At 40.5% G+C, this 144179-nt stretch overlaps 1 protein-coding gene across 2 annotated transcripts; it reads right to left on the bottom strand.

Annotated features, from left to right (window-relative positions):
* RTTN (rotatin) lies at window positions 23543-130927 on the bottom strand. 2 transcript variants are annotated; one of them, XM_013974305.2, is made up of 49 exons: window positions 130614-130927; window positions 130101-130288; window positions 129080-129257; window positions 127083-127172; window positions 124968-125061; window positions 123509-123623; window positions 122406-122556; window positions 118138-118303; window positions 116012-116190; window positions 113184-113299; window positions 109760-109930; window positions 104285-104497; window positions 102940-103052; window positions 101062-101188; window positions 99253-99378; window positions 98627-98743; window positions 97668-97807; window positions 94440-94611; window positions 92753-92852; window positions 90703-90791; window positions 90008-90125; window positions 88331-88427; window positions 87640-87708; window positions 85057-85245; window positions 84244-84483; window positions 82879-83023; window positions 76812-76966; window positions 75155-75374; window positions 68656-68784; window positions 68082-68192; window positions 66022-66180; window positions 64794-64865; window positions 60741-60930; window positions 59248-59339; window positions 52576-52669; window positions 50163-50355; window positions 48540-48630; window positions 45241-45394; window positions 43766-43903; window positions 43235-43452; window positions 42616-42721; window positions 41553-41650; window positions 39828-39905; window positions 36068-36194; window positions 34801-35003; window positions 31276-31543; window positions 26253-26356; window positions 25104-25173; window positions 23543-24004 (listed from the first exon to the last, which is right to left on the bottom strand). In XM_013974305.2, exons 1-49 carry the CDS (start codon window positions 130642-130644, stop codon window positions 23919-23921), a joined length of 6690 nt encoding a protein of 2229 aa, XP_013829759.2. In that variant the 5' UTR covers window positions 130645-130927; the 3' UTR covers window positions 23543-23918. The 2 variants fall into 2 exon arrangements, with proteins under 2 accessions (XP_013829759.2, XP_013829760.2); XM_013974306.2 differs by having other exon boundaries at window positions 124968-125058.

Below are 144179 nucleotides of genomic sequence, written 5' to 3'. Positions count from 1 at the left end.
CAACAGGTATGCTAAATAGGGACAAAGTAATAAAAAATTCTAGCCAATGCTAGAAGAAGAATATTATGGGCCCACAAGGCGCACGCACACATATTGAATTCAGATGTATGAAATGTCTTGCCTAATGATCAAGCAGAGGGAAGGAAATCAGTGGCTGTTGCCCGAGAACTTGGGATATATGATTCTCTGAGTACAGAATAGAAACAGACCAGTAGTTGTTTTCTTTCCAGTTTAATAACTGTATTAACTTGATCTGTGCTCTTATCAGCTCTAAGCAGAGAGGAAACAGAGCTTTAACTTCACTGGGCTGTAGAACAATAACCCATAATTCAGATGTTTCCGGAAGTGAGGTTGGTGATTACTGTCTGGCATCCAAACGTAAATTGAGGTTGAGCATCACTGTATGGTCAGCAATACCCTACTTGTGGGAGCCAGTGGACGTTCAAGTTGGAGGCGAGAGGACCTCCACTCAGTGCAAGGTGACCGGACCCAAGTAAGGGCATCAGCAGATACGGGCAGCCCCGCCTGTGACCTTGGAGACTGAGCCGCTCAGGGCGGGGGCGGGGGGTAGGGTTTGCACAGGAGCATGGCCCACCCAACTCCAAGCAATGCTGGAGCCCAAACAGGGCATTAAGTAATCAATTTGAAGATGTTTACGCTGCTTGGTGTCTATGTCAGAAGCTTTCTCTATCTCTTTTATACTTTAATAAAACTATATTACACAAAAGCTCTGAGCAATCAAGCTTCGTCACTGGCCCCAGATTGAATTCTTCTCCTCTGGAGGCAAGAATCCCAGTGTCTTCTGTGGTTCAGCAACAAACTTTCATCTTGGGGGCTCGTCCGGGATTCTTCAGGACAAGGTTAGGATGCTTGGAGCTCTAGTTCTTTGTTCTCCTAACAAACATGTTTTCTGCTGTACTTGACTAACTCTCCAGTGTGCTTGTGTGTATGACACACCCTGCGTGAAGCAAGTGAGGAGCCCTGCTCTGCCGTTCTACGGTGACCTCATATGGCTTATGGCAGAAACCCTGTCAGGGGTTTATACTGACCCGCCATTAGACTTCCCTGGTGGCTCAGATGGTAAAGCATCTGCCTACGATGCAGGAGACCCGGGTTCAACCCCTGGGTCAGGAAGATCTCTTGGAAAAGGAAATGGCAACCCACTCCAGTATTCTTGCTTGGAAAATTCCATGGACAGAGGAACCTGGTAGTCTACAGTCCATGGGGTTGCAAAGAGTTGAACACAACCGAGTGGTTTCACTTTCACTTGCGCTGCTTGGTATCAATCTCTTCCTGTCTCTAAGCACCTTCTCCAGACTCTAATATATACCCATGCTATGTGTGTGTGCTGCACAAGTTGTGTGTTTCTCCTGCCCTGGAGGATAGTGGGGTCGAATCCACATATTTTCAAGTCCATCAAGAGCAAACCTCTCTCTTATCCATTCCTCTTCTTTGAGATTAAAATATGTTTAGGTCTTTCCAGTGTTCTTGCCTGGAAAATCCCATGGACAGAGGAGCCTGGTTGGCTGAAGTCCATGAGGTCACAAAGAGTCAGACACGACTGAAAGAGGCAGACTCCAATGTGGAGAAGCTGGAAGGCTTTGAGCAAATACTGAAAATGTATTTGCTCCATTCATGATGAAGATTGAAAGCTGAAATGAGCATAACAAAGGGTTATGAGCTTTCACCGAGTGCCTGAGGCTGGGAACGGATAACGAAGGGTTATACGCCCGGCCTTGAGGCATTCGAAGGCTTCCTTCTGACCACCTGTTTCTGAGAGCAAGGCCTGTTGTTTCATGATAAGGCTCCCTTTAGAGTTTCGCCAAAGCTATGTTATGGCTTGGGTGGTGGGAACTGTATTTTATGCTTAAATGCTTTGAAGTTTATCTGAAATGGCTACGTGCAAGTCTGTCTTATGCTCTATTCCCTGAAAACTATAAAACTACACAATTAGATAATAAACTTTGTCAGTCCACTAGAGGCTGTCCCTGAGTGTCCTTTTCAGAGTGCGGTTCTCCGAGCCTTACAAAGCAACTTAGCATCATGCATTCAGGTCATTTGTGGGTTGTGTCTAGAATTTCATTTGGGTTTTCCTATACCAGTTTATGGAAATACCCAAACTTTCTGGCCAACCCAATAATACTCTTTTCATTTCAGATGTAACCTAACAGCAACATGAGCTGAACTAGTTTTAAGATGCCCCACAAAGTCAGCATTAACTATAAATCAGTGCCATCTTCAGCTCTAGCAGTCTGAGGCAGGCACAGTTAGCTGCCTCATCCACTGGACTCTAGGAGCTCACTGATCTTATTTGGGTCATGTCAGCCAGCAGTTGATGTGTATATGTGTTTGTCTCTGCCCTGAGGGCTAGGAGCTGCTTAACCAGGGGCTCTGTGTTTCATACCATGGTGTCAAGGCCTGGAACATAGTGTTCAATGTGTGTTGACTTAATATAAGTCTACGGCAAGCGAAATGCACAGCAGACTCGTACATAGTATTGTTTTTGAGATTTTAGACAATGATGCTCAAACTCTAGGTATGCTTTCATAATGATGAAATCCGAGAGGTTCTTTCTAAATTACAATAGGTTAAAGGCATCTTTTAAGCTTTTCAGTTTAAAAACGTTGGCCATTAGACCCCCTTTTAAGAAACATACAATTTCCATTTTTCTTGTTCTACTAATTTATTTCTCAGTTTGTTTCTGCATTAAATAATGCTTTTCTCCTGTGTTACTCATACGTAACTGGAATAAGAGAGAGGGCAGTCTTAAGCTGAAGTCTACCAAACAGACTTGCAAACCATATGAATATGTATTATCAGGTTTCATTCTGTGCATTTGTGACAAGAACTTTTAAAAACCCATCACACATCTATAGCTTGGAATGTAAACTGAAGGAATCGATTCTACAAAATCAATGAAATAAAAAGCTCCAAGTGACTACTTTTACAGTTGACAGTTTGAAAGAAGAAAAATTTCTACTGTCCGTGCACACATCAAATCTCACTCGAAAGCCCTGGGCAGCCCATGTGGAAAAGAGGAAGGGAAACATGATCACCAAGGTTTGTGTCATGGATCTCATAGCCACCAGAATCAGTATCCTTTCAACAAAGGAGGCTGGGAAAACTGGATATCTACAGGCAATCTATGCTCCCTCTGTATCAGCTTCATTGAGTTTCTATCATGAATGGACACTGGATTTTGCCGAAAGTTTCTTCAGCATCTGTTAAGGTGATCATGTGATTTTCTTTATCCTTCACTTTGTTACTATGTTGTAGCATGTTGATTAATTTGAAAACTAAATCATCACTGCATCCCTGGGAAAAAATCTCCCTTAATCACGATGTATGATCCTTTTGATGTATTGCTGGATTTGATTGGCTAATATTTCATCAAGGATTTTCACATTGATGTTCATCTGGGATATTACCTGTAATTTTCTTCTTCGGTAGGGTCTTTGTCCTGTTCTGGTTTCAAGGTTATGATGGCCTTATAGAATGACTGTGGAAATGTTCCCGCCTTTTCAATTTATAGAATAATTTGAAAAGGCTAGGTATTAACTCTTCTTTGAGTGTTTGGTAGAGTTCCCCTATGAAACCATCTGATCCTGTTCTTTCATTTATGGAAACTGTTTTGAATAATGATTCAATTTCATTTCTAGTAATTGGTCTGTTTAGATTTCCTATTCCTTCCTGATTCAGCCTTGGAAAATTATATGCTTCTAGGAATTTCATTATTTCTTTTAGGTCATTCAATTTATTGGCATATAACTGTTCATAGTATTCTCTTAGGATTGTATTTCTATGATATTGGTTGTAACTTCTCTTTCTAGTTTTATTTATTTGGGCCCCTCTCTTTTTCTTGATGAGTCTGGGTTAAGGTGTATCAATTTTATCTTTGGAGAAGATAATTTCATTGATCTTTTCTATTATTGGTGGTGGTTTCTCATCCTACATTATTTCCTTTCTTCTGCTAACTTTGGGCTCTGTTTGCTCTTCTTTTTCTAATTCCCTTAGGTGGAAATTTACATGGACTATTTGGGATTTTTCTTATTTCTTGAGTATGCTTGTATTGTTACTAACCATCCTCTTAGAATTGCTTTTGTTGTGTCATAGAGATTTAGGAAAGTTACATTTCTATTTTCACCTGTCTCAAGGTATTTTTAATTTTCTTTTTGATGATCATAGGATTTCTAGTAGCATGTTGGTTAGTCTCCACATGTTTTTGTTTTATTCCAGTTTTCTTCCTGTAATTAATTTCTAGTTTCATACCTTGAGTCAGAAAATGAAACAATATAATTTCAATTTTCTCAAATTTATTGAGGCTTCCTTAGTGGCCTAGCAGGTGACTTGGAGAAAGTTCCATGTGCACTTCAAAAGACTGTCTATTGTGTTGGGGGATGGAATGTTCTGTAACTATAAATTCCAAATGGCCTAACATGTCATTTAAGGCCACTCTCCTTACTGATTTTCTGTCTAATCTATCCATATTCATTAATGCAAGTGTAATAATGTCCTCTACTATTAATGCAATACTACCAATCTCTCCCTTTATGTCTGTTAATAATTGCTTTATATATTTAGATGCTGTTAGGTACACATATATTTATGAACATTTTATATCTTCTTGGATTAACTCCTTTTTCATTATGTAATGCGTTTCTTTGTCTTTTGTCATAGACTTTGTTTTATATGAGCATTGCTACCCCGCTTCCTTTTTGTATCCATTTGTATGGAATATTTCTCTCCATCCTTTCACATTCCTCTGTGTGTGTCTCCAGCTCTAAAGCAAGTCTCTTGTGTTGTTGTTGTTTAGTAGCTAAGTTGTGTCCAACTCTTTAGCGACCCTATGGACTGTATGTAGCCTGCCAGACTCCTCTATCCATGGTATTTCCCAGGCAAGAATACTGAAGTGAGTTGCCATTTACTTCTCCAGGGATCTTTCCAAGAGATGGAATCTGCATCTCCTGCTTGGCAAGTGGATTCTCTACCATTAAACCATCAAGAAAGCCCAATTCTCTTGTAGGCAGCTTATTAACAGGTCTTGCTTGTTTGCTATTATTCATTCACTCTATGTCTTTTAATTGTGGCATTTAGTCCATTTATCTTTAAAATGATTATTATTAGGTAATACTTATTGTCATTTTGTCACTTATTTTCTGGTTGTTTTGTAGTTCTTTTAGTCTCTTCTTTCTGGTTCAATGATTTTATTTAGTGTTTTGTATAGGTCCCTTTCTCATTTTTTGAGTGTTATCTATTGTAGGTTTTTGGTTTGTGGTTACCATGAGGTTCATATATATTGATATGTTATTGATATATATTATAAATGGATACATAATATTGATTATATTTTTATTTTAAACTGATAGTGATTTAAGATCCAGCACCTTCTAAAAGCCTTTGACTGTGTGGATCACAGTAAACTGAAAAATTCTGAGAGAGATGGGAATACCAGACCACCTGACCTGCCTCTTGAGAAACCTGTATGCAGGTCAGGAAGCAACAGTTAGAACTGGACACAGAACACACTGGTTCCAAATAGGAAAAGGAGTATGTCAAGGCTGTATATTGTCACCCTGCTTATTTAACTTCTATGCAGAGTACATCATGAGAAACGCTGGGCTGGAAGAAGCACAAGCTGGAATCAGGACTGCCGGGAGAAATATCAATAACCTCAGATATGTAGATGACACCATGCTTATGGCAGAAAGTGAAGAGGAACTAAAAGGCCTCTTGAATGAAAGTGAGAGAGGAGAGTGAAAAAGTTGGCTTAAAACAAAGACAAAAGCTGGTCCTTTGAAAGGATAAATAAAATTGATAAACCATTAGCCAGACTCATTAAGAAACAAAGAGAGAAAAATCAAATCAATAAAATTAGAAATGAAAATGGAGAGATCACACCAGACAACACAGAAATACAGAGGATCATAAGAGACTACTATCAACAACTATATGCCAATAAAATGGACAACTTGGAAGAAATGGACAAATTCTTAGAAAAGTACAACTTTCCAAAACTGAACCAGGAAGAAATAGAAAATCTTAACAGACCCATCACAAGCACAGAAATTGAAACTGTAATCAGAAATCTTCCAGCAAACAAAAGCCCAGGACCAGATGGCTTCACAGCTGAATTCTACCAAAACTTTAGAGAAGAGCTAACACCTATCCCACTCAAACTCCTCCAGAAAACTGCAGAAGAAGGTAAACTTCCAAACTCATTCTATGAGGCCACCATCACCCTAATCCCAAAACCTGACAAAGATGCTACAAAAAAAGAAAACTACAGGCCAATATCACTGATGAACATAGATGCAAAAATCCTCAACAAAATTCTAGCAATCAGAATCCAACAACACATTAAAAAGATCATACACCATGACCAAGTGGGCTTTATCCCAGGGATGCAAGGATTCTTCAATATCCACAAATCAATCAATGTAATTCACCACATTAACAAATTGAAAAATAAAAGCCATATGATTATCTCAATAGATGCAGAGAAAGCCTTTGACAAAATTCAACATCCATTTATGATAAAAACTCTCCAGAAAGCAGGAATAGAAGGAACATACCTCAACATAATAAAAGCTATATATGACAAACACACAGCAAACATCCTCAATGGTGAAAAATTGAAAGCATTTCCCCTAAAGTCAGGAACAAGACAAGATTGCCCACTTTCACCGCTACTATTCAACATAGTTCTGGAAGTTTTGGCCACAGCAATCAGAGCAGAAAAAGAAATAAAAGGAATCCAAATTGGAAAAGAAGAAGTAAAACTCTCACTGTTTGCAGATGACATGATCCTCTACATAGAAAACCCTAAAGACTCCACCAGAAAATTATTAGAGCTAATCAATGAATACAGTAAAGTTATAGGATATAAAATCAACATACAGAAATCCCTTGCACTCCTATACACTAATAATGAGAAAGTAGAAAAAGAAATTAAGGAAACAATTCCATTCACCATTGCAATGAAAAGAATAAAATACTTAGGAATATATCTACCTAAACAAACTGAAGACCTATATATAGAAAACTATAAAACACTGATGAAAGAAATCAAAGAGGACACTAATAGATGGAGAAATATACCATGTTCATGGATCGGAAGAATCAATGTAGTTAAAATGAGTATACTACCCAAACCAATCTACAAATTCAATGCAATCCCTATCAAGCTACCAGCGATATTTTTCACAGAACTAGAACAAATAATTTCAAGATTTGTATGGAAATACAAAATACCTCGAATAGCCAAAGCAATCTTGAGAAAGAAGAATGGAACTGGAGGAATCAACCTGCCTGACTTCAGGCTCTACTACAAAGCCACAGTCATCAAGACAGTATGGTACTGGCACAAAGACAGAAATATAGATCAATGGAACAAAATAGAAAGCCCAGAGATAAATCCACACACATATGGACACCTTATCTTTGACAAAGGAGGCAAGAATATACAATGCAATAAAGACAATCTCTTTAACAAGAGGTCATGCTGGGAAAACTGGTCAACCACTTGTAAAAGAATGAAACTAGATCACTTTCTAACACCACACACAAAAATAAACTCAAAATGGATTAAAGATCTAAATGTAAGACCAGAAACTATAAAACTCCTAGAGGAGAACATAGGCAAAACACTCTCTGACATAAATCACAGCAGGATCCTCTATGATCCACCCCCCAGAATACTGGAAATTAAAGCAAAAAAAAAACAAATGGGATCTAATTAAAATTAAAAGCTTCTGCACAACAAAGGAAAATATAAGCAAGGTGAAAAGACAGCCTTCGGAATGGGAGAAAATAATAGCAAATGAAGCAACTGACAACTAATCTCAAAAATATACAAGCAACTTATGCAGCTCAATTCCAGAAAAATAAACGACCCAATCAAAAAATGGGCCAAAGAACTAAATAGACATTTCTCCAAAGAAGACATATGGATGGCTAACAAACACATTAAAAGATGCTCAACATCACTCATTATTAGAGAAATGCAAATCAAAACTACAATGAGGTACCACTTCACACCAGTCAGAATGTCTGCGATCCAAAAGTCTGCAAGCAATAAATGCTGGAGAGGGTGTGGAGCAAAGGGAACCCTCCTACACTGTTGGTGGGAATGCAAACTAGTACAGCCACTATGGAGAACAGTGTGGAGATTCCTTAAAAAATTGCAAATAGAACTGCCTTATGACCCAGCAATCCCACTGCTGGGCATACACACTGAGGAAACCAGAATTGAAAGAGACACATGTACCCCAATGTTCATCGCAGCACTGTTTATAATAACCAGGACATGGAAACAACCTAGATGTCCATCAGCAGATGAATGGATAAGAAAGCTGTGGTACATATACACAATGGAGCATTACTCAGCCATTAAAAAGAATACATTTGAATCAGTTCTAATGAGATGGATGAAACTGGAGCCGATTATACAGAGTGAAGTAAGCCAGAAAGGAAAAACACCAATACAGTATACTAACACATATATATGGAATTTAGAAAGATGTCAATGATGACCCTGTATGCAAGAAAGCAAAAGAGACACAGATGTGTAGAGTGGACTTTGGGACTCAGAGGGACAGGGAGAGGGTGGGATGATTTGGGAGAATGGCATTGAAACATGTATACTATCATGTAAGAAACGAATCGCCAGTCTAGTCCGATGCAGGATACAGGATGCTTGGGGCTGGTGCACGGGGATGACCCAGAGAGATGTTATGGGGAGGGAGGTGGGAGGGGGGTTCATGTTTGGGAATGCATGTACACCCATGGTGGATTCATGTCAATGTATGGCAAAACCAATACAGTATTGTAAAGTAAAATAAAGTAAAAATAAAACAATTTTTTAATTTAAAACAATAAAATAAATTAAAAAATGAAAAAAAAATTAAAAATAAATTAAAAGAAAAAAAAAGTTGGCTTAAAGCTCAACATTCAGAAAACGAAGATCATGGCATCTGGTCTCATCACTTCATGGGAAATAGATAGGGAAACACTGGAAACAGTGTGAAATTTTATCTTTTTGGGCTCCAAAATCACTGCAGATGGTGACTGCAGCCATGAAATTAAAAGATGCTTACTCCTTGGAAGAAAAGTTACGACCAACCTAGACAGCATATTGAAAAGCAGAGACATTACTTTGCCAACAAAGGTCCGTCTAGGCAAGGCTATGGTTTTTCCAGTGGTCATGTATGGATGCGACAGTTGGACTGTGAAAAAAGCTGAATGCCGAAGAATTGATGCTTTTGAACTGTGGTGTTGGAGAAGACTCTTGAGAGTCCCTTGGACTGCAAGGAGATCCAACCAGTCCATTCTGAAGGAGATCAGCCCTGGGATTTCTTTGGAAGGAATGATGCTAAAGCTGAAATTCCAGTACTTTGGCCACCTCATGTGAAGAGTTGACTCATTGGAAAAGACTTTGATGTTGGGAGGGATTGGGGGCAGGAGGAGAAGGGGACGACAGAGGATGAGATGGCTGGATGGCATCACCGACTCGATGGACGTGAGTTTGAGTGAACTCCGGGAGTTGGTGATGGACAGGGAGGCCTGGCGTGCCGCGATTCACGGGGTCGCAAAGAGTCAGACACGACTGAGCAACTGAACGGACTGACCTTCTAAAAACTGCATTTTTTACTCCCCTCTCCAAAGTTTTGTTTTTGATGACATTGTGTATTCTCTATGTATTGCAATTATAGTTGATTTCACAAATTTTTGTCCTTTATTCTTCTTTTGGTCATGCTGCATACCATGTGGAATCTTAGTTCTCATGTAAACATGTTACCCGTGTTCCCTGCAGTGGAAGTGCAGTCTCAGCCACTTGACCACCAGGGATGTCCCTCCTGTATTTTTTTTTTTTTTTTACTTTACAATACTGTATTGGTTTTGCCATACATCAACATGAATCTGCCATGGGTATACACGTGTTCCCAATTCTGAACTCCCCTCCCACCTCCCTCTCCATACCATCTCCCTGGGTCATCCCAGTGCACCAGCTCCAAGCATCGTTTTTAAGTGTTTGATCCTCTGCCTTTACTAGATATTTGCCGTTACCATTGAGTGTTTTTTCACTCATATATTTTATTACTTCTTCTTATGACCTTCTTTTACTTAAATAATACTCTAACATATTTTTGTAAGGCTGATTTAGTGGTGATAAATTCTTTTAGCTTTGGCTTGTCTGGGAAACTATATCTCCTTCAATTTTGAATGATAATCTTGCTGAGTAGAGTCTCCTTATTGTAGATTTTTTTTTCCTTTCAGAATTTTAAATGTATCATGCCACTCCCTTCTGGTTTGCAGCTTTTGCTAGACCTCAATATCTGTTTCCTTCTTCAGTTAGGAAAGTTTTCAGACATTATTTCATCAAAAATATTATCTGCTCCTTTCTCTCCCTCTTATCCTTATTGGATCCCTAAATGTAAATGTTAGTATGCTTGAGGTTATCCCAAGAGGTCCCAAAAAGATTGGTGTTTTGTTTTTTGTGGTTTTTTGTTTTTTGTTTTTGCTGTTTTGATTGGGTGATTTCCACTATTCTGTCACCCAGTTGCTTATGCATTTTTGTCACCTAATCTGCCATTAATTTCATCTCAGTTCAGTTCAGTTACTTAGTAGTGTCCAACTCTTTGTGTCTCGAAGGACTGCAGCACTCCAGGCTTCCCTGCCCATCACCAACTGCCAGAGCTTTCTCAAACTCAAGTCAAGTTGCCATCATGATGATGAAACTCATCATCGAGTCGGTGACGCCATCCAACCATCTCATGCTCTGTCATCTCCTCCTCCCACCTTCAATCCTTCCCATCATCAGGGTCTTTTGAAATGAGTCAGTTCTCCGCATCAGGTGGCCAAAGTATTGGAGTTTCAGCTTCAGCCTCAGTCCTTCCAATGAACATTCAGGACTGATTTCCTTTAGGATCTCCTTGCAGCCCAAGGGATTCTCAAGAGTCTTCAACACCACAGTTTAAAAGCATCAATTCTTCGATGCTCAGCTTTCTTTACAGCCCAACTCTCATATCCATACATGACTACCAGAAAAACCATACCTTTGACTAGACGGGCCTTTGTTGGCAATTCCGTCTAGTGTATTTTAAATTTCAATTATTGTAGTCTTCAGTTCTAATTTTTCTTAAATTTTCTAATTCTTGATGAAGTTTTCACTGTATTCCTCTATTCTTTCTCCATGTTCAGTAAGCAATGCTTTGAACTCTTTTTCAGGTCAATCAATTATCTCCATTTCATTAGGGCTTTTTTCCTGGGGTTTTATTTAGGCCAAGGCCTTTTCCAGGATGTGCTGGGGTTGTCACTTTTGTGACGGAGGGTTGGAGTGGGGTGTGGTGGCCACAGTCAGTATCAGGTATGAGCCATGGCTTCTAGGGGTGCTAAAGGTCTATGAAGGTGGGGGGCAAGGCTGAAGCTCAAGGAGTTGGGGCCACAGTCCAGTGTGAGCTGCATCTTCTCTCCTAGGGTACGTTGGCAGCTAGAGCCCCGTGTGGGCTGGGGGGTATGCTATGGTGGTCTCAGTACACTGGTCCAGAGCACCAGCCACTTTTCAGACCGATGCCTCTGTACTGGAACCAGTAGCAAGCAAATCTGGGTGCACACTGTAAGAGTAGAGTCTTGGTTTCCTACAGCCCTCTGGTAAACCCATCTGGTTTCTAAAACCAGCCAAGGAGGCTCCACTTCCTGGTGCTGGACCCCTGGGCTAAGGTGTCCAATGTGGGGCTGAAACCCCTGCTCCTTAGAGAGGCTCCACAAGTTTGTAACTTTGCCCTCCTCTTCTGGGTCACCCACGGGGCTATGGGTCCTAACCAGATGGCTTCTCTTCCCCGTCTGTGTTTTTTCTTTATACCCTTCATTGTAGAACAGCCATTCTGCTAGTCTTCAGGTTGTTCTCAGAAAGAGTTGTTCTACATGCAGCTGTAGTTTTGGTGTGTTCATGGGAGCAGGTGAGCTCAAGGTCTACTCTGCTGACTAGATCCTGCTTCCCCAAATGCCAAATTGTTTTTGTTGTGTGGTTGTACTTACTTATACTTCCCCTAACAATGTATAAAAAACTCCTGTGGATTTATATCCTTGCCAATATTTGTTATTTGTCAGAGTTCTTTACTTTTTGTCAGTCTGAGCGTGGTCTTAATTTCTACTTCTCTAAATGAAACTGATATTGAAGATCTTTTCATATGTGTATTGGGCATATGAACTTTTCTTTGAAATGCCTGCTCATGATTTGTGCCTACTTTTCCACTGGACTGTTTGGGTTCTACTCACTGATTTGTAGAAGTTACTTATGTATCATTGATATTAGTCCACTGTCAGTAGCATTTGTTGTTGTTTAATCACTAAGTATATCCAACTCTTTTGTGGTCCCATTGTCTGTGGCCCACCAAGCTCCTCTGCCCATGGGATTTCCCAGTCAAGAATACTGGAGTGGGTTGCCATTTCCTTCTCCAGTCAGTAGCATATGGTGAAAATATTTCCTTCTAGTTTATAAACATTTTCAATTTCTTTTTGGCGCTTTTTAATTAATAAAGTTAATTTTTATTTATTAAAATTTAACAATCTTCTTATATTCAATGCTTTCTAAAAACTAGTAGGAAAAAATTCTTTCCTAGCCCCAGGTCTAAAGGGTGTTCATGTTTTGTCTTTGACATATCAGTCCTTAATTATTTGTAGTTTTTACATATGTTACGAAGAAGGAATCCAACTTCATCTTTTCCCATATGGATAACACTTTATCTTCTCCTGTTAATCAAACTGTCCCGCCTTTCTCCATTATCTTGTCATGCCACTTTGGACATATACCAAACTTCCATAAATATGTTTTGCTTATCTTTGCACCATGTCAAACAGTTTTAATTACCGTTATTTCATATGAAATTCTGCTGCTTGGTAATAAGGTAAATTCCCTCCTCTTGCTATTGATCTTTAAAAACGTACTGGCTACCTCATTATTCTTTCTTGTAGACTTCAGAATAAACTCATCAAATTCTACCAGGAATACTCTGTTGAAATTCTTGGTGCAATTAAACCTATCCATCAATTTGAGAGGGCTTCCCTGGTAGCTCAGAAGGTAACGGATCTCCCTGCAATGTGGGAGGACCTGGGTTCAATCCCTGCGTCAGGCGGAAGATCCCCTGGAGAAGGGAATGACTACCATTCCCGTATTCTTGCCTGGAGAATGACAGACAGAGCACCCTGGCAGGCTACAATCCATGGGGCCCCAAAGAGCCAGACACAACTGAGTGACTAATGCTTTTATTTTCATCAGTTTGAGAACTTACATTTAATGATATGAAGCAGCCACCATTTTGGTGGTCAGGAATCCAAGGATTGGTACTCAGAGGAAGCAAAGCAGTGACAGTTTTTCAGCTACTGTGACATCTGGGGCCTCGGGTGGGATGATGGAAAGGCTGAAGGGGGATGCAGTGGCTAGGTGCAGGACTCGTGTGAAGGTTCCTTATTCACATGACTAACCGGCTGTTGAAGCCAGCCATCTGCAGGAAACCCAGTCGCTATCATTCAGAACACCCATTTGTGGGAATAATTTCAAGGGAATATCACTCCTCGATAACCACAAGGTGTTGGCTCTAGGACCCACACAAATACCAAAATCTGCTGATACACATATCTCTAAGATGGGGCAGTATTTCCATATAACCTATGGACATCCCCCCTCACTTTAAACCATCTCTAGATTACGCAGGACACCTAATGCAAAGTGAAAGTGAAGGCTCTCAGTCGTGTCCGACTCTTTGCAACGCCATGGACTGTAGCCCACCAGGCTCCTCCGTCCATGGTATTTTCCAGGCAAGATTATTCGAGTGGGCTGCCATTTCCTCCTCCAGGAGATCTTCCCAACCCAGGGATCGAACCTGGGTCTCCCCCATGCAGACGGGTGCTTAACCATCTGAGTCACCAAGGAAGCCTGTAAGTACAATGTAAATCGTTGCTGCTGCTGCTGCTGCTAAGTTGCTTCAGTCGTGTCCAACTCTGTATGACCCAGAGATGGCAGCCCACCAGGCTCCCCTGTCCCTGGGATTCTCCAGGCAAGAACACTGGAGTGGGTTGCCATTTCCTTCTCGTGTGACAAATCCAGGTCTGCTTTGGGGATTTTCTGGAATTTTTTCCCTCGTATTTTTACTCTGCAGTTGGTTGAATCCAAGAGTGCAGAACTGTGGATACGGCAGGCCAACTGTACGTCTGCTGTTCCTCCATTTAGAATGATGGTGCTCTATGTTTTTAAATATACTCCTTATTGTTTAACGTATTGCCTTCTACTTCTGATTCACTAAGAGAGTCTGCCATTAAGTAGAATATTATCAAGTACTTTTTCTACACCTTATCAGTGAAGAGAAGCATATAGATGTCTTTATATGTATATAAAGACATATATACATATACATATACATATACATATATATATGTATAGTCTACTTGTGCTAGTAATATTGTTTAGGATTTTTGTCTCTATTCATAAGTGGGCCTATACTTTTCCATTCTCATATTTTCCTGGTTTGGTTTAGGTATCTGTTATACTGGCTTCATAGAATGACGCATTCTTCCCTCTTTGGGCATTCTTCCCTCTTTTCCTATCACTCTTGCAAACAGCTTGACTAAAATTGGGATTGCCCTTGGAATGTTTGTTAAAATTTGCCTGAGACCACTAGTCTTGTGTTTTCTTTATGGGACAGTTATAATCACTACTTCAATTTCTTCATTAGCTACAAGACTATTGAAGTCTGTTCTTTTTTAGGTCAATTCTAGTAAGTGATATCTTTCCAAGAATTTGTCAGTTTATGCTTTTAAATTTGCTCGTACAGAATTGCTGATATTTTGTAGTAACTCTTCATGCTACTTTATCTGTATTATGTCCCCCTTTATATTCATTACACCATTTGTTCCTTTTGCTTTTTCAGTTGATCATTTATGGCAGAAATTCGTCTACTATTTCCTTCAAAGAACCAGTTTTTGCTTTGTCTTCTGTTTTGTAGTATCTTTGATTTTATCTCACTACCTTCTGCTCTTGTTTTTTTATTATCTCTTCAACTTCATTTAGGTTTATTCTGTCATTAGTTTTCTAATTCTTAAGACAGGCACACGGCTTATCATTATGAGGCTGCCTTCTTCTAGACAGATCTAAAGCAAGAATTTTCTCAAGGATTAAAAAATGTGAGAGACTTTCACTTTTGCTGCATCCCATAGTTCTTTCCGTGTAGAGTTTTCATTATCATTCAGTAACTTTCCATTGTGGTTTTCTTTCATTGTCAGTTACATAGAAGTTTTTAATTTCCAAGTATACATTCTTATTGTTTTATTAAAATTTAACTCAATTACAAAGTGGTAAGAGCACATGCAATATGAACTTATTCTCTGAAATTTATTGAGGGCTTTGTTGCCTGATACTTGAATAACTAAATGCTTTACATGGATTGAGGGGAAAATGTGTCTAATTCTTGGCTGCAGAAATCTGTAAATATCCACCAGATCAAGTTTATCAATTGTATTATTCAGATTTTCTATATCTTTTTTGAGTTACTGCCTACTAAAACTTATCAGAAATCAATAGCATGGATATACAGCTATTGTTGCAATAACAGATTCATCATTTCATCCTTATTGTTCTGTCACTTTGGGATTCAAATATTTTGAGGTTATTTTGTTAGATATATGTATGTTAAAATTGCCACATCTTAAAGCATAGAATCTTTTATCATTATAGTGACCTTTTTCATATCTATATGTTTTATCTTAAGGTCAATTTCATTTCACATTAATATCAGTTTTATTTTTGCTACATTTGCTTTTTTATCCTTACTTCAACCTTATAGATAGCATATACTTAGATTTCATCATACAATCTTTCAAGTTTGTCTTTCACTTGAGTTTAACCCATTCACTTTTATTGATATATTGATATAAGGTTGTCATCTTATTCCTTCAATTTGTCACTGCTTTTGTTTTTCATCCTCACTAAAAACAAAAATTGATACCTGCATTCCCCTCACAATAGCAATATAGCATTCTTTTACTTGCTTTGTTCTTCTCCTCACCAATGTCCATGCTGTTGATATTATCTGAATATAATTTTCCTTCTTTCAGGTGTCTTATTGTATGTATAATATACATACAATAACATGCACATTTTTAAGACTTTTTTTTACATATGCATGTTAACACAACCTGAATCAAGGGATAATATGCTGTAGATCAGATACAGAACCAGGATGATTGCTTTGTGTCTTTTAAGTTAACACAAGACAAAAGATTATTGTTACTATAAACTCCTGCCAGAGGTTGGGTTTACCTGTCATTTGATTTCATGTAAGTGGAATCATCCAGTACATTCTCTGTCAGGCTTTTTTTGCCCAATTTAATGGTTTGACATTTATTCATGATGTTGTGGTTATTGGTATTGTTATTTTTTATTGCTGGGCAGTACTTTGTTCCATATAGTACAATATTTTTTAACTTATTCTTATTGATGGGCATTTAGGTTGTTTCCAGTTTGGGGTTATTATCCTTTTTATTGGGCTGTTTAGGGGCTTTTTGTCTTTGACATTCTTAGATTTTCACAATGAGTGTATAATATATATATATTTTTTTCTTCCCTGTCTTCTTCGGTTTTCTATGGGCTGTTTAAGTACAAACTTTATTGTCTCTTTTTAGTATTAGGAAAGTTATGTCCACATTTCAAGGACTTATTTTCAATTTTTTTTTTCCATTTTTGAGACTTCTGCCATCCAGATGTGAGCACTTCTACTTTTAGCCTCCACATCTCCTAGTGTTTATATTTTTCCTTTCTATTTCCGAATCACTGTTGTTTTCTTCTTTCTCAAAAATTTCCTCAGTCATGTTTTCTGATTAATTCATCCTCAGTTGGATCCATGTTACCACTTATCCTACCCATTGTCATCTTTTAAATTTTCATATCCATTGTACATATTTTTGTACCTTTTTCATGTTTCCTCATGTAGGTCTTTTATTTTTAATTTCTTATCTCTTTCAATGTATTTATTTGGCTAATTTAAAATTCCTGGCTCATCTGTTTTGACATTGCTGCCGCTTTGAAAAATTTATTTTCAGCATGTGATTTTCCTTCTAAAGTGGTCGTAGTTCTCAAATGTCTTGTTATTCAATATTTGGTGAGTGAGCTAATTTTCCCAAAGGAATAGCAGGAGACTACTCACAGTGAAAGGCCAGGCCTTGGTCTGTAGAGGCCCAGTCGGCTCAAGGGCTGGAGAATGGAGTCTCTGGGGCACCCATCATTCAGTCATCCCCAAACCAAAACCCACTGCTGGTCAGTGAGCAGCAGCATGAGGAAGGAACACTTCCATGACTGCATGTCCAGGCCTGGGGATCTGAAGTGTCAGGGCACAGGAGGGCCTGATGGGCATCAGAGAGACCAACGCCCTGGCAGCACAGCGGCTCTGTGTTGCAGCTTCGAGTTTGCTTGGAAGCACCCCCAGCCTAGAGATCTGAACAGAGACGCAGGCACTGCTTCGCTCAAGGCAATGGCTGGTGGAGGTGAGAACAGGCTGTCTTCTGCCCCTGAGTCAAGACACCACCACCTGCTGCACACAGCGGTTCCAACAGCTGCCCCGTGACACCAGGGTTCGCTCACCTCGCTCCCTCTCCAACTGGAAATGAACTGGGGAAGGTGGACCCACAGTCCTGAGAGCTCAGCACTGTGGTGAATACCAGCCCCCATCTCCTTAACAACTTCAAATCTTTAATTCAGAGTAAATGTCATATGCATTGAATCTATCAGTTTTCAATTAGTCTCTGCATACTTAAAACTTCCCCATTTGGGTAAAAATGTGCAGGCACTATAGTATTATCCTCACCTTGCAGACAGAACTGTATATTTTCAGCTGGGGATAGAAAATATACATGAAAAACATAAAGTGAAGCAATCCCAGACTTCATTCCCTATTGCAGTGGTATCAACCAAAAAAGCATTTCCCCCCATTTTAAGTCAAACTATTAAAAGTTTCCTTTCAGCCATTACCACTGCCCCCTCCTTCCTTTCTGTGCAAAGCAGTGTCACGTTTATTTTAGTCAAAGGTTCTCACAGTGCCTGCCTGCTGCTGCCAAAATGTGGGCACGAAGAAGCAAACTGGAAGAAAGCCAACAGGTTATCTGTTGGTTTGTGCTTTATACACAGCATGGGCGATGCAAACTGGCTTCTTCTGTTCTTTCCACACTGCTGGAGCTACAGCTTATATAACTTTCAGAATTGAAGGTTCCATTTGCAAAAAGTTGATACCTACATCCTGCCTCCCAGAAAGAATAGCCTAAATAAGATTCGTCATAAGTAATGGGCCTTGACAGTTTAGATCAGAATCTCTGTTCCATGTCAGTGCTGGTTATATTTTCAAATCAGATCTAAAATACTGGGGTTTTATTCTTTCTCTACGAAACTAAAAAAAAAAAAAAATTTCTACAGATTTTTTAAAGTGTTTTTAAGCAGTGCTTTTTGCTTTCATTCTTTAAACACCTAACAAAAATCTACTCTCATAAAAGCTTAAAATAATGCCTATTTTGACAAAGTCAACAGAATTTGAGCCTAACTTTCATGATGAAATTCAACAGCTTTTACTAATAAAGTATTTTCCATATCCATCCATCCATTCAATTCAAGTAAATCAATATAAACTGAACACTTGCTTTGTGAGGCATTGTCGGAGGCAGAGAGTCTCAAGCTGTCAGAAGTCATGTTTTGAAGCAGATGGTGGGGAAAATGACTTTATGCAAATGAGTATAATACAAAGGGAAAAGGGCTAAGTGATATAAAAGTTAAAAAAAAATTCGACTAAAATCAATGCGGAAACTCAAAGAGTAAAGACGTTCTTGCCAGTCGGGGAATCTGCCACAGCTTCATGGGAGAGATGACCTTTGATCTTGGCCTTTGAAAGCAGGCAGAAGTGGAAACGAAAGGTGGGTGGAGGCAAGCTGGTGGAGGAAAGTTGAAGAATTAAACCAAGAGGCAGGAAGAGAAAGGGCACGGAGGAGCAAGCCAGAGAACATGAAGAGGATAAAAGGGGAGTTGACAAGGCTGCTGAAAGGGGAACAGACAGCCGGGGGAGGTCTTTCCTTCCCGAGGTCCACAGGATAACTTGCTGGAGGAAAAATGCACCAAAGAATGGGCACTTGAGACAGGAGATACTGGCACCCAAGGACTGCCTTCCAGTGGGAGGAAGTGGGTGAGGAGGGCTTCCTAGGTGTGGGAACAAAAAAACAAAAAGAACAAGAAAATAAAACTCTTCTCTCACTGAAGCCATTATCATTTTGGGCTTTCTACTCTGCATAAAGCAATCATGGCTTTTCCTAAGAGATAGAAGAGGTAAGCTTTTATAAGAGGTACCATATCCATAAACTGATTCTCTGCAACTCAAGCTTTACAAATCTCATCAGAAAATGATTAAAAATAGTTTTCCACTTTATAATCTGTTTCTTTCCAGGGTAAGCCAAGGGAAGAATGTTCACAGAGGATCTGAGGAATTCATGTTTCCAGAATGTGCCCAGAATGCAGGCAATCTGCTACCAGATCACCGAGCACTGCTGCCTACACGAACGAATGGAACGAGACGCAGACGCTCCTCCAAAGGCACAGCCACGGGCAAGCCACAGGGCAAGCCACAGGGCAGGCCACAGGAGAGTGACATTGTTGGAAATAGAGAAATGCATGGAAGAATCTTCCTTGCAGTCTACATTCACATACATATATTTCTCTTAGATTAAAGAGAAATTTATGGAACATCACCATATGGAGCACTTTAAAAGAGCAAATTTCTTTTCTCAGGCAGACTTCCCAAAGGCAAGAGTGAATGAAACACAAAAATGGACATTGAGAACATCTGAAACGGGATCGCGCTGAGCTCTTTGCATCTCACTACCAAGCCTCAGGACCCAGGTCTTGGCTTGGTCTTCCATATATTCTGAGCCTCAAGGTCTACCTACTCAGCTCAGCAAACCCATTTCACTTGGAACCAGGTGACTTGTTACTTGAGTTTTAAAAGGAACATCTTGGGAAGAATAACTTCTGACTTAAGAATAAACTGAAACTAAGTCTCCTAACTCCCCAAAACAATGGTCTTCTGTCATCCATTTCCCTAACTGCTTGGATCATGAGGTCAACAACAAGTGGCCAGAGGAAAAATCAGCTCCCAAACTGATGGGTTCTTTAGGCTAAGATTTTCTTTTGGCTGCTAAGGTTATAATTTCATGTGTTTTTCATTTTCACAATTCAAATGGAGAAAAAGCAATATTTCACCAACTGACATTCAATCAAGACAACTTGATGGGCCAAAGAACAAGAAGCCTCAAGTCACCCAGGTGTATAAAGTGCCTCTATGCGATGCTTTACAAGACTTAGTTCTTCCTGATGACTTGCTCAGTGTCTGCCATTAGTGACCACAGGACTGTGGACATGAGCCTCCACCAGAAATGGATGATCTTTGGGGAATGTAGTTCTGAGTAAAACTCACTTTCCAGCATATCTGGAAAGGGACGGAAGTATTGCAAGGACACAAAAATGTTAATGTTTTAATGAAAGATAGTAGAGATCATAAGAATAATCAATCACTGATAATGTCCAAGAGACAATCACGTACGTACAGGGAGGACCAGGCACTCAGTCTTCTCCCTCTCTTTACAAGGCGGGTGTCCGTATCCCCAAGGACAGCAGAAGCAGCAGGCTGTCCCCGGTCCCACAGCCATGTGGGGTGAGGCCAGGCTGGCCCCGGGTCCCTACACTCGACAGCCCTAGGCCCTGAACCACCGCACCATGCTCTCTCGTTTGCCGAAAGAACCGTGGATACACCTCACGTGACAAGAGCAACTGTTATTCTTATCCATCAATCTGCCAGGTACAAGAAACATAAGGGGTCAGGCAGATCTCAAGAGACAGGAGCAGAGAGGTGCGGCCACCAAGACTGACAATGGAAAATTACTACGGATAATGAGTGCATTCAGCACTCCAAAGGGAAACTGGTGACCTGCAGTTAAACCCGCAAATTCCATCTTTCATTCCCCTATTTACAGAATACCAAAGAAAAGAACATCCAGTTATTCACTTCTGAAAGCAATTTTTGGAAGAGTGTGGAAGGGCTTCAACTAGGTCAGCTAAATATTCTATGTGTTTCCTCTGTTTTCAAAACTGGGGGCCACCTTCTCCCCCAGAGGGCTCGAGGTCTAGAACACAGACACCTCAGGATCAGTATTGGCCTGTTGTGGCTAACATGGCACAGTCTTTGAGCTCATTCTTAGCAGTTACACATACTAACCCCCTCCAACAAAATGGCCAGGAAATGGGAACTCTGGAGATAGGGAGGCGTGAGCTAGTACCCTACCCCCCAACCCTGTTGTGCACTGGACCGCTGCCTAAATAAGGGATCTGTGATGGGAGGGACATCTGGCTCACAGGCAAGAGACCCAAACTCAAGCCCTGACTTCCTCACTAAGTGACTGAGTGATGTTAAGGCATCTGTAAAGCTGAGGTATTAATCAGTGGTTCTCAAGCTGTGATTAGGATCAAGATCACCTGGCTAGTTTGCTAACCGTTCCAGACACAGGCCTAAGACTATGGTTCAGGTGGCCCAGGCATCTGCATTTCAAGGCATCCTGGGGGATTCTGATGCTGCTGGGTCCTCAAGGTAGAGCCACGGTGGCTGCTGAAACAGCAGGCCAGCGACCTCAGGGACCGTCTGCTCAACAGCTTCCCCACTGGTTGGCTGGACACAAGCTGAAGAGACAAGGACAGGCGGGCAAGCCACCAAGGCCCTGGAACACCACATGCCCCCGAGGTTCACACCTTGGATGCGTTCTCCTAAAGCCAGGACCTCCCTCCCACTTTCCAGGGTGGCGGCCCTTCTGTAACGTCCCTGCGGGGTCACAAATCCCCCCATGGCACTGTACTACCCTGAACTGCTAAGAGAATACAATCAATTACAGTTCTCTTAGCTTCCAAGGACATGAGGCAAAGCAAACCCTGAGATGTGACTCAATCAACCAATGAACCATAAAGGAAGTGATGACTTCCCTTAAGAAACCCAACTTTTGTAGAAGAAATGGAAGTTATCTATAAGATCCAAACACAAAGACAGGGATATCAATGAGGGGGGAAAAGAAGCAGGGGGAACAGAGTACAGTGGTTGGAACCCCCAGGCTAGTCAACAGTTATCCTGGGCTCCAACCTCGCCTGCACTCTTTGTCAGCCACAGATGAGCCACCAAGCCGACTCCATTCACTCACCTCCAACCTAGCAACAAAGGCAGTATTTTACAGGAAGACAGATTAAATAATAAACATTCTGAGAATAGTGCCTGACACACTGAAAGAAGTTCTTTAAATGAAGTTACAAAGAAATCCATTTTATCATTCATCAGTGAAGACTTAAAAGGTAATACCCCCCAAATGACATAAATATAAGAAACCAAGCAAAAGGAAGAAATAATTCCTAAGGTTTCTGCTCTTAGAATTTTTCAGAATACTGCCATGTCCATTGCTTCAAATTAATTTGGGCTGCCTGGAAACTTCTGAACTTCCGAGATCTACTTCTCAGATCTCTAATCAATAATTTTCAGACACTAAAAATTAATCTGCTTCTATCTCAGTATTTAATATATATTTTGTCCCCATGCTTTCAGCTTAAACATTACATGGTTTATTTTATTAATGATAGCAATTTGCTAACAGCACTTAGTAAAAAAAAAAAGTGCTTTTTTTCTTATTAATCACAATTTATTTAGAAAACAGTTTCCTAAATAATGAGTGTGTATGTACATGTGATGAAGAAGGAAATGGCAACCCACTTCAGTATTCTTGCCTGGAGAATTCCCATGAACAGGAGCCTGGCAGGCTATATAGTCCATGGGGTCACAAGAGTCAGACACGACTTAGTGACTAAATCATCATCATCAAATCACGTACAGTGAGGTATATGTGTGTATACAAACAGAGATGTGTATATACACACATACATCTATGTATTTCTGCTTTTATTTTTCTTTTTTCAGACAAAATTTTCTCTTCTTAATTTCAAAAATGTCAGGGAAACTGCTGAAAGTGATTACATCTGAAGTTCTCTTTTTTTCCCCTGCATGTAGCTTGCAGGATCTTAGTTCCCCAATCAGGGACTGAACCCAAGCCACAGCAGTTGGATGTGCCAAGTCCTAATGGGTGAACCACCAGGGAACTCCTGACCTTAAGTTCTGAATTTAGAACTACATGCTGGCTACGAGTTATGTCCAGAGACCTCAACAGAGTTGGTCCTATTAAATTTTTCACATTCTTTTTCTTCATGATGTTCTAAGCTGAGACAGAATTTGAATCCAGGTGTAAATGACCATACATTCCACTTCTTCCTTTTTTTTTTTTTTTTTACTACACAGCATTTCAGAAGTTAAAAGGTGAAAATAATAAGATATAACACATTTATAAATCATATGGAAGGAGTTAATATTACTAAAAATTGTAAAAATAAGCTACTCACCAAACTAAACACATTTACTACAAATATCCATTCACTGATGTGTATGTTTTGAAAAATAAGGATTTGTATTGACAAGAGCCAAATTTTACATACAATGTTTTTTTTAAAAAAAATCAGAACACAATATCTTCTTTCCATTCCTAAAGTTTATACTCATGAGACTGATAAAAGCCTGCAAGCAGAAATTGTTAGTCAATTTTCAGTTACTAAAAATATTTTATTAAATAATTGATAAATAAGATTTTTACAAAACACATTGCATAGAAAAAGGTAAAACTGCTTGTGTTTCCAGGACTCTCTACATCTTTTGTTGCGGAGGCTTAGCATGTCTTCGGGAATGGGTCTACATACAACTTGCTTCAAGGTTGGCTCACCTGTGCAGCGGCCGCCTGCTTCGGAGCAGAGCACCTCAGGGCATTCATGAAGAATTAAGCTGCTGCACAAGATTTTCAAGACATTTCAAATAATAGGCACTTAGAGGGGTTTCTTCTGAGTCTGAGAAAGCTGAGACAGAAAGATCAGAGCACAGAAGAGTAAGTTTATTTAACGTCAGCACTGGACTGAGCAGCAGACACACACACTAACCTATGTGAACAGAACTGTGTATAGCTTCCAGTTCTATTTCAATTCTCGATGTGCTAGTACTGTAAGGATATTTTTAAATTTAATATTTAAAATACATTTTAAATATTAAGACACTGTAAAATTTGTCTTTAGTTAATGGTTTAGCCAAAGAATAGAAACAAAAAATAATAAAGCTCCATAATGGACACTTAACGACCTATAAGCCCAAATGAATGTCTTGCTTTTTTTATGTACCATCCCTAATACATAACTCAGTTATTCACTACCGACAGAAACCCATGGTCACAGCTAGGAAAAGAACCCCAAATCCCACAACCGAACCACTTACCAAAAAAAAAAAAAAAAAATCACACTTTATAAAAACACAAATTAATAACCAATAGACACAGAGTAGTACAGGAAAGACACAGTTCAGTGTCTTAACAGAAAAAAGGTTTAGAGAATAAAGCTTGTTGAAAACTGGTGTCACTTAAAATGAAAAATGCCCTTTGAGAGGAAAACCCTGCCTCATACCATGATCACATCACAGGGCTGAGTGGGTGCAAGGATAATGGGATCTATTCTTAGACGACTGTAATTCAGCTCCCTGACGTTGGGTCAAAGTTTTCTGTTCAAGGTCAATTTTAATTGGGCCCAATTCTTATCACCCGAGAACACACTGTAGCAGTGGTAGCCATTGGCAGAAACAGATTTGGTACAAGAAAAAAAATGACCGAGAGAAAGACCACTGACATGTCTTAAGAAACTACTACGTCTCAAATATTCTCACCTATTACAGCATTTTATTACTGAAAAAAAATATTTACAGTGAAAAGCATAGATCAAATACTGGTCCACTTTACAATGCCTTCACAAAGAAGTCTGCTTCCTCACAATACTTTCACAAAAAAGCTCCTCAGATGTCAGTGTAAAAATCAGTGTAGGAAACTGCCATTCTGCTGTGAACTGTCCAAATATTTCATTAATCAGGGAAGTCTGTATAGATTTCAACTATAATCTCTTTAATAATAAAACTTACTTTTCTTTGCTAAGGAATATGCTTCTTCCACTCTTCTTTTTATTGATGGATTTTTCAAAGTTGTTTTTGCCTAGAGATAATACAGAGCCATCCATCAATCACGTTTAGTCCCATGTGCCTAAGAATCAGGACGGCAGAGCACTAACTCTGCGCTTGTGGACTACAGTATTCAACAAAACACTGCAGAAGAGAAGGAAGCAGCCAGAGAAGCCGGTCTGTCCCGCTGTGCCCCCCACTCCCCTCCCCGTGTAACCAGGTTCTTCCTCTGCTGTCCCGTGCTCACTCCCCCCCGCCATGTAACCAGGTTCTTCCTCCGCTGTCCCGTGCTCTTCCTTTCCTCCCCTTCCCCCCCTCCCCCAATCTCAATTTGCTACTTTCAACTATGCAATCTTAGTTTCAGTGTTTCATTATTCCCTCAAACCTCAGATTTCAGATCAACAATATGGAATATGAGCAGTTGGTCAGTTGCTCACATATTTACTGAGGGACTCCAAAACGCCAGAGCGTGTGCTGGGCCCTGGGGGTCAGGGGTGCCAGGGACAAGAGTGGCCTCTGTCCCCCTGTGCACTGACCCAGCCAGCAGGGAGGGCAGCCCACTGACCAGGGCCGGCTGGCTGCCTGAGCACCACTCAGGGACCCACCTGCTGGTCACCACCTAGCCGCCAGGGACATGCAGCTATCTCTCTGAGGAGTGAGATGTCTGCCATCAGGAGAGCTGAGGCCAGAGAACCTGCCTGCCATTCTCACAGGGCTGGCCCTGTGAGAAGTGAGCTGACTTCAAAGCTCAGCGATGACATGTCTGGGAGAAAAGCGAATCCCACAATTGGATAAAAATTCACTGTCTGGCGGGATGTCAAGATGAATTTCTCCCGGACACATCTTTTAGGAAAAACGATTCATAGTAACACTGCAGGAATATGGCAAATCTAGTTCTATTAACAAGAGAGAATTCATCCAAGAGAGACACTTGAGACTGAGGCGCCTCCTATGGAAATGATAACATGAGAGATTCCAACCAATGGTTTACTAATGGTTTGAATGCACAAAGGCAACACTGTCTTTGACTTTTTTTTTTCCTTGCTGACACTCCTCTGACATCCCGAGAAGCTTGGCGTTTGCCCCCGAGGGACAATGATTTTAACAACTGACCTTCTGGTAATTGTGAATGAGAGCCCACAGTGCGGCTGCTCCAATCCTCTGGGCGTTTTGATTCTCACTTTCCAGACAAGCAGCGAGCACACTAATCACTTTCTCTAATAATAAACACACACAAAAAAAGAAGGGTCAGGTCCAGACAGTAGTATTCAAATCTCAGACTAGTCAAAGATACCCACTTTTCACCCATCCAATACATACAAAGTTGGCAAAAACAATCTTTTACATCATGTGATATGTGGGAGGACAACCCTAAAACAATTTTCAGAACAGGCGCAGAACCACAGAAGCCGTGGATGTTTATCTTTTTCGTCCCTAATTCAACGAAGCCACACTCCTTTAAAGACGACAGGGCAAAAATAAGCAATTACACAATGAGTTTACTAATGAACTCTTTGATCATAGCTGACATTTTCACATGCAGGAAAACAGAACTTACTCTTACGATAAATTATAAAGACATAATAGGAACATATCAATAGCAAGGGCTGCTATAAAGAAAAAAAATCAAGAAATACCATAGTAGCTAAGCCTTTTAAGAAAGGACTAAACATTTCAAAGGTATTTTTGTGTGTAGGTATGTGAGGTTATTTAAAGATATAAGATACACCCTCTTTGAGCAAAGCTAGCCAGAATATGGAATCAAGACTTACAGATTATCTGCAGCAGCCTCCTCCTTTTAAAGTAGAGACATCTAGCCCCAAGGAGACTGTCCAAGTGTTTCAGAGCAACACATGAACCCATTCTATTACTTAACTCTATCAAATTATTTTCCCTCTTAAGAGAGTGATTTTTAAGACATAATACATTCTTAGGGTTGAAACACTTGTTATTGGGAACTCTCTCCCTGTGCATGACTGAGGGCAGAGTCTGTGTAGAATCTGCCACCGGCGAATATCCACAGTGCAAGTCTACTGTAGGGGCACAATAAACTCTAGCTGGATGAAAGATACCATAATGAAAGCAAACAAGAATGCTGTTTAAGTGATCCTATCTAGAATTTTTAAAGAAATTTTAAGAAATTTAAAATCTTCTATAGGAAATAAATAAAAAGCTGCTCCATAAAGTGAACTCTGTGCAGTAAAGGGACAGACAGAGAGGAAGGGAGGTGTGGGCGCTGCAACCTTCCCGCCACCCACCCACTCCTGCTTGACCACCTGCTCTGCGCTCTCTGCTTCTCCTGCACCATAACCTACAGAAGCCAGCCTACATAAATAGCTATCTGGTGAAATTCATCATGTGAGGTCATTTCAGACGATGAAATTCATCATGGGAGGTGATGCGTGGCAGACTCTTAGGGAACAGCATCAAATGGGAGGGTGACTTCTGTGTTCTCCATCTGAGTACCAGCCAGGGACATTTTCACACTTCACAGCAAGCCCTCAGAACATATAACCCGTGGTCTATGTAAGCTGATACAACTTCTCTGTCCAGTTACTATCTCTTATATTTTTAAAAGAAAGTCCATATACAGGACAATTCATGTAGTGCCCCCTCTGATAATGCAAGTAGATCAATTTTTTAAAAATATCTTACTGTGAAATATAACATGTACACACACAAAAAGCATATAAAACATTTTTAAGTTTAACCAAGAAGTATGATGTGAACTCTCAAAGAAACATATAGATAATCTCTTATTTTTACTTATCTGCTTGGAACTATCTGAGTCTCCTGAATCTGTGGATTAGTGTCTGATGAAAACAGTTCTTGAAATGTTTAGTGATCGCTGCCTCAAACACTTTCTCTCACTTCCCCTTTTTCGTGAGGACTTCAATGCACATGCAATCAGACTGCTCCAGTATGTCCACTCTGTCACTTAGCCTTTTTTCTTTCCCCCTTAACCCTTTATTCTTCTCTGTGCTACATTCCGGAAATTGTTTCCTGATCTATCTTTGAATGCTTAAATTTTCTCCTCCACTATACCCAACTTGCTGCCAGACAGGTATACTGAATTTTAAATTTTGGCTATTGAAGTTCTGTAACAGTCTCCTGTCCATCAGAACTTCCCACAAAAATGGAAATATTTGCCTGTAGTCTAATAACATAGCCAATAGCCACCTGCAGCTAAGTGTGATAAACAAATTGAGTATCTTAATTAATTTGCACTTAAACACCTGTAAGGGGCTGACGTTATCGTACTCAACAGTGAAGTTCTGTTTGGTTCTTTTTTCACATCTTTCAATTTTTCAGTTTCTCATTCCCTGCAAATACTTTCAAGCTTGTTGTTTACTTATCTAAATGCAGCATCACTAAAGTTGTTTTCAAATCTGTGTTTCACAATTCAGGCAGGTAAGCTGGTATTTTGCCCCTGCTGTTGCTGTTGCTCTTTCATGCTGCCATTTCCCTGACATGCCTGGTCATCTTTAACTGTGAATTGGCTGATGCTTTTGAAAAACTGTTTGTGAAGGTTCCCTGAGGCCTAGGATGAAGCTGTCCTCCGCCCGTTAGAGGGCAGTTTAACTGAGGAGCAGCTCCCAACAAGGTCATGGGCCACTTGTCTGTATATCTCTGGGCTGAAGAGCTGTGAGGGGCGGTCTGTGTGGCGCCTGTTTTTCTTCATCATTGCCTGGATGAGGCTCAGGGCACCAATTTAATTCTGATTCACCTTCTTCCTTTGTGGCTCAGCTGGTAAAAAATCCGCCTGCAATGAAGGAGACGTGGGTTTGATCTCTGGGTTAGCAAGATTCCCCTGGAAAAGGGAAAGGCTATCCACTTCCATAGTCTGGCCTGAAGAATTCCATGGACTGTATAGTCCATGAGGTCAAAAAAAGTCAGACTTGACTGAATGACTTTCACTTTTACCTTTTTCTAAGAGGTTAGTTCTTTGAGATTCCAGCTTAGTATCTGCAGGATGGCCCACAGGACTTGAGAGAGCCTGTCCTCGAGGACCCTTCCCATTTGACACTCATGGACCAAAGCCCGAGCACACTGGCTGGCCAACGTCCTTGGAGCGGAAGCGACTTCTCCAGACTTCTTACCATCCTGGGCACAGACTGCTGATCAAAATTGGCCTGGAAGTTTCCCACTATCTTCAGTTATTTGATTTTTTTAAGGTGAATTTTAATATATTTTACCTGGCACGTTTTTGTTTTGCTCAGAGACCTGGTCCGACATGACCGGAAACAAGACGCCCTCTGGATCTGTTCACACAGCAGTCGAGCCCTACTGCACACTCCACTACAGACCACCTAAACCTAAACTGGATGTTGGCTGCTGCTGATCAGAGTCACGTGGCCTTGCCAGGAAGATCTTCCAGCCGCATGACTCAGCCAAGCTCCTTCCTTCCTCTGGATCCCCAGGTGGAAATGGAGGGTGCGCCTGGGACACATCCACGGAGAAACTGCACAGTCACTGCCTCCCAGCCACCTTGGAGGCCCCTCATCTCACATCTGTGGGGCTAGGGAGCTTCCTTCTTCAAGCTCATGGAGGAGAGAGAACACTGCTGACGCAAGGAAATGCTTAAAAATAAATCCTGAGTGATCCAGAAATGGAAGATGCAGGCTTCTCTCCTTCAGCTCTTCCTGACCCTCTCAATAATAAAAATACAAAGAAGAAACGTCTTTGGTCCCCAAAGAAGAAACTTATCCTGAGAAAGGTGATGCTAATAGGCGACCGTGGAACAGGGACAGGCACCTCCCAGAGGCTCTCGTGTCCCATGAGGTAGGGTCCTATTGTCACCCTCATTTCAGCAATGTGAGGACAGAGAGGGACACAGTGAAGGAGGGCAGAAACCTGGAAACAAAGCCACCAACACTCCCGTCGATCCCTCTCTGGGAAAGGAGATGACAGTTAATTCAGGTAAGTTAAAGGCTGGCTGAGCTTCTAAAATCTTTCGCTGAATTTCTAACAATTCAATAATTATCATCAGAAAAATAGAATCATGACTATACACAATAATATAATCAGTTTTCCATTTGGGAAATTCCATGTTTTGTAGAAAAACACTTCTAAGAAAAGATTAAGTGGAAGACATGAAAAGAAAAGAGCATTAATACATCTAGAGCACCTACCACATTCCATAGACAGGGCTGGACAGTTTATGTGTTAAAACTGATTTCTACCAAAGTCAGGAAAGGAGGGGTTCTTTTACAGATGAAGAAACTGGACCCAGAGAACCAGCACCCGAGGCCCTGGCATCCAGCATTGGATACATGGGGTCTAGAGTCCACCTCTCCTTTTTTTTTTCTCATGATAACACGTCCCCTTATAAAACCTGAAATTCACATACTCCTCACAGGAACAGCGCATAGCTGCAGAAACAGAGCGTTCCATTTCCCCTGTTTCAGAATTTCTGATTCCTCACCAACCCTCGCCTCCATCTGTCCCTAGGGCAGAGAGTGAGGTTGCTGTGGGGCTCCTGTCACCGTGCGCTCGCGGGTCCTCAACTCCGCGGCCTCCTCACTCTCTCCATCTCACGTGCCCCCCGGGAGCCCGCTCGTGACGGGCACGATCATAGCTGCCCTGGGTACACACAGCAAAAGAAGCAGAAACCTCCTGACCCGTGAGACCTTCTGCTCTAGTGCAGACAGAGGAGGAATGCACGGATGTACACTGAACACACAGCGTACCAGCTGGTGGTGACTCTCCAGAGGAAAATAAAACGGCGAAAGGAGGCAGAGAGAGGGTGGGGGAGGCAGGAGACGGGCAGGAGGAGCACCAACCACGCAGACAGGCCATCCGGAAAGGCTCCAAGGGCGGGGCCGTGCTTGCCTAAAGGCGCAAGAGTCAGAGGACCAGGAGGAGGGACGGGGGGGAAGGAGGAGCCCAAATTCTCCCGGGAACTGCCTCCTGCGCCCAGTGTGGCCCTCGTGCGGTGATCCGTGAACGCCAGGCGGGAGTCACGCCCGATCCGTTCCCACAGCCTCCGCCTCCAGCAGAGCCTTGAACATGGCTGGTGCTGAATGACCACCAGGCGGACTGTTTATAAAACTACTCTGTTTTAACCTGAACATAACGCTGTGTGGATAAGCACGTGTATCAGTGGATTCATCTGGTGCACAAGGAGAAGACTCACCGTTGGCCAGGATCTTGGGCTTGTTGGCAGGACTGAAGCAGATGTTATGGAAAATAAGAAGGGGGATGGAGAGGCTGCTCTTGTGCTTGAATCTGCTCATCTCCGTGAGCAAGTCTAGACAGCCGTCCAGCCGCAGAATCACCTGCTGCCCGTCTTCTTCGAAGGACATGTTCAGCAGCAGCTTCAGCCAGAGCACGCTCAGGTTACTCAGATGTTTGTTTCCCCCTTTCGGCAACGTCAGAGACAGAAAGTTCTGCAGGAAGTTACTCTGTGGATAAATGGAGAGAACGTTACTTTACTTTCTCCCTGAGTCTTTTAGAATTACTTTCCGAGTCCCACAGAGATCAATTAACCAGCATTCTGCTCCTGTTTTCCTTTAAATTAAAAAACTTTAATTTCTCCTTCCTCCCAATACCTTCCCAATACTCCATCGACACTGTTTCCAACTAGAAGTGAAAAAGTAAAGGAGAACAAAATAGTGCTCAAATTTTAATTCCTACTAATCAATCCCTGACGATGGCTAAAGCAACTAGTCAACTCAGTTATTTAGGATTGATCATTCGGTTTGGGGACTGTTTCCGGCATCTTGGGTTTTTCTCTTCCTGTCTGCCTTCTGGCAATTTTGCTACTCATTGAGAGCTATCCTACAGGGAGGAGAAAGAAACAAAATCCCAGTCAGTCTTGGACACCAGTTAATAACTGTGGTATTACTAAGGATATTTGAATCTTTATAGCTACAAGTGTTTTGTTTTTTTTAATCTGTGGGTATATCTTATACCCACTTTACCCAACCGCTTATCATCACTGAAGATTTCTCATGGCTACGTGTCATTCTTGTAAACTTAGAGCAAAGAAAGCTCCAGTACTTAACTGTAAGAGTCATTTCAACCTCCAAATAAAACCCCTTCCAAAAACCACACCAAACCCTGGACTATGTGAAAGACAGTGGCTTACTGCCTAGAATAATCTATATGCAACAGGAAAGAAAGCATAAAGGTATCATCAAGAAGCAGCCTGGGCCAGCATGGGAACCAGTCAAACGAGCATTCTGATCAGGGTACAGAAATAGGCACATTAACTTTCACAACTCTCCAGGATACCCATGTCTCTTCCTGTTTAACAATCTACTCGGGCTTATTTCTTGGGTTCCTCTAAACCTACATCGAGATTTTGGCTTGAATCTATAAAATAAATTTAGCACTTTTATGTAAAAGGACTCTTGAGTGCAAGAACAAAACGAGCTATAGGAGCCTTAGCCACCCCACCCAAGCATCAAGGAAATGGTCAAACTACACCCTGTTCTGTCCTGCAGCCATCACTCATGTCTGCTCTCCTCTCACCCAAACGAGGGCTGGTTAGATTCACCCCTTGCCTTTCCCATTCAGCCAGGTTCTGCCGTGACCTTGGAGACCTGGAGCTGACAACGGTGATAAAATACAGAGCAGAGTCTTAAATCGTAAATAGGCTCTGGGCATTCCCTCTTTCTGCTGGGCCTAAAGACTTGCGAAGAACGCGCCAGCCAGTGCAGGAGACACTAGAGATGCAGGTTCAATCCCTAGGTCAGGAAGATCCTCTGGAGTTGGAAATGGCAACCCACGCTAGTATTCTTGCCTAGAGAATCCCACGGACAGAGGAGCCTGGAGCTACAGTCCATGGAGTGGCAAAGAGCTAGACACGACTGAGAGACTGAGCATGCACACACACACAAAGACCTTTTCAGACTTCCCACACTGGTTAGGATGCAAAGAAATACGCCCTGGTAGACAGATATTTTAGAATCTTAACTGTATAACAGCATTCATGACATTTTCTGGTAACTAAACAAGAGTTAGGGGAGGTGTAACTCCAAGTGTCTAGGGCTCGCCATGACAGAGCAGCAGAGGAAAAACAACCTGACTGGCCTCTGCCTGGAGTGGGGCCTGATCGCACTGATATCAGAATATGCTGAAGTTCAGCAGCCAGATCAGAGATCGGGAGTTGAAATGCTTTAGAAAGCATTTTGTTTAACCTAAACATTTTTTGAGTGAAGAAACTGAAGTTTTTAAAGGGAATAAGCGCCAGTCAGTCACACGTCAGATCCGAGAGTAGCGCTTATGTTCCACTTGGAAACTCCTACTTCACTTCCTACCAACATGTTCTCTGTAAGAAGTGGCAGAAAGCACTGTCCCCTCACCCCCAGGCTGTGCTTTCACACATGTGGAAGGATGGCAACCACAAAAATTCAGTCCAGGATAGTCATACACACATACACACAGACCAGCTATCCAGCCACATGCTAGTAAATAAACAGCTGAGGCTGAAGCAGTAGGTCCTCAGTTTGCGTGGAATGAACGTTCCCACCATGGCTGATTTCAAGATACCATGATGATGTCAGCTGGACTGCAAAATTCTTGAAAATGATCAACAAGACTCATGAACCAATGCTGAGTTAGCACAACATATCACTGAGAAAAGATCTTTCTTTAGTAAGACTTTTTATTTAGAGACTGTACTCAAAGTGTATTTTTTTGGGGGGGAGGGACTGCAGTGATTATACAATAGAGGAAAAGGGGGCTCAATTTGTATGAGAGCTGTCAACTTTTTCAATTTATCTTGGCCTTCATGTAAATGAAACAGAAACACTCAAATGCCTGTGGACTATTAAGTAACAATAACCTGTTCATAATCAGATTTTAAGGAATCTTCCAAACTAGGGATTCTGTTTATATATCACTAAATACAGTCTAACTGAACATGTATAGTAGATTTTGTTTAAACCAGCAAGCCTCCTTTAAAGTGCCCTAAGTTAAAACCAGTGATAAGAATTCAAGTTTTGGCACAAGGGTTCCAGAGAACTGAAAAATCACCTGTGACATAAAGAAGTTAGGTCTAACTTGGGGGAAAAAGGGCTGCAATTTCAAAAATCATTTGACAATGTCAATTGATTTGAAACTGTTATTTCTCAACTTGGTCTGTTTAAAGACCAATCAATATATTACTTTTGGGCTTCCCTTGTGGCTCAGACAGTAACGAATCCGCCTAAAATGCGGGAGACCCAGGTCCGATCCCTGGGTTGGGAAGATCCCCTGGAGGAGGGCATGGCAACCCACTCCAGTATTCCTGCCTAGAGAATCCCCATTGACAGAGGAGCCTGGTGGGCTACAATCCAAGGGATCACAAAGAGTCAGACACGACAGAGCCACTAAGCATAGCACATACTACTCTTATGATCTCAGACAGATGTAAGACAGCTGTCTTTCTAAAACTATCATTTTTGAGAGAGAGAAAATACAATCCAAAAGCTAAGAAGATAAATTAAAAGGAAACAATATAGTCATATTCTAGTTTCCATCACTTTTCATGTGTCAATAGGCTGTAAACAAAGTGAACCCTTCTAATCTCTTTACAATCCTTTAAAATAAAATGCTTGAAATCATAATAAGTTTCCCTAAAAACCGAATTCTAGACTTTTCACACATGTCCTGGGTTGGAAAGGTATCTTACGAAGTCTCTTTTCTATGAAAGGAAGGCGAGTGTAATACTCACTTTCTGAATTACCCCTTTACAGTCGTGAGATAAGGCCAGGTTTGAAAGGATCATGAACACTGTCTGCTGAAAAGCCGTGTTCTCTGGAGGCACTTGGGAAGCCATCTTCAGGATACACAGCATCAGGGAGCTGCCGGGGGCCCCTCGGTGTGCGGCTTGAACAGGATGCTGTCCGTAACTTGACCAACAGAGGGAACTGCAACCTTCAAAAACAGCAGCCGTCACAAGGTGGCTCAGCTTCACACTTTGGTTCAACCACCTGAGTGGTGAGCTCGTCCGTCTGTGGAAGGACTCGGTCATTAACCCGTCAGCTGCAAGCACCCCGAAGGCCAGTACTGGTGACCTAATGGACTGAGGGGCTGGCGATCTCAATAAAGCACTGAAAGCACTATGACTCCTGTCTCCATTTTACAGAAGGAAAAAATCGAGGAACACGATAAACTGGGGCCGCAGGGGAGCACAAATGCCACCAGGACGGGCGGCTGCAGAGTGGAGGCCGAGGTCAGACTCTGAGGAGTAAGCCACCCTCAGCACAGCAGTGATGAGATGGGCTGCGTACGGTCCCCAGTTCTGGTCCCTTCTGTCTTTTGATATTTAGAAAAGCCAACTGCTGAGCTGCTGAATTTGCTAGAAAAAGCAGGCGAATCCCAGACTTGCTGGCTTAAACCTCAACTCTGTGCTCCTGAGTTTACATGAGAAATGCATACTGCCTGCAGGCCCCCACTTTCTTTTGCTCAGAGAGTGTTTTTCAGTTTCTCCTCCCTTCCCAAGTCGTCGCTCGCCTGCCTTTCTCTCTCTCAGCTGTCGGCCACTAATAACAGGGCTTATGGGAGGCGCTCAACAAAACGCCTGACAGAGGCAGGAGAGAAAGAGGCACCCCAGTGACATCAACTGTCACCAAGCCACCCGACCCCAGGACCACCTGTCATCACACCAGCCTCCTGTTCTAGAATCTATAAAAGCTTAACCTTTACCTGGTTTTTAAGGTCTTCTATCACACTTTTCCCTCTCCCAATTCTCCTATTAAATACAGTGTTCTCCTGTGGTATCATCAGGACAGTTTCTCCCTCTATGCCCTGAGCTGTCTGATGACTCTTCTGTCTCATCAAACCATTCACTCTTATAAATCCCTACAGGAAAGCATACCTCTAACCAACACACCCTCAAAATAAGTGAAGAAACACTTCAAAAAGTATATTCATTTTTGCACTTTAACAACACTAGTACTTTAGTACATTACTGAAAGGCAGCATCGGGCTCAGTTTACCATTTGGGAAATTTGCGGTGTAGACACAAAGCAGCTGCAGCGCAACCTGCATCAGTGAGTCATCCATCAAGAGCCAAGGCCAGAGAGCATGCAGGACGGGGACCAGGTGAGCGTCCAGAGCCGCCTCCTGTGGCAGGAAAAGAAGCAAGGCGGCATTAGTCTGAATAATGAAAATATAAACGAAAATCACAGCCAAAACATCTTCACCAACACAGGAGACAAAAACAGAATTCATTTTGTTCTGATTGGAGAACAGAATCCTGTGGACAGGTTCAGCACCCTGAAACCAGGACCACCCTGACCATTAGACCCAGTCTCAGGAACTCCCTCCAACACTGGGTGACCAGGATATGCAACTTAGGTAAGAAATGAAGAAAAACAGCTTCTGAACACGTACATTAAGCAAGACAGTGGTATCTTATAGCACTGAATGAGCCCTTGCAAATGCTGTGATACAGTTAAGAAATGGGATTCTCTGCTCAAGGAAACATGCTGATCAACTCTGAGTCCTCCCCACCTGCTCTTCTCCTGTGTGCATATACATACCTAATGTGTGTGGCCAGATAGATCAGAAGATCACTGCTTTTATTTATTTATTTATTTATACTTTATTTTACTTTACAATACTGTATTGGTTTTGCCATACATTGACATGAATCCACCACGGGTGTACATGCGTTCCCAAACATGAACCCCCCTCCTACCTCCCTCCCCATAACATCCCTCTGGGTCATCCCCGTGCACCAGCCCTAAGCATGCTGTATCCTGCATCGGACATAGACTGGCGATTCGTTTCTTACATGATAGTATACATGTTTCAATGCCATTCTCCCAAATCATCCCACCCTCTCCCTCTCCCTGAGTCCAAAAGTCCGCTATACACATCTGTGTCTTTTTTGCTGTCTTACATACAGGGTCATCACTGCTTTTAAATGAGTTGAATATGGCAAAATCCAGTCAAAATATTATGCTATCTCAATAATTCTTAAGGAACTCAGTTTTCATTATGAAGATCACTGGTACAGTATTATGGATAAAATAAAACTATTGGCAGCAAATGCAGCAATTTCTTCATGAACAGACTGACGAGGCAGTTTGTAGACCCACACATGCACACACACGTGGGCGTCTGTTCAATGCCCTCACAAATTCACAAAGAGAGAGGCGAGTTGTTCCCAATGCTGTTCCCCTTGCTCCCCACTTTCCACGAGCCTGGAGGGCAGCCCCACGACCACAGAGGACAACCAAGTTTGCTGTTTCGTGGAGAAGACAGAGCCAGGCAGGGATGAGCTCCTCCTCGACTCCACATGGCTCATCTGGGTCTCCTCCCATCCCTCCTTCCCGCCTGGCAGGGAGGACCCGGAGTCCCTCTTCTGGCAGCACTGATCCGTCCATCTGTGTCCTGGACAGAGCCCACTGCCTCCTCAGGGCTCTGAGTCCATCTAGGAGGTCGTTTCCTCCTCTCTTTAATAACTAGTCCTCAATTTGCTCACTTCTGTCTATACTTAAGCACTACCTGTTAGAAGTCAACATATAGGCTAGCTTCCTTTACAACTACATATTCTCAATTACAAATGATGCTTTTCATAAGCGAGCTTCTTGCTGTCATTTCCCAACCGTTATTTCATCTTCAATTTCTTTTCTGAACCGATGATGCTGGTAAAATTGTTCCTACCTTTGTAGCTGTAAAACCCTCAGGCACTGTGGCATCTATTAAAGGCTCTTTTTTCTTCATTTCCATGCAGCCCTTCTATCCTTTATTACCTCCAAACTCTCCAGCATTCCCTACACAGTCTCATTTTTAAATAGTTGAATTTTCCGAGGATATGACCTAGGCTTTCACTACGTACTCTACTGGGAAATTTCAACAACAGTCACGGCTACAAACACCTCTATCCAGCGCTAACTCCTAAGACCCCCCAGTCTGTGCTGCTCCTCAGAGCCCCAGGCCCACGTGATCCACTGACTGCCAGCCGTTCTCCACCCCGATGTCCCACAGACGGGCAGACCCCACGTGAGCATCACTCACAGCAACATTCTGCTCTGCGACTCATGCCTACGTTACACTTGAGCCTGGAAGTTGCTCCACATCTCTTCATCCCTCGGATCCTCAAGTCCGCCCCTCCCTCCCCATTCTCCTCGTCACCTCCTGCCTGACCAGCACCGTCCCCCACCTCTAACCCTCAGTCCATCGCCCTCACCAGCCCTGGGCTCGTCCCAGTGTGAAAGCTCCTCATCGTCACACACTTACGGACATCAGGGTGGCGTGGGCGTGGAGGACTTGCTGAGTCACCACAAGAGTGACCAACACTTAGTACTGGGAGTGTGCGACACCCCTCAGGTAAGTTGGAACAGGAAAAGAAACAAGGCTGTCTGTCCCACAGAACTATGTTTATCCTCAAGAGTCATCTGAGTATTCTTTGGATTTTTTCGTTATTAAGCAACTTGGAAATGCACACATGCTTTGACCTGTTGAGAGACTACACTTTCATAGCTGGCTAACGTGTTACAAATGTGAGCACTACATTTACACCCAGTGCCCAGGCCAGCATCTCGTGAATCTACAGGCAGATGCTACCTGGGAAGTGTGCCAGAGTACTACCTGAGTGAGGTGTCATGGATGAACACTAACTGCATCCAGTTGCAAGGACACCAGCAAATTGAGTGACATTACTAATGAAACATATCAATACTTAATTCCCGTGAAGTTGTTTTGAAATGTAAATTGTTAAGCATGTGTCTTGAGTAAATTATTTTATATAGTTTAAGGAATATGTGCTCCAAACGTTCATTTTCTAAGATATACTTTTTCCAATTTTATCATAAGTAAAATAATGAAAAAGGTAATACTATATAGCACATGGAACTCTGCTCAATGTGATACGGCAGCCTGGATGGGAGGGGAGTTTGGGGGAGAATTGGATACATGTATACGTATGGCTGAGTCCCTTCGCTGTTCATCTGAAATTATCACAACACTGTTAATCAGCTATGCCCAAATACAAAACAAAAAGTTTAAAAAGAGGTAGGAAAATTTTTTTTTAAAAGAAAGCTTCCTTAAGTTATCTCTGACTTACTCATTTTCCACAGTGATTCTGTGTGGAGGTTAGTGCTTCAGAAGTGTCCCATCACTGACAAAGCAAATCAAAGTGTTCCAGACACTGTGTTCTGCGTAAGAGCCCTGATGGCTGTGTGAAATGACAGCACCAATGCTCACAGACAGAGCAAAACATCTCAAGGGTCCCGACAGAGGGGCTGCATCAGGGGCCCTGCAAGCGGCAGAGCTGGAACTGAAGAACCTGCCTGACATCAGCACAGCGATACGTTCTCTCCTCTGAAGCAGGAGACATCCTCACCTTCTTTCCTGTGCATGCGGACACCTCCCCATGGAGAGGTGTCTGACAACTGCCTAGGCAGAAAAAAACCCTGCCTAAAAGACACACAGCCATTCACACCATCTTAGTTAAAATTAAATTAAAAAAAAAAAAAAGAAATGGCTAACAGTAGGAAAAAAGACTCAAGTTTGCTTTAGCTGCCTCAAGTCAAAGTGCTGATATGAACAAGAAATGTCATCCGGGCTGATGAACAACGGTAAGATTAGGTGCGTTATTTTCTGAAATCAACGCTGAGCTTATGAACCAATCAACCGTGCATCTAAGGAAACTTCAAAGAGCTTTCCAGTTTCCCTAATTATCTCATATGAAATTTAAATTGTTTCATAACAGCGCTGCTTTCAAAACTGAGAAGGAGCTCTACTTACTTTACATTCTTCATTCTGATAAAGACAGTTTCTTAGGAGCTGCATGGCAATGCTTAATTCTTTAATAAAACCATCCTCCTGTTTAAACAAAAAGCAGTTGAAAGATGTGAACAACGATGGCATATTCCACTTTTGCATACAATAGTTCCTTCTCCCTTGGATCATGTGACACCACAGCTATGCTCTTTCTGTGGCCCGACCACCACGGTTTGGAGGGGCTAACGATCTCTGAAAGATGACCACGTCTCGAGAAGCGCACCCACCACAAAAAAGCTATTTCTGTTCTATCAGCCCCAGAGGGACTGAGATACATGATAACCTCCATATTTCATCTCAATAAAGTAAAGCACATACTGGCTGGTTTTCAATCATATCAGGTGTTGGCTGACTTTCTCAATGATGAGGAAAAGGGCCTTTGCATGAGAGGAAAAAGTAAAAGAGGCAAGAAAAGAAACTGACAAACATATAAGCACCTAGACCAATAAAATTATTAAATAAGGCTTTTTCTTGGTTTCTTACTAGATGCAGTAGAAACAAGTCATTACACAGACCACTATAATAATGGTCTTAGATATGCAGATATGTTTATAAATACACACACATCTTCATTTCCTCAATAAGCTTCTGTGGCAGATCTTTTTAACCATATTTATTATTATTAACCACTGCTATTACATAAAAACTGTTATTTCAACAGTTGAGATATGAAAATAATCTAAAGGACTATTGACAGATGATGGATTAAAAAAATGTGGTGTATATATACAATGGAATATTAGTCAGCCACAAAAAAATCTTGCAATCTGCAACAAAAGGGATGAATTTTGAAGGTATTATGCTAAGTTAAATAAGTCAGACAGAGAAAGACAAGTGCTACATGATTATACTCATATGTGGAATATTTAAAAAAACAAACAAAAAAACAAAATAAATGAACAAACCAAACCAGACCCAAAAAACAAAACACCACACAGACTCAGAGACCAGCGGAGCGGTGACCAGGAAGGAAGGGGTGAGGGAGGGCAAAGGCAGTAGCGGGAGTCAGCTGTTTGGTGATGGACAGAAACTCAAGTTTTAGTGATGAGCAGGTATAGTATACACAGAAACAGATACCATGTAGTACAGGTGAAACTGATTTAATGTTATAAACAAAAGTTATTGTGATATAAAATACAGTTTTCTTAAAAACCTATGTTACATCAAGTTGACAGTGAACATGCAGCCTGTCATGAGTCCAGCAGACTCAATGCTAAAAAGAGACACTGAGAGTCACCAAAGGATATGAACTGATACTAGGAATACCAGTTCTGCAACTGCACAGACACGGGGCGAACAGTGGCTTTACCCGTTACTGGTTCTATGATTACTGTCATGAGTGAACAGTGGATAATAAACATGAAGTGTTCAGAACAGTGCCTGCCATACAGAAAACACTTAGTAAGTTATTCTATTTCTAGTGAACCTATGAAACATATTCTTTCTGTAGAATAAAAATGTATCTTACATATCCCAAAAGGCTTAAAACAACAACATATCATATAAATCTCACTTAAAGATCTTCAAGTGAGAAATAAGGACACACACACACAAATAAATCCCAACGCAAACCTCCTAATGTAGAAATCCCATTAATTTATATAGCTGTACCTTTCCTCTAAAACACTGACTTCAACCAAACATGGGTGTCATTAATGAGCACAAGGACTCGAGAAATGGTCACCCGACCTTTTTCTTCAGCGCTGCCCTCCCCGGCTTCAGAGAGCCCAGGTTCAGCTGTGCATGAATGTGCTTCATCTGCTCCACGCAGCTGTCTACGAGATGAGCTGGAAGACAATGTCCAAAATAGCCAGAAAGATACTTTATTTCCAAATAAGTTAAAACTATATACAACAACCAAGTTCTCAAAAAATGATATTTTCTGTTTCTGACCAATTCTATTTTCACATTTTCAGTGAGACATTAATGAACCAGAGGATAAAAACGCAAGAGAACTACAATGCTAAAACCCACTTATTTTTAACTTATTACTCCTCTTCACACATCTCATCTATGTTGGAGGCATGCGGAGTTTCAGTAGCAAAGTTACAACTGAAATTAGTGGACCTGATATTCTCTTTCATCTCAAACACCTGTGTTCCCTGAATCTGGATGAGAAATTACAACACTCCAGAGGGAAACTGATATGAAAATATAGGATCATCTAACGCAGTTGTTATTCCTATCGAAACTACGTGTTTTCTTTGTACGTGCAATATGTGCTTGTAGTTAACACGTGATTATTATGAAACTGAGTGATATGTTATGTTAAAAAACTTCTCTAAGATTTAATAGATTCTCTAGAGAAAGACTCATTACACAAAAAGTAATCCACATGTGTAATCTTCTTACTTTAAAAGAAATGCGTGTCTGGACTTCCTCCCCATTTAGGCCACCACGGAGGGCGGAGGGGCGCTCCCTGTGCCATGCAGCCGTCCTCCCTAACTGTCTGTCTGTACACGGTGGTGTACGTGTGTCAGTCCGGTCTCCCAGTTCTTCCCACCCTCCGCCCTCCCTTGGTATCCACGTTTGTTCTCTACATCAGTGTCCCTATTTCTGCTTTGCAAATAAAACTATGGAATGCGTCACAGAAAATTTTTTAAAAAAGCAAAGCGTGTTTCCTATGTTTCTGTATGGGGGGGAATAAAAACTATTCTTGTTAGTGACACTAAGATTTTAAGTTCTTTACACCTAAAATAAACAGGCAGTAAAATATACAAGTTAAAAACAGCTGAGGCGTCAGGTGGCTCACCCTTCAGCGCGTGTCTTTGTGCTTTTCTGCTGACGGCCAGAAGTGACATCAGTGCGTTCGCAGCGACCCTCTTCAGGACATCTTTGGAGGTTTTTCCTTCATAGCACTGCAAAGAATGCAAATCAAACTGCCTTCGAGAAAAACTTAAGCTGGAGCAAAACACTTGTGAATGAAAAGATGCGTTCTACTTAAGAGCTATCGTTAGTTTTCAACTACTTCATGAAATCCACTAGAATGTGATAAATCATTAAGACTTGAGAATGTTCTGTGTGGATGAGACTGAATAAGAAATTTATAATATAGAGAAGACCAAAAATCATTCTCAAAGACTCACCTCTAAAGAAAAAAGCTATGTTGAATATTAACATACAGCAAGTTTAAGCACTTAATCAAATTCACAGGGGAATATATATACATATATGTAATTTATTTAAAAGGCCCCTTAGAAAACAGAGGGATGGGAGAACAATTATCAAATTCCTTTCTTCTATTATTTAAATGGTCGTAATAAGCATTGTTTTTTAATCCAAATGATTAAATAAAATTCTTGCAAGATCAAAACTGAAAGTCAATTATTTAAAAACGAAACCAAATTTTTAAAAATCAAGAAACCACTAACCTGAAGAATTACTTCAGTAAGTCGTTCTAGAGAGTTCTGACTTTCCTGGGTCTTGTCAAGAAGTGAAGCCACTGTTGGATTGTGGCAGAAGCTTGCTTTATCCTTATCCTGGAGATGCCTTTTTGCCTCTTCAGTCAAGAGAATAGAAAGGAACTGCAGGCTGGCGGTATACAGAGCGGGGCTTGTGGCAGACAAACACGCACACCTGCAGAATGCATCTGAAAGGCAGTTTCACGCGCAAATGACTGGGAACATCTTCAAAATTAAAGAAGGCAGTCAAATTTATTTGAGTAACAAAGTTTATAGGTTTTTTAATCCTAATGAAGTTTATTAGCACAACAATAACTGCAGTGTTCAGAGATGAATTAAATAGTACCAAGACAACCTATTGATCAAGAAACTGATTTCATTTTCATTTTGTTCTTTTCATATAGGTTCCTGTTTATAAGAATGTGTGAGTGTGTGTAAACAATGGATTATCTTAATTTTATAAGCAAAAACACCCTAAGCCCAGCAAGACCATCTCCTTACCGATCACCGCTGCCCAGGACCGGGCCAGACCCATGGTCACAGATGGGAAAGAGGCAGGGCCAGCTCGCCTCAGCAGTGCAGCCAGAAGGTGGAACAGGTGAGTCCACGTCTGATAAAAAGCTGACGTTAACTCTACATCTGTAAAAAACATCAATCAAAATGTTTCAACTTATTAACACAAAGAAGAAAAAGAGCCTTTTGAAAACTAAACCTCACCAAGACACTTCATTACACTTAACGTAAAAATCACCTCTTGCTCCCTGGGGTGGATCTCATCCTATTCTCTATAGAGAACACATGGTGTAACCTCAGGAGCTCATCCGGACATCACTGCACTTGTCAAACTTGCACGCTAACTACTGCTCCCCCAGCACTGGGTGACGCAGTGCTGGTGAGACTCTGCAGACTGCCTTTGCTGGGCATTGTAAACCACTTCACCTACCAGACCCAAAACCTGCAAAGCCATAAATGCAAAGGACTAAACTAGAATGAGCTAATGGTCAAAGAGAATTACCAAATGAATGACTACTTCATTACAAACTCTTTCCTATCATATTTTAATTTTGATTAAAATACGATAGTTGCTTTAGTTTTCCCCACTGCTGCTGCTGCTGCTAAGTCACTTCAGTCATGTCCAACTCTGTGTGACCCCATTGATGGCAGCCCACCAGGCTCCCTCGTCTCTGGGATTCTCCAGGCAAGAACACTGGAGTGGGTTGCCATTTCTTTCTCCAATGCATGAAAGTGAAAAGTGAAAGTGAAGTCGCTCAGTCGTGTCCGACTCTTATCGACCCCATGGACTGCAGCCTACCAGGCTCCTCCGTCCATGGGATTTTCCAGGCAAGAGTACTGGAGTGGGTTGCCATTGCCTTCTCCGAGTTTTCCCCACTACTAAGCTCTATATTCAACGTTTCATTAGAGCATATTTTTTAAGAATTTTTTAAGAATATTTTGGAAATTTCTGATATTATATTCTGGACTTGCTTATACTTGTTACTTAGCCATAGCTTATAAGAATAATTAACACCTAACACTCACTGTACTTTCTAACATTACATAAAGAACTTTACCCTCATGTAAAATGACAGAGCAGGGGAACGGTCCTTCACTATACTGCGTACTTGCCTCAAACGGTCTCCTGGAGCCACTTAAAATATCCAACCTGTAAGACACTTTATGGAAAGTCCTCCAAAAACACCAGCAAAGAACAACCCAAAATGTGACCTTGATCTGAATACTTGGTGCAAAGTTAAGATTTTTTCCTCAGTATTATTTACTTTCCTTCTAAACTAAAAAATAAATAAATAAAAATAAAGCTTACTGTGGAGGGAGGTGGGAGAGGGGTTCAGGATGGGGAACACATGTACACCCATGGTTGAGTCATGTCAGTGTATAGCAAAAACCACTACAATATTGTAAAGTAATTAGCCTCCAATTAAAATAAATTAATTTAAAAATAAATATATACAGCTTACCTAATATATCTTTGGTGCATAGGGTGAGAACTTGGATGAGGTTTGGGATAAGAGGTTTCAGAAGCTCATCCTGAATAACAAGGTCAGGATCCACCAATAAACATGACTGCAGAAGCCGGGATAAGGAGGACAGGTATTCTAGGAGAAAGGACACCTGCCCGAAAGAGGAGATACAGTAAAAACAAAGCACATCATACGAAAAGCCAACCTCGGTGATGAAGTGTCACTTCTTTATAATACAAGTTAATAAAAAAGTCATAAAATATCCATCTTAATTTTGAAAGACCTAAAATGAACGCACAGCAGACAAAGCATTATTTTTCTCATAAGCATGTCACTAACAGTCATTAATAGTGTCAACTATAATTATACCAAACAAAACATCGTTTTCACAGCCAAATTCTGAATTCTATTTAGAGAGTTTAGAAAGTCTTTATGGTTTTCAAGTAGCTAAACTGTGGAGTCAAAATTCGGGAAGAAGCAAAAAAAGCAGTCCAAAGCTCTACAATTCTGTAAAGAAAGATTATAACATATTCTTCAAGGTGTACAATTGAGGGGTAGGAGAAGTCAGCCTAACAGCCTAGTGATTGCTACAAATAAAATGAAAACATGTCCAATGTTCGCCCTCAACTATCCTTTAGCATAAAAACACCATTCTTAAGTTTTAAAAGAACAATTAAATCCTCCCTAAAATTACCAATAAAACCACCTTTGGAATGTTGCTTGTTACTAATACTGTAAGAAGTATTCATGGGCAAAAATACTGAAAAAAAAAAAAAATTTCTCTGGATATGTAATAATAAAGAACAAACTGTGATGACTTATCTCTCCACCATGCCCAAGCAATGCAACAATCCATAGAAATGAACTTCACAGACACATTCTGGTGCCTCTCTTTTTGTACATGTGTGCACACACACACACTCACAGTTTTTCCTCCCAGGTTACTGTAAGAGTCAGGGACTGCCAGGCGTTTGTTGAGACATAAGTACCTACAGGGCTTCCCTCGTGACTCAGCAGTAAAGAATCCACCTGCCAATGCAGGGGACATAGGTTTGCTCCCTGGGTCAGGAAGATCCCCTGGAGGAGGAAATGGCAACCCACTCCAGTATTCTTGCCTGGAAAATCCCATGGACAGAGAAGCCTGGCAGGTGATAGTCCACAGCATTGCAATAGACGCAGATACAACTTAGCAACTAAACAACAACATAAAGTGCCTCTCTGGTGAATGGCGTCAGGCTACTTCCAAAGAGTTCTGAACTACTTCTCTGGATGAAAGGTACTCCCTTTATCTAATCTGTGGACACATTTTACATAAAAGTACAGGCGGCTCTACTTTTTTCCTATCAGGTGAAATGCAAGCAGTTTGTGAAATTTAATTTCCTCATCGCTGTGAAGTACTTCCTGACCCCTTGCTAGGCCACACCACTGCAGTTACAGTGAGTCTGCCCTCTGCGTGTGCTGTGTGACCGAGAACAGACAACCCATGGGAGGGGAGAGCCTGCAGGAAGCCTGAGCGAGAATGCCTGAGCTGTCAGATTCTCCTGTGAACTACAATACTGAAGATGCAGTCAGCTACCGGTAGGATAGCTCATAAAGTAACTTTTTCTCTTACATTTGAAACTCTTTCTTAAAAAAAAAAAAAAAAAGCCCAACCAAGCAACCCCCAGCATCAGCACCTCATGTCTCTGTCCCCCGCAGAGCTCCGCCGCACGCTCTGCCTTGCCACCACAGCCTGTCTCCTCAGCTCTGCTCACATCTCACCTCACTGAGGCTTTTCCTGAGGTCTCACCCATCCTCACTGCTTTTCTATATTCATCACCACCTAATAAAACCTGTAACTATTGTTTACTGTTTACTGTCTCCTGTTCCAAGGACCCAGACTCTGGGGCAGGGGCGTGCTGCTCTGTTCAGAGGCATCACTGGTGCCTACAGCACGATATAGTGGGGCGTATGCTCCAGAGTTTCCTGGAATGAATGAACCATCTTACTAAGGACAAACAGGCAAGAAGCAGTCAGTCTACACAGGCCACATAGTACAAGAGGAAGACTGTGGATTCCAGAAGCAGCCTGCACGGGCTGGGATCCCGGCCCTGTCTCTCACTGTGGGAGCCGTCCTGGGCAAGCTCTCCATCTCTGGGCTCGTCGCTTCCTTTATAAAACAGGCCCTAATGGCACTTTCACCTTCACGGAGCCCTGGATGCTCTGGCCTCATCTCCACCTCGCAGACTCTGCTCCAGCCACTCCGTGCAGTTTCTTGAATAGGGCACTCTCAGGGGCCCCACGAGGCCCCACGGACTGGCTTCCTCACTCACTTCAGGCCATACGTCACTGTCTGAAAGCCCCTCTCTGAGCACTCGACACAGAAAAGCCCTGCCCTGCCAGCTCTGACGCTACTTCTTGTTCCTCTAGTTATTCTTCTTAGATGTCTATCTAAGACACCATCAGGCATATATGTATTTGATCACCGTCTAAACCCCCAACTTGAGGGGAAGGTTCTCTATTTTATTCATTTAGGGAAGATCCTGCTACTCAGTAGGCCCCCAATAAAGATTTGCTGGATGGACAGGCAGAAAAATGGAGGCGATGGCCAATACGCAAACAAGCGCACTCACAAGTGGAAACGCCGCACTGGGCCAGTGTTTGGAAGATGATGTACAGTGTTACCCAGCCTGTAGGACACGGTCTGCCTTAAGCAGAAAGCTCGAAGAAGACATCACAGAGCAAGAGATACTGGTCTGGCCTACCTTTATTATCTCTCACCCAAATAAATCTTTTGGCCCTTTTTAAAAATCTGATCTTAAGGTACCATTTCTATTAGCAACAACTTCACTAAATATCTGTGAAGGAACAAACATAAATTTATCCTTATTAAACTGAGCTTTGAAAATACACAGAATTTACTCACTAAGTATTTCTACAACTTTAATTTAGGTAGAAATAACAGAGATATCCTAAAATCACAGAGGGGGAAGGTGGGCTATACAATGAACATTCCCTTTGTCTAATACAGTACTCAAAGGTACCCAGATCCTTGGTGAAACATGTCTAGCTGGTTAATGATGGAACCAGGCATAGAATCTAGGACTTCAAACCTCTCACTGCTCTTTACTACCATTCGGAGATGTCTCCGGTTGAAATATTAAGTAAGCTATTTCAAATAACCTCATCAAACCATGTATACCCTAAGAGACTTTCACTCCTCTCCTGTGGTATGTCCTCCATAATTTCTGTTTTTGGCACCAAAGGCTACAGAAACGCACACACAGACGAGGTGAGAGGGAGACGTGGGCGCTCACCTGAGCTTGAGTGTGTTCAGCAGGAAGAGACGTGGGTAGCAGGGCCCGGAGCTCCTGGACGCTTGTCTCTAGGAGGGTGGCATCTGCGATGCTGTGAAGGAAGAGAAGAAGCACCCTTCAGACCATCGGGATGCTTGTTACTGAAGATGAACAAATCAGAATTTACAGTTTGGATATGACTATGAACAGAACTCAAGAAAAGGGGTTTTTATGAAATGAAGGAAATAAATGTTTATAAAAAGTTTCCCTAAAATATTTCAGAACATGGGAAAAGATATCATCAGCTAAATGTCAGAAACCAAGAATTCTAAGGAAAATATATAATGAAACCTATTACAAGCAGAATATAATAAAGTTCTTGCAGAAGGAAAAGACAAACAAGAGAAAGACCTTGGTGCTTATGTCCCTATTTAAAACAGGAAAAACACTTTCGAGGAAGTAAGTTCTGATTTAGAAAGTAAAAACCCCAAAAAAAGAAAAAAAAAAACAGCAAAAAAATTTAAGTCAGAAATAACACGATGGAAATATAAGCCTTTCCTGTAAGATTCTTTAATACCTCCGTGCCCTCAACATCACGACAGACTCTTAACAGACTCTGCTGAAGCAAAAATATTCCTAACACTCCATTTTGACCATTTTTGAGATAGGAAACATTCAAGAAGGAAAGACAATCACCTAGCAGTTTCGCTTTCCAACTCTAGTAGGACAAGAAATGTAAACAGACCAAAGTCTCATCTTGCTGCCTACTATAAAGGGTAAAGAAACGGACACCGCCAAGTAAGTGAGGCACAGCAGGCTCCTTTCTCTTGAGACTGCTCTTATCCCAAAAAGAAAAAGAAAGCGTTGTGCTTTGGCTAAGACAAGGGAAACAATTCAGAGAGCGGATGTTCAAAGGGCAGAAACAGAGAGAGAGAAATGCAAATGAGCATATGGGGAACAGGAGGTGGGTATATGTGTCTGGAATAAGCAGGATGTCAGGAGGGAAGGAACACTTTACTCAAGAGAGTATCATAGACAACACCTCTTTTTAATCCTAACAATTAACTAGTGTTATTAATGACGCATCAGACATAAAAGTGCCTTTCCCAAGGCCGCAACACTAGTGAGAGAATGAACCATAATCAGGACCTAAGCTGGACTGAATCCAATCTCCTTGGCCTTTTAACGATACCATACAGCCAATCACAAAATCAGAAAAAGTCCGTTCAGATGCCAATTAATATTAGATACATCAAAGAACCAAATCATGATTTCCTTAACTTTTATCAGACTACTTTCTATTAAAACTTTCAGCCTCCCATAACTAAACAATTCCAAATGGATTTTAAAAATGACTTTTCAACCCAATGACGTTATTCTGATATGACGACTAGGGAGATGAAACCCAGAACTCCTTCACTTCCATTCTGAACAATCAAGGAGGCTTGTATCATATTTCTTTAGTGTGGCAGAGGACAAATTTCTGAGTTTTAAAATATCAGGATGGGGTACAGGAAGTTTAACAGTTAGTGAAACAAAGCAATGCAAATGCTTTAACAGACTGAAAATAAAAACTGTCCAGACAAATCTGGCAAAAGCAAAAACCTCGGTCTCCCTGCTTCCCTGGGAGTGTTTCTCTCTTACCTACAGAGAAGCTCAATGAGACGGGTTCGTCGGAAAGCGCTGGCAGTGTCGCCTGGAGTGGCCACCAAGAGGCTGTCTAGGAGGCTGCACATCGCGGAGAGGAGGGGTGGGGTGACAAACACACACTGCCTGGGCAGAGGAGCAGAGAGGGGTGAATCAGGAGGAAGCCGTGGAGACGCAGCTTCACGCTGACCTATTATTGAGATAGGTGTGAAAATTATCACCATTTTGTTTAGCTTGTGGTTACATACAAAATTCACAAGTTCTGATAATCAGATGAAAGTTCCTAAAAGTGCTAAAGAGAGACAGCTGGGGAATTCCCCTAACTGCTCGGCACACCTCAACGGTGAGGCCAGCGAGTCAGACATTCAGCTCCTCCAGAGAGAGAGAGAGAGAGAGAGAGTGTGTGTGTGTGTGTGCGCGCGCACATGTACATGCATGTATCTGAGGGATACCTTGGGTGCCAGTGTACTGCCCAAGACGAGAAGGGCAGGGCATGGTTTTGTGTCTCCTGCACTCAGACACTGGGTAACAAACAGATGCACCACACAAGGGTTCAATCTCTGGGTCAGGAATATCCCTTGGAGAAGGAAATGGCAACCCACTCCAGTGCTCTTGCCTGGGAAATTCCATGGGCAGAGGAGCCTGGTGGGCTATAGTTCATAGGGTCTCAAAAGAGTCAGACACAACATAACAACTGAACAACCACCACCACTCTACACTAATTAACACCCCCAGTGGAATCTTGGGCAATGCCCCACAAGGAAACAAATCTTTCTGCAGTGCAGCAGACACATAATCAAAACAAGTAGGACAAACATATAAGCAAGTACAACTTCCAACTAGAACTGGTCAGATTTTGTACTCAAATGTATTCAGGCACAGCTAAGGCTTACTGCCACCTGAGTTCTGAGAAAATTTTTCACTTTCAGAAATTCTGGATTTTAGAACTGAAGATACAAGAGTACGGAACTTTCCTAGAAGACTCGGCAAGGGCCTGTTAACAAGACAGTTTAATCTGCCTCAAGACTCCCTCATGACCTTTACTTCTTATTCCTATTTTAAGGAAACATTCTATTTTGAATAAACCAAACTTACACAAAAGTACAAAAATAATTCCCGAGATACCGTCACCCTGACCCCTAAATAAGATTCCATTTATATGCAACATCCCAAACTGGCAAATCTATTAAGAGGGAAAGCAGGCTAGTGATTGCAGCAGGCTGGGGAGAGCAGGGGAAATCAGGAGTGGCTGCTAGCAGGAACGAGGCTTGTTCTGGGTGATAAAAGTGTTCTACAACTGACTGCGGCAATGTTTGCACAACTGTGTGAATACATTTAAACCCAAGGAATTGTACACTTACAATGAGTGAACTGTATGAATGTGAATTATATCTCAATAAAGCTGTTTAAAAAACAGTAACTCAACATACTCTTAGAAATAAATGTTTGTGAGATTCGTTATCAAATTTCATTTCATATTCTGTGTTCTAAGCTACTTAAAACAACCTGAGTTTGCTTCTTTTGTTCTTAAGAGGATCAAATAAGTACTTTCTAAAATTAAACATTTTTATATGTTAACATGAATTACTAAAAACCAAACTGGGACACTGTTCAGGCAGTTCTGGAACAAACACTGTAATGAAAATTCAGAGTAAAGTCTTACTTAGACAAATATTTCTTAAGTTTTAGAAAGCATTTTCCCTGCAGATGCTCATATTTCAGTGTTTAAAATTACATTCTTTTTAGGTAGTATATTCATTACAGATTAGGGATTTAAAGCTACTGAATAAAGGCCTATCTACTGCCTTAGAAGAAACAAAAGCTAGCTATAATCTATACAAATATATAAAGTGTGAAGCAAACAGAGCTGGCAACAGTCCCTAAAACAAAGAATAAAATTCACACATTGTCATTAATAAAAATAAATCCTAGGCTACTCATCATGACCTTCTTATAAAATAAGGACTCGAAATATTTTGCGTGCTTTAAACCGAAAGCATAGGCTCTGAAAAACCCTTACGACCCCACTTCTCATCACTTTCAAGTGGATTCATTTTTCAAGTGGCAAACTGAGGTATGTTCCCAAAAGAAGGGAAAAAAATGAAGCTAATTAACATCTATCAGTTCCTTGATTCAAATACCACATATCCATTATTATCTAATAAGGAACCATATGGCAATCAGACTACTTGATGGCCAAATTCCCATTTATTAGTTAAGAGTATTTGTTTGTTAATTTCTGATGTACTTATTCTATTATGTTCTGTGACATTTCATTTTGTTCTTATCTGGACGGCTTGTTCTGTGACTTAATTTGGTTCTTTTATCTAGACATTTACTTTCAAAATTTCTGTCTGGACCAAGTTGTCAATCTTCTTCCTGAAACTAGAATGCCTTCCTAAAAGGATACCTTGGGCCACCAGCTGGTCGTGTATGACTTCAGGGTGAGGCACCATGGAGAGCATGAGAGACTGAAACTCAGCACTGCCCGACGAAGCTGCCACCTAGGGATCAGCAAAGACAATTACTTTATATTTGGAGCACTCACTGGTTAACATCACCAACTGGGAAATGAAACACCAGCAACATACACACAAGATATCCTCACACAAAAAGGTTTATCACAAAAGCATACTAGTTAGTATAACTGAAAAACACTCCATGTCTTGAGAGTCATAACAGATTTTGGAATGGCATTTTCTGCTTCTTAGACCTGTTACAGTTCATGTAAATCAGTTAACTTAAAGGAGCAAAGTTTTGGTATGAAGCTCATCGAAGATTTTAAGGTCCTGAGAAAGCTCATTGCCCAGGCTTCCCCAGTGGCGCAGCAGTAAAGAATCTGCCTGCAATACAGGAGTTGCAGGAGACATGGGTTCAACCCTGGGTCAAGGATTCCTGGAATAGGCATGGCAACCCACTCCAGTACTCTTCCCTGGATAATCCCATGGACAGGGGAGCCTGGTGGGCTATAGTATACGGGGTTGCAAAGAGTTGGACACACGACTGAAGTGACTGAACATCCACGTAAAGCCCATTCCAACTTAACTCTCAAATGTTGAGAGGCTAAGACGCATACTACTTTAACTATAAATTGTTGTGTCTTTAAGGTATTTTGCACTTCTTAATTCATAATGAGAGTCTTTTTAGTTTCAAATGGCACACATAAATTTTAATAGTGCATATAAAAGAATCAGAAGTATGAAAAGATTTTTCTCTATCTCTTCCCCATCACAAATAAACTGTTTTTAAAAATTAAGAACTATACTGACACTGCACTTCAGAAAACACTTTACAGAGTGCTAGACAGAAATTCTCTACAGAATTTCTATCATGCTTTTTGGAAACACTAAACAGGATAGAAATTCTGTAGAAAACAAACAGAATTTCACATGTAGATTTACAGATTATAAAAATTATAAAGCTGAAAAAGCCCAAGCTGTCAAGTACCTTCTGTGTAAAAATTACTGAGTTCTCCCATCAGTTTCTTTTCTCTGAGACAGCAAAAACTTCCCATACCTGGGTCAGCTCCAGGTCCATGCATGCACGCAAATAAGCTGTCAGCAGAACTTACGAATCAACCTACCACAAACCCAGACACTGTACAGCTCACATATCTGTACACTGATTCCGTATTTGTCCTAATCCTTAACGTAGGGTACCTTAGACTTGATTTGACAGGATGAAAGCAAAACCCAAGGTGATTTTCATTTGCAGTTTCTGATAGCAAAAAAAAAAAAAAAAAAAGAATTTGAAGAAAATGGCACATGAAATTAATAGTTTTTAAAATCCCTCTTTCAACTTCTGACCTCAATCACCTCTCACCACTTGAAGTACGTTACAGCAGCAGCAACTAAGTGACAGAAAGCTGCAGCCAAAAGCTGTAAGCTGAGTGGATAAAGTCATCTACAGATAGAGGCTAGATAAACCTCAGTCTAGATAAATCATTCATAAATAAGCATGTATTAAATGTCTTATTTTATATAACATTAGATCCACACAGGAGGAGGGGAGAACCTAAAGACATTTTAAAATTATATCTGCCTATAACTGACTATAAGACATGTGTTAAAAAAAAAAAAAGAAAAAGAAATGTCCCTGTCAATGGACATCCAGATAACTTTCAGTCTGTGAAGAAACGATCACACACCGAGACTGACATCACAACCACACAGGAGCCGCCAAACAAGCCTGGCTCCAGCTCCCTCGGCTCTAGGGGAAAAAATTAAAGAGGACGAGGAGTTGAAATCCTCCATCTTTTCACTGAACATCGCTTCAACTGACAAACACTCAAGCAGTCCTCTCTACTGATGAAAATGAAGATTACACTCACTGCAGGAAAAGAGCCTCTGAGGACCCACTAAATACCTGGCTCATCAGAAGAATGCAACAAACATCAGGCCTTAATAAACACTGGGCTCTTCCTCAGTATCAGCCAAGGAAGGGACAAACAAATTTTGAAAAATATGATTTTACAAAGTATCTAATGGTTGTATTCTAACTTACCCCACCCCATATGATTGATAAAACATAAGAACTTCTTTCTAGACCAATATACTGTGTTTTAAAAACTGACTGGGGTTATTTGTATTTCTACTAAACAATCTAAATTTTTAAAATTTGCTATATTAGCATGAAACTATTAGTTGTTGAATCATGTCTGACTCTCCGCAACCCCATGGACTATAACCAGCCAGGCTCTTCTGTCCATGGAATGCCCCAGGCAAGAAAATTCTAGTGGGTTGCCATTTCTTTCTCCAGGGCATCTTCCCAACCCAGGGACCGAACCCAGGTCTTGTGCAATGCAGGCATATTCTTTACCATCTGAGTCACCAAGGATTACTATTTTAATAGATAAGAGTAAAAATGTATTAAGCTGACTTGCTCTATACTGTCCTCAAATCTTGCTTGCTTGAAAATAATCTCCAAAGGACATTCATTTGATCATATTTAATAATACACATCAATATGTGAATGTGTTATTTGTCATCCTGGTCTATAAAATAACTTTTAACTACCATCGAACAAATGTCAATTCATATTTCTCTAATATCATTATAATGTTTCACGACATTTCACTCTGCTGGAGTACTTTACATCTTTATAGCTATTACAGATTCTCTCTTCAAAACCATAAACCCAGACTCAGGTCTCCTGGTTAATCCCATCTGGTCACACCAGTAATCAAACTTAAGCCTTTCTCCCACACTCCAAACAACTCTATGCATTTTCTGAATATCTAATGCTTCCACCACCTCACAGCTTGGTATTCAGTTATTTTCTAATTATGCTTTATGTCTCAACTAGACTTTCAAATCTCATATGTGGGCACTGAATTCCAAGACATATTTGAGTATCGTTTTCAGTTCAATTCAGTTCAGTCGCTCAGTCATGTCTGACTCTGCAACCCCATGAATCATAGCACCCTAGGCCTCCCTGTCCATCACCAACTCCCGGAGTTCACTCAGACTCACATCCATCGAGTCAGTGATGCCATCCAGCCATCTCATCTTCTGTCGTCCCCTTCCCCTCCTGCCCCCAATTCCTCCCAGCATCAGAGTCTTTTCCAATGAGTCAACTCTTTGCATGAGGTGGCCAAAGTACTGGAGTTTCAGCTTTAGCATCATTCCTTCCAAAGAAATCCCAGGGCTGATCTCCTTCAGAATGGACTGGTTGGATCTCCTTGCAGTCAAAGGGACTCTCAAGAGTCTTCTCCAATACCACAGTTCAAAAGCATCAATTCTTTGGCACTCAGCCTTCTTCACAGTCCAACTCTCACATCCATACATGACCACAGAAAAAACCATAGCCTTGACTAGACGGACCTTAGTCGGCAGAGTAATGTCTCTGCTTTTGAATATGCTATCTAGGATGGTCGTAACTTTTCTTCCAAGGAGTAAGCATCTTTTAATTTCATGGCTACAATCACCATCTGAGTATCTTTTTAGCTCCTTGTAAATGTGTACATAATATAAAAAAGAAGGTGGTGATCCTTTAAAGCCCACTTCAATTGCCACTTCTCACACAAAATCACTCCCATTTCATCATTCCTTTTCACCTAAGCTCACTGCACCCTCACTGTCACATCTATTTTGGCACTAGTCACATTTGCTTTGTGGTGAAGGGGCATGACATTATGGCCAGCTTCTCTGGATTCAAATAATGCTTAACCAGTCAGCAATGCTAGAACCCTGCACAAGACACTTACTCATTCCATGCATTCATCCCTTCATTTGTAAAATACCAATAGTAAAAATGATTTTCAGTTTTTTAAAGGGTATGAGGACCCATGGGTAAAATTTCTCTATAAATGTTTAAATAAAACCAGTGCTCCTTAAATTAGTGCTCCAGAAATTAAAGAATCACATACTTCACAAAGAAGAGCTCAAAAGGATATGACCCACATGTCCTTTACTTTGAAAACTGATAAAACAGACATAATTCTGCTCAAGATCGCAGAAAAGACCAAACTTTGGTGTTAAAGCTGTTGACACACACTGGTATGTCCAAGGAATAAACACTCATCTAGTTCCAATACCTCTGAGAAGTAGAAATGTGATTCCAAGAGGAAAAACAACTGATGCCTGACCCCCCCAACTGCCACCCCTGCCCTGGGGAAGGGGACAGTGAGTTGAGGAAGCCATCTCTAAAAAGGCTTTATTTATAGGGCAATACCCCCCAAGGTAACAATGACACTCCTTACTCTATCTGTAATTCACAAAGCATACAAGCTGCAGTCGCCTATATCAATATGCATCAGATAACGCCACTCAGGCACCTAGTGTGGCACCAATACCAGACAGTGGTGCGGCCATAGTGCACTGAGTGGCATGGCCCACAGCAAAAGACAATGCCCTCCTTGGAAAGACACAGTGGAAAAACAAACTGATCAACAAGCTGTATCTTTTCTCAATTCTGGAAGACATACAAAACTATGATTTAAATAACCAGAGAAGCTTATTAGCAAGATTTACAGCCATTTAACTGCTACCTCAACATTTTCTTATACCTGAGGAAGCATTAGTTGGTCTGGGTACGGACTGCTTAGGTTTAAAGTAACACTGACATAATGAATAAAAACTCTCCACATCTGTCTCCTGCTGGAAAAAAAAAAAGATATAGTACCCCTCATATGATAAGGAAAACAAGACAATTCGTAGAACTGGAGTAATGAGACTACTTTTTGTGAATAAAAGTCAGCAATTTGGTGAGTAAGTTACCAACACTAAAACTCTTCCATTTGGAAACCATAAAAGAAAGAAAGAGCTGACTGTAAAAATTCTAACAGGTAGTATTAGTCTTTTGAGAAGTAAGTTTTACATAGGACTATACATAAGAATTCTTAACAACAGATTTCACTGGTATATACTTCTCAAAGTCTATGTGATATCCTCACATTAAAAAGTTAAAGACTTGCATTAATAGTTCAGTTCAGCTGCTCAGTCATATCCAATTCTTTGTGACCCCATGGACTGCAGCATGCCAGGCTTCCCTGTCCTGGATTAATAGAGGTGTTTCTAATTTAATTATTATAAAAAGTGATATATTTACGAAGTGTTTCTCAGAAAAACTAGTATCTTAATCTATAAGATTTACATATTATTATAAAATAGAGAGATATAAATGCTTGATTTGCTTTTGGGTTTTTTAAGTCTCCTTGTATAGAAAAAATACAACTTGGTTATCTACCAAGCAGCTAAGATAACTCAAAGTTACTTAGAGTAATTACTATTTACTACATACCTTCTATAAACAAAGAACTGAAGTATGTACAGATTGCAAAGTTAGCCTATAGCCCTTAAAACAAAAAGGGTAAACCCAAGAATTACTATTTTTAAGCACATAATTAACACTGTCCTATGAACTATTTAAATAGCCAATTACTGCAGTTCCCTTTAGCACTGAGTCATATCATTATTTCTCTTACTGAAACAAAGATACTATTTCTAGCTTGCAAAAGAGAGCATCATTCCTACTAGAATTGGGGTAATTATTCTATTTTTCTAAATAAAGGTTCAATTTAGCACTGAACATAAACTCTTCTGAGTCTGGAGACGGGGGAGGGAGGGAGACTTAAAACTTAGCAAAAAATACCACTTTCTTGAGAAACTGCAGGAGGTGAATCTCATTAATTCCTGTATAATTATTTAATTCTCATATTATTTTTGCTCCTGGAAGCAGCGGAGTCAAACCTTTGCCTTCCTAATTGGTTCTACTACACAGTGATTGTTCCAAAAATACATTGCAATGTTTTCCAGTTTAGAATGACTTTGTATGCTTCCAAAACAAATGAAACCTATAGCATGTCATTATTTAAAAATATTTAGTGTCTCAAACTTTTTAGAACAAAGCAACTTATAAATAAAAAGGAAGAAAGACAGGCAGATATACATAAATTTCAAGCATTTCAGATAATTAAGACAAGCTCCTCTCTGATGCAAGTATTTAGAAATGTGTTTAAAGTCATCAGTACCACACTGGAATCGCCTGAATGGGTCAACATTCTTCAAACTGTTTGGTCCTTAAGCAAAATTTCAGGGTAATCAAGCACTGCTAATCACATGGGGTCTGTTCTCTTCTTCAGCTACTGTGTGCTCAGTCATGTCCGATTCTGTGCGACCCCATGGACTATAGCCCACCATGCTCCTCTGTCCATGGGATTCTCCAGGCAAGAATACTGGAGTGGGTTCCCATGTCCTTCTCCAGGGGATCTTTCCACCCCAGGATCAAACCCACATCTCTTACAAATCTCCTATAATACCGGCAGGCAGGTTCTTTATCACTGTGCTACCCGGGAAGCCCTTTCTTCTGCTACTACTGATAAATATTTTAAAACTTTTGAACTTCTGTAAAAAAAAAGAAAAAAAGGTAGAAAATAGGTTGAGAATTCATCTATAAAATTATATTTAGTACACTTATTTGAGCCAGGTAGAACCTAGTTCTAGACAGACAGCAAGTCCACTAAATCCCAGTTGCCATGGCGGTCATAACCTGATTCTTCACATCCATCCTTATCCCTCCACTATGTAAATGCAAATTTTTGCAGAAATTCAAAACGCAGCACTTATGTGTTCTTTGGAAGTACCATTGTTTCTGAGGTAGAGAGAGAACTTGGATCTCGATCTTGACTGGACATTCGAGATGGAGCCCTCCAGAACTTGAACGAGTCATCTAAACCTGTGACAACAGGAAAACTGTCAACACGAACGGTCTTCTGGGCATCTTAACAATTAACAGGAAGAGTAGTCCTTACATGAAACCAGTCCAGAACTAAAGAAAAAAGTATGCCTAATTTTTATCATCTGTAATTAATTAATATATACAGCATGTTTCACACACAAAAAATTAACAATTAGTTAACTATGATTTATAGTTTAATCTAACATGATTTATGGAGAGCACCAGTTCCCAAACTTCAAAGTGTAGAAGAATCAAAGGGAGCTTATTAGAGAGGTTTCCTGAGTCCTATTCCCGGAGATTCCATTCCCCCAATCAAGGTGGGGTATGAGGAGCGCATAAATTTGCATTTCTAACAAGATGGGAGCAGATGTCAATGCTGCTGGTTCCAGGGCCATGCATCTAGTGACACCAGTACAGAAAATGCAAACAATTAAACGGGTTGCTTTCCATAGGGACATTTGTTTAGAACGTTCAGAAACTTCATCAAATGTCATTCTCTTCTTAATTCCTCCAGGAAGTGAGCAGAAAAGTGAGTTAGAAACTTACACTTAAGTATTTCAGGGTAAAGAAATTTCATGTTTACAATTTACTCTTAAATGGCTCAGGAAAAAAAATGTATATATATATGCATATAAATAAATTTTTCTTATATGTAAATACATACACATGGGAGGGCAAATACAGTAAAATGTTAATATTTGGGAATTTTTTGTTCTACTCTTAAACCTTTTCTGTGGGAAATTATGTCAAGTTTCTTTAACATTATATTAAAATTTAAATTTAAAATTTTTATTATTTATATTTCAAAAGTATTTTTTCATTATTAAATTGCTATTTCTTTTTATGAGACACAATTATTATTTATAGGCACTAAGATCTTATACTTAGGAAATCCAAGAGAATCTACAAACAAGTAGAAATTGAAAGATTTCAGCAAATATTTTGATAAATAAGTAATATGCCCAAACAGGTTTTCACTATATTAGCAAAACAAAATAGAAAATTTAGTAGGAAAAATCTCATTCTTGATTGCCTGAGAAAAGCCTTCCAAAAAAAAAATTTAAGACATAAATAGAGGAAAAAACTATAAAATTTTACTGAAGGGCATGAAATAACTTATGAAACATTAATAAGATGTCAAAAATGGTTTTCATGAAGAATTTATAACAAGAAAAATTCTTAGGCAATGTTCAGTGAAAGGAGGAAATACAAAAATGTATGGAAGATTGGAAGGAAATATACACCCTAAATGCAACAGCGGCAACCTCTGGGTAGTAGAACTAGATATGAATGTTTTCCAGTTATTTTTCATTGTTTTCAAATACTTTGTAATAACACAAAGGTTTTAAACAATTTACGAAATATATTTTATTAAAAATATAAACATAATACACTTACCATTTAAATCATTGCCTTCAGGAGCTCCATTAAGAGCTGAAAAACTGAAATCAAATGCATACCGTCCCAGGTAACAATGTTTTACCATCTGATTCAAATGTTCATAAAAATGGCAGTGGTATAAAAGAGCCTGGAGGGCAGGTTTTCCTATGAGAGACAGGCCAGAGTCCTCATCATGGACACAGGGGCCCTGTAGGAAAAGAGGGAGAGAGAGACAGGAATTTACTACATAATTTCTTCCAAAAGGCCCTCTGTCTCCCCACAGCCCCCTTAAGGAAACAAATGCTACTACACTCCTTCACTTCTCTCTGTCCTTCCACACATACACCAGCCTGACCCTGACCTAGAAAGTTAATCCAGCTCTCTGCTGTCAAAAAATCCACTAAAGGCAGAAAGCTGATCTAGTCTCTCTTGAGGGGTCACTTAGTTTAAAATGTTTCTACAAAATGGTACAGCTCTAATCAAGTAATTACTTCAGCCACAAATACAGTAAAAGTAGTGTGTTGCAACCCACACAAAACAATGAAATGATTTGTATTAAAATATCTGAAACAATGTAATCCAAGTTATTTTATTCAAAATTATTTTTTGTGCCTATCAGTAAGCTAGATGAAGTGAAAACGCTCATTAATATCCACAGTAAAATCTGCTTGTCACTTTATTTTCCACTGAGTGAACCCTTCTTCCAAGGGCATTTCACATGTGTGCATGCTAACACAATCATAAACACATGTGTGTGCACAAACACACACAAACACACACATTTTCCAGCAGAAGGCTGAGAAGAATCTACCATTGCATACTTTTAATCTCTTTGCACTTTTTTTTTCAAATAATTTTTTGAGGTGCCACTCATGACTTTTCCTAGAATATCGAAATGGCTAAAACCAAGCAATCAGTTAAAAGTATGCCAAGGATCAGTTTAAAGTATGCTAATTATCACTAGATGGATAGGGAGGCCTGGTGTGCTGCAGTCCATGAGATCGCAAAGAGTCAGACACGACTAAGTGACTGAACTGAACTGAGTTCATAACTATTTCTATTTTTCTGAAAATGATAATATAGTTCAGACTTTTAAAACAGAACATAAGAGAGAGAAAAATAAAAACAAAAAATAAAAAGCTAAGTGCCAACAGGAAAGGTCTGCATATATAGCATTAACTATGAAATTTGCATATGTGCCCCACTTCTCATGGCCCCTGATCACCAAGGAAAGATTAATCTTTAAAATGTACTATCCAGGAAGATGAAGTTATAGGTAAAGGTAGAATTACAAGTTAAAGGTAGAATTACATTAAGATGAGTTTCTCCATTAACTCTCTTCTTTAATATATGATTAAAATTAAACCTCTTACCTTCAATATGTCATGGTACTAACATATCCACTAGCTATGATTCAAAAGAAACTAAAGCAAAACAAAATTACATATGAGAAGAATGTTTTCAAGAAGAAAAAGGAATTATTTTGCTGTATACAAACTTGTAAAATGCTATAATTAATATATAAATTGAAAAAATGACCTTAATTACATAAGAAACTCCTTATGTAATTGCTTAACTACACGTTAAGAATTCAGTTAAAATGAAATTGTTTCTCTGACATGAAGCAGTCACTGTTTTGTGAAATCAATACCCATAATGATTTATGATGAACACAATAGAAAGTGAAAATATGCACTGATAATTCTCCCATTAAATATGAAAATAGTACACACTACAACTATAAATGAGTCGGCCATCCCTATACAACAGACATGAACACATCTGCAGACAGTCTACCTACATCCACTGAGAGTGCACAGAAGCAGTGACCCCTTCTTAGAAACATCAGCATCTAGATATCAGTGCTACTTCCTGCTACATCCCCCAGAACACTTCGAAATGTACATCAAGACAAGCAAATGAAACATCTTGTTGAATAAGATTATTATTCCTCATTCTACCAAAAACAGTTGTAATTTTAAAGCACTGAAAAAGGAGCATCTTCTTTCTTAGCTGTAGTAAAATGGTGGAGGTCACACTTCTTGAAGATTATAAAATTCCATTGTCTACATGTGAAGATCATCTTTCTCCCTTACTAGAGCAGTTGTTTCCACACTGAGATTTAAAGTACCAGTAAACTTTTTAAAAATTGGGGGACAAATACCCCTGAAGAGGCCATGGCAACCCACTTCAGTATTCTTGTCTGGAGAATCAATCCCAAGGACAGAGGAGCCTGGAGGGCTACAGTCCATGGGGTCACAAAGAGTCAGATCCAACTGAAGCGACTTAGCACAGCACAGACTTTTTAAAACTGGGGGACAAATACCAGATTACCAACTACTTATATCGCCAACTGAGGACACATAAAAACAAAAACTAATAACCAAAACAGATTAAAAGAAAAAAGACAGGAAGAAAATGAGCGCACATTAAAAATGCCCCCTGAAAATTAGACTTAAATTTTGCTTAAGACTAGCGACTGAACTGAACTGAGCAGAAGTTTCATCACCAAGTACTGTATTTCAGAGTAGCTCCCAAAATATCTTTGATTCTAGCCAACACAGGCAAAGCAGAAGACTGTGAAATCATACTTAAACCACTGTTTTCAACTTTTTAATAGAAAACTAATTCTGTGATGAAGAACTGGAGAATAACAAAACCAAAAAGCTGCACATCACCAGCATCAAAAAGGAACTGCAGACTATTTAACTAATTAGAAAAAAAAAAATGTGAACTTCTACACATGGTTCTATATTATAATACAGAACACGGTTCTGTTCTATTTAACAAAACCAAGAAAACTTATTATGCTTGCCTTTGCATCATATTTATTTCAATTATTTTTTAAAAAATTCACTGGCAGAACATCAAGATTATAGTATAAAAGTGTCACTAGGTTAACAATGAAAGTACAGATTATATGCATCTGAGCCAAAAGCAACACATTTTTAAATCTGGTTACTGGATAATAGGCATTAAAATCACTATGCTGTTAATATGAATATTAATCCTGTATATTCTTTTCTAGTTTTTCCCTATGGGTTTACTACAACACAGACTGTGAATAACAACCATTATCAGAAGGCCGGTGAAACAAACAAGAGGAGTCAGGGCAAAACCTGCCTGGGATATTCAATAACTGGCAGCGTTACGAGGTTTGTAAAGTCTGGAAAAATAAACTTTCCAAGAGTTAAAGGAGATCCAGGCCTTAACAACCACCTGAGTGCCCATAAAGCTGCCCTCAATACAGCTCAACTAGCTTCAGTGACTCCCCTGAAGACGTATTCTAACGAAAACTGAACAAGCAATCTTAGACCTAAGTAAGATCCTGGGGTGTGAGATGCCACAGTGTGACACATACACACATACATGGGATGAGGACATGTGGATGAGGAACAGGGCAGAAGAGCACATCCCGTCTCCCCACAGACAGCACTTTTCTATCTTGCAAAACATCTAAAAAGCAGCAGGCTATAAAAAAGTCAGCTAAAACTATTTACTGACTTGACATTTAGAACATGAAACAGAAAATTAATCCAATAGAAACCAAAGAAAGGTTAAGTTATGACACTGTGTACTAACCCAGGAAAGTAGATGTTAAGATCAATGTATATTTAACTACAAACAAATTTGCTTATTATTAGAGAAACAATATAGTCAGTGGGAAAGAGAAACTGGCTGGACTGAAAGCAAAAGGGTGTGATGTAGGGCAAACTACTTAAACTCTTTGTGCTAAATTTTCTTCTACAAAATGAGGAGAATAATGGTTCACAACTCAAGCCATTATACAGGTCGATATTTGTAATGCTTCTAGAAGAGTGCCTAGAACATAGTAAACACCATGCTAATGATTATTATTTCTGCTTAAAATTATTTTTAACACCATAGAGAACTGGTAAATATGATCAAGCATAAAAAGATCTCTATATTCTCTTTTAAGGGATCCTGTTGGCTTGTACGAAGTTTCATCACTAAGGAAATATATACCAATATAAAAATATATATGCTGAAACTCTATCATCAATTAATCTCAAAGATCTACAAGGCTGATAACTGTTTAAAGGCACCTACCTGCCAAGTATAATCCTTTAGAATTACTGAAGGCATTGGAATTACAAGGAGATTCTGAAAAATAAATGCAGCCTGAAATTAAAGGGGAAAAAAAAATGTCAATACTGCCATCTTGTTGTCATGTCTGAAATAACCAATATACTGTAATTTAATAACAAAAAAAAGCATATCCCTGGTCAGCTGAACATGCTAAGAGGTCACTGTGAGAACTCCCCAACTGCTGTAATAAGGGGAGAAACTACTTCATCAGGATTTCCTATTTCAGAATGTTGTCTTTCTAAAAAATGATATGTAAAACAGAAACTATCCTGGCAGCATTTAAGAAATATATTTCCTGTTTCTATTACTCTCTTACAGATCACACACACACCTCTCTCCTCCTGTCTTTCTACCTAAGTTCCTCTCAATAAAAAATGGCAAATTAGAAACACAAACTACAAAAATCCAACTTGACCTAGGTCCTGAAGACAGCCAAGTTAAATAATCACACTAATATGAACACTGATTACCTATTCAGTGAAAGATTACATTATAACAGGAGAACCACCAGAGTAACAGCGGATCAGAGGGAGGGAAATTTTCAGCCTCTTCACTGGAGGCCAACAGGTAATCTGAACAGCTTCAAGAAGAAGCTATCCGTTTAAGCATTACTATCAAGAAACAGGTTAACAAGAAAACTACAGCTTTTGGATTTTGGAACTGGAAACTGGCCAATGGTGGTCCTGGGAGCAGATGTTTTCTTTACAAATCTCTAAGCACTATTGGATTACTGTTTCTAAAATGGTCTATGTCAATCATCTCTGATAAAAGCAGCAGTAAAGAAAATCACAAACTGTCTAGAGAGAATTAAAATAGCATTGACTTTTCCTCTTTACATGTTATGAGTACTTTGACAGCTCCTTATCTTGAGTAAAGCTTTATAAACTTGAACACTGAGATAATATAATTTTTTCCCTGTGAACTACTTTTCAACGTATAATAAAGTAGAAGAGTCCATATTAAAACAGACTCCATTCTGCTTTGATCTTTCAGAGCAAAGGACTCCAGGTTTTACTGTGAATCAATACCATTCTGTTCTCTGCAACCATTTAATTTGGGTTTTTCGCAGGCAGAAGAGACAAGGGTGAGCAGTCAGTCCACTGTGGTGAACAGGGAGTATGGTTTATAAGAACATTCACAACAGATTTCCAAGGGAAACAGGAAGGAAGAACTACACAGACAGGCCTACCTCCCGGCGCACCATGCTGCATTCCGACTGGTCCAGAAGAATGTTCACCACCGTTCCCCAGAGCCCACCAGAAATGTTTTGACAACTGTTTGCCAAGGCCACACAGCCAGTTTCAAGGGTGGTTAGTGCTGATCCTAATCCCAATGAAGTGAACCTCACCTGGTCAAATTAGAGAAAACGTTGTAAAATAAAAAAAAAAACCTGATTCCATAACATGAATTGTTAATCTTTCTGGTACATAAATTACCATATTCTGATATTGTCTTGGCAATCCTAAATTATAAGACACAAAGAATACTGTACTATAAATCTATAAAGGAATAAAAATTCTATACCTAATATGAATAATAAAAGCAAATATCACAAAAAGTCAAAACCAGGTATAAATAAGACTTAAAAAGTACAGTTCAAAAGCCTTTTTTGAGGGAAAGCATACAGTACTTACATATCTTTTATGAACATGATTCTTGTTTATTTCTCATTTTTAAGAGGATACTATTATTTTGTTCCGTCTTCCTTAATTTTTCAGTGTTTCTTTCAAATGAACAGTTTAAACTTCTTTGAAATTTCTTTTCAAAAATAAATAACTGAATTATCTTTTTATAAGGCACTTAGTATTTCTCCCAAAATTATTTTAAAAGAAAAATGTTTCAAGTAAGATGGATATGATATAGTATGTTTGCCACGGTACTCCTGCTGCTCAAGCTATGTATTTTGGTGAACTTCCAAATTCTAATTACAAAATAGAGCTTCCCTGTGAAAACCACAGGGTAACAAAAAGCAATGCAGTCATAACACGGTGAAGCAACAAGTCCAAGTTCAACGTGGCTAAAGAATGTACCTCTAGCTGCTAACCCTACATATTTTTAATATATATGGGCTTCCCTGATGGTTCATATGGTAAAGAATCTCCCTGCAACGTGGGAGACCTGGGTTTGATCCCTGGGTTGGAAAGATCTCCTGGAGGAGGGCATGGCAATCCACTCTAGTATCCTTGCCTGGAGAATCCGCATGGACAGAGGAGCTGGCGCACTACAGTCCATGGGGTCACAAACAGTTGGGCACGAATGAGCAACTTAGCGCAGGACATTATTAATATATACTTAAAAATTTGCTAAGAGGGTAGATCTTACGTTAAGTGTTCTAATCACAAAAACAAACAGTAAAGAAGACAAAATGAAACTTTTGGAGGTGAAGGACTGGTTTATGGCATTGATTCTGGAGGGGTATATTTCACGGGTGTATATTTATCTCCAAATTCATGAAATTGCACACATTAAATATGTACAGAATTTTGTATGGCAACCATACCTCGATGAAGTGGTTTAAAAAAATAAGATCAAATGGCAAAACAGGAAAACTCATTAATATAAAACACTGCAGTGTAGTGTGTTATAATTCTATTAAATGACACTCAAATGTCACTTGGCCACTATTCCTCTAAACTGTTCAAAAATGGCTGGACTTCTCCAATAATTTTTTCACTGTTCTTTATAAATCTCATTGACAGATTTTATAATACTTCCTCTTTCTATTTTTAATCTGCACTCTGAATTTGGCTGAATATGGGGGTGCCATCAACTGTATTATGTACCCCCAAATTTTGTGTGTGGAAGCCCTAACCCCCAGTGTATCTGAGGATAGGGTTTTTCAGGGGATGATTAAGGTTAAATGAGGCCACAAGGATCGGGTCCTAATCTCACAGTACTGGTGGCCTTATAAGAAGAGGAAGAGAGAAAAGGTGCTATGAGCATGAAGTGAAAAGGGAGCCACATGAAAGCCAGAAAGAGTCCTTGCCAGACCTGACCACATGGGTAGACAACCTCATCAACTTCCTGCCTCCAGACGTGTGAGAAAATAAGTATCTTTGTTCAAACTAACCAGTCTATGGTGTTTTATTATGCAGCCCAACCTGCTCAAGATAAGGGGTAAATACAGCTTAAGGTTTAGTCACTAAAATAATCTCATTTTGGAAAATATGAACATGTGTATACATGTGTGTTTTGCTCCATCTGTTCTCTAATCCACACATAATAGACTCGATTCTCCTTCACACTGACCTCTGGGTCTCGGTCAACCCACAATGGAATCAGCCAAGCCAATCCCTGCTGAGTGGGAGCGTGGTCTTCACTCTGACTCCCCAAAGGCAAGAACCAAAGTGACATCCACTCCTAGAATGGAAAAAGGGAAGAGAAACACACTAGGTAAGTTTCTAAGGACAAAAACAGAGTTTAAAATATCTGAATTTTAAAAAGCAAAACAAAGTAGAAATCTTTACTTAAGACTTGGCTTTAATTCATTATTTAGCCAACATACAACAAACAAAAATCTCAGCTCCTCCTTAAGAAGTCACACGTCTCTTTTGTCTTCAGAATTGCTATTTTCCACGTAATTTAGACAAAAATCCAGTTCTCCAGTGCATGTAGATTTCAAGCAAAATAAAAAAGTAAAATTCAGATTTGTATAATATACAGCTTCTAAGAAACTGCTTAGTTAAAAATCATTTTTGTCTCCTAAAAAGGAGATATCAAAAGACATTTTTCTTGAGTAATCAGACAGGCCTGAAACCCATCAAGCACAGCACACCCCCTTCCTGACAACCGTGGGAAGACAGACAGCTGCGAGTGCACTCACCGAGCTCTGGGCCTGGACCATCATCTCGTGCGACAAGTGGAGCAGGCAGAGAACGGTGCTCTTTGTGACACCTTTTCCCATGAAGGACATTGCATTTCCTCCTCGCTCCACGTAGAAGGATGTGATGACCTGAAGAGCAAATGCACACAACTCAGGGGCAGCTTTACTCTTAGAGGCTAAATATATACCTTTCTACTGACTCATCTGAGCTGAACCCTAACCACATGAAGTATTCATATATTATCATATTCTCAGTTTATACATTTAAAAATGGTTCAGAAAGTAAAATTTCGTTATGTGTATTGCATCACAAGTAAACATTCTTCATAAACCTTTTTTCCTTTGGAATTTGTACAAAGCATATGTAGTATACTCCTAGGAGATTGTGTGATTTAAAATATGCTCATAACATATTTCAAGTATTATAATATCCTTTTGAAGTAAGAGTTCAGTTTACAAATACCTTGTTGAAAAGTATACTTAGACATTTGGTAGCTATACAGAACTCTTACTAACCACCAGAGTTAGGCTAGGTTTCTAGAATTATGGTTCAAATGTAAACAGTTTCTCCACTGATAAGCCATCTTAGATTTCTATTCTATATCTAAATATATATTAACTATTTAAATCATTGGCTGTCAGCTTTTTATCTCCCACATATCTGAAGGATTTAACACACTTCCATCAATAACAACAAAATAAATGTTTCTTATTTGAAGCTATCTCCCCTTTTCTGGGCAAAGGTCTGTATAGTCAAAGCTGTGGTTTTTCTAGTAGCTATGTACTGATGTGAGAATTGGATCATAAAGAAGACTGAGTGCCGAAGAATTGATGCTTTTGAACTGTGGTGTTGGAAAAGACTCTTGAGAGTCCCTTGGACTGCAAGGAGATCAACCCAGTCAAGCCTAAAGGAAATCAATCCTGAATATTCATTGGAAGGACTGATGTTGAAGCTCCAACACTTTGGCCACCTGAGTTGAAGAGCCGACTCACTGGAAAAGACCCTGATGCTGGGAAAGACTGAAGCAAAAGGAGAAGGGGATGACAGAGGATGAGATGGTTGGATGGCATCACCAACTCAATGGACATGAATCTGAACAAACTCCGGGAGATAGTGGAAGACAGAGGAGCCTGGCGGACTGCATTCCATGGAGTCACAAAGAGTTGAACATGACTTAATGACTGAACAACAAACCCTTATCTGAGAAGCTGAACCAGAATGAACATAGGGAGTTAAGAGACAGCCGTTTGAGGAAAAAGTCCTTCCATCTGATTTAGAAAATCCTTTAAAATATGTTATAGACTCTTTTGAAATATGTCTGTGTAAATCATATAATGTCTCCCACGTAGGGGTTCAATAAATATTTGCTGACACTGAATAACAGTCCTCACAGCTTTCAATTCAAGCAAACAACAATAACAAAAAAAATTCAAAGTGACAAAAGATCACTTCACAATTCACAAAATTTTAATTTAAAAAAGACTGCTGGAACAAAAAAATTTCACAATTCATATGGAAACACAAAAGACCCCAAATAGCAGTCGTGAGAAAGAAGAATGGATCTGGAGGAATCAACCTTCCTGACTTCAGATTATATTACAAAGCTACAGTCATCAAGACTATAGTACTGGCACAAAACAGAAACATACACCAATGGAACAAGAGCGAAAGCCCAGAGATAAACCCATGCACTTATGGGCACCTTATTTTTAACAAAGGAGGCAAGAATATACAATGGGGCAAAGACAGCCTCTTCAATAAATGGTGCTGGGAAAACTGGACAGCCATATGTAAAGGAATGAAACTAGAATACTTCCTAACACCATACACAAAGATAAACTCAAACTGGATTAAAGACCTAAATCTAAGACCAGAAACTATAAAACCCTTAGAGGAAAACATAGGCAGAACACTCAATGACATAAATCAAAGCAAGATCATCTATGATCCACCTCCTAGAGTAACGGAAATAAAAACAAAAGTAAACAAGTGGGACCTGATTAAACTTAAAAGCTTTTGCACAGCAAAGGAAACTATAAGCAAGGTGAAAAGACAACCCTCAGAATGGGAGAAAATAATAGCAAATGAAACAACTGGACAAAGGATTTATTTCCAAAATACACAAGCAGCTCATACAATTCAATACCAGAAAAACAAACACCACAATCAAAAAGTGGGAAAAAGACCTAAACAGACATTTCTCCATAGAAGACATACAGATGGCTAACAAACACATGAAAAGATGCTCAACATCGCTCATTATTAGAGAAATGCAAATCAAAACTACAATGAGATAGCACCTCACACCAATCAGAATGGTCATCATCAAAAAGTCTACAAACGATAAATGCTGGAGAGGGAGTGGAGAAAAGGGAACTCTCTTGCACTGTTGGTGGGAATGTAAACTGATACAGCCACTATGGAAGACAGTATGGAGATTCCTTAAAAAAACTAGGAATAAAATCACCATATGACCAAGCAATCCTACTCCTAGGCAGAAAACCTGAGGAAACCAAAATTGAAAAAGACACATGTATCCCATTTCATTGCAGCACTATCTACAATAGCTAGAACATGGAAGCAACCTAGATGTCCATCAACAGATGAATGGATAAAGAAGTTGTGGTACATATACACAATGGAATATTATTCAGACATAAAAAATGAACGCATTTGAGTCAGTTCTAATGAGGTGGATGAACCCAAAGTCTATTATACTGACTGAAGTAAGTCAGAAAGAGAAAGATAAGTATTGTATTCTAACCCATATACACGGAATCCAGAAAAATGGTATTGAAGAATTTATTTATAGGGCAGCAATGGAGAAACAGAGAGAATAGACTTATAGACATGGGGAGAGGGGAGAAGAGGGTGAGATGTATGGAAAGAGTAACATGGAAACTCACATTACCATACCAAAAAGAAAAAGAATGCTAACTATTTTTAGGTGCCAATATATTACAAAGGAAACACTTGTGAGTCAAAGCAGTCAAAACCAATTGCTATCTAATACAACAGAAAGTATTTCAATTCCTCTACCCAAGAACTCAATGCTTTTACTCAGCACGGTAAGCCATTTTGTCTTAGAGACTACTTTTTAGTTTGGATTCTTTTTAGCTCATGCAACAAAGGTTAGTTTAAAAAAAAAAAAAAGCATAAATATAAATCATGTTAGGTACAGCTTATTTAACAAAAGCAATTTATTTGTAAGATAACTTGGGAATTCTGACTTAAATTAGAACTTTCATAAACCAAATAATTATACACTGTGTCTGAAAATGACATAAGTCTGGCCAGGGGATAAAAAGCTCCAGGTGACTGCTACATGACTATTCTTTCTGCATACGTGTATGTTTAAGGTTTTCCACAATTAAAAGCTTAATATTTTAAGGGGCTATTTTTAGAAGAAATGTGAATGATTCACTGGAGAGAGCTATATTATCATGGTTTTAGTTTTGGCTTATGATGGACAAGTTAAGAACTTTGATAGTATCTCCTTTCAAACTTGACTTATTGTCAGATACCTGGAACTGCACTTCATATATAATTTTTAAGGATTTAATTATCATATTTATTTACCTATCATAATGAACCATGCTTAGTCTAAAAGCCTAATTTCTCAACCACAAAAGGCAAATACTTGCACCCAAATTTCACTGCACAGAAACAAAATATCTAATAATGAATTATAGTTCCCATCTGAAAAGGAATCAGCCTTAATTAGTGAAAAATTATGAAGCAAATCATTTGGATCAACAATGACTTTGTTTCAATGTCCATTCACATAAGTATTATTTTACTTTTTAAAAGATCAATTTAGTCAGTAGTAAAATAAAGAAACCTGTTTAGCTAGTTAAGTAAGCAGAAGAACCCAAATAAGATTAAATATGTATTACTGTCCTGTCATTAATGTAAAGATAAAGATTTTCTTCCCAAGATGTTATATTGACATGAAGATAACATGCATTCCTCTGTTTATTTCAAAGCTTTGTTAATAAGGTTTTCATAAAACAAGGATCATACTTTTAATCTATTCCTTAGCTGTGCTGATTTTCACTACCCCAAATACAACTGAGCTTAGAATGAAATTATTTTCTTTTTGCCTTGACTTCTTACCTAGAACTAAACCTTTTTGTTCTTCAATAACATAGAAAGCTCATTTTAATTTCAGGTGTTTGAAACACAAGTGTGATCTGAAGTCTCTCCTCTTACACAGCTTTTACAAACAAAAGGCACTTCTGACGGTTTCTAAATATAAACACCAAAATATTTCTTCCGTTACTGCTGTAGCAGGTCCTCACCTATCTCTATTTGAAACTGACAGAATCACCTCATAGAGGCATGTGTTCCAAAAGGTTGATACATGGAGTATTTATACAATGCATTATAAATAAAGCTATAAATTAGATACTTGTAAGTCAGTTCAGTTCAGTCACTCAGTCGTGCCCGACTCCTTGCAACCTCATGGACTGCAGCACGGCAGGCCTCCCTGTCCATCACCAACTCCCAGAGGTTACTCAAACTCATGTCCATTGAGTCGGTGATGCCATCCAACCATCTCATCCTCTGTTGTCCCCTTCTCCTCCTGCCTTCAAGCTTTCTCAGCATCAGGGTTTTTTCAAAAGAGTCAGTTCTTCGCATCAGGTGGCCAAAGTATTGGAGTTTCAGCTTCAGCATCAGTTCTTCCAATGAAGACTTGTAGACTGAATTATATTAAAAGCACTGGAGGAGTTGACTTTTTAAAAAACATTATGGTAAGTATTTACTTAACGTATCTGTTCTAAAATTCCATATATTTCTGACCACAGACACCTTTAAATATAAGGTGTGTGTGTGTGTGCGCGTATGCTTAGTCATGTCCAACTCTCTGTGACCCCATGACTATAGCCCAGCAGGCTCCTCTGTCCATGGAATTTTTCAGGCTAGAATACTGGAATGGGTTGCTGTTTACCACTCGATAAATATGAAATAATTAATATAGTAACACTTTGCTCCTTTTCAGTATTTATAATTACTCAAAAAATATTTCATTAAAGTGACTATAACAAATTTTACATTATAGTCACATTAAATTTTAGAGGACAGCTGGGAGTATTTAAAATTTTTTTAAAAAAGTAAGATGTACTTTTGGAAACAAATCCTAGATAATATCATCTGAAGTATGATTTACAAAAGGATTAATAAACACAAACAAACAAGTTACCCAAATAAATTGGCTTAATTAAGTGTAAGCCTTACTTTTCTTAAAAATGAGTTTATTCATAAAAGTAACCTTACTTACACCTTTGCTAATAAAAATCATTAAAACATTTAATCATGATGAGCCATAAACAATACTCCAGGACACAGTGAAGGTCAGGGAAGCTTGGCATGCTACAATTCATGGGGTCACAGAGAGTCAGACACAACTGAGCGACTGACCAACGACAACACAAACAGTAATAATCTACATTAAATACAGTAGCACCCACAATGCACTTCATATTGTGCCTGGCACACACTGAGTGATCAACAGTGAATAGCTACAGGAAAAGGAGTACGTCAAGGCTGTATACTGTCACCCTGCTTATTTAACTTATATGCAGAGTACATCATGAGAAATGCTGGGCTGGGAAGAAGCACAAGCTAGAATCAAGATTTCCAGGAGAAATATCAATAACCTCAGATATGCAGATGACACCACCCTTATGGCAGAAAGTGAAGAGGAATTAAAAAGCCTCTTGATGAAAGTGAAAGAGGAGAGTGAAAGAGTTGGCTTAAACCTCAACATTCAGAAAATGAAGATCATGGCATCTGGTCCCATCACTTCATGGGAAATAGATGGGGAAACAGTGGAAACAGTGTCAGACTTTATTTTTGGGGGCTTCCAAAATTACTGCAGATGGTGACTGCAGCCATGAAATTAAAAGATGCTTACTCCTTGGAAGGAAAGTTATGACCAACCTAGACAGCATATTCAAAAGCAGAGACATTACTTTGCCAACAAGGTCCGTCTATTCAAGGCTATGGTTTTGCCAGTGGTCATGTATGGATGTGAGAGTTGGACTGTGAAGAAAGCTGAGCGCCGAAGAATTGATGCTTTTGAACTGTGGTGTTGGAGAAGACTCTTGCGAGTCCCTTGGACTGCAAGGATATCCAACCAGTCCATCCTAAAGGAGATCAGTCCTGGGTGTTCATTGGAAGGACTGATGCTGAGGCTGAAACTCCAATACTTGGCCACCTCATGCGAAGAGTTGACTCACTGGAAAAGACCCTGATGCTGGGAGGGATTGGGGGCAGGAGGAAAAGGGGATGACAGAGGATGAGATGGCTGGATGGCATCACCAACTCGATGGACATGAGTTTGAGTGAACTCCAGGAGTTGGTGATGGACAGGGAGGCCTGGCGTGCTGCGATTCATGGGGTCGCAAAGAGTTGGACACAACTGAGCAACTGAACTGAACTGATGATCTAGGGTTGTATTATTGCTATTTATTGTCAGTGACTATTTTTACTTACTTCAAGGAGACCTGACAAGTACTTCCCACAAATGTCGAGTGGCTTTGTGAGAGGAGAGTGTGCGCTCCACCCCGGACACGCCGTGAGGTGGGCCATCCCCCGCAAGGTCCTCTCGAGGGACGGCAGGCCATAGAAGTGAGGAGCGTCCGTGACTCTCAGACACTGGAGTAGTTTCAGGGCCAGCTGTGTTTGGAAAACGTAAAAAAGCTCCAAGCATTTCCTGTGTACGTAAAGGAGGGAAAAAAATCAACCACTGAACAAATGTAATGGGTTTAATGGGCTTTTTTACTGGTGGTAGAGGGTTACTAACAATTCACTGTATTAGAAAAGTAGGAACTAGTGGAAATGGCAGAAAATACTCCCTCTTATGTCTTTCCAAGGAAAACATAGTGAATATACCATCCAGAATATATAATGTAAAATACAAGTAACAATTACACTGAAAAATGCATAAATGGGTATCATATTGACAACTGAAAATGAAATTAAAAGTTAACACAGAATTACCACATGAACCCACAATTCTAGTCCTAGGTATATACTCAAGAACTGAAAACATACATTCACAGAGAAATTTGCAGATGAATGTTCATAACACCACAATTCACCACAGTGAAAGGAGGACTCAATGTCTACCAGCAGGTGAACAGATAAGCAGAACATGGCATATCCGTCCAGGGACTATCATTTAGTCACTGACATCTGCTATAACATGGACAGACCTTGGAAACATGACGCTAAATGAAAAGAGCCAGACATAAAATGGTCACGTATTGTTTGACTCCAGTTATATGAAATGTCCAGATTACACAAATTCATCAAGATTAATTAATGGTTACCAGGGGTCTGGATAAGGGCGAATGGGGACAGACTGCTCTGGGGTAATGAAAATGTTCTGGAATTAACCAGTGATAGTTGCACACTGTATATATATCAAAACCCACTCAATTGTATACTTTAAAATTAAAATTATGAATTTAAAATTATGGGTTAAAATTATTAATTTAAAATTTTTAAGTTAGAGCTATGGACATACATTTGAAAATCATCAATGCAAAAATTTGTAAAGTCATAGAAACGGGTATGACTGCTCAGTCAGATGTATAGAAACGTAAGAGAGAACCAAGAACTAAGTGAAAGGGAAAGTGTTAAGCCCTTAATCATGTCCAGCTCGTGCGTGTGTGTGTGTGTGTGTGTGTGTGTGTGTGTGCATGTGTGTGTGTGTGCGCGTGCGTGCGTGCGTGCGTGCGTGCGTGTGTGTGTGTGTGTGTGTGTGTGTGTGTGTGTCCAACTCTTTGGAACCCCGTGGACTATAGCCCGCCAGGCTCCTCTGTCCACAGAATTCTCCAGGCAGGAAGACTAGAGTGGGTTGTCATTCCCTTCTCCAGATCTTCCTGGGTCTCCTGCATTGCAGATGGATTCTTTGCCATCTCAGCCACCAGGGAAGCCCCAAGCACTACGCCTACAGACAACAAAACAGTGTGCACACATGTATGTGAAATTATGATCAGGACTGAAATACAACAGACCACACAACTGATTTTTACTGAAATCTTTCCTCCTCTTAACTTGAAACAAGTGAAACGACTCTTTGAAAATCAAAAGAAAACTAGGTTCTACATAAATGTCCCCAAACTTCCAACTATCCCAATGGTACCTGTCAGTAACGGCCTCAAAACTGAGCAGCAAGGTACTAAAGAGAGCCATCAGCTCTTTCTGGAGCTGCTGCCTGACCGCAGTGCGGACATCATCTGTTTCCTCTTGCGTCTGGGACTCCGTCAGAACCAGCAGGTCCAACAGTGGATTTGGACTCTAAAAAATGAAGTTTGTAAAACATGTATTTACTCTCTCATTGAGCTATATGCTGTTCCTCCAAAATGTTGGTTTTTTTGGTTGTTAATCATGTTCTGGAGAAACTAAGACTCAATAATTTAACATAATACTTAATAATTTAACCCTTGTAGCATGATATTAGAGAATAAATTCTCCTTAAGTTACTCTGCTCATGTTTAAAAGTATTATTACTATTTATAACACTAGTGATGATAATATATGAGAAGACGAGATAAAAGTCTTCTAAAACAGCTTTAATACCATACAAAGTCAAATACCAAAATTCCTTTTCTAAAACTGCATTAACATTACAGTATCATCATCTACAACTCTGAAGAAATTTCATTTAAACTATGAATAAATTATGGAATATATATCAGCACTCATGACATACTATAAAATTCATAATCATTGAAATATAAAGTTTTAATTGACTATACTCACACAATTTAGGTAAATATATTTTAATTTTTCTATTGTTATATATTATCATATTATATTATATATATAATAATATATATATTATTTACAGCCTTATTTACCAACATTCAACTACTGTACAGATTTTCAAGAAAAGATTCTAAAACTGAAGACCGGTATATACCTGCCATTTTCACAAACCGAAGCCACCACAACTCCCAGTGTACAAAAACTCTAACCAAAGAAGGAGATTGTTTTAAAGGTTATTCTTTTCTTAAAATGAGCAAGAATATTATGAAGTTATAGAAAAGTATATAGATCAAAAATCAAGTAATCAAAAAACTCATTCAGAGGAAAAGTTCTATAGAAATTATTTTAATATCTTAATATCTAACATCTAAAATATTTAAGCAGGCTTAAAAGTTAAAAGAACTATGACATTAGGTTTTCCTGTTTGCTTTATTAAAGATATTCAGGAAAAAAACTGCCTCTAAATGCTTTCTTAATTTTTTAGTAATTAAAGGATAAGAGAAAATAAAAGCAAATTCAGTAGTTCAAAATCATCCTTGGGAAAGTAACAGAAGAGTAAACTTTGAACAATAAGTCTATGTACTCTGGAAGGACAACTATCTTATTAAGAACTCAAAAATTATAATTCAGGGAAATTAGCATGTTGTCTCATTGAGTTCAGTTCAGTCGCTCAGTCACGTCTGACTCTGCGACCCCATGGACTGCAGCACGCCAGGCCTCCCTGTTCATTGTCATCTCCCGGAGTTTACTCAAACTTGCGTCCGTTCAGTCAGTGATGCCATTCAGCCATCTCATCCTCTGTCGTCCCCTTCTCCTCCTGCGTTCAACAGTTCCCAGCATCTGGGTCTTTTCCAATGGGTCTTTTCACATCTGGGTCTTTTCCATCTGGGTCTTCTTCACATCAGGTAGCCAAAGAATTGGAGTTTCAGCTTCAACATCAGCACTTCCAATGAACACTCAGTACTGATCTCCTTTAGGATGGACTGGTTGGATCTCCTTGCAGTCCAAGGGACTCTCAAGAGTCTTCTCCAACATAATAGCTCAAAAGCATCAATTCTTTGGCACTCAGCTTTCTTTATAGTCCAACTCTCACATCCATACATGACTACTAGAAAAACCACAGCTTGGACTAGACGGACCTTTGTTGCCAAAGTAATGTCTCCACTTTTTAATATGCTGTCTAGGTTGGTCATAACTTTTCTTCCAAGGAGCAAGCGTCTTTTAATTTCATGGCTGCAGTCACCATCTGCAGTGACTTTGAAGCCCCCAAAAATAAAGTCTGACACTGTTTCCACATCTATCTGCCACAAAGGGATGGGACCAGGTACCATGATATTAGTTTTCTGAATGTCGAGCTTTAAGCCAGCTTTTTCACTCTCCTCTTTCACTTTTATCAAGAGGCTCTTTAGTTCTTCTTCACTTTCTGCCATAAGGGTGGTGTCATCTGCATATCCGAGGTTATTGATAGCAACCTCCCAGCAATCTTGATTCCAGCTTGTGCTTCATCCAGCCCAGCGTTTCTCATGACATATAAGTTAAATAAGCAGGGTGACAATATACAGCTTTGACGTACTCCTTTCCCAATTTGGAACCAGTCTGTTGTTCCATGTCCAGTTCTATCTGTTGCCTCCTGACCTGCATACAGATTTCTCAGGAGACAGGTCAGGTGGTCTGGTACTCCCATCTCTTCAAGAATTTTCCACAGTTTGTTGTGGTCCACACAGTCAAAGGATTTGGCATAGTCAATAAAGCAGAAACAGATATTTTTCTGGAACTCTCTTGCTTTTTCAATGATCCAATGGATGTTGGCAATTTGATCTCTGGTTCCTCTGCCTGTTCTAAATCCAGCTTGAACATCTGGAATTTCACAGTTCACATACTGTGTCTCTCATTTATATTATAAGTATTTTTCTCAGTTTACCATGTCTTTATATTATATGGCTCGGCCTGGGGATAGTAATGGTCAAGGGGTGAGAGGTCAGGTTTTTCTCTCTCACTCTCTCACATACATATATATACACACACCACACACACCCCTATAGACTACACCTAAATGTAGAAATTATGATCATGGAGCACAGTTTAAGTACAATAAAAGATGAAAAGTAGAAACAACTAACAAAAGCTAGGAGATAAAAGGGGTGGGTAAAATAGGAAAATAACTCCAAAATACAGAAGGTCAGAAGACTAATGGAAAAAAAAAAGTCTGTAACCCATATCACAGATAAAGGGCTAATCTAATTTATGAAGGGCTCTTCTGTTACCAAAAATGAAAGAGAAACGGGGAGAGTGTGTGTGTGAGCACATATGTGCTAGAGGAGACCAAAAATCCAACTGTGGGGCAAAACTTAACAAAGGCATCAAGGGACAATTCACAGAAAAGGAAACAAATGAGCTCCAATCTTTTGGAGCTTTGTAAATATCTTTGTATCATTCAAAATAGGGGTTATCTATTTAAAACAAACTCAACAGAAACACATATACATATGTCTCTGCAATTTGTAACTGTCTCCAGCAATTATAGTTCTAGGAGTTATTATTCTACGAATATACTTACACACGTAATACGGCCCGCAGTTTCCATTTATGTTCTATTCTAACATCTTATGAAATGAGGATTATGTGTGTTTCTTGTAATTAACTACACAGCTTCCTTAATATCACATGTTTACTAGTGAGTTAATAAATGTTTACTGAAAGCTCACTTGACTTCGCATTCCAGGATGTCTGGCTCTAGGTGAGTGATCACATCATCGCGGTTATCAGGGTCATGAAGATATTTTTGTATAATTCTTCCGTGTATTCTTGCCACCTCTTCCTGTCTCTCATCTTCTGCTTCTCATCTTCTGCTTCTGTTAGGTCCATACCATTTCTGTCCTTTATTGAGTCCATCTTTGAATGAAAATTTTCTTGAAGAGATCTCTAGTCTTTCCCATTCTATTGTTTTCCTCTACTTCTTTGCATTGATGACTGAGGAAAGCTTTCTTATCTCTCCTTGCTATTCTTTGGAACTCTGCATTCAAATGAGTATATCTTTCCTTTTCTCCTTTGCCTTTCATGTCTCTTCTTTTCACAGCTATTTGTAAGGCCTCCTCATTCTGAATATTAAAAAGCAGAGACATTACTTTGCCACCAAAGGTCCGTCTAGTCAAAGCTATGGTTTTTCCAGTAGTATGTATGGATGTTAGAGTTGGACCATAAAGAAATCTGAGTGCCAAAGAATTGATGCTTTTGAACTGTGGTGTTGGAGAAGACTCTTGAGAGTCCCTTGGACTGCAAGGAGATCCAACCAGTTCATTCTAAAGGAAATCAGTCCTGAATATTCACTGGAAAGACTGATGCTGAAGCTGAAACTCCAATACTTTGGCCACGTGATCTGAAAAGACCCTGAGATGCTGGGAAAGATTGAACGCGGGAGGAGAAGGGGATGAGATGGTTGGATGGCATCACCGACTAAATGGACATGAGTTTGAATAAGCTCCAGGAGTTGGTGATGGACAGGGAGGCCTGGCGTGCTGCAGTCCACAGGGTCGCAAAGAGTCAGATACGACTGAGTGACCGAACTGAACTGAGAGCTCACGATGTGCAAGGCACTATGACAAATGCTGGGTATGCACTGTGAACAGAACAGTCCTCCTTTACAACAATCACAATAACGTGGAAAACAGTAAACATTAACAGTTAGAACTGGACATGGAACAACAGACTGGTTCCAAATAGGAAAAGGAGTACGTCAAGGCTGTATATTGTCACCCTGCTTATTTAACTTTTAGGCAGAGTACATCATGAGAAATGCTAGACTGGAAGAAACACAAGCTGGAATCAAGATTTCCAGGAGAAATATCAATAATCTCAGATATGCAGATGACACCACCCTTATGGCAGAAAGTGAAGAGGAACTAAAAAGCCTCTTGATGAAAGTGAAAGTAGAGAGTGAAAAAGCTGGCTTAAAGCTCAACATAGATCATGGCATCTGGTCCCATCACTTCATAGGAAATAGATGGGGAAACAGTGGAAACAGTATCAGACTTTATTTTGGGGGGCTCCAAAATCACTGCAGATGGTGATTGCAGCCATGAAATTAAAAGACGCTTACTCCTTGGAAGAAAAGTTATGACCAACCTAGACAGCATATTGAAAAGCAGAGACATTACTTGGCTGACTAAGGTCCGTCTAGTCAAGGCTATGGTTTTCCAAGTGGTCATGTGTGGATGTGAGAGTTGGACTGTGAAGAAGGCTGAGCACCAAAGAATTGATGCTTTTGAACTGTGGTGTTGGAGAAGACTTTTGAGCATCCCTTGGACTGCAAGGAGATCCAGCGAGTCCATTCTGAAGGAGATCAGCCCTGGGATTTCTTTGGGTGGAATGATGCGGAAGCTGAAACTCCAGTACTTTGGCCACCTCATGTGAAGAGTTGACTCATTGGAAAAGACTCTGATGCTGGGAGGGATTGGGGGCAGGAGGAGAAGGGGACGTCAGAGGATGTGATGGCTAGATGGCATCACTGACTCGATGGACGTGAGTCTGAGTGAACTCCAGGAGCTGGTGATGGACAGGGAGGCCTGGAGTGTTGCGATTCATGGGGTCACAAAGAGTCAGACACGACTGAGCGACTGAACTGAACTGAACTGAAACAAGTTTTACATACAAAAACATTCATAGACATATCTTTTCAAATCTATAAGTACTTTTAAAAGCATTCTCAATTAGAATTTCTAACTTACATTATATGAGCACCTTGCATTTTTATAGAGAATCGAGTCTTTAAATGAGCTTTGCAGTGCATTAACATATAATGAAACATTTTTGTTTTATAAGGTCTACTATATTCTGTTTCAGTTTAGGCCTTTTTTCCTAATTTAACTGTGTTTTTTCATGATTATGCAAAAGTTTGTCTTTAGTAGGTTAAGTAAATCTCTACAGTATCTGTAAAAATAAAACACAGCTAGCTTCCTGGGTTCTTGGCAGGTTCTTAAAACACATTCATCTACAAAAAGTAGAGAATAGTCAGGGCTGGAAGGGTAAATACTACAGTAAACTTACATTAAAGCCTGAACAGTCTGACTCATTCTTTCCAACCTCACCACCATTGTCCCTCTGCCTCCAGGCTTGGCTCCCTGCCTCTTCACAGGCCTATCTGAACTTCCCGCTCTAAGAACCTCACTGAAAAATATGGTTGCAAGCTGAAAGTTCACACAGAGATCAGGTTTTGTTAAACACCACGACTGAAGGTCCCATTTAGTCCATAGACTTTTAACTTAAACTCAGTCATGTTAGGAAGGCATTCTGCTAAAAGCTATTGATTACAACAGAACGACTACTTTGCTAAACATGAGCTATGTAAAAATTACACTTTTCCATATTTCCATACACAGTATTAATAATCTTTATAAATACATCATCTGTCCAACCTAAAACTCAAATTCCTTAACAGCACTTACTTGTCTAAGAAGTAATTCTAGAAGCCAGTTTAGAAGTTCTACAGGTACATTTTTCCTTTGTTCCTTCAATAACTTGCTGAGAAAATGTATGATATCTATTAACAGCTTCTCATCTTCAGTGCAAGCAGGAAGAACTTGTAAAAACCTACAGTAAAAGAAAACCATAACCATGGTTTCTAGTTCTTTAAAATAAGTGGCACCCAGATAAGTATTTAACAACTGGCTGAGCAGTGAGGGGGAGGCTGACTTGCTGTGCTTGCCAATTTCTACAGTGTAAATACCCTGCCGTGTCTGCCTGCCATCCACCGAGGGACCACACAGCTGTGGGGGGAGGCCTGCAGCTCACCATTACACACCGTTCCCATCACACAGGCAGATCCATATAAACAGCTTCGAGAATACAGATAACACTGAAATGTTGTAAAATAATTAGGAAGCGATGACTTTGCATAATTGTTACCTTTATCTTTCATATAATTTGACTAGAAGTTTACAAAATATAATTTTTAAGAGTGGTTGTGTTTAACAACTAACTTGCAAAAATTCAGATAATTTAACCAACAGCTCTCAAACAAGGTGGTCCTAGCTGGCTCCAGCACACCACTGAAAAAGGCAAATTAGATATCCAAATTGTGAGAGCTACGCTAAACGAGCGTCCACGTTTTAGAAACTCATAAACCTCGCATTTTGAAAACTGCACACTTTCTGTTTAACAGAAAGTTATACATTTTATACTAAAGTCATATGAAGACTGAAACGTAAAATTGCTGGCAGCAGCTATTTATCAGTCTTGTTTCAAATGCAGCCATCTGCTACCAGTTAAACATGTTAAATTTACAGGCCAGGGTTTTCCAGTAACTACCAAAGGACCTCCACATGGTTATCAACTTCATGAAATTCAGAGTAAAAATATAAATGAGATAATTTACTTAAGAACAAAACAAAGGCAAAAGCAAATAAAACAGCCAGGGTTACCAAGGCTTTAATCAATTCCCTGATATCTCAGCTCATTTATAATACGGACAGGATAAGCATTCAGTTTGTTTACCTCATCTTATCCTAATCACTTACTTTTGTAAGATAAACTAAGATTTCCTATGATAGGACCGAAAAATAGAATAACATTAATATCTATAAAAAATTATAACAATTTATTTATAACTCCAAACTGCAGTAATTACGTTTAAATTTTCTCTTTTGCTGTTATAAGATATGCATTACAGATAATTAAAAATCCTTAAGTTTTTCTTTCTAAAATCACATTTCTCTCTCACAATACCGACAATAAGAACACATGCTCTTATCTTAAATGTATGGAGGGGAACCCAAATATGATCCAGTCTAGGTCTCTGAGCTGACACTGACCTGCTTAGTGTGGTGTGCCAAGACAAGGACTTCAGGGTAACCCCACAGGGGCCAGTGCCGCCCTTGAAAGACAATCTGTCATTTAGAAGATAAAAACTCATCCTTGTGAGGGCAGCCCTCACTTCCCTGTGGCCTGCAGCCTGAACGATGGAGCGGAGACAGTCCTTGAGTCCACTAGGTGTGTGGGTCATCTTCAGAGTAAGGGTGTCCTCGGTGGATAACTTCAGTGTATCTAAAAATCTTAACAAAGAGCAATAGAAGCTATTTAAATAAAAGCTCACAATTATTTTTAAACTAGCTCCCCCAAATTCTGTTTTATTTCCTTTTAATTAAAGGGTGACTCATGGCCAAAAGAAAATCTGATGTGTATCTATCAATATTAGGGTTTTACAGTACCTTAAGGATGTTTATATTGACATTTTACTGCTTAGAGAAATATAAAATAATTTTCATCCAAAAGAAAACATTAATTTTCAATATATTTAAGTCATCACCATCACAGTAATGATGACAAATGCACACAGACTTATTAAGCTTTTACACTAACCCAGAGCACTTTTCCTAGTGAATTAATCAATCAACTAACCCAACTTTACACAATCTCTAAAACAGCAGAGAACAATGTGTTGAAATTCCTTTGTGTGATAGTTTTTTAAAAGGCATGAATACACACAACCTATAAAACAAAGTAAAAATTATTATCTTCAGTGAAAAAGCAGATGACCATAAGCAAAAAAACTACTTGATCTAAAGGAAAAATAAGGACTAATTAAATTAATAAAATGTGGATGCTTTTCTACGTGTCACACTTACTCCTGGATCTCAGCTTCAGAGTTCACTTGCTTCAACACACTGTCACTCCCGTGATACCACGAGAGGTTCCAAGCCATCCTCAGCATATCTGATACCGGCTTCAAGGCCAAAGAGTCAGCAGATAACGGCAGCACCATGGAGTAAGGACTCACGGCATGGTGGCCAAGTACATGCACTGGTAGATGATACCTGAAGAAAAGGAATAAAAATAATCACGAACTTTTAAACTCTTAAATGCTACTCAAAAGGGTGAGCCACAAAGGAGAGTTAGTTCTATGCCTCCCACTTTACAATAACACGATTGTAATCTCTCTCATGATCCCGATTTTGAGCAGTTGTCATGCTTTATCCTTCTGCCCTACTCCAAACTTCCCAAAACACTTGATTAAACAATTTCCTGAGCATTTACCACAGTAGGACTTCCCTGGTGGCTCAGACGGTAAAGCGTCTGTCTACAATGCAGGAGACCTGGGTTCCATCCCTGGGTTGGGAAGATCCACTGGAGAAGGAAATGGCAATCCACTCCAGTTCTATTGCCTGGAAAATCCCATGGACAGAGGAGCCTGGTAGGCTACAGTCCATGGGGTCGCAAAGAGTCGGACACAACTGAGCGACTTCACTTTGTTGTATTACAGTTGTTTGCAGAGGGAACTGACACCCCCCGAAATCAAGGCCCATGGCTACAGTGAACAACACATACATGGTGTTCGACTGAAACACAAATGTCTACTGTATGCTAACAATGTACGTTACCTTTTATTCAGTTACATGGCATGGCAGTATGATATCCATTTTACACATTATCAAAATGACACTTATAGAGGCTAAATGAATTGCCTGTGTTCACAGCAGTCAATAACGGACAGAATCACAACTTAACTATTTTCGCTTGAGAACACAGTGGCATCATCAATAAATTCAATCACTCTGTGTTACCAAGAGAACCTAGAAATATTTTTAGATCTAAGAAATATTCAATAGCAGCCTCTCTTAAAGTTAATTTCACAGTGTTTAACAGTACAGCAATGTCTAGCATCTCAAATGTTAAAGAAGAATTTTGCTAATAAAATAAATCCCAAATTCCTAATTCACATATTTGTAACTGTCAGGTAAACACCCTTGAGTAGGATTTCTAAGAGGAACTTTAGCATGCTTCTTCACTTCAAGCATCTCAATAAAAGAGGCTAAGGTAGGACTCTGTATACAAATGAGACTGCACAATTTAAGAAAAGATACATTTTAAAAATTGGAATTTTCCTTAGGAGTAACCAGGGCTCCTCAGAGAAATGGCTAACGCGAGGTCTGAGATAGGGAAATCAAAGGTGAAGGATGGACGTGCCTGGTGGGGATCCAGAAGTTGTTTCCATATATGTGGTATGGAGCGGCAGGGCCTGCCACATCGGAGCTGAGAGGGTGAACCACTTTGGTGGTTCCAGTGCACCACTCTGGAATACTGTTTAGGAGCCCAAGAGTCGGACACGACTTAGTGACTAAACCACCACCACCACTAAAGTTAAACGTGTAAATACCCTCTGATCCATATATGTTTAATAATATTCTTAGCAGTTATTTATTCATAGTAGCCCCAAACAGAAAACAACCCAGTGTCTATCAGTGGCAGAATGTAAACCTCACAGCTGTATACTCTCACACAGAATACTACAGAGCAATGAAACAAAACCCAACAGTGCTTCCTGACATGACACACACAAATCTCCCCAAGTTAAACAAAAGAAGCAAAAGACAAGAATATACTTTATAAAGTGTAAGAACAATGTATAATAACAGAAATGAAAGTAGAATTACCTTTGTGGGCACAGGAAGGTAAGGAGAAGCATGAAAGTGGTTTCCGGCATGCTAATGATATTTTGTACCTTAATCTGTGTGTTAGATACACGCATGTATTTATCACGAAAAATTTATGATTTGTAAACTTTGTGTACACTTCCATAAAAACAACTTACTTTTTAAAAAGTCTAAAGAAAGATGAATACCAAATATAATTCATGACCTGACTGGATCTTGCTTTAAAAAAAAAAATCCATGAAGGATATTTTGGATATAATTAGAGAAACTGGATCAAATTACAGAATTACTTTTGATTTTCTTAAATGTGACCATTCATGGTACAGTGGTTATATAAGATAATGTCTTTATTTAAGGAGGTATACGTTGGAGTAATTGGGAGGGAAGTAAGATTATGCCTGAAACTTATCTTTAAACTGGTTGGGGAAAAAGATTACATAAAAATAAATAAATGTATTGAAAGAGCTGGAGAGAGGGAGGGAGGGAGGGAGGAAGACCTACATCTTAACAGTTGCTGAATGTAGACTGCAGGGTATGCGAGTGTTCACTGCACGGTTCTCTCAAGCTTTCCGTAGACATGAACAGCATCAAACCAAACATCTGGTGACGGGGGATGCACACCTACTGAGCCCTCAGAAGCCCCCCTACGAAGGAGACGTGAAAGTGCTACAAGACATGTGATGAAAAGCTAGATGAAATTTTAACAAACCACAGTCTTGTTTCCCTTTCAGTACCAGTATTTTACCTTTGAGAAAATCAAAGGAAGAAATTCCTTACCTTCTAGAAACTGAAACAGGCAGACTGAAGACTGATGGCGAAGATGGTGTGCAGGAAGGACTCTCAGACCTATTTCACAGCAGAAACAGAAAAGCAAAGAGACAACTGAGTGGACCGTCGTCATGTCAAACAAACACAACCCGCTTCCCTCCTCGACCGACGCTCAGATCAAGAGCTGCTCCTGATTCTGTCATTCACTCCAGTTACAGCACGGCGCCACTGCCCAACCTACTTATAAAGAGCAAACAGTGCTTTTCTTTAAGAAGTCCATATAAGAAATGTCTCAGACGATGCAAGTGCTATCTGGCAGGTAGCCTCCATGTCTCCCTCCCAGGAATCCTGCTGAAGGTCAATGTTAATCAGATGCTACCATCCTAAACATCTTCCCCAGGGTTTTTTAAATTAGTCAAGAAAAAAAAACACAAAATTGAGAGTATATACTAAAAAATGCATTTATGATAGAATTTACTATAGTAATTATTAAATTTTGTACTTAGTAATGTTCAAAAGTAAAGTTCAGGGTGACTTTTTGAGCCAATGTGCTTTTTAATACTGCTACTCAAACCAAAAATCATACCACATACCATGGAAAGCATAAGCTTCCTAAGTCAGAAAGTTCCATGTATTGCTGCAAGACTGCATCAGAAACCTTAGACAGATATTTCAGAGCAAAATTTGTTTAGTAGCTCACCACATATCCATTCTTGATACTTCATCAAATAACAGAAGACAAAACAATGCTCCAACTTCAGTCACAATCGTACAATCTTCGTGAAATATCAAGGAAACTGAGAAATAAAAAGAAGCATAACTTTTATATTTTCACCTCAAAAAAGAACGAACCTCAAATTTAAAATATCTTAACTCAAAAAGAAGAGATGCCATTCTCAGAGAAATGCAATGTTAACCCAGACAAACTGACATTACTAAAACAGTGGCTCTCAACCTTTCAAATCTATGCAAATCTCTGCAGGGCTTGTTAATAGAGGTTAATAGAGTACACTTGGAGGATACAGACTCTACTGGTCTAGCACACAGCATGCAGTCAACGAATGTCTGCTGAGTAATGAATTTTCCTTGTTGAGTACCTAGGTAAAAAACTAACTTTGCCCTGAAACTAGATTCATTAATGAGAGATATTATCATTTATTCTCAGACTCAATTAAGTGATTGGAAATATCAATGAGACAGAAAAAGTATTAAAAAGGGTACAGATTATGTTAGCTTAGAAATCGCCTTTGAATCTAATAGGCACTCATAATTAGTTGACTGCTTGAATAATTTAAATCAAAATCATAAAGAAATGGTAAACTGGAATTAAGTTCTGCTGAATTACATTAATAGAAAGATAATTATTAATGAGATGAATGAAAACTACAGATCTATAACTGCTACTCTTCCACATCGATCTATAAAAAAATTATAAAATTTTACACACTACTCAAAATATATGAGGCCGAACACTCTGAGTCTCTAGAACTTTACCTGGTTAGCATGGTTAGCAGCTTTATCAGTATTATTTAAACTGTGTCCTATTAACTTGACAAGCAGGAATCATTAGAAAACAAGAAAATGCTAAAATAAAATGACTATATTCTAAGGATATTTTGAACATAAGTATCATTTATCTCTTAATATGTTTAATAACTGACAAAGTTAAGCATATTGAGACATCCGATCAAGACATTTCTCGTAGAATATTTAAAAGCAGTGGCCTACACTTCTAGGAAAGAAAACAGCTATTGTTACCAAGCTCTCTACTGAGAACAGTCAGAAAAGGCAAGAAAAATTAAAAAAGAGAACAAAATTACATGGAGTTTTCCCATCTAAATATGTTATTCAATTACAACCAAACTGGAAGGGGTTAAAAAAAACACACACTTTATAAAATGTAATATAATACATTGATGCTCAGAGCCATTGAGGATGGTCTAGCTCCCACTCCCCACAGACTGGGTTTATATAACTCAGGCCAGTTTAAGGATGTAAGCGGTTATCTCAGCAAAGCATCAGATCTAAAGGCACAAAATAAAACAATAGAGAGGAAACAGATGCTGGGAAGAAGGCAGTGGTGACATGAGCTTTAGCCCATCGCTTTGTGGGTGAGAGCTGACCACTCCTGACGGCTACCTTACCGCGCAGGAAGCCGCCAGAGGCTTCAGCCCTCCCAGCTGTGAGGCCTATTCTGAAACAGGATTTTAAGAAAATTTCCACAAAAGTGTTAAACATTTTCCACTGCGATGGATTCTTTTACCGGCATACACACTTTGGTATTCTGTTAGTAAAGCAGAAAGTAAATGTCACCTACAGGTAAAGAATAAACACTTAAAGCTTAAGACTGAGCTCCTTACTCTCAGAATTTATGTACCTCTGAAGAGCAGGGTCAGGACAGAAGTCTGCTGGGACAGAGAAACTCGCAGGACCGGGTCAGCGCAGAGGACCTTCCTCAGGAGCGTGAGGCTCGGCTGAGCCAGGCACTCCACCACCTGGCCGGCGGGGGAAACACAGTTGTCTATGGTCATCAGTTTTAAGATGAGATAAAATATACTTTGCATATGTGTGTGCGTGCGTGTGTGCTCAGTCGTGTCCCACTCTGTGACCCCATGGACTGCAGCCCGCCAGGCTCCTCTGTCCATGGGATTCTCCAGGCAAGAATACTGGAGTGGGTTGCCATTTTCTCTTCCAGGGGAATCTTCCTGACCCAGGGATCAAACCTGCCTTACAGGCAGATTCTTTCCAGCTGTGCCACCTGGGAAGCTCCAATATAACACTATCTTATTCTAAATTCATGCTTTTTCACCAAAATTATGTGAAACTAAAATGCAAACAGTAAGAATTGTTTTCCACTAAAAATAAGTTTTGTATATACTTATGCTTATACATCTAATATAAATTTTAAGGTTACTTTTCCTTTAGAGACCTCACTTCTAAGAAATTAAAAAAAAGAAAAGAACAGGTTGTGGGTGTTATTCGAGACTGACACTCCAAGAACTCATCCAAATCCAGGTGAATTCATTTCAAATTTAATTAATAAAAACAGCAGTCTGTAAAAATATGTCTTACCTCACCATCCTGACCCACACATTCACTTAAATACTCAATTATCTTGTCAACTAGGTGCAATTTTTTCACCACAGCATGCATTTTAATATCTGTAGACCAAAAAAAAAAAAAGTTACTAAAAATTAAAGAACATTTTCTATAGTCTTAAAAATACAGAACAGACATCTACACAACTTTCAAACTGTTAAAAATAGCTGAAAATTAGAGGATGACAGCTTCAACTTTTTACTTTATATACATCTCAACAATCTGAAAACTTTTAAGTAACAACCGCATCTTCTATAATGTAAAGAAACTATTTAAAAAGAATCATTAAATGAACTAGCCAGATTCTGAAAAGTACTAGAATTTTAAGTATACAAATGACTCCTTTAATTCGTACATGGAAAATTATTTTTGGTTCTTTCATTGGCATTTCTTCTCTTTTCCAAATCCATCATCTCAAAACGTTTAGATTCTCCACAAGCGAATGTGTAAATGTCACTTGCAACATGATTTTCCTATTAACACAAGTTCTTTAATCTCAAACTCTTAATAGCAAATACAGAAGAAAGGGTCTGTAATATATTCTACGTATTTCTAAAGAACTTAAACATTCACGCGGATATGTGTGCACACACTGCACGGTCTGAGTGTCTGTGTCCTCACAGAGCCCATCTGTGTGAAAGCCAGTCTCCAAGGCGGAGGTTCCAGAAGGTGGGGCTTCTGGGAGGTCACCAATCATGAGGGTGGAGGCTTCGTGAATGAGATTGGTGTCCTGATAAAAAGAGGAGAGCTTTGTTGCCCCTTCTCCATGTAAGGACACAGGAGGAAGACAGCCAACTATGAACCAAGAAACGGGCCCTCACCAGACACTGAATGTATAGCACCGTAACCTTGGACTTTCAGTCTCCAGAGCTGTGAGAATAAATTTCTGTTGTTTATAAATCACCCAGTCTGTGGTATTCTACTAAAAAGCCGCCCTAAAACATTTAGACGTATACACACACAGGTACTAGAGACATCATTAGGACCAAAAACTCTCATTGCTTCTAAGTTAGATATAAGTATTTCATAACTTGCAGACAAATTTTCTTAATTTGTCCTCCTATATTCTCATTAAGAAAAACATACACACATAAAGTTGATATTGAATTAGTAGCTATCACTGTAACTATCTTCAACTGCCACTTTAAAAGGCAGCTCCACTACCCTCCAATACAGTGCATACCAAATTATGAGCTTTCTTTTTGAAATATTAGACAATACCAAAAGAATACTCTCTAAAAGCTTTTTTTAATCTTCTTAGCGTAGGCTTTCCACATTTGCTTGAGCCTGATTTTCTGTAGTTTCAACTACTGTTATTAAAACCACAAATATGTTGAATATGCCTTTCCATGTTACTCTCTCATCCCAATCAGGATGGTAACATTCATCATATCCCACCTTCCAAGTTGAAAAAAAAATACTTTTATGTAAATGCAAAGGTACTTCTTTCAAACATTAACAATAAATTACACACATCACATATAGGAAAAAACTAAAAACTAAGAATTACACTACAAACAAGGTAAGAGTACATTCTGCTACTTCTTTTTAAAAATAAGCCTTTAAAGAAAATACATAGTTACAGTACATTATTTTTCTTACCTACCCAAAAAGTACAATTTGATTTATTTCTTTAAGCAAGACAGAACAAACAGAACACAACGTACTAGGTAAAGTGAGAAAGGAAGATGCAATTTACTGTTTGAATTTATATCAACATTTTAAAAGGAAGATAATCTTATCAAATGACATTCCACAGGGCAAATAATGATAATCTAAACAAGAGGTCAGCAAACTTTTTTCTGTAAAGAAATAGATAGTAAATATACCAGGCTTTGTGGGCCACATATGGCCTTTGTTGCACATGTGTTAAAAACATAAACATCACCCTTAACTTGAAAGCTGTTAAGAAAAACAGGCCACAGGTCAGAATGGCCTACAAACCACAGTTTGCCAATCCCCGGCACTACTGTATGCAGCAACCTGAAATTCCATTCTCAGCAGCATGTTCCTTAGACAGTACCTTGCATAATCACCACTAACTGCTCTGCGGCTGACTTTCTCAAAACAAGATCAATATCATCTGAGACAAAGATTTCATACACCTTTTCAACAGTCTCCAACTGAAAACCAAAAAGAAAAAAGAAAATTATTTTTTCATCTACTTCCAATTCTCCAGTAAAATTCTACAGAATTCAATAGTTCATACCATAAAAAGAAAAGCTCAAAAGCCAACTTATTTAAGTAATCGATATATTTATATTTGGAAGAAAGATGTGCTAGGTCAGAGAGGGAGTTAGGATCTAAAACAAAGAGTCATCATGTCAAATAAGCCTCTCCTCTTGATGTACATTTTTGCCAGGAAGTCATTCACAACCCATTAGCAGCCACTTCTAACTACTTCAAAGAAAATATTCAAGTTATACAACGTCACTCCAGGTGGTAGCCTGCTAGCCTGAGAACCGTGACCCAAGATATGTGAGTCGACCCCAGTGTGACTCGGGGTTTCTCTGCTGCTCCCAGAGGCCACCAGCTGGAGTTCCCCTGGCCCACTCCTGTTCCCCTCTCAAGCACCCTGGAGCAGAGAGCTCTCTGGGGTGGGCTGCCCAGCTCTCCAACCAGCCCCTGCCCTGTACCAGTCCCCAAACGTCGCTTCCTGCCAGGAGAGAGTCTAAGGACGCAAAACATAACAGGAACAGGGGAGAGAAAAGGACACAGACCACACTCTTCCTTCCTCCCACCCACTGCCATCTGCAGCCCTAACGTGGACTCGGGAAAGAGAGTTCTAGAAGCCACTCCTTCCCCCACACCACACACAGGGCCAGGAGTGACACCAGGGGCTCAGTACACAGGATGACCCCAACAGGACCTGGTATACGGTCCATGGAAGGTTCTCCAACCACCTGTCAGGACCATGACATGGCCCCACTCAGGGCAGGAGAACGCTGAGCGTGTCTCCCCATTTAAAATCCACTGTATTATGTGTGGCTCTACAGCACTGACACAGGCCTCAAGGGCTGGTCTAGACTTAAATAGAACCTCCGGCCTGCACACTTGGAGTCACAGGAGCTATGAAACCTGGGAATGAGCCAATGAAGATGACCGACAGCGAGCTGTTACTGATCCCACAAGTCCGCCACGATTCGGGTGCAGCCCTGGGCAGACGGGAGATGAAGGCTAAACCTCTGAAGAGAGGGGAAAAGCCAAAGATTCAGAAAAAGAGATTAACAAAAATATCTCAGAACCACTGTAACACTTAAGAGAAACTGCCTTTGACTTCTATACTATTTTCCTGTGATGAAAAGGCTGAAAAATTCTATCATAGGAATATTTTCTTTTTTGAATATTTCCAAGAGCAGAGAAAGAATAGTTTTTATGTCAGTGATGTTTGTTTTTAAGAGTCATCACAGAATTTCTTTCCTCGAGATTAGCCTTATGCTATGTTTAAGATTCTATTCAAATGAATTTGCCTTTCCAGCATATATTCTCAACGAAAAGGGACATGATGGCTGGCATACAGTGGGCAGTCAAGAAATATCTGTTCAATAAACAAATGTATCCAGAAGCCAGAAAAAGCCAGGATACAACTTCAACTTCATACGTGAAGCTACCCCTTCTCTCTCTATCTGATGTATAATGGAATAAAGAATGTAACACAAAATAAATCACACAGTTATAAACAAATGAATAAACTTGAAAGTTAGAGTCACCTTAATCATCAGTTCTCTTCGGTCATCCAATTTGAGTTCAATAGGTTTTTTCACAATAAATAAATTAGTAACTCTGGAGAGAACTCTGGCATCTATTGAAGGGCGCTTGGTATCAGCCCCCTCTTCCCTTGTAAGGTAAGATGCTAAGAGCTTTAATGCCAGCACCCGGACCCTGCAGAAACAAAGTCTTTAAGTCAATATTTTGTAACATAAACTGAATATAAACGGCTGAAAAAAAATAAGTATAGAAATTAGAAAGGCCCATAATCACAAAGAATCATCACAAATCAACACAATTATCAGCTATGTTTATGCTTCCCTTGTGGCTTAGATGGTAAAGAATCTGCTTGCAATGCTGGAGACACAGGTTTGATCCCTGGGTTGGGACGATGCCCTGGAGAAGGAAATGGATCCTCACTCTAGTACTCTTGCCTTGAGAATTCCATTGACAAAGGAGCCTGGCAGGCTACAGTCCATGGGGTCCCAAACAGCAGACATGACTGAGTGACTAACACTTTCACTTTTTCATTTTCTACTATACTGAAATTATACATGCCATTTTACTTTTTCTATTAAAATATTTACTGTATATCTACAATTATTCTTGCATTTTATATTTATAAATAGGCAGCAGAAATAAAGAATAATTGATAACTACAAGAGAAGATGCAGACTCACTGTGCCTGCAAACTTCCCAGTCAATATCGCCTCAACTCCAAGTTAAAAATCCTGACTCCAGCTTCCATGTCAAGTGATTTACCTCAATCAATCATGAAAACTATCACAGACGCAGGAACACAGTCCAGACAACAGGCCAAACCTTCAGGAGAGTAATCACATTAATAGCTAAAGTGAGATATTTGGAGTGAAATAGATCCCCTCAAATATGAAAATGCAAATACTTCTAGCTCCCATCAAAACTCTATTTTATCTGGACTTGATTAGCTTTAAAGCCAGTTGAGTGGGAAGGTAGAAGATTTCAAGAAAAGGCTGACTGCTGCACACTATTAGTTCAATTCAGTTGCTCAGGTCGTATCTGACTCTTTGCGACCCCATGAACCACAGCACGTCAGGCCTCCCTGTCCATCACCAACTGAAACGGAAAACTAGAACCATCAAGTGGACAAGCAGCAATGAGTTGGAGGATACTGAGACAGGTTCTTGAACTACATGGACATCGGGACATTCTAAGCCGTAATCCAAGTTCCAGGTTTCAGGTTCCACTTAGGAGACTACAGTTAAAACCTGCGCACCCACGCAGGCCTCCCTACCACAGCAAGCCTGTGTTTCGCCACCCTGAAGTCCCCGTCACTGATCTCGCTTTGTTACAATTAGTGATGAAGTATGACTGACACGATCTCTCCTCTCAGTTACATGCCCAGTTCTAGAAGGGCCATGTCATGTCTGTGTAGTGTGCTGCCAGGTTACAGCCAACCACAGTGCTCAAGTGCTCCCCTAATCAACAGAAAGCAGGAATTTACTGTATTACGAGCAGGTACCATCTTTGAAGGGCACATATTTGCTCAAGATGGTGTGGGAAGGCAGGCAAAGCTCCCTCTCCCCTCTGCTGTGTCACCCACATGACGCTCTTCCTTTGGGCCCATGCTCTGCATTAGTGTCTGGGGTCACTGGTGCAGGGGCAGCCACCACCCCCAGGGAAAAGGCTAAAGGGGAACACGGCAAGCATGGATTTATGCATCTCTTCCTCTGGGAGACAAACTCCGCATTTTCTGGTTTAGCAAGAGCACAAGAATCTGATTATTGCCCCACACTTATTTCTTTCAATGAATGTATTTTGAGCATATTTATGCCCAAGGTGGTCAATGAAGGTCTGAGGATGTAAAGATTAGCCAGGAGACAGCGTTCCTGCCTAATAGAGTTTATGGTCTGGTGAGATGAGAGAGGATTAGTCAAATAATGAAAACAATTACACACTGATTTACACTGCTTTGAGCTCTGTGTAACTGAGAAGTACCTTACCCGAGCCCTTGGCTCCTGGGAGGGAATCTCTAAGCCACTAGAATGTCCTGCCTGAGAACAGCGTTTCTGTTTACCTGGAGACTTTGGGCTGGGAAAGGCGATCCAGAAATAAACATCTGTTTTGCTAAATCACCAAATTTGAGGAAGGGAGTACTAAATGAGCACAGTAGTAACAAAGACACTGCCTAGGGAGCACCTGCAGAAGCCCGATCCCAAGGAGCACACGCACACTGACCCCGTCTGCCCCACCCGCTCCAGCATCACCCACAGCTTCCGCTCTGCGCGATGCACATGCTCTTACAATCTCCCTATTTTCCTCCTTCCATTCTCTTATTGTTTTACTTTATTTCATCTACTTCCTTATTTTGTCATCTGACTGCCTGTTGACAAAGAAGCCACTGTATCATCCTGACTAGGTAAGGGGAAAACAAAATTACCCATCGTCAAGAGAACGTCTTGTCTATCTCCCCCAGCCTTTCCAGCCTTTCCTTTCTCGTCATCACTGCTGATCCATCTGGACCTTTAAGTGTTTTTTCTCTTCTTGGTGAGGGAAAATCTAACCCCTGCTACACCAAGAGAGTAACAGAAGATTCATGCTGCACTGACCGAGAAGGAAGAAAGACAATCCTTCTCTCCTCTTCTCCTTTTAGTTAAAATGACACACGAATAGTGGAGGAAAGGGCACTTCTTCAGTTTGCCTAGTAAGAGGACAAGCTAAACAAGATGAAAATATACCCACATGCTCGTAAGCTCCAGGAACTGGTGATGGACAGGGAAGCCTGGCATGACACAGTCCATGGGGTTGCAGAGTCAGACACGTCTGAGTGGCTGAACAGCAACAACAGACCCTGGTATGTGAGGCAACTGGTCCACCACACTTTCATGAAAAACTTTAATTTTCAGAAAAAATATTTCATTGGAGAAGTTTCACTCCATGAGGGTAACAATTTCTAAAGAGAAAAGACAGTGCGAACTCTCTACAGTTCCTGCATCTGCTTCTCTGCCCGGCTCCACCCCGCCTGCAGCAGTGCTGTGACCAGCAGTGAGCGTGGCGCAGCCACAACACGGGCGGACCAGGCGCCGAGGCTGGAGGAGGATGGGGCACCGAGGAAAGCATCCACAAGACCGCCCATGGGGCCCTCTGATAAGAGAAGTGCTCTCCCTGACCTTCTCTGGTTCCACACAGGTTCACTCATTTCCCAGAATGCTCCCATGGCCCCGCTCACTCAGAGGACCTGCTCTACTTACGAGGGCTTCTTCACCAGCAGGAGCCGCAGCATGGACTTCAGCCGGGCGGCAGAGGGGAGCACCCCTTCGTCGGTCTCCGGACTCTCTCTGCTGAGGTGGAGGATGCATTTCCCCAGAGGGTCTTCAGTGTCGGCGTAGCCCTAAGAGATTTCATCAAGAGGCAAGTTATGATTTGACTGTATACATAACATGCTGCTTGATTGTTTACCTTGAAATTAAGAAACTGTGTTGACCTGTCAGGCAACTCACAAATTTCTTTCAATTCAGTTGAATAAGGACTTTTCAAAATAACCGACATGAAGTAAGAAGCCTACATCCAACTGTATTTAAAAAATAATACTGGAGAACTTCAGCAAAATGTGCCAACCCTCCTGACATGTGCTAATTTTTCTCCAGGAGTCGATCTGTGGGGCTGCCCTGATGGGGCCCCTGCAGATCTTCAGAGCTGCCCCCTGCACCTCCCACCATGCACACACAGCGGGAGCGCCTGCAGGAAGACGGGAGCAGTCTTGCGGTGGCCGGAGGCCCCGGATCTGTCTTCTGAAGGATGGCTCCTGTGAGGGTGGGCCTTTCCCATCTTCCCCACCTTCTCATCCAAGGGAGGAGGCCCCTGCATACCCCTCACTCCTTTACTTGAGCCCAGAAGGGCTGCTAACAAAGCTGGCTCTCTGAGAGCTCAGTAATCAACCTATCACGCTAATCCATACATAAACAAGAAGAATCCAAGAAGCCAGTTTCATTCTATCAAGCCTGCTTGAAAAGCATGGTTAGCTTTGCCTATAAGCCTTTACATGAGGCTAAGCTCTATTTTTCACAGTCGGTGCCGAAGGCCAGTGCCTCACTTAACCTCACACCCAGACACACAGCACCCCAGCATCTCGTCTCCCCCACGGCGTGCGTTTCAATCAGTCACGCTCACCGACCAGAAACGGTGGCCTAGGCGGGTGAGCGCAGAGTACCTGCAGCACGGGGATGACGGGGCACAGGGACTCGATGAACTTGTTCCAGGTCGGCGCCGTCACCCTCAGTCGGCCCTGCAGCAGGTGCACCAGGATGGCCTTGGCTGCAGCGCTCACCTGCCCAACAACACGGACAGCAGTCCAGTGAGGTGGCCGCCAAGTCATCTTACATACCTGGGACACTCCATGCGAAGTCTGGAAAGCTGCTACAGTCAGCACCTCTTCCTTCAGACTTCCTATGTCCACAGCATCATCTTACACTCTGTCCTCAACCAGGTTTTCCCCCTTTTAATGATTTCCCTTTTTATCTTTAATGTACACTTTCCCACTGAATAAAAATGTTTCTTATGGGAATACTCTTACTACAACTACTGCCTCATCCCTATACCTTACATGAAAACTTACAGTTTGATCTGAGCTCTCTGAGAACAAGGATGTCCTATATTTTGAGCCTCATTTTTTTAAACATTTTTTTAACAACAATTTAACTGAACCCACACATCAAAGACAAGTTTCTTTTTACTTTCTCATCCTACTATCTTGTTACATTAGAATATTACCTTGATTTAGCTGACTATCTACAGAATTACTCTTTTGTATTGACACTTTCTCTTAACATGCCATACCTCATTTTTGGGCTCTTGAATGCCAAATGCAGAGATTTCATACAGAACTTTTGGGTGAAGTAGAAAATGAATTCCATTACAAAGGGAAGACACAGGTTTACTGATACTATGGATGCCTAAACACTCCTGCAAAATAATACAAAAAGTTTTTAAAAATCAGTGACACTGATTTTTCCAAAGGATTCCTCTTTCTTCTCTTTATAATTCAAATCCAATTTTAGTACTTAAGTCACTAAAACTTTTCTTTTAACTGATAGGAGATAAAGACTCTCTTGACAAGTTTTGAGTCTGCATGACATACCTATTACAAAGTCATACTGCAATGAAACTGAAGAACAGCAGAGATAAGGAAAAGATCTTAAAAGCAGGTAGAGGAGAAAAAAATACAAAGAAATTATAATTTAACTGACAGCAGACTTCTCAACAGTGACAGAAGCCTATCAAGAGCAAAGGAGTGTTGGAAAAGTGCCAAGAAGACACAGTAGTCCGTCTACAATTCTATATGCAGCTAATCCATCATTCAGGAGTAAGATGAAATCAAGACATTTTCAAGCATGCACTATCAGTTACAGACTGTTATTGAAAATACTGAAAAACTTAATTTCAGTAAAAAGTAGACCAAACCTAAATACTTAACTATAAACAGAAGAAAATACATTCAAAGTAAAGAGCAGTTAAGATGAATGAACTAGGTAGATTGAATGAAAAGAACAGGCCATAAAAACATATGTATAGCATGAAATTATTTACTTTACAAAGGCAGAAACAATAATATAGATGATTTATAGAGACATGTATGTAAAACACATGGACGGGAAGGATAAACACCAACTTTTAAGAATAGTTATATTGGTGGCGAAAGGAAAGAAGCCTCAGTTGTAACTAATATTTTTACTTCCCTGCAAAAAAAAATGATAAGTAAAAATGGCAAAACGTACACATTATACCTAGATAGTACTTATAAAAGTATTGAGTACAAGAGGACATTTTCTACAAGAGGACATTTTCAAGAGTACATGGGAACATATATATTTTTCTATATTGTCCTTTGTACAGTGTTCTTTTCAATATCAAAATAGTTAATATTTATGTACTACTCTATCCTAAAATATCTTATAATTTAAAATATAGGAAATATTTGTTTCAAAAGAAAGAAAAGAAAAATATTACTAAGAAAACAGATCTGAAACTATAAAATTTAAGCTGTAATAACCTAAAACTTTTCCTGTGCATAGAAATCACTTTGAATACTTGATAGAAGTCAACTTTCCCTTACAATTTTTCCATCATTAAATAATACAACATAAATGTAATTCTTGATAAAACTTCTAATAAAGCAATTCAGATGCTAGACTTACCAAGTTTGCAGTTACAGAATTTAATAGTATAAAGTTTTCAGAGTGGACTAACAATTTTGGGGGGCTTCCCAGAAGGCGCTAGTGGTAAAGAACCTGCCTGCCAATGCAGGAGACTTAAGAGACAAGGGTTCAATCCTTGAGTCGGGAAGATCTCCTGAAGAAGGGTACAGTAATTCACTCCAGTACTCTTGCCTGGAGAATCCCAAGGACAGAGGAGCCTAGCAGGCTATGGTCCATAGGGTCACAAAGAGTCAGACATGACTGAAGTGACTTAGTGCGCACGCACACACACACATAGCACGCATGCAATAATATAAATTTTTTAGAGTTGACTAATAATTACCAACTATTTTTATGGTAATAATTCTTAGTTTTAGTGTTTTAATAATAAGAGAATCCACTGTTAATGCTTCCCCTCCAAAAAAAACCCACAAAAACCAAAACAACCTACCTTAACAATTTCCAGACAGCAGTGGTAAGTTTCAACTTTCACTTGTAGCAAAGGATGAGACAACATCCGCAGAAACACCTTCTGACTTTCTCCCTGTAGTAAAGGACTGGCCTGCACAGATTTCCAGCTGGTAGGAAGGTAAACGTCCAAGAAATCTAAGGCAAGTTACTAAACATGACATTGAAAAGCACAGTGAACGGGATTTCTTCCCACTCCAATTCCTCCACCTGGGGTCTTCTTTAACCAACCTAGAATTAATATTTAGCCAAGTCTACTTGTTTTAAGTAGACTTAAAACAAGGTGGGCTTCCCAGGTGGCTCAGTGGTAAAAGAACATGGGAGATAAGAGTTCAATCCCTGGGTTGGGAAGATTCCCTGGAGAAGGAAATGGCAACCCACTCCAATATTCTTGCCTGGGAAATCCCATGCTTAGAGGAGCCTGGTGGGCTACAGTGCATGTGGGTAGCAAAGAGTCAGACACGACTGAAGTAACAGCACATGACTTGCTTTAAGAAAGAGAATATTCTCTCTTAAAGAGTACAAAAAAAAGTCTTTAGAAAATTATATTTAGAATGTAAAATGGTACAGCCATTATGGAAAACAGTATGGAAGTTCCTCTAAGAACTAAACAGAACTACCGTAGGAGCCAGCAGTCCCACTGTTAAGTATGTAACCAAAGGGAATGACATTGGTTTCTCAAAGAGATATCTGCAGTGCCATGCTTACTCTAGAATTATTCACAATGGCCAATACATGAAAATAATCAGTGTTTAAATATGTACAATGGAATACTGCTGTTGTTTAGTCCCTAAGTCACGTCCAGCTCTTTGCAACCCCATGGACTGTAGCCCGCCCGGCTCTTCTGTCCATGGGGTCTCTAGGCAAGGATACTGGAGTGGGTTGCCATTTCCTTCTCTACGGGGTCTTCCTGACCCAGGGATTGAACCTGTGTCTCCAGGACTGGCAAGCAGATTCTTTACCACTGAGCCACCAGGGAAGCCCCATAATGGAATACCATTCAGCCTGAAAACGGAAGGAAATCCTATCATTTGTGACAATACAGACGAAGCTGAACGACATGCTAAGTGGCATGGGCCAAGAAACAGAAAAACAAATACTGTATGATCTGACCTATATGTGGAATCTACAAAAGTCAACTCATAGGAGCAGAATGTAGAACTGGTGATTGCCAGGGGCCGGATGAAATGCAAAGATGTGGGTCAAAGACACAAGGTTTCAGTTACACGGGGCAGGTAAGTTTTGGGGACCATGGTTAATAATGCTGTCTTGTACACTTGATATGTATTAAGAGTAAATCTTCAATGTAGTTCTCACCAGGTAATTATGTGAGGTGATTGACTTGACAGAGCAGGAGAGAGATAGAAAAATAAATTCCATATTTAATGGATATTTATCACCATGGAATTTACTCTATCCAAAAGCAATGAAAATACTAGGTTTTAAAGCAAACTCTGCTCCAATGTCCCCAAAATAAGTTAATCAATGCATTATGTTTTCCAAAAATCTATATAAAAGATAGGATAATGAAACTTACATTTAAAAAACCCTCAATTCAAGTTATTAATTACAATGTTAAAGATAAATTAACAAATTTGGACACTTATTTGGAAAGACATCAGAAAGTGTAAAAATCTAAGGATAATTAATGTTGATTACAAGCACATTTCTAATTTACTCCTGAAGAAAACATTTAACTGTCTAATGCAGCTATATACCCACAGTTTAAAAATCAGAACATATAAAAGCAATTTAAATGAAAAAATAATAAGACTGAAAGCCAGTTTCATTTTCATTGTCCCTAAACTTACACACACACACACCCCATATAATAATATAATCATAATAAGAAAAAAATTACATTTTTGAACAAATGGAGATGATTTCCTTTATTAGGGGGAAATGCTGATGGTAGGAAAAGCTACGTAAGGCTTGATCTGCCAGCTCCACTAACTCTAAGAGATTCTTTTCTCCCTAAAAAAGAAGCAGAATGCAACAGTAAATGTCAAGGTCATATACAGTAAGATTCTCAACAGCTAACAAAGCAGCTTCAAGAAATTGGATCATCCAGAGGCCCTGAGCCTGCTCACATTTGCTTAAGTCAACCGTCTCCACAAGCAGACCGAAAAGGTCAGCCTCAGAGGAAAAACGAGGAGAAAATGCCCAACTCAACAGCACCTGAGACTTTATTCTATTCACCTCTGAGTGGCATGTTCTTTGACGGTGAGCCTGTGCCCTTGTCTCCCTATTAACTGCAGCTCAAGGCAGGACCCATGTATTTTAAGATCTACCTCCCCCTTCTAACATCCTGACAGGTTCTAGGAAAACAGGGTACGATCAATACATGTGTGATTAACTGGCCATGCAAAATGCCACAGGAATAATTCAACTAAACAGCAATTCAAAATTCTCTCATGGAGGAAATAAGATACAGTGGCATCAAGGTGAAGGGAAAAGAAAGTAAAAATAAATAATAATTGGTAAATAAGGAAAATTTAAAATATGAGGTTCCCAAAAAGTCCACTATAGGGGCCAAAAGGAGTAAGAATTTTGCTCCTAATTTTTCAAAATCTTCAGAACCCATTTTGGTACATCAGACAGTAAACAACTACTGAAGCAATGTCTATTTTAAAACTCATTAACACTTTCATTTAGAAAGTGCTACTTATTTATATTATTTAGATAACATACTAAATAATATCCTAAAAGGGATAAATAACAAATACATAATTACTACTGTAACAGGGTACCGAAAGTACACCTTCTACCTTACAATGCTGTTCATAATTTTATTTAACAAAAGAACAAGCTCTTTATATAAATAAATAAAGATCTATAAAATATTAAGGGGAAAATATGCCTACAAAGAAGCACTAAATTTGCCCTTATAATTCTGTTTATGTCACTTGTCACACTGTTCACACATTAAACCACTTCAAAGAGGAAGTCAATCTAATAAAGATACTGATAATAATTGTTCTAAAAAATACCACTGGTCTCATGAAAATACACCATTCATTAAGCCAAATCTTCACTTTATTTTATATAAATCATATCCTTAATCTTATAATTGGGCCATTAAGTAATAATGAATCCTATCCCGAAGAATTCAATTGTTAAATGTCCATCAGTTTGAAAACTATAGGTTATATTTTCTAAACATTTTATTAAAGGAATTTTAAGGAGACGTTAACAAAACTTTTTACCTCCTTCCCAACATCAGACAGGAAGTTACAGGTACACTCAATTGAATAAGCAGCCTCTGCAGTTCGTTTATAAATACTGTAGTTTTCAGAATTCAGCTGTTCCAAATAGGCCACAACAGCTTCGTGAATATCTGGATATTCCAAAGAAACTGGCATATCCAAAGAAATAAAAAATAATGCTGCTGACATAGGTTCCGGTAAAAAGCGGCTTGCCTTGATAAATTAAGAAAAAAAAAAAATTTAACCGTTGTCAGATAAATACAGTAAACTATAATCTTTATGCACTTCAACTCTTTTTTAGTAATTTTCTATCACAAAATCTGTGCTTTTCCAAAGAAAATTCTATCCCCCAAGACTTAATTTACCTCTACACTTTTGTTCAATGCAATTTTTTCTAAGCCTAAAATATCCCAAGTCCAAATTTCAACTCCTTTCCAAAGCCTGGGGTCCGGGATACCTCCCCTCCCCCATAGCAACCCTTAGCATTCCTCTCCCCGGAGCCCACACCTTATGCTTAACAGGAGAGAGCAGAAGAGAAGGCACTAGGCCTCTCTCTCTAAGTGTCCCGTGCAGGCGCACACAGACGGCCAGGAAAAAATGCAGCAAACCCCTGAGGAGACAGCCCAGGGCTTACTAACTACACACTGAATTGAACAGCACTACATCAAGTATAACTATACACTGATTTGAGCAGAAATTAATTTCTATTTGGTTTTTTTAGAAGGGAAAGGAGAAATTCAACATAATATTTAAAACAGTTTTAGAACACTCACAAAAAATTGACCTCTAATTAGTATAAAATCAAGGGGCCCATTTTATAACTTAATTGATTTAAAACTAAGAAAACCCTGTTAGATTTTTTCTTTTAATGATTCTAGCTTTGTGATAGGATTCTATGCATCAACTAAGAAAATGAAAAGGACTGAAAACTCAACACTCAGAGAAAACCATTTGAGAAGAGCTCAGTACTATGCTGCCTTTATTTTAGTAGGTTTGGTCATAATATTTTCATGGATAACCTATTTTAAGGATAATCATTAACTGTCTGAAGGCCTAAGAGCTAAATCAGCTAAACAATGCCTTTACATGAAATAAAGTTGCCAAATGAAAGTCAAAAACTAAAGGAAATCAAAATTGTATGTTACTAAGCATGGGAAAAAAAAACTATTAAGACAGCAGCCATTATAAAGTCAAGAGAAATTTCTCTTATTCTGTGAAGAACACTCCTAATGGAAAAAAAGAGAGAAACTAAATCACCTCTTGACTAATTATTCGCTCCCTTGGCAAACACTCCCTGAGCCCCCACTGTGCGCGGGTACCATTTCAGCTCCTAGGGACACAGCGGGAAGAGACAGAACCTCTGCCCTCACAAAGCTAACATTCCAGCGGAGAAAGCAAAGAGTAAGCCACATCTGTCAGGTGCGGCTGGGGGCGCTGAGAAAATTCTCAAAACAGGAGACAGGAAGGATGGACAGGGACCGAGGAGCGACAGGAGGGGGCGCAGAGGAAGGACTCTGACAAGGCAACATGTAAGTGGAGACCTGGGAGTCAGGAGCCACGTGGACATCTGAGGGAAAAGCAGCCACAGCGCAGGGAACAGCGAGTACAAAGGCTCAGACATGGAGCATCTTTGGCAGCAAGGAGGCCAGCGGACCTAGCGCGGGGCGATGGCCTCCAGGGGCAGTGGTGCCAGATCAGGGAAGGCTTCGGGTCATCAAAAGGACTTGTCCTCCGAGGGGGCACTGGAAGGCTTCGGGCAAACATCATGGTCAGTCCAAACGAACAGGTGGAAAAGGGCAATGGTGGAAGCTGAGAGGCCAAGGAGGAGGTCAGTGCAACAACACAGGCAAGACGGGATAGCAGCTTCGACTCAGGCCGTAGCAGTGGGAGTGGTGAGAAGTGCTCAGGTTCTGGACCGACGATCAAAGGAAAAAGACACTTTGTCCAGGGATTGGACCTAAGTGTATGAAAGACAGGAATCAAGGATGCCTGTAAGGTTTCCTCATGATCAACTACCAACCAGAATGAGTGTCATTTACTGAGATGGGAAGACCACAGGAAGAACACACTTGGGAGGGAAGTGAAGAACTAGGCTTGGGGCCTGTTAAGCTGGAGATATGAACGGTCAAGGGAAGATGTAAGAAGGATATAGTATATACATAGGACTTTGGGGTTCAGACGACACATGCGGTCTGGAAATATAAGTTTGGAAGGTGTCCCCAAATAAATGGCATTTAAAGACTCAAAATGGGATGACATTTCATGAGAGGCATGGCCTGTCCTGGGGTTCTGCCACTTTAAGAGGTTAAGAAGACAAAGAGGAATTAGCTAAAAAAGAATGAGTGAGGTGGGCACTGCACTGACATAGTAAATCCTAGTGGATCAACTCCAAAGACGCTGTGTTCTAGTTTAAAAGAGCTTTCTCTGACTTTAGGCAGAAAAATATAAATAGCTGACATGAGGATTAAACAAGTAAGAGTATGTGGTATATCCCACTCAATAAATATTAATTTCCTCTCTTTCCTCTTCTCACCCATCACTCAGGAGTTTCTACATTCCTACATCTGAAACTCATCTCAGGAACTCAGAGCACCAAGGGAAGGGTGTACATTTAATCCTCGCAAGGGCCAGAGGACCCGTCACAGTTTACACCCCAGACTGAAGACGGTAGTCCTCCAAGCATTAGTCACATGTCAGTGAGGTGGGACTAAAAGTGAAGATATTTCAGTGGAATGTCATTACCACCATCGGGTAAAAACGAGCCAACACCATTTGCTTCACCAATCTGATTTACCCAAGCAGAGCATCTTTCATAAGATTGCCAATGCCTCCTTTTAACCTGTATGTGGGTATTCTCCAAATTCATCTAACAACCAGCAATTATCAATTTCAAAAAAGGTCTTCCAGGGCATTCTGCCAAAATGTTAAAATTCAGGAAATCCTTACATAGAGTCATACTATCATTTTCCAACTTCCAATTACATATTTGGTAAGTGGCAACTCAAATATTTAAAAGCTACTTTCAGTGTAGAAAGTTTCAGAGTTCAGATTCAAGTTCAGTTTCTGGTGGGCTAGCAACAGGCAGAGGGCAGCAAAACCTTGTATTTTTATCAATTAAAGGACAAATTTAACAGCAACGGAAGAACAGCATTTTTGTTTAAATTTCACTTTAAAGTTCTCAATCAAAGCAATTATAACAATCTATAAGCTGATACTTTTATTATAATCTCTTCATTGACCCATTTACTGCTCTAATGAAGTTCCAAGCTATATATTTGAGAGCTACCAAAAATTGCAGATATTGATTTGCCTTCAAAAACAAGAAAAGTAAGTATCTTAAGAAAACAAAAAAGTCATGGAGAGTTGGCTTTACATTATTCTATACAAATAAAATAAATTACTGATTTCTATTTAAATTGATTCTTGCCCAAATAAGCATATAGATGAAAAACATCTATAATCAAAAAAGCAAAAATTAAGCTCTACGGTACAATTAACAAGTAACTTTTCCAACAACATTCAATATATAGAATGTTGAGTCTGGTAACACTTAATAAGTTATTGTAGCACTATTAAGTTTTCATTTATATGATAGTATCTAAAGTGAAACACCTATATTTCAAATGCAATTCCAGTCTTTTATGACTAAAATCCTTCAAATTATGTTTATGCTTTGGGATTTATTAAATTAAAACATGCTTGCTCCTTGGAAGAAAAGTTATAACAAACCTAGACACCGTATTAAAAAGCAGAGACATCACTTTACCGACAAAGATACATACAATCAAAGCTAAGACTTTTCCAATAGTCATGTACAGATGTGAATGTTGACCATAAAGAAGGCTGAGTGCTGAAGAATTGATGCTTATGAACTATGGTGCTGGAGAAGACTCTTGAGAGTCCCTTGGCCTCCAAGGAGAACAAACCAGTCAATCCTAAAGGAAATCAACCCTGAATATTCATTGGAAAGACTGATGCTGAAGCTGAAGCTCCAATACTTTGGCCACCTGATGCAAAGAACCAACTCACTGGAAAAGACCATGATCCTGGGAAAGATTAAGGACAGGAGGAGAAAGGAGTAACAGAGGATGAGATGGCTGAAAGGCAACACTGACTCAATGGACATGAGTTTAAGCAAACTCCAGAAAATAGCGAAGGACAGGGAAGCCTGGCGTGTTGCAGTCCATGGGATCACAAAGAGTCAGATATGACTGAGTGACTCAACAACAACAAATGCCTTGGAAAATTATCACTCTTTAACAGAATGCTATGCTTTTCAGAAATATAACGACTAGGGAATAAAAGTTAAAAATAAAATCAACAGAAATGATGTTACTTTTCCCTAAAGCAAAATACTATATTTAAAGTTTAATGTTTTAGTCTGATTTTCTCAGATGGCCTGGTAATATATTACATATATTGCATATGTGTTATTAAATGGAGTTTAGACTACGTGCTCTGCAGATTCTAGGAACCAAAAGGGAAAGTACCTATTAACAAAGAACAAGAAGACACAGGAAATAGTTCTTTAGCTACATTAATTTCTCCCATACCTTCAGCTAAGCATGATGCCACACCCTTTTTTTTTTGCAGTAAGTCCACTGCACAACACTTGCATATGAGTCATTTGAGATATTTTTACTACTAACATTCAAATGCAGAGATATATCCTCCAATTAAAAGTACAGTCAATAAGGGGATTTAAAAGAAACAGTCACGCTGATTAAAATCACATTTAACATAGTCACATAATGGAGTAATATTTTGTGATAAAAATTAACAACCTGCTACAAGCAACAACAAGGATGAATCTCAAAAAAAAATCTTGAGCGAGTAAACACTTTGTAAGTCTATTTATATAAAGTTCAAAACCAGACAAATTCTTCTATGGTGACAGATGTCAGAAAGGAGTTTAGCTGGGGGTGGGGGTGAGGGCAGGAGAGATAAAGGACAGGAGGAGGCGGTGAAATGCTGGCCATGTTCCACCTCATGTTTTGGGGTGGTGGTTATTTTTTAAATAGAGATATAGTCACTTAGAATGAAGACAAAAGGAGAAGGGGGCAGAAGAGGATGAGATGGATAGACAGCACCACCGACTCAGTGGACATGAATCTGAGCAAACTCTGGGAGACGGTGAAGGACAGGGGAGCCAGGCGTGCTGCAATCCATGCGGCTGCAAACAGTCAGACACAACTCAGTGACTGAACAACAAGACAGTCACTTAGTAAGAATGTACTTTTCTAAACATGCTTCACAAGAACTTTTAAAAATCACCTTAAAAAAAAAAACTTTACAAAATGAGTGCTTTTTTCTATCAACTGATTTGTCAAAACTAGTCAAATATGCTAAAATTAGCCATTTCTCAACTTCCACATTTCCAGTATAATCTCTGTACACTGTGAAATGATCAGAAGGAATTACAACAGGGACCGTAACACCCGGTAAACCACAACTAAGCCACACTACCCGCCTTACCTTTTCCACAGGGAGCAGCGTCTGCAGGAGCCGGACGGCAAACAGCGAGATGCTGACAAAGGCCATCCTATGGTGCACGACCAGCGCCTCCGGCTGCTCCAGACTGACGCTGCTTTTATGGTAGCACATGGTGTCTCCAAGGGACGCCACCACCACAAGCAGCTTCTCTTTCTGCAAACGTTTAAACACCAATCAGGGACCACAGTCAACTGCAGGGGCCAGTATGCAAACGTCATGGAGAATGACATAAAATGTCATCATTAAATAACACGAATGTACTCCTCTCGGTAAGAATAAACAATACATGCTGAGATTCTTTTAATGGCAGGAGAGAATAAGCAGCACACCTAAATTTTTAAAAAGCTACAAGTTTTAAGAAATTAACATGATGAACTCTAATAATAAACAAAATATAAAACCTTAAGGGACCATAAATTCCTCCTAGTTTCTCATGCTTAATTGTTCCAACTTTGAACATTACATGTAAACCTCCCAGCCAGTAACTTACTGGACTTATTGTCTCCTGAACACAGTGGTAAGTATGTGGGGGGAAAGGCACTAGTTTAGGAGACATGGTCTCTGCCCTCAAAGGGATCCCAAATTTACTTAAAGCATGAAACAGGCACAGCCAAATAATTTAAAAAACAATGAAATATTACATTATATAATCTCTCTTCAGGGAACAAGGCCGATTTAGAGCAAATGTTCCACCATCATAAATTTCTAGATAGCTTACGACTCCAATAGTAGTTGTATCTTTTCAACTGAAAGGTATGCGTAAAGTATGAAGAGACAAGACTGGCAAATCATAACAACATGTATCTATAAACGTCCTGCTAAAAGGACAGCGTTAGGAGATGGCAGAAGAAAAAAAAAACACTGTGGTTCTCATCTCAACTTTCCACAGAAAAGATGTGAAAACTAAAATGAAAAATTATTTATACAAAGTAAACCTGTCACATGGATCATTCGATAAATCTAAAATATGGCACCAAAAAAACCCACCTACAAAACAGAAACAGACTCACAGACAAGAGAACAGACTTGTGGTTGTCACGGGGGAAGCGAGGAAGAAAAGGGATGAAATGAGAGTCTGGGCTTGGCAGGTGCCAACTATTCCATTTAGAATGCGTAAACAACAAGGTTTTGGTGTACAGCACAGCGAACTATATTAAATATCCTGGGATAAGCCATAATGGAAAAGATTATTGAAAAAAAGAAAGTATATATGTGTATAACTGAATTAGTTTGCTGTGTAGCAAAGATTCAAACAATACCATATATCAACTACACTTCAATTTAAAAAATTAGTGTAGTGAAATATGAAAGAAATCTCTAAGGTATAAATAATGAACAATTCAGAACAAAAGAATTCGATAAAGTGGTAACTGTCTATTGATGAAATGCGCAATAGACAGTAAAGACGCAACACAAATGAGTCTTTGTGGTCTCAATAATACAAATATCAAGCAAAACCTGAAGTTGGATTTTATGTTTTAACTCAATCTTTTTCAACTTAATAAATTAAACAGATATAAACTTTGGTTCAATTACCTGTCTTGAGCCCTTACTGGATACCAAGCCCCTCTCTCTAGAATCTTTCACAATCCTCGCAATTTCACTTGAACTTCAACCAGCAACTCTTCTAACAAACCGGGAAATCTAAGTTACCAGCTCACAGCAGGTCAGGCAGGAATTTAGAAGGAATGAGTAAGAAAGAAGGAGCAAAGACTGCTTTTCGTGACAATGAGTGACAGCAGTGACAGAGAGGAAAAGGGCAAAAGTTGAAGAGAAGCAGCCCCAGGAGTCTGGAGTCAGCTGGCAAGGGGAAGAGAGCCTCACTCCATGAGCCTAACTTACCAGGCCAATAAGGAAAAATAAACACAACTTCCTAGGGAGGCAGAGGAGAGATGACATCCTTCAAGTCTTCCAACGTTTACAAACACTTGTCAATAAATTTTAAATTTTAACAAAATATAACAATTTCAGGGAAAATATTTTATTTGCTTCAAGTGAAATAAAAATATTCAATTTATAGAGAAAAAAAATTTCCTTGACTATGCTTACACAAACTGAGTTATGGGATTTCATGAGTGTTATTAGCAATATTTGGAAAGCTCTAGAGAATTTATTACACATTTTCAGGTATTCAACTACTGAACTGCTCAACTTTTATTATATTGTTCCTTTAATGACACAACAAAAATATACCTCTGTTTTCTTTTTAAACTTTGAAACAGTAAGGACATTAAGAAATTCTACATAATTGTCTGCTTCTATTAATATATAGCCTAAAGGAATGAGACTTTTTTCCCTAGGGAGCATTTTTTTCCTTTTAAATAAGTGGATCAAATATAATTTCAAGCAGTACTGTTTTATTTAACATTTCTAACATACCAATTGGCTCTTGTACAACAGATTTAACCTTTAAAGTAAAAATAATTCATTGAATCATAAAAGATCAGCAGCCAAAAGTTAAAAGTGAATGACTAACTTTTACAGATAAATGCTCTGGCCAAGAAATTTAAGCTATTTTAAGAAGCAACTGATAAAACATTCTTCACACTTCTCAGGAAAAACTCACTTGTTGAAAATCTTCAATATGTGAAAATCTTCTAAAAGTACTACAAAATAGTGGGATAACCTTAAGAACTATCAGAAAACTAAGATTAAGAACTATAATCCCTATTTTATAAACAAGGAAATTGAAGGGCACAAAACAATTTATTAAACCTATTGTAAAAGATTTAAATCCTTTTTCTTCTCAAGAGATTTGTGTATATAAAAAAACTGGGGGATTTCTTCACACATAGATACTGGTATAAAGTAAACCAGGATTTTATTTAGTTTTTCTGTTTTAACGTCTATACACAAGGATTTCAAGCAGCCTATAGCAAAGATCAATAAAATGTAGACAGATCTAGGTAGGTCAAAATAACATAAAGAGGAAAAAATGGTTAACTCTAGGAAGCAATATATACATTTTTATGACTAATAAATTTTACTTCCAATTCTCTGATGAAGGAAAAAAAAAAGGAAAAGTGAGGCATAAGTTACAAATTTACATTAATAGAAAAACAGAACACCAGTTCTACCCAGAAAAGCAAGCTCATTAGATGATAATTTGAAATTAAAAGATATAAAAAAGCAAATGATTTATGATATACGGGAAATGTAAAAAATGATATGGTTTCCATTACATGGAAGACTGCATTAAGTCTAACTGAAGTGACTTAGCAGCAGCAGAATCTCTTGAGAAATAGTCGATTCTAGACACTGTGCAAAATAAGCCTGGGATCTATTGCATCTAAAACAAAGAAAGATTTCAAAGGCTAATGAGACAATGAAGCCAGCTTGAAAGGACCAAGATAAAACAAAAGACTGATACTGTTACCCATGCTGCAAGGAAAACCTTGAGTCTCACCATATCTATTGCAAAAAGACTGCTGTCATCCCACAGATGTGCTGAAATCGCTTCACCAATAAGCACCAAAACTTCTGCGAGCAACTCCAGAACTCTTATTATCATCTGTCTACTACCTGGGAATACAAACAGGAGAAAGAAGGGGAAAAAGTTACTTCCGGGTCAAGCTGAATAGCATACTGTTCAATCCTCTGGTTAGCTAATGCCCCCAAATTCCTATATCTCTTCTTATTTTTTTGGTGTCTTTAGAACTGTTAAAAGAGAGATGACTAGGGAAACCACAGTATACAGTCACTATTAGGCTTCTGTTTCAATTGTAACACTATTCAGCTACAAAAAAATCAAATGTGCTCATAAGTAGGAAAGATAGCCAGGAAGAGAATAACAATATAACTAAAAGCACTGTGAGACAGAGTAAAGTAAGTTTTCAGATTCAGAGACCATCCACGTTACATGTAATATGTTGACAAGGCACAGGTCAGTTGAGAAGATATGGGCTAATAAATTCCCCACTTAGGACTAGGAGGTTTAAGCCTTGTCATGAATTAGTAGTTTCCCACACAAGAGTTTGGGAAACCTACCCTCACCTTAAACTCTAAAAACATTCCAGAAAAAAGGGTGCTGTTAACGCACCTGAGCAGCCTCCTTCTCCACAGAGAAAGAACAACAAAAGAATTCCACCACCCATAATCCTAAGTGAGGTGAGTATTCAATCAGGTCTTTCCTGCCCCACATACCAAAGGCCAATTTCTAATGAATGAGAGTAAAACAAACTACCGGATCATGAGAGCCCAGATTAATTGCTTCACTGGAACAGCTGGAGCAAATTCTCTTAGAAATCTCTTATGACATTGAACAATTACAAATTAAGCAATAATGTGCCTTTACCAAAGGGCAAGAGAACATTTAGAAAATTTTATGTACCATGATACAGCTTTATAATTATCAATCTGACTTTCTACAGCAAATTAAGAAAAGGTTAAATGCAAAACCATTAAATCTAAAAGTGTTCTCCTCAGTACACCATGCAGACAAACATATACACCTGATGCTGAAGAAGTTCAGGTATTCCTTCATGTCACTTTATTAGTAAATGAATTAATCTGTTCTCCTCCCTCCCGAAGCAGAGTTCTCCAATCAGTAAGAAGTTAAGGTATACTTTTCTCAGAATAAAAAATAAAAACTGTTAATGTTTCCAAATATACACTTACCTCCTGCCTCTTCCACATCACTTCCAAGCAAGCAAAAAATAGCCACAGGACTTACAGAACCATTAGCGTGGGATACACTTATCACTCAGCCAGTATAAAGCAAACAAAGCAAAATTTATCTTGTGTTTATATTTTGACAAGTTTATCAATTACTTAAAATGTATACACTTAGAGAACACAAATACAAAGGAGACTGCAAATGTTCCTTTACTTTGCAAAGTGTTAAGTGCATGGATTTTGGTCTCAGAACTGAAGTTCAAGTCTCTGTTTTTGCTGTCTGACTTTGGATGAGTTTCTAAAGCACTCTAAACCTCAGCTTCCTTGTTGTAAAACAGGGAGAAGAGCAGTAACTACCACTGAGGGGTGAACTGAATAGGCTGGTGTGAGGAGCACGTGGAATAACATGCACCAGACCCTGTCCGGAGAGGGCAATGGCACCCCACTCCAATACTCTTGCCTGGAAAATCCCACAGGCGGAGGAGCCTGGTAGGCTGCAGTCCATAGGGTTGCTAAGAGTCAAAGACGACTGAGCGACTTCACTTTCACTTTCATGCATTGGAGAAGGAAATGACAACCCACTCCAGTGTTCTTGCCTGGAGAATCCCAGGGACGAGGGAACCTGGTGAGCTGCCGTCCATGGAGTCGCACAGAGTCAGACACAACTGAAGCAACGCAGCAGCAGCAGCAGACCCCATCCAGCAGCTGAGCACAGCTGGGCCTTGGTGCGTGGTAACCTGACTGATTGCAGGACTGCCCTGGACATTGGCCACGCTATTCTTTCTCCAGGAAGATCACAGCCACTTCCCAGAGTTCACTGCAGGACATCTGCGCAAACTTACCCAGCACAATGGTGAGGAAATGTCATTCCAGAAGGTCTGGGTTTTCTGAACTCTGGTTTGTTTTTTAAGAGGAAGATATTACTGCAAAGGTACAATCCAGTGTTGGGACTGTTGTGGTTTTTAACATGTCCCCATCACTCAGGCTTCCCTCATAACTCAGTTGATAAAGAATCCGCCTGCAATGCAGGAGACCCCAGTTTGATTCCCGAGTCAGGAAGATCCACTGGAGAAGGGACAGGCTACCCACTCCAGTATTCCGGCCTGGAGAATTCCATGGACTGTATAGTCTATATACAGGAGTTTGGAGTCACAAAGAGTCAGACACAACTGAGCGACTTTCACTTTCACTTATCACTCAAGTCAAAACTGAGTGGGAAGAGTGAACAACTGGAAGCAACTCAAAAAATCTCTAAAGAGCAAAACCAAGAAGTTTTTCTTTTGGTCTATTCCTGCCAGTCCATCTTCTCTAACTCACTTCAGTTGTGCTGTTTTTTTTCTCACTGCTTACCTTTAAAATAGCCACACACAAGTGGATGTCTGTGCCATAAAAGGCCAGAAGTGAAAGGGGACACTCTATCTGAACAGTGTTCCGTGACATCCACGTTTAACTGAAAGACAATAAAGCCCTTACTAAGTCCTCAGTAATGTGAACTTACTAAGTAAATACAGATTTTTAAAGATCGTAAGACAGAAGGTGAAAAAGAGAAAAATGAGAGTCCTAGAAAACAGAAACAAACACAAAGTGTACCGACGAGCTCTGGCTCCAAGGCCCACCGACCTGTCCTCAGGAGGGGCGTGGCGGCCTCCAGGAGGGAGACGCAGAGCTGGGGCAGGCTCAGCTGCTGCAGCTGCAGCTCCAGCGTGTCCTCCGCCAGCTCCGGCAGGTCCACGGGCGCCAGGTCCAGAGGCGAGGGGGCAGAGACCCGCGAGCTGACGTGAGCGTGGCTGCTACTCCCACTGTAAAGCAAGCAAAGACAATCACGACCCTGGGGTGGGGAAACCGCCTGCAGACAGACTACTGCACGGCTGCTGTCTGGCTTATTAAGAAGCTTCGAACTGGGCTCGACTATACTGTTCCATGGAACAACTGTGGTCAGACTGCTAGAAACCTTGACAAGTTTATGACGTTAAACTCCATAAAGATGGCTCAAAATTGTAAGCGAAACCAAGAATGCATTTATATTTTGTTCTTCAAACTGATATTCTCCAAACATGTCAACATTCCTGTAGCAGTAATAGACATAAGCACTGAAAACCCATCCATCTCTGAAGGAAAGCAAACAGATTCATAGCAAAGTTCTTCCATAACTTATAAAGGCAAAAACTAAATAGTTCATATGGCTCCCTAGACTTTCTGTGATTTTCACCAAATGTTCGAACTAAGCCAATGTTAGCAACTGAAGAATGCAAGAAAATGCCAGAAAAACATGATGAGAAATGGATTACTTTATTTAGGACAGTCAACATCATATGATTTTGAAAATGTACCCAGAAGTGGAACATCCCATCTTTCTTAGCTTTCTTTATTTAAAAAAAAAAAAATTTTACCTTGGGTATACAGGGTGGGGTGGGGATCAAAGTGCCATAGAAAGGCTTGAAACATCATGTTTACAAAGCATCCCAAAATGTTGACTTTTGATGTTACCCACAGCTGAAGCTGAATCACAGAGACGGACTGACGCTACTGAACACGTACAATTTAATACACATTGTCATTCCTTCAGCTCCAATATACCAAGCATCCAAAAACATGGAAATGAGCTGGGCTTCTCTCTAACTCTGAAAGGGCTGGAAGGAAGTTCACTCAGAAGTGAAAATTTAAAGCATGCAGCACACTACTTACAGCTCAGAGAACGAGCTGAGGAGGAAAACCACACTGATCAACAGCAGCCGCGCTTTCAGCAAAGGAGCCGTCTCGGACCGCACTGCCCAGCCCCTGCGCAGTGCAAACTGGGGCTGGCCCCCAGCCCTCCCAGCCTCAGGTTTGTCTATAAATGATGATAATAATCATTCCAATCATAGCACAGGACTCCTATGAGGACACCACGTGAGACAAAGCACGTGAAGCCCTTGAGGTGACACCAAGAACACAGCAAGCGTGAGTCGGTGTTAGCCTGGAGCGGCCACACTAGTCATGTCAGGAGAAAAGAATCAGGCCGACACACAAGTGCGGGTCTCAGGGAGCATTTAGTGTAACGACTAAGGAAAAGACTAAGAGGTTTTTAAGATGCTTGTAGCCTAAGGATGAGGTAACACACAAACACCGTGCCAGTTCCTTTAAGGAAACGATGTGCAAAACTCTTCTTTGTACAAACAAATAAATAAAACACCATAAACACCATGAACTCTGCACCTTGAAGGGGACTTTAATTCTCCAATCATTCCCTTTAACAGTAAACACCAATACATTTAAATTACAATTAAATGAAACCCAGAAGTGGGTTTCATTAAAATGTTATCAAGATGTATCCAACATTTAAAAACTATGCTCTTAAACTAGATCACAGTCCATTTGTGGCTGCTACAAACAATTCAGTGGGTCAGAATCACCATTTTCTTGACAAAATAGAAATGAACAAATAATGCAGTTCACTCTGTAACATGCAAAATCACAGAACAGTTGTGTGAACATTTTGTTTTGGTGTACGGACACAGGGACACACACATGCACATGCATGCACACACACACACACACACACACACACTCAGGGTATATGTCTGTGCTCTGAGTGCTGGGTTGTAGTATAATACTTATTTCTTACTGGAGGTCATGGTCAAAAAAGTATGAAAGCCACTGGTTAACACAAGGCCAACATCTGATAATGCTTCAAAAGATAAGACAGAAGAGAAAGGCGATCTCCCTCTAGCACTGACAGGCGCTCGAGCTCCCTTAGCCCCGGTCACCTGGAGGACACGGCGTCCCAGTCCTGGCCGTCCCCCCGCGGCCGCTGACCCGTGCGCCCCACCACGGAGGGCCGCGGGCTGCTGCTTCCGGGAGATGGGTTCTGGGAATGCGGAGCCGCCCTGGCGTCAGGACAGTAAGACAGGGAAGAGTTCTGGGACACGGCATCTGAGGGAGAAAAAATAAAATTACTCCCTGGTACAGACAAATGACTGATTATGAGCTTTTTGTCATTAAAAAAAATGAAAATAGTAGAAATGCTTCTCTGAGGGAAAAGCGAAGGTCAACCTTTTCGGCAGTGCTCCCTTAGCACGTGAGGGTCATATGAAACTGACCTGATTACACAGAACCTTCTAGCCAGCACCTCACCTACAACATCAGAAACCAAACCATCTACTCTCCTGCTTAAAGCCCTCTTAGAGACCATACCTCAAACCATGTGCAAAAATGAGCTCAAAATGAATCAACAACCAAAATATGAGTTAAAACCATAAAGCTCTTTAGCAGAAAACATAGGGGTGAATCCTCATGACCTTGGATTTATAACGATTTTTAGATAATACAGGAAAAATACAAACAAACAAAGAAAACAGAGATAAACTGGACTTTATCAAAACTGAAAACTTGTATGCATCAAAGGACATTATCAACAAAGTAACAACCTACAGAATGGGAGAAAATATTTGCAAGTCAAACACCCGCTAAGGATTTAATATCCAGGATATATAAATAACTCCCAAAACTCACAATAAAAAAAAGTCAAATATCCCAACTTAAAAATGAGCAAAAAACTTTGATGGACATTTCTCTAAAAATCTATGGCCAATAAGCACACGAAAAGTCACTAGAGAACCCCTAGTCATTAATTAACAGCCATTAGGGAATCAAAACCACAATGAGATACCACCTCACTCCTACTAGGATGACTATGATTAAAAAGAAAAAACTGTCAGAGAGGCTGTGCAGAAACTGGAAGCCTCATACACTGCTGGTGGGAATGTAAAATTGTACAGCCACTGTGGAAAATATTTTGGTGGTTCTTCAGAAAGCTAAGGGCTTCCCAGGTGGCTCAGCAGTAAAGAATCTGCCTGCTAATGCAGGAGACAGATTTGATCCCTGGGTCGAAGATCCCCTGGAGAAGGGAATGGCTACCCACTCCAGTACACTTGCCTGGAAAATCCCATGAACAGAGGAGCCTGGCTGGCTACAGTCCATAGGGTCGCAAAGACTAGGACGTGACTGAGCATGCACACACACAGAGAGACAAACAGAATTAGCACAAGACTCAGTATGTCTATTCTTGGGTATACACCCGAAAGAACTGAATGCAAGGACTTGAACAGATATGCCAATGTTCACAAGAGCATCACTCAATAGTCAGAAGCTGGGAACAACCCCCACATCCATCCACAGATGAATGAATAAATAAAACGTGGTGTGTACATACAATAAAATATTATTCGGCCATAAAAGTGAATAAAGTTCTGACATCTGCTACAACATAGATGAACCTTGAAAACACTAAACTAAATGAAATCAGCCAGAAAAATATTGTATGATCCCATTTAAATGAAGAACCTAGCCAGAAAATAGATTAGAGATTAGCGGGGGCTGCAGATGGAAGGAGAAATGGGGGTTCTGCTGTGCTTACAGAGTCTCTGTTCAGGATGAAAAGAAAGGTCTGGAAACACAGGATGGTGATGAGGGCACAGCAGCATGAATGCAGTGAACGCACCGAACTGCATGTTTATAATGGCATAGTTTATGCTATGTGTATTTTACCATAATTTTTTTTAAAGAATTAGGTAAAACAAAGACATCTGCGTAGGTAGGAACAATAACAACTCTCCAAGAGCTTCTCACTGCACTTCAAAGAAAATACAAAGTCATACCAAGAGCTGCAAATCCCAATACCCGCTGCCCCAGGCCACCTCCCGCCTTCCCCTCCTGCACCCCCACCTGGTTAACCACCTCACTCACTCCAGCCTGACTTCTGCTCCTCAAGCAGGTCGCCCTCGTGCCTGAGGCCTCTGCTGCTGCTGCTAAGTTGCTTCAGTCGTGTCTGACTATGTCTGACCCCGTAGACAGCAGCCCACCAGGCTCCTCCGTTCCTGGGATTCTCCAGGCAAGAACACTGGAGTGGGTTGCCATTTCCTTCTCCAATGCGTGAAAGTGAAAAGTAAAAGTGAAGTCACTCAGTCATGTCTGACTCTTAGCGACCCCATGGACTGCAGCCTACCAGGCTCCTCCACCCGTGGGATTTTCCAGGGAAGAGTACTGGAGTGGGGTGCCGAGGCCTCTGGCCTCCCTGAATTCTCCTCCTGCAGCCCTTCAGATGGAGGTTCCTACTCACTGTCAGGCCACCTCCTCCCGGAGGCCTTCCCTGACCATCCTACCCAGGTGACCCGTCTCCCGGGTCACGTTCTGTCACAGCACCCTTCCTATCCCCTTCAGGCACGACCTACCTGAACACTCCTGTGTTTGCGCCCTGTACCAGCCTTCCACAGCATAAGCTCCGACAGGTGGCACCACACTTGCCCTGTTCAGTGCTTCGCCCCTAGAGCTGTGGCCCCCAACCTTTCTGGCACCAGGAGCCGGTTTCGTGGGAGACAGTTTTTCCAGGGACGGGAGGCCACAGGTGGATGGATGGTTTCGGGATGATTCAAGCACAGTGCACGTACTGTGTGCTCCACTTCTAACATATTGCCGCTGCTGATCTGACAAGAGGTGCCGCCACCCCTGATCTGACGAGGTACCCCTGCCCACAAGCACTGGTTGGCACAGAATTGGTGATAAACATTTATTTAATAGATGAGTAAGTCTCCTGATTTATCCACTACTTTAACCAACCAAATTGCACTTAACTCTTTCTCTGATGAAATATGGGGTACCCACAAGCTCTCAAGAATGTTACTGAGGAAACCCCAGGTCCCCTGAAGTCCATAATAAAGCTGATATAAAGCATAAGTATTCAAGTAGCACAGGATCAGTGATGCTCTCAACAAAATAGGTCTTAACTATGAGCATGACAAGTCACTGTAATTAAACATTCGACTTTCAATGGATACTGCGTAAGAACACAGAAACCCTGAACTGAAGTGCAGGTGTGACAAGGCCAGCCCAGAGTACTCCTGATGGCCATTAGGTGGTGCTCTTCCCCTGAGGAGTCTGGCACTGCTACCATATTAACCGCCTGCACCACAAGTTGCATTAAAATAGTTTCCATAAAATACAGACAGGTATTTTTCAAACCGAACAATTTCTTAACACAATGTATAACTTGCTAAAATGCCCAAAGCCCCACGTGATCAGCTGGACTTACAATCCCAGTCCTTAGTTCCTATCGCCACTGCACGCATGGGAGAAAAACACCGTGCAGAAGTCTCGTATCAAAAGAGAGGACGCGGGGACTTCCCTGGCCACCCAGGAATCGCCTGGCAATGCAGGGACACAGGCTCCCTCCCTAGAACAATTAAGATCCCACATGCCGGGGCGAAACTAAGCCAGTGTGCTCCAAGAACTGAGCCCGCAAGCCACAATGAGAGGGTCCACATGCTGCGACAAAAGATCCCAAGGTCCCACATGAGGAGGAAGACCCGCGTGCTACAACTACAACCAGACACAGCCAAACAAACAGAAATACAGCTACGACCAGACACAGCCAAACAAACAGACAAAAATACAGCTACAACCAGACACAGCCAAACAAATAAAGCTACAACCAGACACAGCCAAACAAACAGAAATACAGCTACGACCAGACACAGCCAGACAGACAGACAGAAATACAGCTACAACCAGACACAGCCAAACAAACAGAAATACAGCTACGACCAGACACAGCCAAACAGACAGACAGAAATACAGCTACAACCAGACACAGCCAAACAACACACACAAATACAGCTACAACCAGACACAGCCAAACAAATACAGCTACAACCAGACACAGCCAAACAGAAATACAGCTACAACCAGACACAGCCAAACAAACAGAAATACAGCTACGACCAGACACAGCCAAACAAACAAATTTTTTTTTAAAAGTTAATGAGTTCATTCTGTTTAAAGAAAAAAAAGAGGATGGGCTCATGAGTTCTTCCGTCATTAACACGCTGTTTTCAAAGATTGATTTGATAAACACTCAGGATGGGGCATTTCCGCTGTGAAAATGTACACATACAGTAAGCCTGACAGTAAGTACAATGGGGAGTTCTTGGAAGAATCTACAAACACCACCAGTGCACAAGGAATAAACAAACAGAAATACCTTGTTTATTAGAGAAGAAACTTGGATCTCTGTGGAAATTGAGTCTGTTTCTTAAACACGTGCACAGCTGCTGCAGGCAGGACACTGACTGTAATGCCAGACGATGCTTCCCGTCTCCTCCAAAGGCCAGTTTCAACAGAGATAAAAGGCTCTGAAACGAAGAGTGAGGAAAACGACCATGGGAACAAAGTGCTCGACTGCAAAGACGGACACAAAGCTTACTCAAGGTTAAATGGACAATCAAAGAAATCACAATAAGGTGCCAAATATTTATAAGAGAGAAGCAGCAGAAATGTGTAAAAATGACAGCGTACTGCTGGAAGACGGGTCGAAGAACTAATTTAAAGGAACAGTCAGCGTTTCTCATATCTGAACTGTTAGTTGAGTACCTATCCCGAAGAACACAGGAAAACAGTCAACATTCGAGACATTGTTACAGAATATTTTTTTTTTAAGTACAGCAAGCCTTTTTCATATCAAACAGCCAAATCATTTGGCATGTTTTGATGATTAACAGCTGTTCCTCTGCTATCACTTGGAGCTGGGACAGCATGTATTCACAGCCGCCACTCGCAGCACCCATCTCAGCCTGGTAACTGCAGAGCAAGGGTGCCGGGCCTGACCGGACGCTGTGGACAGGCTGCAGCCCAGCGCAGGCTCCAGCATCTCTGCTGCACATGTGTGCGGCAGGCTGCAGCCTGGCGCCTAGAAGGCAGCCACACCGCTCACCTCTGCCGTTCCCACAGCAGCCGGCACTGCGCATTCGAACCCACATGCTCAGAGTGATACGAGTCTCGCTGATCAGACTGGTCACGGCCGCCCAACGTCAGTGCCCCATGTCTGTCCTCCCCATCAAGTGACCCATCAATGGTGAGGCCAAGGTGGCCAAACTGGACTGAGTGTGCCAAATGAGACCACCTCCCATCAGGAGGACAACCTCTGTCCAAGTAAGTTAGAGAATAATGGGTCTGAAAAGTCCGGCAGTTCATTATCTAAACATGAGAGTGTACATTTGCCTCCCGAGGACTCCTACTTTGCACAATGTGTTTCACTGCAAAAAGTCCCCTATTTCAAAATCTAAAATAATTACAGAGGAAACGCACCTGAACAATTTTTGGCCTTTGAAGGAATATCTCAGCAGGAAAATCTTGCATGATAACATCTTTCAACAGTTCACAGGAGTTCCAGATTACAGTGTGGTTACTACTTCTTAAAGAGCTGCAAAATATACAAAATACAGTCCTTATTTTTTAAAAATGTTTATCCATGCCAGATTCTACGGAACCAGGCGGCATAATGACCCTATCAGAACCCTTCAGGTCTCGGCTGACACATCGTCCCCTGGGAAACCTTCCCAGCTCTCCTCACTAACCAATGAGCAAGCCTGGGTGAGGTGTTCTTTCACGTGCCCGGAATTTGTGCTGCAGTTACTGCCTGTCGACTTTGCAGGCCCCTGGGCCCTCCTCAGGAGCAGGGACATCACAGTGCCCACCACTGTGTGCCCAGGGACCATCACGATGCCATGAAATGAGGTCAGTGAAATCTGCTAAATGAATTAGGAAATAAAACAGAGGAAATCATAGTAGATTCAGAATTAAATTCTAGGCATTAGATTCCTTACTGCTCTTCCCTACTTGATGGGAATCAAGCTGGCACTCCTCTCTTGTCCCATGAAGACCACACCCCTAAACTTCTCTGACAGCACTTGCCTCCCCAGCAAGGCAGCAGTTGTTCACCTCTCACCCCAAGAAACCAAACCACTCTCAGTCCAGCTCCAAGCCACCATTCACCACCCACACGCGCCCCAAGACCATATCCTTCCTTAGCAACCAACGCAGAACTGAGAGATCAATGCCACTCGGGCCCAACCCCAGCTGCATGCAACCTCTTCAGCATGTTTTTCCAAAAAAATTCACTGCAGGCCTGGAATGGCCATCATCAGAAGTCACTTAATAGCATCCCCCTATTTGGTCCAAACTCTAGAAGTTGATCTTTATTTTTCAGACTCTCACCAAAACAAGGCAGACAACGCATTTGGTGTGACATTCATTGAAATTAAGTTTTAGCAAAAAGTGAAACTAGACACTCTCCAAACTTCTAGATATCATCTCTCTATTTTGAGGATTAATGACCAAATAAAATCCATTACATAAGATCAGATCAGAGGTCTCCAACCTTCCCTTAACAGAGTCCATGTTTTGAAATATACTGTCTACTAAAAAGACTGCATTTATGTTTAATCTCTCCATTTTTATACACCAAGGGCCTAAGCAATAGCCAGCTAATCTGGTTGATAAGAGATGACTCATGTCACCAAAGCATGCACAGGATTCCAAGCACATAAAAGAAACTTGATGTGAAGCCTGATTAAAGGCAAAGGGGAATTTTCTGGCTTCCTTTTTGAAATACTGAAAATCATTCATATATTCCCATTACTACCAACCACAGCCACTTTTAGAATCTTTTTTTTTTTTCCTGATGAAAATGTATAGTAATAACTCTCAGACTTCATGGCTACAAATACGAGAAGCCAAAACACCTGCCATACATCGGGCACAGTACCTTTCATTGGACGAGAGAACATGTCTGTCAGCTGCGGTCAGGGGGAGCCAGGGGAAAGTAGAAAACTTCAAGCACTTCGCGGTCCGATTTGCTGCTAACGGAAGAGCAAAACATAAGGCAGCGAAGGAGGCAACGTGGACAGATTTGCAATGTTCCAAGGAACGCTTTGCCTTCAAAACAAGTCCCCAAATAAAGTTACAGCTCACAGTTCCCTGAAGTATGTCAAAAAGATCAGCTGCAAATTTGTCTCCTCAAAGAAAAAATAACAGATCTCTTTTCACAATTTAAACACAATTCCTATTATTTTTAGAAACCAATATTGAACGACATTTATAGCAGCAACTATTTATTCTGTCACGTGGCTACCCAGAACAGAGACCTTAAACAAAAGAAACTGGTATTTGGCGATCTCTAACTGTAGAAATTAAAAATGATATAAATGTAATCATACACTGTATTTAGTAAGTCAAGTTCAAATATCATAAATAGGGTTCGATATTTTAACGGTTACTCTTTGAGGATGACTTGAAGACCATAAGGTTAAAGATCAAATATCAGTGCTCAAACAAAATTAAAAGAAATCCAAGAAACCGAATGCAATTTTATACTACCCTCCTTCAAATTATTTTTAAACAGATCTTCCAGTGTACAACTTAAGGTGGCAACACAGAAGCTCTTCCAAATGGCAAATAGTCTTTCTGCCACACGCTTTGAAAAGAGCATGGGATTGCTAAATTCAGGTAATGATATTATTAAATTCCCAAACACAGCACAGTTGCTTCTTTCAAAACTGTTAACATAAAAGCAAGGCTTACCGTCTAAGAGAAAAGCAAGACTTGGGAAGGACACAAAGATGCATCTAAAAGAATCCACACCATCAAATCCACAAACTACAACTCACACAAAAATGCGTCACCGTCTCAGTCTTCCTGGATGCTTTCAACAGCTTCACTCAAATACCCACCCTTCCCAGCCCTGGAGACACTCCCTTCAGATGTCTCCGGTTGTCACTACATTAAGCCTCTCAGCCACAAACACAAAGAACTACCATATCAAACCTAAGCTCCCAAGAAATCTAACACAACTTTTACAGAAAGGAAAGGCCAAGTATTTTAACAGCTAAGCAAGTCTTCTGTTCCTTCTTACGCTGTACTCAATCTGAGAATTTCTACAAAATCTTTTCTGTAACAGAGGGCTTCCAAACTGAGTTGCTCTGAATACTTGATGTCCATAGAAATATCACCGGAAATAGCCTTTTCATATCAACTTCACAGGCAATAAAATATAAAGTTCGTGCTCACTTAACCGTGCCCTAACTGTGTCATCTAGTACAAAGATTTTATCCTTTCCTAAGTCCAAAGGTCCTCACTAGTAAAATGGGGTTATTAAGAGTATCAGTCTGGGACTCCATGAAGATCACTCATTCATTCAAAAAATACATACTGAACACCTAGTGCACTTCCGGCATTGTTCCCCACACCCACACCGGACGAAGCGGTTCTTGTGGCTGCCATTAAGCTTACAACAAGGGAGACAAACAAGACGTAAATAAACACAGAGTTTAATAAACACATGTAAGAAGAAAACCAAAGACAGAGAAAAAGTGACCCTGGCTGGAGTCGTCAGGAAGGCCTCTCTGAGGAGGTGGCACGTGAGCAGAGGTCAGACACAGGAAGCCCTGGATGAGGTTCCCGGGAGAGGCTCTAAACCAGAACTCGCAGGTCAACCGATGTGGGGATAACGACAGAGGGAAAAACACACGTGATCCAGAGTCTTTGGCTTGTGTCAGTGGATGGACAGTCCTGCTGGGTGAGCTGGAGAATTCACGAGGTGACGTGAGTTCTCATGAGGTGACAGGGCACAGCTCAGCTCCTGACAGAGACTCCCCGCTCAACAAGCTCCAAGGACCTGCACCATTACCACACCCACAAAGCAGCTCAAAGGCAGTAAGAACAATTAAGCTGGACCCTTTAGACTATCCTAATCTAATTAGAGGAAATAAACAGTTTGCTGCTGAAACATTTAAGACACAACATGTCTTCAGAACAATGAGGAAAAGTATATTATGTTCCAATTTCCGAGGTCAACAGTATCTACTTCACCACAGACACTCACCCACAGGTCGTGAAGGTATTTCTGTCTGCTGCAAAGTACTTTTCTCTTGAGGAAAATATCCTGTTAAGATTTCAGGTTGATGCAGCAAATCTGAAAAGAAAATATATATATTATTAATGTATTACTTGCTGAAAGTGAAATTTGCTCTTTTCATATGTTAATGGTTTAAGTTTCTGGATCATTTTAAAAACTAAAAAAAATGCAGTTATGTTTCTCTGAATAATCTGTCCTCCTAAAGAGGGAAAAAATGTGACTGCTGAGTCAATTTCAAACTCAGGGAGTTTCTTCTTTTACTGTTAAGTAATTGCAAGTATTTCTTAGAATGAAAACATGCACAATGTACATAAAGAATTCGCTGCAAGGATTAATTCAAGGACTGTTCACCTCTGCTTCTTAGTCCATCTCTCTCCTCTTTTACGCCACATAGTTCCCCATCACTTCAATTTTCCATTCACGTTTTTAAGAAAAAAGTTGCCAAGGCAAGATTCAGGCACTACCTTTCAGTAACTCTGACTATCCCCTATCATACATGATTGCATATTCAGCACTTCAATTGTAATGAGACTGAGAATGAAGAAAAGGCTAAAACTCAATTTTGTAATTTTCCATTTGCAATTTTCATGCCAGTGGTCCTCAGACTGATACAGATAACTACAAATTAGCCCACGACCACTCCTCTAACATTACCTGCAGGAACTAGGTTGAAAATTCATGATATAAGATTATCCTTTCTTTGTTATGCCTTACAAAGAAATTCTAAAATACACTGTTAAAAATCACAATCACACAAGAATTCAGTAAATGGCAGCTGCTATTGTTATTTCCTGTTGAGAGCGGGCCCGAGGGTCACAGCAGGGACAGCAGAGCACTGGATAGAGAAACATCGAGTCTAATAGATTAAATGAGCAAAAACACACTTGTTTATACTTCAATTTCATACTCAAGAGTATGAAAATCTTATACTTTTCACAAATTTCAAGAGCATTTGCTTTTCTTCACATCAATTTAAATGCTTTCCATGAGCAAGGAACTACTGGACATCAAATAGGAGTTCTGGGCTTAATAGACGCTGGGCTCTATGCTAAGTACTGTCTCACTTAACCCTCACAAAAATCTTGTAAGATGTTCTCGTTTATTGTACCGATTTCTAGAAGAGAAAACAAAGCCTAGAGGGACTGAGGCCCTTAGCCAAGACCACACAGCTAGTGGCAGACCTGGGACATAAATCTAGTCTCTTCAACTCTGATTTTAGCAGGTATAATAATGTGTAGTTCATTTTGATTGTATCCCATAACAAAATCATGAGTATCACTATGAAGAACACAGTTCCAAAATGAAAGTATAAAACATTTAAAACAATGCCTGGCACTTAGTAATGAGTGCTCAATGAATATTTCTTATCGTTTAAAAAACAATCGGTCAAAGTAGTCTCACATAAAGAAAGTTACGTGCATCTTTTTATGCCCCTCAACCAAAAAGGCAAAATTACACAACTGTCCTCCTGTCTATAATGTTGGTGGTGTTAGTTGCTCAGTCGGGTCTGACTCTTTGTGACCCCATGGACTGTAGCCCGCCAGGCTCCTCTGTCCATGGGATTCTCCAGGCAAGAATACTGGAGTGGGCTGCCATTTCCTTCTCCAGAGGATCTTCCAACCCAGAGATTGAACCTGTGTCTCCTGCACTGCAGGCAGATTCTTTACCATATGACCTACACGCAAGTCCCTGTATAATGTTAGAGGAGGAGAGTTATGGTCAAATTCATATAAATTAACACAGGAAAAGTAAGTTATGGGATGGGGGAGTGGGAAAGGGTTTAGAATCCCATAAACAGAGGAGCCTGGTGTGCTATAGTCCGTGGGGTCACAAAGAGTCGGACATGACTGAGCAACTACCACCACCACCACCAAGGTCCCTTTCCTTAGAATTAACCATTAGAAGCAATATATTAACAGAATGATTGATTAATTGACTTCATCAGTTTGACTTCAGAGAGTTACCAGTTTGACTGGTCTGGTAAGATGAAGAATATGTTTCAGGAACTTCTGAAGGAAGACTAAAAAGTCCATCCAGAATGCCATCAATTTCCGCCTGCAGATTCGGCTCCACATTAGGGCGAAGTTTAGATAAGAATTCGACTGCACCAAGATCGACCAAATGCTGCACTGCCGGAGGATACTGCAATCAGAAAAGGAGAATCTTGAGAAAAACTATGAATATCAAAACCTCTAGAGTTTATGCTACAGCAAGTAAAACATGAAACTATTTTTGGTATATCAGATGTTCCCTTTTTAAAACATAAAACTTGCAATGATGTACATGACACATAGATTCATACAGACATATATGAAATATTCAGTCAAACTGACGAGAGAAAAGCCCAGACAATGAACATTAGAAATGCACATTATCAAACCCTACTTTTATTTATTAAACTGATTACTTCTCTCCACTGACACTGGCCCTATCCTTTCCTACCTCCAACCACTCACAGGATGCCAAAGTAATAAGTACCCCCTACAACTGCACGTGATTTATAAAGTTTGGAAACCTTAAACTAGCACTGAGCTATTCCACCCTGACAACTAACTACTCTCAAGACAGAAAAATAATCTGAAAACCAGGTATGAGGAGAAACAAAACGAAACAACACGTGTGCTGTCTACCATCGGGATCTGTAACATCATCTTTCATGTGTTCTCTTTTGTACAAAAATACCTCTAATTTTTAACATGTAAACAACAGACCATAAGGGAAAACAGCATGACAAATATTAACCTCCCAAGATGATGCCCAAAAAAGGGGAACATCCCTGAACTCAGAAACCGTGTTAACTTCAGAGCATATGAGACCCTGGGAGGGTCAACATCACACATAAGAGGAAAGGAGGAACATCATATACCCTGACGAATTAAAATTCAACATCTCCAGTTGTGATTCTTTTTTTTAAATTAATAATTTTCAACAGAAGCTCCAACTAAGCGACTACGGAACACTTGCTTATTTCGAAGGGATGCTAACCTTAACCAGTCTGCTCAGCAGACCCAGGACCTCGTCCTTCATTGGGACGGACGGGAAATTGAACCATTCCAGCAAGTGGAGAAACAGCAGCCTGTGCGAAGCCAGGTCCGCGCCGCGGACCAAGCTGTGCTCGAGCTTGCAGAGAATACTCCTGAGCGCGCGCTCCCGGATCTCGGCCAGCGGGTGACCTGTCAAAGCAGCACAGCACACGTCTGTTTCCCGACCCCGAGAGCCGCCAGCCGAGGATCCCCCCCAGCGCTTTCCCTATCCAGGCCGGGGGCGGGAGCCGGCTGAAGAGGCAAAGGAACAAGCCGGTTCCGTCTACACGCGCAGGCCGTGACGCGAACGCCGGGGTATCTACACCGAGTCCGACGTGGGTCCCCGGGGCGCTGCCCGGCCGCCACGGGAAGTCGTCGCCGCGGTGGCCCGGCCTCCGTGAACGAGGCCCGGCCAACCTCGGCGAGCGGCCGCCTCAGCCGGGCGGCCCGGGCGCGGGGGGACGCGGACGGTTACCGAGTTTCCGGATGAGCCCGGTCAGGACCATCTCGTCTCTTCTCCACTCGCTCGGCCGCCGCCGGAGAATTAAACCGCCGCGCCACCGCGTCCGGCCACAATTACCGTCCCCCCGAGAAACACTGCCGCTCCGAAGGCGGGTTCTGCACCGTGGGCACGAAAGACCCAACGAGTGAGAGGTATACTCCGTGAGCTGTCCCCGGCTCCCGCACTGCCAGGAGAGCGTGTACGGTCTCCACGGTTACGTATGCGGTTCTTAGACGGTGGTCTTCATCATAAGCACTGGACAGAGAGGGGGCAAGCGGGGAGAGAACGGGCTTTGTGCTGTGCATTTCGGGAGTTGTAGTCTTCACACTGTAGTGCCCCTTCCCGGAATTCCGGGCCCGGCCCCGCGCCCGCCCGTCCGAGGTTCCGGAATGCCCGCGGTTCCGGCCTGCCCGCGCGGGCTGCGGCGCGGGTTCTGCAGAAACTCAACCCCGCCCTGCGTCCTGCCTCCGCGAGGGCTGGCCCAGCACCCTGCCAGTCTGAATTATCACCTCCCAGAGAAGTCCAGCTCCCTTACCATTCAGAATGCAGGCTCGTGTTAGGATTACCCACCCCTACTTGCCTCCCTCCCGTGACTAAACGACCCAACGTCTTTAACTGTGGGATGTAACACATCCAGGTGGATGTAACCCGTCAAGTCGTGGTTCAGAGTAAACAAGTGGTAAAAGGCGTGAGTGCGGCGGAGGGGAAGTGCATAGGAGAGAAGGGGGCTGTAGAAAGAAAAGGACTGAGGAGGGGGTGGAATTCTTTTTGAATGCCACTGAGGTTGACTGCTGCACTTCGATCTCAACAGGAAAGAAAAATATATATATAGGCAATGGCAAAAGCGTTGACAACAAAACGAAATTTGTAAAGTGATTTGCATTTTAGAGAACACTTTACTTAGGGGACCTGTTCATCCTGGGGAAAGGGATGTCGAGGCACCGATTCCCATTCTTGTTTTGAAGGGAAAACAAAAGAGGCACTTAAAAATCTGAGAAGTTCCTGGCACACAGTCACATCAACTAGTAAGTGGCTGACTGAGGATTCGTTTCTTTGTCCCGTTTTTCGGAGTTGGCTGCTTCTACAAGTATATAGGTAAAACAGACGCTTGTGGTGACATTTGAGCTGAATCTTGAGGGGTAAGTAGGAGTTTGGGCTTTGTTTGTTTGTTTTCCATGCAGTGAAAAGGGGTGAGAGAATTTCTGCCAGAGAAAACAGTATATTAGTTCAGTTCAGTTCAGTCACTCAGTCGTGCCCGACTCCTTGCAACCCCATGGACTGCAGCACACCAGGCCTCCCTGTCCATCACCAACTCCTGGAGCTTACTCAAACTCATGTTCATTGAGTCGGTGATGCCATCCAGCTATCTCATCCTCTGTCATCCCCTTCTCCTGCCTTCAATCTTTCCCAGCATCAGGGTCTTTTCAAATGAGTCAGTTCTTCGTATCAGGTGGCCAAGTTTCAGCTTCAGCATCATTCCTTCCAATGAATATTCAGAACTGATTTCCTTCGGAATGGACTCTTTGCAGTCCAAGGGACTCTCAAGAGTCTTCTCCAACACGACAGTTCAAAAGCATCAATTCTTCAGTGGTCAGCTTTCTTTATAGTCCAACTCTCACATCCATACATGACTACTGGAAAAACCATAGCTTTGACTAGACGGACCTTTATAATGTCTCTGTTTTTTAATATGCTGTCTAGGTTGGTGATAGGTTTTCTTCCAAGGAGCAAGTGTCTGAATTTCACGGCTGCAGTGACCATCTGCAGTGATTTTTGGAAACAGTATATACAAAGGCCCAAAATCAGAGTGAGTCTGTCAGAGTCACTCTGAAAATGAGAAAGTCTTGGTGGCTGGATGAGGTCTGGGAGTAAGGGAAGGGGCAGCCGGCCTGCCAGTTCCTCTCCACGTGGCCCCTCCAGTGGCTCTGCTCCGCTTGCCGGACCCTGCAAGTAATTTGTCCACGTGAAAAGGCTGCACCATCCAGGCAGCGGGGCCTCCAGCCCTGAGTTGACCGTGGCCAGTGAGAGGCACCAGGAGGAAATCGAGGGAGTGGGGAGGGGGTATATTTAACCAAGACCCCACCAGCTGGGACCTAAGGTGGCCTGGTGCCCACTGAAAAAATATGCACAACTTAAAACACTGAGAGTTATGTTTTATTCGGTGGGAATTTTTAAAACTTCAGGCCCAAGAGGCACAATCTCAGGAAAACCCTGAGAGAACTGTTCCAAGGAGGCGAAGAGATAGCCAGGTTATATAGAAGTTTTGCAACAAGCAGGAGTCTGAACGGAAAACCGGGTATCGCAAGTGAAGGAATTTAGTGCTTTTCTAGGCATATGAGAAAATGCAGGAGTCTGGGCTCCCTGACATCACTCCTGTGATGTGCACCTCACCTATCTGGCGCCAGTATCCTGGGTTTTCACAACCCTCTGCCAGTGGCTGCAGTCTGATGGCTGCCAGGTGGCAGGGTGTCTTTCCTCCCTGAGTTCCTCATCAGGTGGTGGCTGCAACTGCTGAAAACCATGATAGTCTTCATTTACTGATACAAGAAGAAATACTCCATACCTGATCCTAGGTTACCTGTTCACTCTCTAAGCAGTAGTGAGTTACTCACTCAGTCATGTGTGATTCTTTTGGACCCCATGGACTGTAGCCTGCCAGGCTCCTCTGTCCATGGCATTGTCCAGGCAAGAATAGTGGAGTGGGTTGCCCTTTCCTTCTACAGGGGATCTTGACTACCCAGGGATCGAACCTGTGGCTACCGCATTGCAGGCAGATTCTTTATCATCTGAGCCCACATCAAGGAACCCCCATCTAAGAGCAGAAGAGGCTGCTGCTGCTGCGAAGTCACTTCAGTCGAGTCCAACTCTGTGCGACTCTATAGACAGCAGCCCACCAGGCTCCCCCGTCCCTGGGATTCTCCAGGCAAGAACACTGGAGTTGGTTGCCATTTCCTTTTCCAGTGCATGAAAGTGAAAAGTGAAAGTGAAGTCGCTCAGTCATCTCCAACTCTTCGAGACCACATGGACTGCAACCTGCCAGGCCCCTCTGTCCACGGAATCCTCCACGCAAGAGTACTGGAGTGGGTTGCCATCGCCTTCTCCACAGAAGAGGATAACTAGATGTTATAACAAGATACTATGCAAGGATCACAAGGAGATGGGAAGACTTCCACTAAGGAAAAGAAGGGATATTAACATAAAACAAGGGGAAAGAATTGGGAGTAAGGGAGAAAAACTGATGCCTCTATAACCTCAACTTCTACAAGTAGAAATTGACATTAATAATTGTACCTTCTGATAGGACCAAAGCAGGTAACAGCACGCACCCCAGGACCTCCATAACCTGTAGTAACTACTAACAACAAACATTTTAGCAGCTGTGGCAATGGGCCCCCACTCCAGTACTCTTGCCTGGAAAATCCCATGGATGGAGGAGCCTGGTAGACTGCAGTCCATGAGGTCACTAGGAGTTGGACACGACTCAGCGACTTCACTTTGACTTTTCACTTTCATGCATTGGAGAAGGAAATGACAACCCACTCCAGTATTTTTGCCTGGAGAATCCCGGGGACGGGGGAGTCTTGTGGGCTGCTGTCTATGGGGTCGCACAGAGTCGGACACAACTGAAGCGACTTAGTAGTAGTAGCAGTAAGTGAAGGGTGCTTCTTTGCCATGGACTGAATGTTTGTCCCGTTACCCCCACACCAAAAAAAAAAAAAAAATTTTTTTTTCACATTAAAATCTAATCTCCACTGTGATGGCATTAGGAAGTGGGACCTTCAGGAGCAGATTGCGTCCTAGGGGTGGAGTTCTCATGAGTGGGATTTGTGCTTTTATATTATTATAAAAGAGGTTTCTGAGAGGAAAGGTTTCCTCCCTTTTGCCAAGTGAGGACACAGAAGAACAGCCATCTAAGAACCAGGAGGGCTTCCAAGGTGGCTCAGCATAAAAGAATCCACCTGCCGATGCAGAAGATGTGGGTTCCACATCCTGGATCGGGAAGATCCCCTAGAGGAGGAAATGGCAACCCACTCCAGTATGCTTGCCTGGAAAATCCCATGGACAGAGGAGCCTGGCGAGCTACCGTCCACCGGGTCACAAAAGTGTCAGACATGTCTAAGTGACTGAGCATGCGCACAGAAACCAGGAAGCTGGTCTTCACCAGATGCCCAATCTGCCAGGGCCTTGATCTTACCAGCCTCCAGAACCGTGAGAAATACATTTGTTTACAAGCCATCCATTCTATTTTGTTACAGTAGCCCAAAAGGCGGAGAAGGCAATGGCACCCCACTCCAGTTCTCTTGCCTGGCAAATCCCATGGACAGAGGAGCCTGGAAGGCTGCAGTCCATAGGGTCGCTGAGGGTTGGACACGACTGGGCGACTTCACTTTCACTTTTCACTTTCATGCTTTGGAGAAGGAGATGGCAACCCACTCCGGTGTTCTTGCCTGGAGAATCCCAGGGATGGGGGAGCCTGGTGGGCTGCCATCTATGGGGTCGCACAGAGTCAGACACGACTGAAGTGACTTCGCAGCAGCAGCCCAAAAGGACTGAAATAATCCTCTTTCTAAGAATCAAAGGCAATGTCAAGTCATATCCCAGTGCTACCTGCAAGTGTAACCACAAGGTAGACGCTCCATCAGAGGAACCCTGGGCCCCAGAAATGACTTTGCTGCTTGATGAGGGAGGCTCTGTGGTTGGAGGTGATTGCAGCCTTACAGCCATTTGTAGAGCCATATCCAGGAGATATTTCCAGCAAAACAACAGCAACAACAAAAACCCCTGCAGTACTTTGATCCCTTTTCCTCATTTTTCAGAGGGAAGAAATTATTGGTCCAAAGGGCAAATCCTTTTCAGGCTACTTTTGCATTAATTGGGATACTCATTTATTTATGGAGACAATGCAAGCAGGAGTCCTAAACAAAAGGAGCTCTCCCCAGTAGATGTGTGGGAGTTCTTCACAGGCCCCCAGGGGCAGCAAGCATTCTGTGTGCCTTCCAGGAAAGTCACCTGGACCCCGGCCTGCCTTATTTAAAAATGAAGATCATGATTTATTAATAATTCTGATCTCTAAGAAGGAAAAGTGGTTGAGGCCTGAGGTTTCATTCCCCACTCATGAATTTTCCTAATCATGCCCCGTAACTTTGTCCTATGAATTTACATAATGTTTAATTTTTAAGGGGATTGTCAAATTCTAATTTATTGTCCCCATACCAAAATAGAACGTTCATAAATATTTCATGCCCTTTTAAAGTGGAAGGATGGAAACAAGATATATTCATGTTCCATTTCAAATAGCAGAGCAACATAAATTTGAACCCTGCTTTTTTAAAAATACAATTTAATAAGTAAGGGTCTTATTTATAGATGTAGAAAAGCAGACACAGATGTCTGCTATTGATATTTCTGTTCAGTTTTGTCCTGGAAGTTTTTATTTAGGGTGATTGGGCAAGAAAAAGAAAAGTCCTCCAGATTAGAAAGAAAAAGTACATCTATTTCTGTTTTTTCATTGACATGATCTTATTTAGAGAAAAATCCTAAAGAATCAAAACAGAAACTATTGGAGGTAAAAAAAAGACCTTAGCAAGGTTAAAGGTACAAAATCAATATATAAAATCAATTATATGTCTATATACTAGCAATAAACAATTCAAAAATTAAATTAAGAAAGTTATTCCATTTATAGTAACATCAAAAAGAATAAAACACCTAGAAATAAATTTAAGACAGTAAATGTAATACTTCTACATTGAAAACTATATGATTGAAGGAAATTAAAGAAGACCTAAATAAATGGGAAGACATCCTGTGTCCTTGATTAAAATATTTACTGCTTTTAAGATGGCGATACTCTCCAAATTAAGCTACAGATGCATAGCAATTTCTATCAAATACCCAACTGCCTTTTCAATAGGGAAAATTGACAAGCTTACCTATAGGAAAATAATACTCATGTGGAAATAAAATCAGACTGACCAAAACAATCTCAAAAAAAGCAAAATTGAAGGATTTGTACTTCCCCATTTCAAAACTTACTGCAAAGCTACAGTGTTCATGAATGCGTGGTACTGACATAGGGACAGAGATATTGACTAATGAAATAGAATTGAAAGTCCAGAAATAATCATTCGCATGTATAATCAATTGGTTATCAATCAGTGTTCCCAGACAATTCAATGGGGGAAGGAATAGTGATTTTGTTTTGTTTTGTTTTTTACAACAAATGGAATTGGGTATCTACATGCAAAATAATGAATTTGGATCTATTCCTCACATCGTCTATACAATTAACTCAAAATAGATCAAAATCCTAAATGCAAGAGCTAAAACTATAAAATTCTCAGACAAGAATATAAGCATAAATCTCAAGGAGTGTGAATTAGGCAATGGTTTCTTAGACATGAAAGAAAAGCATAGGCAAAAAAATATACAGATAATTTAGACCATCACATTTGAAACTTTTTTGGTTCTAGGGACACTATCAAGAAAGTGAAAAGATAACCTGAGAGTGAAAGAAAATATGTACAAATCATATATGTAATAAAGATCTATTATCAGAAATATACACAGAACCGTCACAGCTCCACATTAAGAGGACACATGACTGAATTTTAATGCATAAAGATTCTAAATAGATAGTTCTTCAAAAAAAGATGTAGCTATGGCTAGGAAACACATTAAATGATCCTAAACATTATTAGTCATCAAAGAAATGAAAATCAAAAACCAGAATGAGATACTACTCACACCCTCTAGGATGGCTATAATAAAAAATGTTGAAGATAACATTGTTGGCAAGGATATGGAGAAACTGTGAACCTCATACACATTGCTGGTGGAAGTGGAAAATGGTGCAGCCACTGTGGAAAACAGCCTGGCAGTTTTTCAAAACGACAACACAGAATCAACGTGTGTGTGTGTGCTTTCTGTTCAGTCATGTCTGATTTTTTGCAACTCCATGAACTGTAGCCCACCAGGCTCCTCTGTCCATGGGATTTTCCCAAGGAAGAATACTAGAGCAGGTTGACATTTCCTCCTCCAGGAGATCTTCCCAACCCAGGTATCCAACCCAAGTCTCTTGCATCTCCTGCATTGGCAGGCAGATTCTTTACTACTGGCACCACCTGGGAAGCCCCACAGAATCAAAACATGACTGAGCAATTCTGTTCCTAGATTTATGCATTCTAAGCCATTTCAGTTGTGTTCAACTCTTGGCAACCCTCTGGGCCATAGCCCACCAGGCTCCTCTGTCTATGGGATTCTCCAGGCAAGATACTGGAGTGGGTTTCCACGCCCTCCTCCAGACAATCCTCCCAACTCGAGGATCGAACCTGTGTCTTTGGCATCTTCTACCCCAAGATTATTGAAAACAGGAATTCAAGGAAGTACTTGCACATGAGTATCCATAACAACACTATTTACAATAGCCAAAGGTGAAGAGAACTCGCATGTCCATAAATGGAGGAATGGAAACAAAATACAGCAAATCTGTACAATTGAATAGTACCCAGCCATGAAAAAGGAATGAAGGAGTGGTCCATACCACCACATGGATGACCTTTGAAAACATTATATTTGGTGAAAGATGCAAGTCACATAAGGCCACATATTTCATGGTTTCAACTATCTGTGTGTTAGTCTGCTCCAGATGGCAAAACAAAAATGTTACAGGCTGAGCGGCATAAACAAACATATTTTCACACCGTTCCTGAGGCAAGAAGTCAAAATGCCTGAAAATGTAGTTTCTGGGGAAGCCTGTCTTTCTGGCCTGAAGAAGGCTGCCTTCCGACTATGTTCCTTCCTCTGTGCGTATTGGTGGGGGGAGAGGGATGGAGGGGCAGGGGGCTTTCCGGTGACTCTGCTTCTTCTTATAAGGATACCAGTCCTATTGGATTGAGGCCTCACCTTTTGACCTCATTAAACCTTAATTACTTCCTTTTTCTTTATTTGTTGCTCTAAGTCATGTCCAACTCTTTGCTATCCCATGGACTGTAGCCTGCCAAACTCCTCTGTCCATGGAATTTCCCAGGCAAGAATACTGGAGTAAGTTGCCGCTTCTTCTCCAGGGGATCTTCCCAACTCAGGGATTGAGCCTGCATCTCCTGAATTGGCAAACTTTACCATTGAGCTACCAAGAAAACCCTTTCTTTGGTATTCCTGCCAAATACTGGGTTGGCCAAAAAGTTCTCTAGGATCCAATCTTTTCCATAAGATAGGACAGAAAAACTTGAATGAACTTTTTGGTCAACCCAACACAATCACATTGGGAGTCAGAACTTCAACATATGGATTTAGGGGGCAAACCATTCAGTTTATAACAGCATGAAATATCCAAAAACAGGCAAATTTATAGACCCATACAGCAGATTGCTGGTTGCTAGGGGTTGGTGGGAGGGGCAATGGGGAGAAACTGATAAGTGACTACAAAGTATCCTTTGTGGGTATTGAAGATGTTCTGGACCCAGATAATGATGGTGTTCACCCAATATGGTGAAATGTACTAAATGCAGTTGAATGGTAAACTTTAAAATGTTAACTCTAGGTCATGTGAATTTTCCCTCAAGAAAAATTTAATTGAAACTTTAAAAGTAAAAAAGTCAAAGAATAAATAATAAGAGAGAATCTGGAGAAATCACAACCCTGCTACACTGCTGGTGAGCTGTAAGATAATGACAGCAACTTTAAAAAAGAGTCAAACAGTGCTAAACACAGAGCTAGCATATGACCCAGCAATTCTGCTTGTAAGTGTAGACCCCCTCAAGTGAAAGCATACATGGCTGCTAAACTTGACACAGGAATGTTTAGATCAGCATTGTTCATGAGAGCCCAAAGGTAGAAACAACCCAAGGTCCATCAAGTCACAAAGAGAGAAACAAAAAAAAGTATGGAATGGATAAATCATAGCTATAGAATAAAATACTGTGTAGCTAAAAGAGGAATGTAATACTGATGCGGGCTACAGCATGGATGAACCTTGGAAACACTGAGTCGAGTGAAAGTAGCCAGATGCGGATGACCACAAGTTATATGATCTTATTTATAGGAAATGTCCAGAACAGGCGAATCTGTAGAGAGAGAAAATGGTTTCCTGCTTCCTTAGATTCGGGGTTCATTGGAGGCCCAGAGGGGTAACAGCTAAGGGGTGAGGGGTTTCTTTGTGAAATGATGAAAACGTTCTAAAATTGCTTGTGGTTATGGTTGCACTTCTGTGAATATATTAAAAGCCATTGATATGTACTCTTTAAATTGGTGAGTTATATGCTACATGAATTATATCTCAGTAAAGTGTTAGAAAATGAAAAGCAGTAAGGAGACATTCAGTTGAGAACAAGAATTTCTTTTATAAAAAGCTTATTGTTGTAAAGACACACAGCACCCTTTCCCACAAATCTATGAGAGTGTTTTTCCCCTCTATCTGGTGACGTTTATATGTGGCCCTTCTAAAGTGATAGATTAGATGGGTGGTCCTTACGTGAACCTTGAAGATTCATTAAATTTATCATCTACGTTATTCGGTAAATGCAAGATGTACCTGCCCCATTCCTCTACTTCCTTTCCATTGGGATAACTGTCTACTCTACATTTTAACTTCCCCAAACATTCTCTTTGTTGAAATGAGATAAATGTATGCTTTGATTTCCAAACTGTGAAATTTAACCGGCTAATGATGGGCAAGTCCTTGGATAAAGAGTGCAGGGCAAGTTCAAAGCAATCTTGTAACTATGTTCAGATATTTTTTCAACGTGTAAATTCACATAACCTCATTATGACCATCAGTTATATGATGCTGGTCAAGTGTTACTTCCAGGAAAATGTAATAAAAGCCAGTTCCAAAAAAAATAAAAACAGGCAGCTCCGTTGAGATCCAGCACACAGATATAGATTCCTGTGATCTTCAGGTGATTCCCATGTGGGTAACCTCTCTCAACTCAGCTTTAATAATAATGAACTCCATTTGTGCTCCAGCGAAAGTAATCTATTTAATCTATGTTCTGAAAATGACCCTGACTTTCAGTCCTGCTTTGGCTGATGGATACAGCTGTACTGAATATATCTTGGCTCTGTGAATAAAATACTGATTCCAATCACTGCCACAGAATGCATTTTGATACCGCAGATATTTTTCTGGCTCAGTTTTAAAATTAGGTATCTCTAAGGAAGAGTGAGACATCAGTTAAGGCAAAAACGTAGTCCAGAGCCTAAAGTGGTAATTTTAAAATAATTTTGATCTTTTTAATTGGGAAGGTAATTTTCTACAGTTATTAGATTAAACCCTGTGTCATTCTGACTCCCAAATGAAGACAGAAGTCTTGGAATTCCAAAGAACATCTCTCATAGGGCTGGTGTCCAGTCAATAGACTTTATTTATAGTATCTCAGGACACCTCCTATGGCCCTGGACAGGCTGGGTATTAAGGAGACCTATAGCAGATCCCTGGAAACTCTCCATCTTTGCATTTCTGTAGGAATCTCATCCACGGTATCTGCTTAGTAAATACTCCAATGGAATAAATGGATGAATTTCCTGATGCTGCTTAGGTCATTGTGCTGGTAGTTTCAGAACTAAATTTTCTAAGTGTTAGTGTTCCTCCTTCTAGAAGTTTGCATATCCCCTGTCTTGTTCTGGTGTGTTCCTGATGGGCAGAATGATGGTTCTCCCAAAGAAGTCAATGTATTAAGTCCTGGCACATATGTTCCTTTCCAGGGCAAAGGAAAATTAAGATTCCTAACTAGCTAACTTTTAGAATAGGGAGATTATCCTAGATAGTGTAAGTGGGCTCTGTGTGGTTACCAGGGGCTTTAAAGCTGGAAAAGGCAGCTCGAAAGGGAGGTCAGAGTGAGGCAATGTGAGAAAGATAAACCTGATTTTTCTAGCTTTGAAGATGCAGGAAGGGGCCATGAGCCCAGGAACACCGGCAGCTCTAGAAGCTGGAAAAGCTAAGAGACAGAGTCTCCTCAAGAGTCTGCAGAGGGTACAGAACCCTGCAGAAACAACTTTGATTTTAGCCCAGTGAGACCCACGTTAGACTTCTGACCTACTAAACTGTACAGTGTAAATCTGTGTTATTTCAAGGCACCAAGTTTACAGTCATTTGTTATAATAGCATACAGAACATGAATACCATTCCCCATCTTGTTCTTGTTGACTGACGAGAGTCCTTTCATAATCTAGATGTTGCTCTATGCCCGCGTTTTGCACGTTGGAAATATCCTTTCCGGTCTGTCTCTCATTTAACTTTTCCAGTGTCGTCCTTCATTCAACAAAGGTCCTCACTTAATTTTTACGTAGGCAAACCTCTCTCATTTTTAGTCGCTATGGATGGTACTTTTGGGGGTCTTTTAAACACCTCCTCCATCCCAAGTTTCAGAGACATTTCCCTTGCCTTCCTTGGTCAGTGTCATGGCTTACCATGTCACTTCACGGAGGTGGAGTTTATCTTTTAAGAGGTGTGAAGTGATTGGAATACTGGCTCAGCTGTTCTAACAGAGACCAAACTATCTGCAGCTTAAGACAGAAATGTAGACTTCCCTGGCGGTCCAGTGCCTAAGACTGCACGCTGAGTGCAGAGGAGTCGGATTTGATCCCCAGCCAGGGAGCTAGATCCCGCATGTCACAACTAAGACCAGGCATAGCCACATAAATATTTAAAAGAGAAAGAAAGACAGGAATGTATTTCCATCTCACAGAAGCACAGATATCAGCAGGCGATACTGATGTGTGAGGCCTGCTTATATGCCTTGCATTTCCAAGGCCAGCAGCTGGTCTAGGACATGGCTGAACTCTAAGGACAGGGAATGTCTTTATTCTCATCTGCTTTCTGACAAATGTATCCAAAGGCATAAATTTATATATTGCTTTAGATTTGTCCCCAAATTTTTGGCATGTCATGCTTTAAGTGTGAGCCACCAGGGAAGCCATTTATCTCGGAGTGTTGTAAGCGTCCCGGGAAACAGACTCACTCAGAAGGACAATATAGATAGTGGAGTGCAGTTTATTGCACCTGCGGGCCCAAGACAGAGTCTCTTAGCCAAGGACTCCGGCCGACTTTTGCGAAAAACTTATACACCCTAAGTGTACTGCTCAAGCCCACATCCACAAATTGCTTAAACCTAGCCTGGAAAGTGTTAAAGGGAGATTCAATCAGGTTACAGCCCTGATTCATAATCAGAAGGGTCAGCTGGTTATACAGTGTAGCCTACATCAAAGCGTGCCATAAAGATCACAAAGGTGATTGACCACATAGGGGAATATTACATTCTTTTTGGCGATGGGAAATCTTGGTATGGAATCTGGTGTTTATCCGTCTGGGAGGACAGTTTGGCCGTAGGTATGTTATCCCCATGGCGACCAGGCACATAGTCCAAAGCTCACTGAAAGTGCGAGATGCAGTTTCCTTCTTTTTCAAGACGGAATCAGCTCAGCCCATTCCTTTCCTCCCTCATGAGTATTTTATAATTTCCAGTGAATTTCTATGACAATTCAGCAGATATCGCCGGGTTTTTTGTTTTTCACTACATTCCCTGGTATATAACAGTCTTCTGTGAGATCTTTTTCTTTTGGTTTCAATGTTACACCGTGGTGTAATTTTTTGTAGACATTTATTTAATAATTAGTGAGCAAAGTGTTAATTACAATTTAACCCTGTGAAATGGCATCAATGGAAATAAGTAAGCTAATCTGATAGATACATAAAATCTTCAAAGTGTGTCTACATTAGTAGGCAGATAGGCAATGATAATTGTTTTATAACTGACAGTAGGCAAGTTTCTTCTGTTGCTTATTATTTTTTTTAGGAGTTTGGATTTTTTTTTTTTATAAATGTATTCACTTTAAATGGAGGCTAATTACTTTACAATATTGTAGTGGTTTTGCCGTACATTGACATGAATCAACCATGGGTGTACATGTGTTCCCCATCCTGAACCCTCCTCCCACCTCCCTCCCCATCCCATGCCTCAGGGTCATCCCAATGCACCAGCCCAGAGCACCCTGTCTCATGCATCGAACCTGGACTGGCAATCCATTTCAGGTATGATGATATACATGTTTCAATGTCATTCTCCCAAATCATCCCACCCTCGCCCTCTCCCACAGAGTCCAAAAGACTGTTCTGTACATCTGTGTCTCTTGCCATCTCCCATATAGGGTTATCGTTACTATCTTTCTAAATTCCATATATATGTATTAGTATACTGTACTGATGTTTTTCTTTCTGGCTTACTTCACTCTGTATAATCGGCTCCAGTTTCATCCACTTCATTAGAACGGATTCAAATGTATTCTTTCTAATGGCTGAATATTGTTCCATTGTGTATATGTACCACAGCTTTCTTATCCATTCATCTGCTGATGGACATCTAGGTTGCTTCCATGTCCTGGCTATTATAAACAGTGCTGCGATGAACATTAGGATACACATGTCTCTTTCAATTCAGGTTTCCTTGGTGTGTATGCCCAGCAGTGGGATTGCTGGGTTGTATAGCAGTTCTATTTCCAGTTTTTTAAGGAATCTCCACACTGTTCTCCATAGTGGCTATA

Source organism: Capra hircus, chromosome 24, assembly GCF_001704415.2.
Source record: "Capra hircus breed San Clemente chromosome 24, ASM170441v1, whole genome shotgun sequence".
In the NCBI taxonomy this organism is placed as follows: Eukaryota; Metazoa; Chordata; class Mammalia; order Artiodactyla; family Bovidae; genus Capra; species Capra hircus.
This window is presented reverse-complemented; position numbering and strand designations above follow the sequence as displayed.

What these genes read in the sequence shown, in the direction of transcription:
- RTTN (XM_013974305.2), bottom strand. Translation starts at nt 130,644, where the DNA reads ATGGTCCTGACCGGGCTCATCCGGAAACTCG. An exon ending in TGTCTGATGTTGGGAAGGAG is followed by an intron (nt 103,053 to 104,284) that starts GTAAAAAGTTTT and finishes CTTCTTTTTTAG; the next exon opens with GGAGAAAAGAATCTCTTAGA. An exon ending in CTGCTGGTGAAGAAGCCCTC is followed by an intron (nt 94,612 to 97,667) that starts GTAAGTAGAGCA and finishes TTGTTTCTGCAG; the next exon opens with GGTCCGGGTGCTGGCATTAA.